Here is a 111,324-nt window from a genome sequence, read left to right as displayed (position 1 = left end):
ACTTACGGCATAGATTATTCTGTCTATTGAGCAGAATAATAGAACTAAGTTGTCCTCAGGGTATGTGACCAGGCAGCCACAGGATTTTGGCTGTACTAGTACCAGGTATGGGCTCCATTTTGATGAGATATTGCAATATACTTTCCAAATCTGGACATGGATTATATTTAATTTATACATAATAAAGTGTTACTGAGAAATTCTACTGCATCTCCAACAACAGATTCCTTAACTAAGTGGCTATGGTTCCCTATTTACATTCACTTATATTCCTTTTCCTTTGCTATGTATATTTAGTGTTTTAATTATGATGTGGCAGGAGGATTTTCTTTTCTTTTCTGGTATATATATATATATATACCCCTTCCCAGTCACCCCTTTAAATTGACCCTTCCCACCCTTTCCCTTTTTCCTCTGAGAGGATAGGCTGCTCCTGGGCATCCCCCCAGTCCTGGCACATTACATCTCTGAGACGGTAGATGCTTCCTTTCTCTTTGAGGTCAGACAAGGCAGCCCTGTTTGGGGACAGATACCACATTCAGGCCACAGCTTTAGGGAGAGCCTCCTCTTCCATTGTTGGACAGGGGAGAGGCTCATGGAGACTGAGTTGCATGTCTACTATAAATGCGCTAGGGGCCTCACTCAAGCCCCCTTGTGTTCTTTGGTTGGTAGCTCAAACTCTGAGACTCCTAGAGGTTCAGGTTAGTTGAACCCTCCTGATCCTCCTGTGGTCCTCCTGTGGGGTTCCCACCCCCTTCTGGGCCTTCAATCCTTCCCCCAACTCTTCTATAAGAGACTCTGACCTCTGTCTAATGTTTGGCTGTGGGTATCTGTGTGTGTTTCAGTCAGCTGTGGGTAGAGCCTCTCAGCGGACAGTTATGCTAGACTCCTGTCTGTGAGCATAACAGGATATTACTAATAATGTCAGGGATTGGCGTTTGCAGATGGGATGAATTTCATGTTGGGCCAGTTATTGGTTGACCATTCCTTTAGTCTTTGTTTCATCTTTGTCCCTGCATTTGTTTTAGACTGGAAAAATATTGAGCAGAAAGCTTTGTGGGTGGGTTGGTGTCCTTGTACCTCTACTAGGGGTCCATCTTGTCACAATTTTCTTCCATTCCATTATTTGTGGAGTTTGTTAAACCTTTTAGCTAGCACACTATCCTCAATGCAGACAACAATAAGTGAGGATCCCAGATATTTCCCCGCGACTTTAGAGACCAGCACCTAATAAGGATCTATTTCTCAGTACTTGGATCATCAGGTAGAGCTTTATGTTTTCTTCTTTGATAATTTCATATGTGCATTGTTTGGATAACACACATCCTCTCTCCCTCACCCTCAGTTCCTCTCTTGTGCCTCTGCCCTTTGCCTTTCATCTCACCTTAGTGTGCTTTTATTTTTTTTTACAGTCCGGTCATTAGCCCCCTCCTGGTCTGCCTTCCTACGGTTCCTCATCAAATTTCTCCTCCCCCTGTCTCCAACAGGATGTCCCCCCAAAAGAACCTCCACACCTGCCAAGCCTCCCACTTTCTAGGACTTCAGGTCTTTTGAGGTTTAGGCTCATTTTCTCTCACTGAGGCCAGACCAGGCAGTCCTCTGCTGTATATGTGTCAGGGATCTCTGACCATCTATCGTATGCTGCCTGATTGGTGTCTCAGTGTCTGAGAAATCTCAGGGGTATGGGTTGGTTGAGACTGGTGGTCTTCCTATGGTGTCACACTCCTTCTCAGCTCTTCTGGCCTTTCCCTAATTCAACCACAGGGATCCCTGAGTTCAGACCATTGGTTTAGTGTAAGTATCTGCATGTGTAAAAAGCCACAACTGGGTCAGCTTAGTGCTGCCTGCATGTTCATCAGTTTAGGACCATCTCCTGGAACAGAGGTAGCATCCAAGTATCCATATCCACAAAGAAAACTAACACTTCAGTCTCCTAGACGTCCTCAATTCCAGTAACTTCTCAGAAAGCTGTAACACTTCATTAAGCACATCTCTAGTAATTTCAAGGATTTTGGCTTTGTTGATCTCATCCAAGACTTATGCACACAGCCACAACCTCTGTAAGTTCACTGGTACAATGGATTTGTCATGTCTGGAAAATGCTGTCTAACTGCAGATGCCCACTACCTCTGGCTCTTACAAGCTTTTTCTCCTCTCATCCATGCTGATATCTGAGCTCTGGAAGAAGAGAACTTGATGTAGACATTTTATTTGAAGCCAAGCACTACACTCTCTTATTTTCTGCACATTGGTGCTCAGTGTTTCCCGCATATCTCTTCAAATGTAAGACTCTCCAGGGGGTAAATCTCCTAGAACAGGTCTGCTTACAAGCTTCATTAGAAGTGATGCATTAAGATATTTTATATTGTGATTATTTCCTTAATTTCTTAAGGGTGTAATTTCCTTAATTTCTTTCTCAATCCTTTTATCCTTTGAGTATAGGAAGGCTACTGATTTGTTTGAATTAATTTTATATCCAGTTACTTTGCTGAAGTGGTTTATCAGCTGTAGGAGTTCTCTGTTGGAATTTTTGGGGTCACTTAAGTAAACTATCATATCATCCACAAATAGTGGTATTTTGATTTCTTGCTTTCCAATTTCTATCACTTTTACCTCCCTTTGTTGTCTGTGTTGTCCCTTTGTTGCTGTAGCTAGAAATTCAAGTACTATATTGAATAGATAGGGAGAGAGTGGGCAGCCACTTAGTTTAATGTTGGCTACTGGTTTGGTTGTTGAATTTTGTCAAATGATTTTTCAGCATCTAATGAAGTGATCATGTGTTTTTTTTTCTTTGAGTTTGTTTATGTAGTGGGTTACTTTGATAACTTTCCATATATTAAACCATTCCTGCTTCCCAGGGATGAAGCCTGCTTGATCATTCTGGATGACCAGTTTGATGTGTTATTAGATTTGGTTTACGAGAATTTTATTGAGTATTTTTGCATTGATATTCATAAGGGAAATTGGTCTAAAGTTCTCTTTCTTTGTTGGGTTTTTGTGTGACTTTGGTATCAGCATAACTGTGGCTTCATAGAACAAATTGGGTAGTGTTCCTTCTGTTGCTATTTTTGTGGAATAGTCTGAAGAGTATTGGTATTAGATCTTCTTTGAAGGTCTGAGGGAATTCTGCACTAACCCATCTGGTCTGGGGCTTGTTTTTTTTTTTTTTTTTGTTTTTGTTTTTGTTTTTCTTTTTTGTCGGGAGACTTTTAATGACTGCTTCTATTTCTTTAGGGGTTATGGAACTGTTTAGATGGTTTATTCGATCCTGATTCAACTTTGATACTTGATATCAGTCTATAAAATATCTTGGTGTGATTGTAGCCAAACAAGTGGAATAACTGTATGACAAGAACTTCAAGTCTCTGAAGAAAGAAACCAAAGATGTCATAAGATGGAAAGATCTCCCATGCTCATGGATTGGCAGGATTTATAAAGTAAAAATAGCCATCTTGCTGAAAGCAATCTACAGATTCAATGCAATCCCCATCAAAATTCCAACTCAGTTCTTCATAGAGTTAGAAAGAGCAATTTGAAAATTCATTTGAAATAACAGAAAACTCAGGATAGTGAAAATGATTCTCAACAATAAAAGAACATCTGCGGGAATCACCATCACTGATTTCAAGCTATACTACAGAGAAATAGTGATAAAACTGCATGGTATTGGTACAGTGATAGGCAGGTAGATCAATGGAATAGAATTGAAGGCCCAAAAATGAACCTACACACCTATGGTCACTTAATCTTTTACAAAGAATTAAAACCATTCAGTGGAAAAAAAGAGCATTTTCAACAAATGGTGCTGGTTCGACTGGTGGCCAACATGTAGAAGAATGCAAACTGATTCATTCTTATCTCCTTCTACAAATCTCAAGTCCTCAAGATCAAGTGGATCAAGGACCTCCACATAAAACCAGATACACTGAATCTATTAGAAGAGAAAGTGGGGGAAAGTCTCGAACACATGGACAAAGGGGAAATTTTCCTGTATAGAACACCAATGGCTTATGCTCTAAGATCAAGAATCATCAAATAGGACCTCATAAAATTGCAAAACTTCTGTAAGGCAAAGGTCACTGTTAATAGGACAAAACAGCAACCAACAGATTGGGAAAAGGTTTTTAGAAATCCTACATCCAATAGAGGGCTAATTTCTAATATATTCAAAGAATTCTAGAAGTTAGACTCCAGAGAACCAAATAACCCTATTAACAAATGGGGAACAGAGCAAAACAGAGAATTCTCAACTGAGGAAATTTGAATGGCCAAGAAGCACCTAAAGAAATGTTCAGCATCCTTAGTCATCAGGGAAATGCAAATTAAAACGACCCTGAGATTCCACCTCATACCATTCAAAATGTCGCAGCAGATCAAAAGGTGATAGCAGATGCTGGCAAGGATGTGGAGAAAGAGGAACACTCCTCCATTGCTGGTGGGATTGCAAGCTGGCACTACCACTCTGGAAATCAGTATGGTAGTTCCTCAGAAAATTGGATATAATTCTACCTGATGACCCAGCTATACCACTCCTGGGCATATACCCAGAAGATGTTCCAACTTGTAATAAGGACACATGCTTCACTATGCTCATAGCAGTCACATTTATATTAGCCAGAAGCAAGAAACAATCCAGATGTCCCTCAACAGAGGAATGGATACAGAAAATGTACATTTACAAAATGGAATATTACTCAGCTCTTAAAATCAGTGACTTCATGAAATTCATGGCAAATGGATGGATCAAGAAAATATCATCCTATAAAAATATATGGTAAGTGCATTTTAGGCAAAGAGCATGGAATACCCACTATACAATTCATGGACCACATGAAGTTCAAGAGGAAGGAAGACCAAAGAGTGGATGCTTCAGTCCTATTTTTTTAGAAGGGGAAACAAAATAATCAAGAGAAGTAGAGGGTGGGAGGGACTTGGGAGGAAGTGAAAGAAGGAGGGGAAAAAGAGGGGAAGGATCGGGTATGGGAGATGGGAGAGATGTACAGAGGAAATTGAACAGAGGTATGTAGCAATGGGAGAATGGGAAACTGGGGGTAGCAACCAGAAAGTTCCAGATGCAAGAAAAGTAAGAACCTCCCAGGGCCCCTCGGGGATGACATTAGCTGAAATACCCAACAAAGGGGAGGGAGAACCTATTGAGATCCTATCTAGAGGTTAGGCATGGTTCCTGGTTGAGGAACGGAGCCACCCACCCATCTCCAAAATTTTAACCCAGATTTGCTCCTGTGGAAAGCTAATACAGGGACAAAGTGTGGATCAGAGACTGAAGGAAAGGCCATGAAGAGAATGCCCCACCTGGGGATCCATCTCACATGCAGAACCAAACCCAGACACTATTGCTGATGCCAAGAAGTGCTTGCTGACAGGAGCCTGATACAGCTGTCTCCTGAAAGGCTCTTCCAGATCCTGGCCAATACAGATGCAGATGCTTGTAGAACCATCAGACTGAGCACAGGGTCCCCAATGGAGGAGTTAGGGGAAGGATTGAAGGAGCTGAAGGAGCCTTATCTGGTATTAGTGGGAGGTAAACCCCTTGGTACTGTGAAGGCTTGATGCCCCAGTGTAGAGGAATGTTACGGCAAAGAGGCGGGAGTGGGTAGGTGGGTGGGAGAACACCCTCATAGAACTAGGGTAGGGGGGATGGGATAAGAGATTTGCAGAGGGAAACCAAGAAGGGAGATAACATTTTAAAAATAAATAAAGAAAATACCCAATTAAAGAAAAAAGAGTGATGCACTAACTTCTGAATAGGGACTGACTTGATAGTGAAAATGAGAAATTAAATATCCATAAATTGCACATATACACCATGATAGCCTTGTTTCTTGAACAATCATAGCATGGTAAAGAAAAAGATACCCATAGACCTTAATCTTACTTTTTAAAAAAATAAATAAGTTACATAAAATTTTAACAGAAAAGTAAAGCATGTAATTAGTTGAAATTTAAATATTCTTCCCTGTTTTGTGACATTAATTACATTTTTAAATTGTTGCAAAAACATCAAAGATAACAATGCAGCAAAGGTTGACTAAGGTTCCTCTTCATGTAAAGCACTGTGGTATTCTCCAGCGATAATAATGGATGCTAATGTAATTGCAAGTTTCTAATCTTTCCCAGGAACTTGCAACCCAGTAGCAGCATCAGATGCCTTAGTCATCATCCCACTTATAGGATGATCTGCACTTCTAGAAAAGAATAAGCAAAATTTTTGTTAGGGCAGAAAACTAAAGTGGGATTAACTCTGCCTCAGTCCTGGTGTCTTAAGGAAGCTAAAACTGGGAAACAGTAAAGTCCATGCATTGTTCCTTTGTTACAACAATAACAGCCAAGATACAAGAAAAATGTGCACAAAGAAACATCAGGGAAGATGGTACAAACTGTTGGGTGGGATGGAGAGTTAAATACAGTTTCTTATAAAATGGAAAGATGGTAATGTGCCTTGATCAAATAGTACTTTGTGAGAGATGAAGGAAGGGACCACTTACCTTAGACACAACTCAGGATGTTGGGAAAGGCACCTCCTGTTCTATATGAATTGCTGTTTACAGTTGTTGAAATGATGGACATCTGTTTTTTGATACATGTAGAAGCTGTCAATACAAGTTTGACATTCCTTGATAGGGATGCATTATCAGTGTGCATCTATCTTAAAGCTTGCATGCGTTTTTAACTTTTCTCCAGTAGTTGTTATGATTTCTAGATACCACATCATTATCATTATTTCCTGTCATCATCATCATCATGATCATCATCACCACCGCCACCGCCATCGCCACCACCACCATCATATCATCATCTCCATTTTTAAAAGACTCAGTCTTCAAGCAATTCTGATCCCATGGCTTAGGACCTTTCTCCTCCTTCTTCCTCACTGTTCCCTAAGGCCAAGTTTAGAGGTTATGTTGTAAATCTCTACACTGGGTTAAGCACCCAAGGTAAGGTATTCTTTGCCTTTTGGCCAGCTCTGGCTTCCTGCCACTGCAGGTGGACACGATGCTCAGCTGGTCATCCCCACAGTCCAAAATTTATAATTTTTATTTTCTCCTTTCTCCCTTCTCTTCAGATTGTTTATTGATTAAATCTGACAGCTTTTTATTTTGTTATATACTTGTTATTTTTTATTTCAAAGATGATATTTTCTGCTTCCATAACTTTTAAAATGTGCTTTCATATCTAAAGAGAATTTCTCATCTGTTCATTCATTGTGACTCTCTTCAATAAATTTCTTGATCATGTTTGCAGCAGTTACTTTAAATTCCTCATTATTTTTCAATATTTAACTACTGTAGAGGCTATTTATATATTGCTAATTATTTTTCCTCAACATGGTTTCTATTTTTATAAATGTATTAATTTGTTACTATAAGATTATCACAGCAGGGGGCATGATGTCATGTTCCTTGAAGGGTTTGACAATTTTTCCTCTGGAGGATTGACACTTATTGTGTGTCTTGCTTTTTCTACTGCTGTGAAGAGATACTATGAGCAAGGAAACTTACAAAGAAAGAGTTTATTGGAAGCTTGCTTACAGTTTCAGAGACTGGTCCATGATCATCATGGTGGTAAATATGTCAGGGCCTGACACTGAAGTAATAGCTATGCGATTACATCTGATTGACAAACAGGAGGCAGAGAGTCAACTGGAATGATTTTGAAACTTCAAAACCCACCGCAGTGACACATATTCCCTAATAACCCCAAACTTCCTAATCCTTCCTAAAATGTTCTACCAATGTAGATCAAACATTCAAGTGTATGAGCCCACAGTGTGGTGAGGCACTGAAGTGTCTGATTAGCCTGACTTGAATCTTGGCTTTCTGCCTGGCTAGGATTGAGTCTGGGAAAGCCTGGGTGTTTGCTGGGCTGCTTTGTCTTTGCATATGTCAAACTCCAAACCCTGTTACTCCACAGCCATCCCTGCTGCATCTTCATCCCCACTCCATCACATCTTCCTCTGAAATCTCGATTCTCCATGAGTGCAGTTCAGAAGTCAGGGGTTTCTCATGCTGATCAGACTTTCTCCCATTGTCTAATACTCTATCATTAAAAACCTTCTGATCTGACCCTTCATGTCAGTGTGACTATAGCTTTGTGTGTCCCAGACTTTTGCATGGGCTTGACCAGAGAATCTCTTAGACAGAATTGCAACCCACATGTGGAGCTTACTCTAAAGGGGAAGACTGTCCTCTCAAGAGGACAGTGCCCACAGCTGTCTATAGTGACAACAAGTAACAGATTTGAAAGTACAATTTGAAGGTGTTGGAGAGATTACTAAGCAGTTGAGAGCACTTGCTGCTTTTCCAGAGGACCTACAGTCCATAACTCCAGTCCTGAGGATCAGCCGTTTTCTTATGACTGCTTCAAGCACCAGAGACATACATGCATGTAGATAAAATGTCCAAACACATAAACTAAATATAACTCTTTTTTTAAAGAGTATTCTTTCTATGCATATGTTTTTTACTCTATTATATTTTAATTAAAATATAATTTAAATCACTTTTCCCCTCCCTTACGTTGTTCTATGTCCTCTCTCTCTAACCATCTCCTTATCCTCTAAAATTGATAGTTTCTTTTTCTTTGATTATTATTGTTATACACACAAACATACACATACACACATACACACATACATAGACATACACACACATACATCTATACATACATACATACATACATATATACACACATGCATATATACATACATACACACATATACATATACACACATACATATACATATACACACATACATAAACATACATATGCATACATATACACACATACCTACACATACACACATGCATACACATATACATACACACATATACATATACAGAGAAATATATAAGCATAACCTGCTAAGTCCATTTTTGTTGTTTGTGTGTATATGGTCTCAGAGCTGACCACTTTCTATTAGGTAACCAATCAGAGGGCTCATCCTTTGGAGGCTAATTTCTTCCAGCTGTCATTAATTGTCTGTAGTCTTTGTCTAGGGGTAAGATCTTGTGAGAATTTCCCACTTCTGCATTAGCATGTCTGTTAGAATCGTTATGGTTCAAGTCCTCTTCAATCTTTTTTTTCTAAAAGAGTCAGGCACACAGCTAACTTCCTGGAATTCTGACTATTACAGTCTTTCCATCCCCTCTTACACAATGTTCCCTAAGCCTTATGTGCAGGATTTGTGTTGAGATGTATTAATTAGGGCTGGACTCCCTACAATCCATTGATCTGTACATGTGTCCAGTTGTGATTTTCTGTGAATGTCTCCAGTTGCTGGAGAGAGAAGCTTCTCTGGAAAGGGTGATAACTTCACTTAGCTGTGGGTATAATGATGTGATTTAAGATGTAATAAGGGATTGTGCTGGTCTAGTAACATGGCTGTTGTAGATTCTTTTCTAAAATCCATGAGGATTAGTCCCAGGTAGTTGGATGGTTTCTAGTACCAGATATGATGAGTGGGCTTTAGGTTCAATCAGACAGCTGTTGGTTACCAATCATAGGAGAGCCACTTATTGCACCAATGAAGGACATCTTGGTACGCTGGTCATTGTCATGGCTCATAGGTGTCATAGCTACGTAGGACTATTGGTTGCTACTCACTCTTAAAAACATAATAAGGGCTAGGCATGAACTTAAAACAATATGTTTAGAGCTAAAGAGATGGCTCAGTGGTTAAGAGCACTGGATACTTTTACAGAGGACCTGAGTTCGGTTCCCAGGAACCAACGGTGGCTCAAACCATCTGTCATGGGAGCTGATACCATTTTCTGGTGTGTCTGAAGACAAGTACAGTGTACTCATATACATAAAAGAAATATATTTCTAAGCATATCCTGTGCCCCATGTCTGTGTGCACAACCAGGCTCCTGGTTTATTAACATAGTTTGCCTTCCAATGGGCAGAACAGAAGCCCCTCAGCAGCTGAAACCTCTGCTTCTAAAGCCTCACTTATGGGTGACAAACCAGGGTTCAGCATGCAGTGTCTCAGCTAAGAGGTTCCCTGGTGTTTTCATCTGGCACAGAGCTGAAGATTTCCCAGCTCTTCTTGTTCTGGATCAACATCATTTCCTAGAGATGATTCGCTTAGACATTAACCAGTTCTTTCAAAGATACATTCTTGAAACAAGGTTTGTGTGTGTACATATAGCAAACTGCTATCACAATACCACCAGCAGTGAAGAAGCAGGAAAGGGAAACCCATGTCTATCTTGAAAGCACAAACTAGAGAGTATGTCTTATGTCCAAAGGTACAACAATGACCATTTCTTTGACTTCTTCATTGCTGTCTAAGAAAAAGCTGCCCATGGTTTCTAGGAATGGTGCAGTTTCACACTACATGAAATGAGAGTGGTTGTGAAGAAAGGGGAATGGCTATGAGGATTACCTCTGTATCCTGACCCTGGCTTAAGTGTGCTTAGCCTTCATGAATACCAGGTATAGGGATGTAAATTTCAGTTGACATGGGTCCCTTGTTTTAAGAGCATCAGACAGACAGACTTTCCTGGTAGAAACTGCAACCTCTTCAAATTGATGTTCAAAAGTATCTTTCAATTTGGTGGCATCCCATGTCAGCTGGAATAGAAGAAAACTTCAGGGTGTAACTATATGAAGTAGCCAGAAAGTTGACTCAGAAAATAAATTGGTCAATGTAATAAATACAATGTCATCCTCTCACAGGGAATTTAAAGCAACTTGATTTTTTGTGTTCATTTATTCTCTCTCTCTCTCTCTCTCTCTCTCTCTCTCTCATCTTCTCTCATCTATCTATCATTATTTCTCTCTCTTGTTTTCTCCCCTCCCCTCCCTTCCCCTCCCCTCCCCTCCTCATCTTGTCTTTTCTTTTTACCATTTCACAAGAACAGGAGACATTTAATTTTAACATGGCATTTGAAGACCCGACTCAAGTATAAACAGTCTTGGCAAATTGTTTTGGAAGGCTACTAATTTTCAAAATAGAAGTTCACTCTTAAAAGCCAAATGAAAGCCCACCTCCTTGGTTGTAGCAAAGCTTACCTTTGGAGATATGATTATATGCTTTTATTTCTTCATTTCCTAACAAGGAGACATACTTAAGGACATACAAACATGTTAATTAAGCAAAGGTTCAGAAAAACTGCTGAGTGCCCATGTGGTGGTATTTTCCACTTCATATTCATAGACCTCTCTATGAATATAACCTCTTTGCTTGATGGGAAAAGGACTTGACCCACAAAGAGAGTGAACTTTATGAATAAAAATCTTTTGAATAATACCATAATTCCATAGTGTTTTCCAAGTCATCTCGTGAAGTGTCAAACACTGAATATATTAACACATGATAATGTGTGTATGTTGGAGCCAACATGGGCATCATCATAGAGCTGTAGGAAGTGAACAGAGGAGAAAGATCCAGGATGGTCTCACTGTTTCCAAGTAGAAGCAGCACAAATACTGGCATTTATAATAAATTTTATAGTTGGACTGAGGTAGCTCTTTTGATACAATTTTAAAAGCTTTAAAATTGTGACTATGTTGAATTTATTTATGAATAACTGTGGCAATTTGGTATTGCATGTGACAAGTATTTTTTCAAATCAGGTTAACATTTCTGTCTCTTTAAATACTTACAAATTGTATATTTTATTTAATATTTGTCTGTGCATATTATGTATTTGAACAAATCCATTCTACCTTCTCCTACAATTTCTTTCCCATATCTCCTCAACTTTTCCCTGTCAAATTAATACTCTCTCTCTCTCTCTCTCTCTCTCTCTCTCTCTCTCTCTCTCTCTCTCTCTCCCTCTCCCCCTCCTCCTCCCCCCTCCTTCCTCCTTTTCTTCCCCTCTCTCTTGATCTCCCCCACCCTTCTTCTCACTGAGCTCATTTAGTATTGCCTATATGTACAAGGGTCTATTAGAATCTACTGGAATGTGGGCAGGTCCTCAGGGACTACATCCCTAAAGCAACCTGACTCTCCTCCCCAAGCACCCATCAGCTGTCAATCACGTCTCAGCTAATTTCATCTCCATGAACCCCTCCTCCATTCATGCTATGATTTGGGCTGGCTTGATCTTATACAAGCCTTGTAGAGTACACATATCTGGGAAGTGCAGCATGAAATTTGCATATGCATCCTAATATATATGATATGAATTGTTACATTATGTGTATCATGCTAGTATTGCTGATGGAACTTCTTCCATAGCTGCCTGTTGCTTTTACTCACTTGGAAGCCCTCTCCAGTGACAGTATCAGATACAAATGAAATTCTCAAAAAATAAAGAAAAATATCCCACATGTTTCTCCAACAAAACCAGAAAAAAAACTGTTTCTTCTAAAATATTCAGCACAAAGAAATGATTACAGAAGTTATCAAAAGGGAAACAAAAATCTCACACGAACAGAATTGAAACAAGGCATGCCCTGTTTTTAACATCTCCATGTAGGTTCTTGGAAGTCAGAGCTGACAAAGCAAAGTCTTATTATGAATGCTCTAGATTCTGCTGCTAGGCAGCTAAAAATTAAGTATGCTCCAAGAACACGAGCACTTCCATAAGTCCACAGGCTAAGGAAAGGATTTCTCTGTAGAATTACTTTGGTGAAGATACTCAATAAGAGAGGCAGGTTGGGTGCTCCTGATTTGTGAACAGAGATGTCTCCAGATGGAAATGAGACAGGAAGGCATAGCCCCATCCTCACAAAATTCTGTAATCACACCTCTCACCTGCAGGCTGTAGTTCTTTAGGAATTCAAACTGTGCAGGACTTTGAAAAAAGTAATGAGAGAACAGTGGGTGAATGGCAGAGAGAGATTGGACAGCTAGTGGGGCCTGGAGAGAAGGGAAATGGACCTCCTATGGTACACGGAAGTGGCCTAGCATCTGGAGATAAAAGGGGAGCCGGAGGAACAGAGGTCAGAGCGTAAAGATGGGGAAGGGGAAAGCATAGAGCACAGGGATAGTTTGCTTCACAAATAAATGTTGGTACTTTTTCTTTTAGTTCTAGACATAGTCATTGGCTGCTAAAAGTACTTGATTTAAGACAGTAGAATGTTCTAGTCAACCAAACTTGATGCAACCATACTTACGGCTAATAAGAGAAGTCAATGCACAATGAAATATAAATTCCAGCATCATAGCTAAGCATCTTTTCAAAAGATGTCTTTTGATGAAGGATGACTTTCCACATAAGTAGCTGTCCTTGGTTGTGTGGGCATCTCCTGCAGGACGTAGAACCCTGGACAGTGGGTAGAAGGACCTAGAGTCATGAAGAGCAAATAGAGACAGCAAACCAATTGCTGCTTTTTTCTTATTCTTAGATACTTGAAGGGGCTGTTTTTCTGTCTTTCCTTCATTTTGGAAGTTGTGCAACAAATGAAAGACAGCTGACTAGAGGACTCCATTTTCTTGCTGGCCTTGCATGATTTTATATTCTCTCTGTAGCTTGAGAAATCTGGATGTCAGTTGCTGTGTTGCATGAAGTTAGGCTCCCATTTATAGCTCAAATGTTCAAATGCTTTGTCTCCAGTCTGTGGTACTGTTTGGGGAGTTTTATATGGTGTGGCTTTCCTGGAGGAAGTATGTCACTGGGGCAGCACTTGATAGTGAAAGCCTCTGTCCACTTCCTGTTGACTCTTCTTGGTGCTCATGGGTCAGGATGTGAACTCCATGCTTCCTGTTCTTGCTTCCATGCTGCTGGCTGGCATTTCTCTCCACCATGAGGGACTTTTATCCATCTGGAACCAAAAGCTCACATAAACCCTTCTATAATTTGCCCTGGCCATGGTATTTCATTGAAGCCAAAGAAAGGTTACCAATACAGAACTCCAGGACCATTTGGAAATCCTTTGCTTATGGTTGTAAGGCTGCCCCAGCATAGGGATCTCTAAAGGCATTTTTGCAGACTCAGAAATAGGCTGCTAAGAAAGAACCATGCCCAGTAGAGGGTAAGGCTGTGTGTGGCTTTAATCAGATCCTCAAGCCAAAGCCAAGTTCTTATCCCAACAGCTAAGATGAGGCAGGGGGAAAGCCACTTCCTGAGGGCATTACGCAGAGAGTGAGTGGATGAGGTAGGGTTCCCAGATGTGGCCGTTTCTACACCACCATGACACATGTTATGTTTAACCATACATCAAAGGGGACTAGTTATAGCTTCAGTTCTTTAAGTAAGAAGTGTTGGATATAAGTTTGTGCCATCACAGGCACCTAAATTATGAGCCTAAATTAGACAACAAGGAACTGCTTTAAGAGGAATGCTGCTTGTTTGAAGTGACAAATCATTGACAAAGATGTGATGTAAACCATTTGTCTCTGAGTCTGGCGCTTTAGTGTGAAGCACTGTGTAGCAATGTAAGGTGCTTTCCTGACAATGTTTATATTTAGAAATACCATTGTAAAACAATAATAAAAGGAAGGGGAAGTCTAAATTTTAGCTGTGATTCTAGGACTTAGAAGGTATAGCAGGAGCAGGGTTAAAAATCAATCTTAGAGCACCCTATCTCAAAAACAAAACAAAACAAAAAGTAAAATAATATGATCTCCACTGTGGTATGATGACAGAAGGAAAAACTTGGGAGGTTTTGTTTTTGTTCGCTTACTAAAGAGGAAGGCATTGAGGCAAATTAAGACCCAGGTGTGGGCTCTTTTGTATGTACATCAGTAATTCCATCCAGCCACTACTCAGCTAAAGAAGACACAGCTTGAGAGCAAGTGACAAAACAGGTCAGATGTGAGAACCATAGTTCTGGAGGGCACAGATGCCTTTGCTGCCATGGGAACCTGAGAGAAAATATGTCATGGTTGTTAGTTTTGGAGAGAGTGGACTGCTGGCAGAGTTGGAAGCTGTGACATACCAGACATGACATCGACACTGTGACATTGGGACTGTACTTGGTCATCGCCACTGCTTCTGCCATGCTGGGTGCTATGAAATGCGTTCACACCAAAAGATCTATGAAGGAAGGGACATGGGAAGAATAAGCATAGAAAAGGAGATAAGGGCTTGGAGGAGGTGGAGATTCCTTCTGAGAAAGTTATCCCAGAAGTTGCATTGTTCAGGACAGGGGCTCCTATGGGGTACTGCATGGTTCATGGGTCCACTCACTACTCTGATAAATCAGGCTCTTGCTGTTACCTTCCTGTTGATCCAACCTTATTTGTGGAGGTGGTGGGGGATGGGAGTCACAGAGGCAGATTTTCTTTCTCCATTTGGCTCTGGGTGAATAAGCATGTGCCTATGTACCTCAGAGTATTTTAATGCAGCTTTTATTGTAGCCATTACCTTTTACTAAGAAACTATCATAATTTTGATGAAGATACTAAAAGAATATGATTTCCAGCTGAGTGTGCTGCATGCTTGTAATTCTGGTACTTAGAAGGTGCAGGCAGGAGGGTTGGGGGAGCGGGGATTAAAAGCCAATCTCAGTTACACACTGAATTCTAAGATCCTGTCTCAAAACGAAACAAAAATACAATAATAATTTCTGATATACCGATTGAAGGAAAGACTCATGGTTGAATCTGAAATCCCATAAGTGAGCTTCCCCCTAACCCCTGCAACAGACATCACTGAAGTGTCTCCATGGGAGGAGTGTCTAACACCTTAGAGCTCTCTGTCCATGTCTGTGGGATCAAGAGGTCAGGAATCTGCATTTGACCTGCAGCACCTGATATTTATCACAACACAGGCATAGAGCCCCTCTCCCCATGCTGACATTAAAATAAAATTAGAGGCTTGTCATGGAAACTTCCACCTACTCAGTCTGTCCTTTTATTTTATATCCTAAAATCATATGGATTTCTCTTTAGTCATGGTTCTTTGGTGCTTTTGGTTCACAGAAAAATTTAACTTAGTAAGTGAACAGCTGAGTGAGAAAAGAATGCCCCAAACACCTTAAAACTCTGTAGGTCATGTCAGTTTCCTAACATAGAAGTCTGCCTTGCTACTATTTGAATATTTTGAAACATAGAGCACTGTCTTATGTAATTTTAATACTATTTTAATTTCTTTTAATTTTCTCTTAAATTTATATTTACTAAATTTCATTAATTATAAAATTACATATAATACATATAATTTCTCTCTAGTTAATTATATATAAATTTTATATAGTTAGTTTTATTATGACTTTTTTCACACAGATACCGAATCTAGTTCCATCATATTTACCTACTATTACCCTTTCCTCTGGTCTAGTTTGATTCTGTTGCTATGATAAAACACTCTGATCTATGGTTAACTTAGGAAAGGAAGGATTTATTTGGCTTCCATTTCCAGGTTATACTCCATTGTTGAGAGAAGTCAGAGCAGAAACTCAAGAAACAATTTGAAGCAGAAATCCTAGAGGAACACTGCTTGCTGACACATTCATAAACTCATGCTTATCCGGCTTTCATATACAGCTCAGGGCTGCCTTTCCAGGGAGTGGTGCTGCCCACAGTGGGCTGCTCCCACCCCATACATCAATTACACCAATTACTAATCAAAATAGACATGCCTATGGGCTAATCTGATCTAGGCAGCTCCTCAGTGCCCAGCACCACTAATCCAACTAGATTCTCTCTCTCTCTCTCTCTCTCTCTCTCTCTCTCTCTCTCTCTCTCTCTCTCTCTCTCACACACACACACACACACACACACACACACATACACACATCTTATGGGAAGATGAGTAAATGTTTGTTTTCATGCATGTGATCTTATGTCACTAAAGACAATGTCTCACCACCACCACCACCTACTGAATGTAAATTATTAAGGACCTTTCTGTTCCGCTCCTTTCCTTGACAAGTGTTGACTGGCCCAGATCTGAGAACTACAGATAGCTGCTCTGAGATTTAGAGTGCAACCCAAGTCACTCTGGAAGTCTGTGGTCCACACCCCTCTCATTGTTCTTCTGGCTCATCCGGTCTCTCACCCCCTTTCCATGTTTCTCAAGCCCTAGAAGGGTGATGTAGTTGTTCTATTTATGTTTAGGCATTCAACGGTCATGTATTTTCTGTATTTCAGCCAATTATGAGTTTCTTCAGTTATAGTTGCTCACTGCAGAAGCACCTCAGCAAAGCTGATAGAAGCCCTAATTTGTGAGCATAAATGTGCAACTATTCTGAAGGGACTTCAATGAGCACACGTGGTAGTTAGTAAAATAATATGAGTAGCTTCCCCACTGAGGCCTATAAGCCAGTATTTATAATAGATATGGTTACATGAGAGAAAACCTTTCTTGTCCAGAAGTATCTTTGCATCTTTGTCTTAGTGTATTCTTTATTGATGCAATAGAGTACCCAACAAAGATTAATTTATGAAGAAGAGAAGCTTACTTCTCATCGTCCTGGAGGCTAGGACATTATCAGCAGGAAGCTGGCTTCTTGGGGAAAGGTGGGAGGTCTGGGAGAAAAACTCCTTTCTTCAAACACTTTTAAGAGCATTAATCTACTTTGTGAAGGTATTCTCATGACCCAGATACTTCCAAGTACTTCTCAAACACCCACTCATTGGGGATGTCTTTACAACTTTTGAATGTTAGGAGACATCTTCAGGCCTTGATATAGAGAAAGCATCATTTATATAAATGCAGTATGAGAAATGTACAGCTTTGCCTTTTGATGGCTCCTGAGCCAGGGTCCCCAGACAGACTTGCTGCAGTTTCTTAATGGAGGTTTAAAGTATGTACATTAATGTAAAAAAAACCCTTTTCACTCAGATACAAAATCCTTAGCATGGTAAGATGTTAATACCTTTTATCAGAATCTAAGATGGAAATCTTTGATGCTGAAATTTCAGAATTTAAAACCAGTACGCTCTCCTTCACAATGTATACTTAAATAATTCAGAGTGACTTTTGCATTAGAAAAATCCCTACTTGATAACTCATAATAAGTTAAAATCCACTGATTTACCAGGATTTTGTCCGCTGATACTTTGCTTTTCAAAACAGAAAATGCATCTGTATCCGTCCAGCCCAGTGTCTTCTATGAGGATCCTTGGCTGGGGGTATGCATTGGGGGTTGGATTTCTTGATATATAGGGGAAAGAATTACCTTTATTTTAGTTATTGTCTTAGACATAGATAATGTTCTGTTGTTGTGAAGGGATATTATGACCATGGCAATTCTTATAAAGGAAAACATTTAATTGGGGCTGGCTTACAGTTCAGAGGTTTATTCTATTACCACGGAGGAAAACATGGTGACACATAGGCAGACTTGTTCCTGGAGAGGTAGCTAAGAGTCCTATATTCAAATTGGCAAACAGGAAGAACAGAAAGACACTAGACATGACTTGGGCTTTTGAAACTGCAAAGGCCACCCCTAGTAAAACAATTCTAACAAGGCCACATTTAATTCTTCTTAAGTAGTGAGACTCCCTGATGACTAGATATACACATAAATCAACCCATGCGAACCATTCCTCAGCAAACCAGCAAAAGTCATGCTGAGAAAGAGCCTGAAGATAAATATTGTTTCTTACAATAGGGAAAAAACAAAACAAACCAAAAACCAAAAACCAAAAAACCAAACCTGCCACTATTGTCCTCTACCTGTATGCAAGGATGAGCTGTGTCCACATAAAACACCTGCAATAATCCTTGAAACCCACATTCCTGGTTCTGACTTTCTGGTCATAGTTGTGGGTAGGGAGTTAAAGCTAACATTTATGCTTGTTTGAGGCTGAGAGGGCATATGGCCTCCAGTTCTGAGTCAGCACTATGGATCTCAGACAAGCCTCACAGATTCCCTGGGACTCAATTTGTCCACCAAGAGGCAAGGTTTATTCAGTGCACTTTGTCCCTTTGATGTTTTCTGGCTGTCTTGACTTCTCAGACAATATGTCTAATTTATTTTTTGAGAATATTCTGGTTGTATGTATACATAATATGGAGGCACACAGATAGACTCCAGAAATCTCAACAGCCATCTTGCAAGTCTAACACATGTGTTCCTTTGTCCTGTCAGCGCTACTTAAATGCTTTTTGTTTTGTTTATAGATATTTAATTTTTACTTAACTCGGTACCCTAAGAACAAGTTTCTGAGTTCTCATTTCAAATTCCCACATTTCATTTCAGTTATGAATTTATCATTTCCTATAGCTACTTTCTGGGTATAAATTAAGCAAAAGCAATTATTTCCTCTCCTGAAATATTTTTATGAGAGTAACAGGAATTGCTAAAGGGCTTTAAGTTGGGATAATGTCACTCAAGTCTTATGGCAAAAACATACCCGTAGACACCAGACAATAAGGTGTCTGGGGAAGATGAGGAAGCCTTTTAGGAAACAATTCATGATTCATATGAGGAAGCATGAAGAATTAAATCAAGGTATTGGCATTGGGGGGATAGAAGAGACAGTTTTCTCCGTATTACAGGAGGAAATAATAAAACAGCAGATGTCTTTGGGGTCAGACCAAGGTCAGGAGTGTAGAAACTCAGGAAAGGATCTAGTGTTTGTGACTGATGGTTTGGGAAACTGGGTAGATGTTGAGCTAATAAGATTCACTCTAGGATTTTTACTGAAAGCTAATATTATTATAATAATAATAACATTAATAATAATAATAGAATTTACTCATCCACAGCACCATGGTGCATTCCAGCCTCCCACTCTGGCAGAGCAGGCTTCTCCTTGGTAATTTTCCTCATCCCTTCAATTTTGTTCCAGGTAGAATTGGCTACTCCGCTTGTAACTTACTTTTGTTTTTGTTAATAGGATTTTCTTAGGATATAGCTATGGTTAATTATTTCTGATTGGTTCATAACTTTTTGTGGGCGGAGCTGAGTAATTATGATAGAGACACGCAAACCCTGGGGTATCTGTCTTGCCTTCTTGGAGGACAGTTCACAAGCTCCTGGTGTGTTTCATGAGATAGTTTTATTTCCAAGAAATAAGGGTGTAGTATACTACAATATCACACTAAGAAAACACTGGAATGAAGTTACCACCTTTCTCTTGAGAAATAAAGATTTAGGGAATTCTGCTGTCTCCAACTGCTACTCCAATTTTGTATGTAAGCTTGTCACAGGGGTAGTGGTTTCACACTCACATGCATTCCTATGGAGCTGCGTTCGCTTGAATTTGAAATATCCCCATGCTCTTGGGTTGAGTACTTGGCCTCAGTTTGTGGCTGTGACATCTTCAGGAAGTGGGGCTGGCTGGGCTGGCAGAAGGGGCTGGCAGAAGCAGGTTACTGCGGCAATGCTGGCCCTGTTTCTTGCCTGCTCTCGGTCTCTTCTGTGGCTTTATGTGGACAGGAGCTGTCAAAGTTTGTGATGCCACAGATGAAGCCCCTCTAGTTAGTCTTCTTGGCTATAAGGATCTATAATCCTCTGAAACTGAGGGGACGACTAAAGTACACCCTGCTTTAAGCTGTTTCTACCAGGTGATTTAGTCAGAGACATGGAGATAACTCACAAAGGAAACTGATAGGAGAGAACAGGGATCGTTTCGGTAATGTAACTTGACGGTGATGCTCATAGCCTTTGGCATCAGGTGCAGAAGGGATGTGGAGGAATTTTTGGATTCACGTCCCAGAATCCATACACCTAACAGAGCATTCTGAGGTCATCATGGTGGGAGCACTGAAGAGTGCCATATTGATACAAATGTGGAATGTGCTAGTGAGGACCTAGATGGCAACAGGAATCTCACTGGCAACTGGACCACAGGCTATCCCTGTAACATTCTTGCAAAGGGTCTGCCTAGTTTTACTTGCATCCTAAAAATCTGAGTTGGGCTGAATTTTTTTAAATGGACTATTTTATTTGACAGGGGGAAAATAGAGATAGCATAGCTTTGAGGTATGTTTGTTGCTGAGTGTTTTTAGCCAGACTTACAGAATGAACTGTGAGGGAAACACAGCATCCAGAAAGATAGTTAAATGTGTAGTTTGGAGATGAAAGAATTATGATGTCATCACACTTTCAGAGAAAATAAGGGCAAAGTGGTTGGGATTGGAGAAGAGATTAGAGAGAAGATGAGTCTTTCACCTGAGGGCAAAATACCACCGCTGAGAGCTCCAAGTCATCCCAACCTTGGTCATAATAGCTTATTGCAGCGAGCAGTGGCTAATGCTGAGATGCTGAGAGTAGTGGCTGTGAGTACTTAGAAATCTGTATTAAACTGCTACCTCAGGGCTCAGAGAACATCATAGAAGAGAGGCAGAAAGGATGTGAGAGATAGAGAATGGGAGAAGTGTTGTGACGTTCTAACTTTTGGACACAGCATGGCCATTACGTTCATGGACTTACAGCAGTTCTGGCTACCCACATTAGATCTAGCCAGGTTAAAATTACAGCATGTAGGGTGGAAAAAAGGCTTCTTAGGTCCCAGCTGAGGAGCTGTTTGCAGTATATAGCTACGGGGCAAAGAAAACTCACCTTTGTTTGGGGAGATGGTCACTGGTAGATTGCCCATGTCCTGGTTGATGACATGAACTGGATTTAGTATGTAGCCTGAGGGACAGAGACATATGAATCTAGATTTTCAGCACACACATACACCACCACCACCACGACCACCACCACCACCACCACTGCTGCCGCCATCACCCACCATCATAAATGTAAAAAATGATTAAGAAAGAGGTAAATGGAAAACATATGGGTAGAAGCTTCTGAAATAATTAACATGAAGGATCTACTGAGATCATTCTGCTTTATTTACAATTTCATAGTTTTGATTCTGTCCTTTATGTTTCTTTTATTTCAATTATACCCTTTAAGTCCCCAGCAGCATAAGAATAATGAAATCAGTATCTATTTCTAAGTTTATCTTAGAAGACCTTAGTACGTTTTCACTAAATCTGTGAGAATAAGCCTGAACATTATCAGCAGGGCTTCAGGACCTAGTGAGGGCACAGAAATCCTGACCTTTCCTCGGTCTCAATGCTGGGTGGGGTGCTACTGAAGGCACACTTCCCTCACCTACCTGCGCAAATGGGACTCTTCCTCAAAGGGGATCCTCCCCCCTCCCCCAAAGCGCATGCATGGGGAGGGTGCATTCTCTGCTCTTTCTACATAGAATCTACCTGGTCCTACTAGCAATAACATCACTCTAACAAGCCAAAGCCCATACATCTACATTGTCTGCCAAGCCCAGTCAGAAGAGAAGACTTTCAGAAATAAGCCTTAACTATGGGCCTCTGCTGGCCACTTCGCACAAACCTATAGCCTCATGAACAAAATCATAAGACAAATCTTGAACAAATAATACATTATCCTATATTTATTAATTTCAAAAAATATAATTTAATAATAAAATAGCATGAGGGCACAAGGAAGCTCCCTAGTGGAAAATATGGAGTTAAATCCTATTTTAACGCTTTATTGGATATACTACATTGGACAGATCACTTTCACATGTCTAAAATCTTCTTTAAACATTTTACCAATAAAATTCTACTAACCTGTAAAAACTGGTTAAAAACTAGGTTGATGATATGGAATATCAGATGCTTTTCAGAATGCAAAACGTGTTATCAAATAAAGATGCAACTTTGAAAAGATTTGTTTTCTTTGTGGGTGTTTCAACTTAATGTGTGTATGTGTACCACGTGTGTGCAGTGTGTACAGAGGCCAGGGGATGGTGCCAGATCCCCAAGAGCTGGGAAGTGAGATGGTTGTGAGCTGTCTTGTGGATGCTGGGAACTGAACCTGAGTCTCTCTAGATTGACAGCCAGTGCTCTTAACCACTGCGCAAACTCTCCGCTCCTACAAGTCAATGTTATTATGAAAAATGTTTACGTTGTTAGCTGTAACAGTTACAGCATGGTCCATTATAGGTAACTTTTGTAAAGTAGTAGCTTTTGCATCCATTTATCTTCCTTTCAAATATTTTTCTCCCTACTAAGATATGAAATTGGACACTTTACATCAAAATGGGAAATAAAAATTTATAATTCATAACAGGTAGGTAACAAGTAGAATTAAACATGGAAACTGTGATTTGCTTGTTGATGTTTTAAACTTCCTATATGTTCCACAAACACTTCACTGCTCACTTGGAAAGAATGCCCCATGCAAGGGCTTGCCAAGTGCTGATCACAGTAATGCCTAGTTCTTCTTTGGGGTTCTCAGACCTCTTACACATGCTGTGCTTCACTCCACCCTCCCATGGTGCATGCTCTTTCCCTTTAAAGTCACTCACAACTGTGAATGAAGGGAAAGGCTGCCTCCCATGGTGATACTGCTGTCAGACGGGCAGGCCAGTGTGGTGGCACCAGGAAGTTTCCAGAGACCCAGACATTATGATATATGACATCACATTTCCATATTTGTGGTTTATTGATGGGCCTTGAAGGTCCAGCCATTGATCTTACATTGTGGCAGGAAGGAGGGACAGACAGGAAGGGAGTGCAGTCACTTCCTTGGCGAGTCAGTCTGCTTGTTACAGAATTGTTTGGAATTTATAGTGAAGCTTATTTCTGCAGACATCTAATGGGGCACTCTGATCTTCATGGGAGGTAAGGGCAGTCTCTGCTGCGTGCTTTGCTATCCATAGAGAGAGGACAAATAGCCCCTTGTCAGCACGCTGAAGGCAGTTATATCAAAGGATGAATAGCAGAGTCTCCTTCATTCATTCCACTACATTGTTCCTTATTCTTAGATTGGCTAGTGTTTCCATATAAATAATGCTTACTCGGCTTAGCTGTTTCCACTAAATACCTGTATTGGGAGTCTTGCAGATGAGCTGTAGGGGCATGCCTAGTACACTGCTCAGGCACGGAGTGGTCATGCACACCCTCAATATATCAGCCCTTTTCTTCCATAGAAATGATCCTTCAGTCCTGTCTAGTGCTAGGGTATACCTGACCTCACACTGCAGTAACCAAATCATTACTCCCAAAGTAATTCCTGACCTAATTACAGGTCACCACCCATTCTTTCTATCCCTTTCATCTCAGTGGCTCTCACATTACTAGACTGGAGACCCCCTGTCAGTAGGACTCCCAAACATAAATCCTCTTTGAGAAAATGTCTAAGACTAAGGAACCAGCCTTCCCATACATTAAAATTAACCACATGTATAGGAACACATCATATCATCAACTTCATGACACCAGGTGGCTGCTGCCTCAGTTGAGGCTCTTAGACTTCTTTATACTATATAAACTCTATGTGTATTCTTCTGAGAACAGTGAATTCAGAGACCAAAGTTGAGTAGTTGAAATGATAAAATATCTTTTAAATGTAATCAAAGTATCAATATAAATGCATATCTGTGTGCCCAATATAGAACGATACTTAAATACACACACACACACACACACACACACACACACACACACACACACACCACATATATATGTATGTATATGTGTATATATCTATGTAGTGGTTTGAGGAAAATTCCCCCATAACTTCAGATATTTAAACACTTGATCCTCAGTTGGAAGCACTGTTTGGGGAGGACTAGGAGGTGTGGCCTTACTGGAGGAAGTATGTCTCTGGACCAGGTTTATTTTTTACTCTTTACCATTTCCTATTTACCGTCCCTGGTTTGTGTCTGCAGTTCAAAATGTGAGTTCTTATAGTCCTGTTCCTGACCTCATGCCTACTTGCTATCATGTCTCCCACCCATTAAATCCAGATCCATAAGCCAAAACAAACCCACTCTTCTTCTATATATTGCCTTGGTCATGGTGTTTTATGATAGACAGAAAATTAACTAACACAATGTGTGGTATAGTAACTCAATTAGCTGTTAACCAGATGATTACATTAAAGGGAAGAGCCAAGTTCACATATGGTTCCAGAGATACGAGTCAGACAACCTGGAGGAGATTTGAAGAGATGAGGGTGATAAGGTCTGTGAGATATTTCCCAGAATTCTAGGAAAGACTACAAAGAAAAAAGGAAACAAAATATCTGAAGACATGATAAGAAGACATTTCTGGGGCTAATGAAATAGAGGGATGTTAGATAGATACAAGGATATAGGGTGCACTAGTGAGCTAATGAACTACTGCATTAGTGAGCCATGGCAATTGAAGTGACATTCCAGATCTCAAGTTAAAATGAAGTTAAGAGGCAAGCTATGTAATACATTGTGCTCTTTTCAGTTCAATAATAGAAAGAAACATGTAGATAAATCCTGTCTTCAAGTAAGGAAATAAAATCATGGCTCTTCCTCAATTATGTATGCAGAAATTACTTTACAGATGAATAGACATTTTGATATAAATAAATTAAAATAATGCAGTCCCATCCCATCCTTAGCTCTAGTCACAAGAGGGACACAGACAGCCAAGGTTGGGTAAAGGAAAAAATCAGAATATAAAGTCAGAAAGCATTTCATTATCTACGATGGAGTGTAAGACATAAACTTTATAAATGATTAATTACATGTTTTAGGTTTTTCAAAGCATCAAAATATGCAAAGTATATGCTCTGTGTCTCATTCTATAGAGGAAAACTGGATATAGAGATAGAATTTTTAAAATTCATAAAAGAATGGGCCTGTGTAGATGGCTTAGTAGATAAAATGTTTTCCATAGAAGCACGAAAGAATGAATTTCACATCCATAGAACCCATAACATCCAGGCTAGCTAGACTAGCTGAACATATGACCTTCTGGGTTCAGATGGGTTCCTGTCATCCCCAAACAGGGATGGTGGAGACTGAGTTCCAGCCAGACTAGCTGAACCTATAACCGTCTGGATCCAGTGAGAGATCCTGTTTCACTAAAGACAGTGGAGAGCAAATGAAGAAGACACCAGGCATCTACCTGAGGTCTCCACATGTTCTTACTAACTTGTAAACATGAACCTACAAACACATATGAACATGCATACACAAATGCACACCACACACACATGCACATATACACACACACATACACACACACACACCATTCTCATCAGTGGATAGGTCATTTAGCCAAAATTTAAAGAGATATATACTGGAGCTAACAGACATTATAAACCAAATAGACCTAACAGATACCTACAGAACACTTGACCTAAATACAAAAGAATACATTTACTTCTCAGCATCTCACAAAACTTTCTCCAAAATTGACAATGTGCTTAGCCACAAAGGAAAAGAAATATATATTTGTTCAAGGTAAATTTAGAGGATGAAGCTGACTGATAGCCAAGGTTAAACCATTGAAAACCCCAGTTTCTAAGATAAAAGTATGAGAGATGAGAATAAGAATGGACTTTTATCTGTAGAGGGAGAGTCACTCAAAATCATGATAACAAACATAGAAGAGAAAAGGGCTCAGAAAGTGGCTTGACCATTACTGAGCAGTGGAATAATCTCAAATGGCAAGGACATAAATGATTTGAAGAGGAGTGAGCAGAGAGGACACAGAAAAATTATCCCCAAATATTAAATTTTGATAATTATGAACTCTTAACAGTCTTCAGATACAAGAAAAGAGAACTATGAACAGTATCATCCTTAGATCTCAGAAAAACATCTTAAAAGTGATCCCAGGTATATGGGATCAATTATGTGCACAGAAACATGTTCAAGATAAGGGAAACATTTTTAATTTGAAATAATAGAAGCCAGAATGTATTGGCAAAGCTTCCTTAAGGAACCAAAAGGAAACAGGTCGAGTAATGGTCAGCCCAAAAGTCTTTGTTTTAGCAAAAGCATCATCCAAAAGCCCAGGTAAATAAAGATATCTTTTACTTTTATATGCAAAAGAAAACTCATATGACAAGAAATGCTATACAAAAGAAAGGAATATAAAACACCAGATACATAGGTTTCACCGCCTTAGAAAAACAAGTGGAACTCAACAGAACACGGAAGAGTGAGTCCCAGGAGGAAAAATAACCCTGATGCATCAGAGAAAGCCTCCTACCCACAGGAGGTTAAAGACCTCAAAGCATAACTATAAAACAAACATTTTTAAAAATAGTCAAAATACTACCTAAGTGTGCACTTAACGCAAGGAAATTCTGGAGTGGTCAGTAAGTACATGGAATATTGCTTGACACCATTGTTTATTAGGATGTAAGATATAAAAGAGAAATAATTTAAGATACTAACTATAACATGTATGGCTGAGGAAATGAACACAGAACTCTCGAACTCTGGATCATCAATTTTTAAAAGAGCAAATACAAGAAGTTGCTTTGTATTGTATTACATCTTTATGCTTTCACTAATCTACTCTGAGTTATCAAAGTGAACTTAACATATGTGGCCATGCAAGCCCAATCCTTGAATGTTCAAATAGATTTACTTTTAGCAAATAACATGTTAATGAAATGATGAATTAGTGAACATATTTTGTACACCCATTCAATAGAATAAAAGTGAATTTGATAGCTAAATGAAACAATAGGGTTAATTCTTAAGTAATTATGCAGAAAGAAATATATCCCAATCCTGCAAGAAGCACAGCTCTTAAAATGTGGATAGAATGCTCTGCATATGCAAATTAACCTATACTCATGAAATGTGCTCATTGGCTGAGGCTGGAGCAGTGGGAGGAAGGGGAAGTAATGAATTGTTCAAGATCTTGACTTTGTTAATGGCTTCATGTTTTCATAGATGAGTCAAAACTTGTCAGATTGTACAGTTGAAATATGTTGGGTGTATTGTATAGCAATCATGCCATGATAAAGCTGTTAAAAAAAACTTTAGAGAAACATATTGTGTAATGCTCACAGTGACTATCTGAACAGGGAGGAATCTCATCAGTATATCACAAAAAATGCAACCCTTACAAGAAAATACTCCTTAGAAAAATATTATCCTTCAAAAAGGCAGACACTGGCCTGGAAAGATGGCACACACATGCCTTACACATGGCACATACATGGTACACAGACATACATTGGACAAAACACTTATACACATAAAATAAATAAATTAAAGCAATAAAAATGCAGACAGAAACAACACCCACACCCTGAGAGGAGGGAAAAATGTGATCAGATCAACAGAGCTCTGAATAGACTGTAGCAATGCATGATAGTAGCTAAGGAAAGACATCAACACTTCACAGAACAGAGTGTGGATGCCAGCACATCGCCTCCTCCTGTCAGAAGCATGTACCATCCTACAGCTTTATCTTGCTATCTTAGGTTGGACTTTATTGCTGTGAAGGGACAACATGACCTAAACAACTCTTATAAAGGAAATCATTTAATTGGGACTGGCTTAGTCCACTGGCATCATGGTGGGAAGCATGGTAGTGTATAGGCAGACGTGGTGCTGGAAGTGCCGAGGGTTCTACATTTTTTTCCACAGGCAAAAGAAGGAGACCGTGTCACTGGGCTTAGATTGAGCACTTTTAACACCTCAAACCCCTCCTCCACAGTAACATACTTCCACCAACAAGGCCGCACCTTCTCCAATGAGGCCACACCTCCTAAGAGCATCACTCCCTATGGGCCAAACATTCAAACACATGAGTCTATGGGGTCCATCCCTATTTAAACCACCATATTTCCATCCTGCAGACCAGTGGTTTTCAATCTTTGTGGTTCCAAAGATTCTTTCACTGGAGTCACCCAAGACCACTGGAAAACACAGATATTTGAATCACAGAATGACTCAGTAGCAAAATTACAGTTATAAAGTAGCAATAAAAATAATTTTATGGTTGGGGTTCACCACAATAAGAGGGACTGTATTAAAGTGTTAGGGCAGTAGGAAGGTTAGGAACTAAACATCTCAGCACCATGCTGGGTGCTGGTTGTACAAGTCCATACTAGAGCACACCCACAAACAATGCCCTCAGGAATAGGTCTGGGAATTTAGCTCAGGGTTATAACACTTTTCTTGAATCAGTTCTCAGCATTGCAAGATCAAAAACAACTCAGGAGAAAGCAGGTGCTCAGCACAGACAGATGTTTGTGGTCTAGACACTCAAACCATACCTGTCAGTCAGAGCTCTTCTATGCATGCTTCCACTTGTCAACCAAGTGTCCAGAGGCTAGACAGAGCTCACCCTGTTCCAAGATGGCCTGCTTGTACACTGTGTGCTGGACAAGCAGACTCCAAGCACAAAAGTGACAACACTAGTCATGTCTTTCAGTTCTAGAATAATTATTCCACCAAATGGCCCCTGAAATCCTAAGACGGAAAGGAGACATGTAACTTTCTTGAAAGAAAAATTTCCAGAGCCAGAAGATGGGCTTTACTCTCCAGCATCCCATGGTAGGCTCAGTGAGTGCAACAAATGAAAAAATTTTCCAATGATGTGAAACGAGTTATGTGCTAGCTCTGGGGAATGAACTTATCAGGATTCCATGAGACTAAGCAGATGTTAACTGTTTCTTAAATAGCCTCAGTCTTTGGGTGGGTACCCCGTACACTACTTCCTGCCCCCTAAGAGAGTATTAATTAAATAATAGCATCATTTGAAGATCCCCAACAAAGCAAAATCAATAGGACACAATGTGACACAAGATGCTTAGGCACTGAGTATTGGCCAAGGTTTAAAATACTGTCAGGGCAGAGACGGTGGACGCTTGCTTAAGTCCAGACATGAAACAGAAATATTAATCTTTTGGGTTACCATAGACTTCCAAGATGAATCACATAAGTTATGGCCATTGAAATCTACTATGTTGTGACAACTGTCACAAACAAGGACAGAGTCTGTTCAGTCATGTTTTTAAAGAAAAGCAGACAGAACCAAAGGAGCAAAAAGAATTCATGCAAGGAAACCTGAAAGAAACTAAGAATGTATATTTATAATGGCATAGAAAACACGTAGCAAGGTTTGAAAAGGACATAAAAAGCCATTGTTCCACTGTCCAGAGAAAATCAATAATTTTCTTTTCAAAGTTTTTTTTTAATACGTTTATTAGATTTGGGGAGGGGCAGAGGTATGCTCGCATTGGCACACATGTGGTAGAGGTCAGAACACAGCTTGAAGAAGTCTTTTCCCTTTCCACCTTGTGGGTCCTAGGGATCAAATTCAGTGTGCCAGGCTTGGCAGTGAGCTCTTTCACCCTCTGAGCCATCTCATTGGCTGGTGTTCTGTTATGCCCCATTTTTATGTGTTTTGGTTTGTGTGTTACTGGAATGCCAATCTTTCTACTCTACCTTATGTCTACATATATGATGCAACCTTCCATGTCCACATGTTCGTGTGCATAATGTGGTTATAAACTTGAAGGACTCATTCCTTTAACTAAGTAAAAGATTTACTATAACAGTGACTAGCAAAGCTTCCAGAGACAGTGAGCGGGGAGCCAGAAGCCCAAGGCGCAGTGTGCAGCCATGTCCCCTGCTGGTATTTGTAGTCAGCAATTAAAGAGTTTTACTGATTTCACTCAGTGGCAGATTCCCTCTTAATGACTTGCATTCATTCAGCCTGACCAGGGACTTCATCACTGTTAGCTTGGCTGAAAGCCCTGTGTGGCATCCTTTATAGTTCAAATGTCTTTGTTTGTTTGTTTGTTTAGGTTAGAAAGGTCTGAGTACTTTAGATTACAGTCTAAGAACAGTCATGAACTCACAAGTCGGGACATTTAAAACTTCTGTCCTTTGACACAACATAGTTCCTAGAGCAGAAAGGTATACCTACAGCAGTCACTGACTTCTGAGCACCACAGCTGGGCACTGAGCCTTGTTCTTTCCTAGTCTAATACTTGTGCACAAATTCAGTTAACATCAATACACATGGGAATGGAATCATGACTGTAGTCTGACTTGGAACTGGCCAGACCATCTCCTCTATGTGTAGGTTACATATGTGTGTGAGTGTATGTGTGTGCACGCTTGCATTTGTATATATGTGTGTATGAGTGTGGTAAGTTGAACTCCTTTCAGTGTTTTCCTAGAACATGATGGCAGAATTACTTTTAATCAGCACTTCACTTTTCCATTAATTTGAAAGTTCACTATTATTTAAGAATACACACACATTATGTTACACAGAAAGGCATGACACCCATAGATTATCTCAAAGAACTTCAGGCATCTATCTCAGCCCTGTCCTGCCACACCTGAGAGTGTTTTTAACCTAGAGAAAAAATCAGCAAAGGCCCAAGATGCAGTGCACAGCTCCACCAGGAACCAGGAAGCCGATTTTCCTACCATCCTTTCTGATGGGCATTCCTTCTCACCCACCCCAGACTTGTTAGCCATAAGCATTAAGGTTCTGAATTCCTATTCCTGTGATCCACGGAAAGACAGATGAGGTAAAACTCATGCACAATCCCAGAGCCTCTGTGGAGCATTGGGACACACACAGAGGCAGGAGAATCCCAAGAAGCTTAAAGGCCAGCTAAACTGACTACATAGGACTTTGCAAACAACCAAGGCCTTGCTTGCATCAAATAAATGGGAACCCTGGGTCAGTGGTTCTCAACCCATGGGTTGCAACTCCTTTGGCAAACCTCTATCGCCCAAAATAATTTACATTGCAATCCATTGCCGTAGAAAATTACAGTTAGGAAGTAGTAATAAAATAATTATATGGTTGGAGTTCACCAAAACCTGACGAACTATATTAAAGAGTTGCAGCATTAGGAAGGTTGAGAACCACTACTCTAGATTGTCTTGTGATCTCCACATACACTCAATGTGTCATGCCTGCTCACATATATGTACATTCATGCACACACAGGCATACTTGTGCACACACACAAACACACATTTTAAAGATGAGAGAATCTATATAAAATATTTACTTAAAGTTCTTTAAACTTTTTTATTTAAGATAACTACTCTTTTAAAATAAACTGACAGTCAGCTTTGGACACACCTTTTATCAAAACATTTCCCACCAGAACCGACATACTTATGAGTCTTTCTCAGCTCTCAGACAGTATTGTCTGCTTTGTGGAGTTTCTGTGACTCAGACCTGAAACTGATGGGTGCTGAGTGAGCTGCCGTCCCATGCCCCAGAGCAAACCAGACCCAAGCTGTCTGACTCATCATGTCTTTTGCAACAAAAGCACCCTTGGTGGCTGTGTTTACCACCTTTCCTTCTGGAGTGTTCCTTGGGTGTCTGCACATTGGTTCTCATAAAGAAGGCAGGCTAGATGTTTGGTCTCCATAAGAAAGTGAGACATATATGGGACCAGGGATGTATTGAGGGGAAAGGGCATGTTCGTCCCTTGAGAATGGTGCTCTTGGGTTTCCTCTGCAGGACTAAATACAATACCCTACCCCCACCTTCATCCCTCTATGCTTGAAGGAAAGTACATCAGCGATGTCCTTGGTATGACCCTTCCCATCTGCAGCTGCTGGTCATCTTCAGATCTGTTCCCTAGTCCACTCTGCTCCCATCCTTTGCTCATGTTTTACACTATTCTGTGCATCACAGGGGAGCCAAGTCTACACCAGTGATGGTGTATTTATACTTCCATGCATAGCTTGACTTCCCAATGTCCTTGAAGGTACTATGAACCTTTCCCAGTATTTTTCCCAGAAAAATAAATGAATTCTTTTTGTCACGTGTGATGAGTGTGTGTGCTCTTACCCTCTATATCTCACAGACAATCCACTGCATGCGTGTTTCATTTGTACAGTGGCTGTGAGTTTGCTGAAGATAAGCCAGTGGTATCTACACCATCAGCCTTCACAGATACTCTAAAGTAAGGGCCTGACTCAAGTCAGGTACACAGTCAGGAACCTTGGGTCCTCCTCACTCTTGATGTTGTTGGAACAGGCAGTTCTGTCTTTAAAGTCAGAACATGGTGGTGTCCAGTCTGGGCAAGTGGCTACATGTTTCAGTCTAAAAATAGTTTCCTCTTCCATCATTTCTGAGTTTGTTCTTCTGTTAGCCCTAGTAGGTTTGTTTTTAGATTTAATTCAATTCTAAAATAGTTACTGTATCAGTAACAGCTTAGGAATGGTGGCAGGTTAGGAAATAACTACCATGGGGTGCAGCTGCAATCCGAGAAGCCTGGAATGGAGGCCCCATTTATAAGAATCTCAACCTCCAGGGGCAGGTAAGGAAGAAAAGGAGACAAAGATGATTGAGTACTAGAGGAGTCAGCTTTTCAAAAGGGCAGGCACCTGAGCCAAGTAAAGAGTAAGCTGTTAACCCATTGTTTCCCTTTCATACAAAGTGTTTCGGTATTATTAAAACACTCAAAACTGTGGTCCTCTTTCATTAATATTTTGTGTAATAAAATGGCATCAGTATCATTTTGCTTATATATTCAAGATGTTTTTGTTCATAGAGGACTAAGTTAGTTTTGCCCCCTTAAACTCATACATTGAAATTGAGACCGTTGGACCCAAGGATGAGGGACATAGGGACATAACCCCAGTTTGATGTCTTAATGGCTTTTGTCTCCATAAATAGGCACTAAGTTTTTATCTCATGGCCATTTGTCCCATGCAAATAGCTTTTCCCCCTCACTCGTGATGACTCTCCCTGTACCTGTTATACCTCAAAGAGCAGAGGAGGTTGGAGCACCTATTTTTATTCTAGCCAACCAACAATACAGTTAGAGACAGAGACTCTATCCTTTCTATAGACAGGACAAATAGATTTTTTTGGATCAATAGAAAAGGGATGGAGGCAGAATCACCTGGTAGGACTCTCGATCCAAAGAAAATCTTAACCCCCTAGAGTCACTGGGCTCTCTGTGTCTGACAACACCTTCTCTAGCTTGGAATTCTGTACAACTTTGAAATAAAGTTCACTTTCATTTTTCCCTGACCTGTTCTCTTGCTTTTTAGTTCTTTAGTGGTTGGAGAAAAAGAATCTACCTGCTATTGGTATCAAAATATTACCCCATATTATATCAGGAAGTGATACCCTTCAGTGGTGGGTAAATTACAAGGGTTCCAATCCCATGGGTGTAATTGCCACACTTCTAAGGGACTGCAGAGAGCTTTCATGCCAATTTCTTGACAAATGGGATTGTGGAGAACCCGAGTTTCAAAAAAGTTGAAGACCCTAACTCTGCTGGGATTTTAGCCTCAGGCTTCCCAAACTTCACGGTATATCATATGCATCTGCTCCATCTAGAGCCTGATGCTACAGACAGTCAGCAAGTGATGAAGGTAGTTAGAATAGCCAAAAAACTTCACATATATACATCTGACATTTCCTGATTGGATGGAAGATAATATATGCAAACTTATAGCCGTCAAAATTAATAAAATACACATAGACACTGTGTGTACATCACATGTGTAACGTGTGCGTTTTATGTGCTTGTGCAGATGTGCATGTGGGTTTGTGTGCATAGGTGTGGTTACGAAGAAGCCAGGTAGATGTTAGTTGTCTTTCTTGATTATTGTCCACCTTAATTTTGAGGCAGAATTACTCACTGAACCTGCAGCTGATCAATTTGGCTAGACGGGTTAGCTAATGAGCCCGAGAGACCCACCTGTCTCCACTTGCCTGCTCTAGTATGCAATTATTGATTATATATCCATTTATCACTCTGGCAAAATAGTATCTCAGACTTGAAGCCTGTTTGAAATCCCGGGGAAGATTTAGCAGCGAGCAGCATGGACAGGGGAATTTGTATTGGATGACTGCTTCATGTCATTTTTTACCCAGCCAAATGTTTCATTTTGGCAGGACTTTTGAGACTTTTATTTGAAACATTTGGTTTTGAAAATAATGTAAAGTTTATCATTAAACCATGGAGGCTTCTTTTATAATTAGATTCCATGTAAACTATAACATTTGCTTCTGGAACATTGTCCAGGAAGGAGAGAAATGACAGTGGCTTTTGGTGTTCTTAGTATTGCTTGGATAAGTTCATGGAGGCTCCCTGTGAGGGGCTTGTGCGTGCTTCAGTCCCTCAACCCCTCTCCTGTCTATATGATCACACACAGATTTCTCCATGGCCAGCTCCGCTTAGTGTCCCTGAGTGACCACGGTCATCTAAGCATCTACAGAGGTCAACGAGAGCCACATGGGCAGTTTGGAAACAAGGAGTCCCTTCTTGTTCTCTGTGCAGTTGTAATTCTTGACAAATGTCAAAGGCATGGGGGCTAGGTCACTTCCTCCAGTGGCCACAGGAAGTAGTCTGCACACACAATAGCAAGTGCTTTGTGGCTTTACCAGCCCATGTCAAGAACCCCGTTTGTTCTTAGGGCACAAACATAATATCCAGAGGACTGATTTTCTGTGCACAGTGCTTTTGTGTGTCTAGTTCTTAAGGACAGTTTTAAATTTCATGATTTAAAACTTCTTGTGTGTGTGTATATATATATATATATGTATGTATATATACACACATATATTTTAAATATAAATGTTCTTTCACATTTTATTTAAAATGTAAAAAGTAGTATTTTATCCATGTTTTCCTATTAATTACTAAATTCAAAGTCCTGGATGAAATGACATTTTCTCATATTTTAAAAGATATAGTTAAAACATTTTAGGTGTACAACTTAGTGTTTTCTAAATCAGCAGCAATCACCAATAAGCAAATTAACATAATTAGTGGAATTATTAATCTGATTCTGACACATTTCCCACAGACAAAGCACCCAAGGTTGGTTATTCAGAGAGCACAGCTCTACTCCACTTATGTGACAAGCAGGCTTGACTTGTGCACATCCTAGCCAAACATCTCAGAAGTATCCATCCCTTTCCTCTGGACACAAGGCTTTAGGCTCTTATTTTTCTAAAAGTAGAAAGTCACATTTCTTTAAGCAAAAATAACAGGATCCTGAGACTTCACACCACGAAGATTGACAATTTGAAGATCAGATGCATTTCGCTATCAGTGGGAAATGAAAGGAGTTATTGAGTGAATGGTTCCTTAAGATTGTTGAATTAATCGAACCAAAAACTGTATAGACAGACTTGAAACTGAAGAGTGTATTACATGTAGCGAACAGGTTTACTTCATGTTGGCTCTGAGTTGCCATATCATGGCACTGTATTTGCTTATCTATTTGTAAAACTCAGCAGTTTTTTGGTCATCTTTCTTTTATTTGGAATCAATATTTAAAACAAATAAAAAAATAGTTGTTGGCTACCATATTTTATCATTCATTATTCAAAAATCAAAACAGAAAAAAAGAAAAAGGAGCAGTGGATGTGACTCGGTGATAGAGGATGGCACTCTCACAGGAAATCCCAGGCTCATTCCCTCTTACCCGCTTAGCTGCTAGTTTCTGCTTGCCTGGGAACTTTTAGTTTATCTTCAGGTTGGAAACAGCAGACAGTCCATTCCATGACTGGGCTCATGAGCCAGGAAACATGGGTAGGAGTCTTAAGCAGCAGAAGAATGGGGCATCTAGGGAAGAGAGTGAGGTAGATGAATAGAAAGTCTTTATCTCCTTGCAGAACTCAGACAGCATGGCCAACCTGGTGTACCAGGCTTCTCTTTTTCTTTCCCGTAAGCAGATATGCAACTTCCCAAGGATTCCAGAATAAACTGTCTGTCTTTTACTAGCCCAAGTCTCCGGTAATCCTATAACAAAGTCAAGAGTCATTGTTTCTCATACTGAGGACCTGAGTACAGATTTTAGCCCCCACATCAGGGTCACCATCAATCACCAGTATATCCAGCTGGAGGAGTAGTCTGCACTCTTTGGGCAATCACAGGCACACGCGAACACACACACACACACACACACACACACACACACACACACACACACACACACAGAGCAAGTTTTTACTTGTCATCTTTCTTTGATTTGGAATCAATATTAGACAGATGTACATTTTTAATGTTCAAACACAGTGTGAACATACAGCATGCAGACATACATCGAAACACACATATAACATGAGCAAAATTGCTTAAAATCTTTAAAAAGTATCTTTATTGTCCTAGTTATGAATTCCTAGCAATACCTTTACATTTTGTGCACAAAAATATCTATTTGATTTCCTCACTGCTCAGCACGGATTTGCCAACTCCGACTTCATGGACAAGATCAAGGTTGTGAAGCTTCCTCTGGAAGAGTGAGGCTCTGTTACCAAGGAGCAGCCTGTAGAAGTGAAGAAAGTCATTCTCTTATGGGACTAATAGAATGGCTAACAAGGAGGGAGAAGAAATTAAGAAAAGATATCTGTGGTTCTAAAGTCATGCACCAAAACAGCATCATTTCAAGGAGACTCCTGTCAACATCACCAGGCCAGGTGTGTGTTCCAACACGCCCCATTTCCCACACCAGTTCTTAACCAGATTCTTTTCTCTCTTTGAATCATAGCTGAGAAAACTCATGTACAGCCCCATCAGAGAGAAGAGCTCTGTCCTGAATGGTACACCTCCCTTCCAGAATCCTTATCCTTCTACAGTCTGGGTGCACCATGGCTTCTGTTCATGGGACTCTGGTGACCATACTCTCCTCTCACTTTGGCATTTGGTTCTTGTTACAGTACCAAGTTCTGACTTGCTCTAGTCTCCTGACTTATTTCCATGTAACGACCAATTAGATTTAGAAACTAAGAGCGAAATTTGCATCTCTAATACCCCTCTCCACTGCATTTACTTACTTGCATGGTTATATCAAAATTAAACTTTATTATATTAAATTGTAGGTGATTTCACAGACACTAGCACTTCTCTTAAAAATTTTAAAAAATATCCCTTGAAACACCTAAAATGTACCATTTTGCTAATTTTTAACATTCTACTTATTTCCATAAAACATGGAATCACCTATTTCTAAGGAATTTTGAGATGCTATATTTATTTTCAATGAATGTGAATTTTTAATTGCCAAATTATTTAAAAGCACCTTAAATGTCCAACTACCTCCCTTTCCTCCTATTTGCTTTTAAGTGTATTTTTCTGAAATCTCAGCATCCTTTTAGAATTTCAGTTGATTTCTTTTCAGTATCTTTCCATTAATAACTCTGAGTGTTTTCTGAGAAAATACAATAGAGCTATTATATGTCTCAAATGTTACATGAAAATAAAGTTTAAGCAATGCTATTTTTATTTCCAATTTTACAAATATAGAATAATGAAGTTGAGAAGCTAGGATTTCTGTAGTCATTTGTCATTTCTCAGACACTATTTTAATTAATGAAAAAAAGAAACTGAAAAATTTAAATATGAAGTTGTTTGCTCATTGCCAATAGTTATCTATAAAGATGAGAATCAATATTCTCCTATAAAAATGTAAATAAAGAAAGTTATTTAAAGGTGATTAAAATTCCAGGTCATTGGAAACTGGCAGGCTGGTTCTGTTGAGAACTAAAAGAGATGTTTAGCATAAACAACGGACATCCCAGAGAATCTAACTTGGAGATTCGGCATTCTCGAGCTGATGAGATAGTTCGGTGGGCAAGAGTATTTGCTATGCAATGCTGGGGATCTGAGTTCAAATCACCAGCACCCAGCTTAAAACTGGGCATGACCATACGTGAACCTGTAGTCCTAGGCTGTGGTGAGTATAGAGGAGGCTCTGTGGTGTTTGTTGGTGATCAGCCTTCTTCCAGGTTCAGTAACAGGACTGTCTCAAGGAAATAAGGAGAAGCGTTATATAGAGCTGGATACCTAGTGTCATCTTCTGGCCTGGCCATGTACACACACACGTACACACACACACACACACACACACACACACACACTGAAACAAAACAAGATTTTAAAAACTCAGTGATCTCAAAATCAATAACCTGCCTTTCGTTGACCAGACTTGCAGTTTTTATGTTGACCACTGAGAATTCAGGTGGAACCCAGCTAACTCCCCCACAGGACCACATGCTGTGCTCCTGCGCTCCCACCTTGTGCTGACCCTGCCACACATCTTCACCTTCAACACTCTTATGTTTTATCCTCTGTAACTTGGCAGAGATCAATTGTTCAGCATGAAAGATCATAACTCTATTTCCTCCTTGTAAATCCTGCACCCTGTCAAGGTCCGGCCCACAGGCTTCCTCCAGCAGGAAGCACTCAGGGTCACCCAGACAGAGGAGCCTTCCGCAGTATACTCTGTGGACTGCTGCTGTGGGTAGTGGTGTCCCCTGTCCTGGGCTGTTTGGGAACGTGCTTGTTAATGCTCCTGCACTTTGCTCTCCACTGGAACACAGTCCCACAGGCTAGTGTTGATTGAGGATTCCTGTGTCTACTTTGCTCTGGGAACTAGTTTGAGTTCAGATACCATTTTTATCCCCACCCCCCTCTGTGCTAGTGTTTGATTGTGTGTATCTAATAATGCAGATAGATAACCATTTATGGGATGTATGGAATACGTGATGGGTTGCTGATAGAGTTTGTTCTATTCCTGTCTTAGCTTTTTATATTTGATCTAGAGCTGTGGCCTACGCTAATGAGGTGATCAAGAGTGTTGGCTGGTAGAGCCTAGCTTTCCCTGGTAGCCCCTGTGGGGCACTACTCTGAACAGATTTTTTTTTTTTTTTAGCCCAGTCAATGATATTCTGATGTCTATTCATCCTGAGCTGCCTGGGCAGCTCCTGTGAATGGGCATTTCTATGAAACATTCAGCGTTGAGCCCACATGCTGGTTTTATCTATTTATATTTATTGAATTGTATCTATATTTGTATTTAATGTCCTACATTAAACCAAAACTGTGGTTCATCTGTTTACAGGGACTCCAGGGTCTGAAAGCACCACTTTATTTTTAATTCCAACAGTGTGCCTGCCTGTCTTGCTTTTCTTCTCATCCCGAGTCTTTCCACGGAAGCTGGCCTACAGTTCCAGAGGTTCCAGACTTCCCAGTGTCTCGAAACCCCAACCTTCTTCTCTGTTTGCTTCATCACCATGGTCCTGCCTGTACTTTAAGGAATTCTTGAGGGTGCTCAGCTCATGTTCAGAAATGTACTTCCCACATATATGTGCAGCACAAATAGGACTCAGTGGTGGTGGGAGGATGAAATTAGATGGGGGTGTACTTAGGGGAGGGATGAGGGTGAATATGATCAAAAAACGTTGTCTGTATACATAAAATACTCAAATGAGTTCATTAAAATAATTTAAAATAAAATAAGATAAAAAGAGAAATTATTAAGCCAAAATCGTGTAATAAAATAAAATAAAATAAAGTTATTTCTAGTTTTTTTTTACAAAAGCATTATCTAGACTCTCAAAATATCTGCAGCAATTCACAGCTTCACCAACAGTGAATGACTGGTGCCCTTTACCACATCATAACCAGCATTTGTTATCGCTGTGTTCATGGTGACAGCCATTCTGGCTGTTGTTCCTGGTAGCTAAAGATGGTGAGTACTTTTTACCATTTACATTTACAGAAGCAATCAGTACTTCTGTAGCTTTTTAATTGGGTTGTTTCTTCCCCTCATCCGTTTTTCTTATTTAATTCTTTGTATACTGTAGACACTAATTGGATGAATAGCTGGCAAAATGTTCTCCCTTTTTGTGGGCAGCGTCTTCACTCACTTCACTGTTTTATTTCCTGTACAGAACTTTTTAGTTAGTTCCACGAGATACAATTTGTCTATCATTAGTCTTATTTTCTGTGACAAGAAAGTCTTATTCAGAAAGTCCTTACCTGTGTCTGTGAAGTGAAGCAGGCTCCTTATTTTTTCATCTTACAGTTTCAGGGTTTCAGATCTTGTGTTAAAGTCCTTGATCCATTTACAATTGAATTCTCTGCAGTAGACATTTTCTGGGAAGGGAGAATTATTCTTTGTTGAGGATGTGGCCACTGGTAGAATTCCCATGCTCTAGTGAATGGTCCCTGAGCCATGCAGGTAAGGCAACACTAAGAGACCAGTGAGTAATCAAAAATGGAGAAAGACATGAAATTGTGAGAAGCCAAAATTGGGTGATATTTGGGAGAATTGGAAGGGAAATGGAGGTAGATAATGAACATATTTCATTCTATGCAAGTATGAAATTCTCAAGTACAAAGAAAGATAAAAAAGAATCATGAATAAAACTCAGGTGACAGCAGATGCTGGCGAGGATGTGGAGAAAGAGGGATACTCCTTCATTGTTGGTGGGATTGCAAGCTTGTACAACCACTCTGGAAATCAGTTTGGTGGTTCCTCAGAAAATTGGAGATAGTACTACCAGAAGATCCAGCGATACCCCTCCTGGGCATTTACCCAGAAGTTCCAACTTGTAATAAGGACACATGCTCCACTATGTTCATAGCAGCCTTACTTGTATTTGCCAGAAGCTGGGAAGAACCCAGATGTCCCTCAACAGAGGAATGGATACAGAAAATGTGGTACATTTACACAATGCAGTACTACTCAGCTATTAAAAACAGCAAATTTTTGAAATTTTTAGACAAATGGATGGATCTGGAGGATATCATCTTCAGTGAGGTAACTCAATCACAAAAGAACACACATGATATGCACTCACTGATAAGTGGATATTAGCCCAGAAGCTCAGAATACCTAAGATACAATTTGCAAAACACATGAAACTCAAGAAGAAGGAAGACCAAAGTGTGGATACGTCGATCCTTCTTAGAAGGGGGAACAAAATACCCATGAAAGGAGTTATAGAGACAAAGTTCAGAACAGGCACTGAAGGAATGACCATCTAGAGACTGCCCCACCTGGGGATCCATCCCATAAACAACCACCAAACCCAGACACTATTGCAGATGCCAACAAGAGCTAGCTGACAGGGGCCTGATAAAGCTGTCTCCTGAGAGGCTCTGCCAATGCCTGACACATACAGAAGTAGATGCTGACAGCCATCCAGTGGACGAAACACAGGGTCCCCAATGAAGGAGCTAGAGAAAGGACCCAAGGAGCTGGAGGGATTTGCAGCCCTATAATAGGGTAAACAATAAGAACTAACCAATACCCCCAGAGCTCCCTGGGACTAAATCACCAATCAAAGAAAACACATGGTGGCACTCATGGCTCTAGCTGCATTACATGTAGCAGAGAATGGCCTAGTCGGTCATCAATGGGAGGAGAGGCCCTTGGTTAATACCGAGGAAGAATTGATGGAGATGAAGGGGAGAGATACCCCACAGGAAGACCAACGGTCTCAACTAACCTGGACCCTTGGGAGCTCCCAGAGACTGAGACACCAACCAGGTAGCATACACAGGCTGGTTCCAGGCCTGCAGCACATATGTAGCAGAGGACTACCTGGTCTGGCCTCAGTGGGGGAGATGCACCTAATCCTAGAGAGACTTGATGCTGCAGGAAAAGGGGATGCTGGGGGGGGGCACCCTTTCTGGAGGCAAGGAGGAGGGGGGAATGGGATGATGAACTGTGGGAGGGGGGACTGGGAAGGGGGTAATGGATGGGATTTAAGTTAATAAAATAATTAAATACAAATGTAATAAAAATGTAAGAAAAGATATAAACACACACTCTACACACTTTAAGCACTGGCTGTGACTCACCTAGGGAAGCTGTATGCTTCAATTCATCTTCTAGTGCCTTAGTCTGAAACAGAGTTCAAAATACAGAGAGACGATGAGGGAGCCTCCCATCAGGAGCAGGAACAGTGTGTACAAGGGTTTAATTAGAGCTGCTGAGACAGTCAAGAGCTAATAGAGACTCTGTCTGATTTTTTAACACCTCTATCCCATCCTGTGTTGCTCTAATATATTATTAAATTACATAATCTGCACATTTTCTTTTTGTGAAAGGAGAACTTCATGTCCTTGGGAAGGGAGCATGCCCAGATTAGCCCGCTTGCCTCTCTCTCTCTCTCTCTCTCTCTCTCTCTCTCTCTCTCTCTCTCTCTCTCTCTCTCTCTCTCTCTCTCTCCCTCCCTCCCTCCCTCCCTCCCTCTCTCTCTCTCTCTCTCTCTCTGTACATGCATGTGCACATGTGTGCATCTGTATAACATGAGGCGAGGGCAGAGCTTCTTTCTGCACTGAGCATGTGCTAAGCCATCACATTTTGTTCTTTTCTCATTATGTGTTTGCTCTTTTAACTCTTAGTGTTTCACTTTCCTAGTATAGACAGATCTTTGTTAAATACTGGAGCTTGACAGATAAATGCAACACAGCATTCAGCATTTTCCTCCTGGAGTAGTAGGGGCAAAAGACATGCTGACAAATATTGAAAACATCATAGCTTTCAGAGAACCACAAACATTCAGAGGACCACCCTCCTGCAGAGAGGGTATGTTAGTAAGGGTTCTCTAGAGTAACGGAACCAACACAATTATTATGTGTATTAAAATCATTTTGGAAGCTGGAGAAATGGCTTAGTGGTTAAGAGCACAGCATATTCTTCCAGAGGACCCAAATTCAGTTCCCAGCACCCACACGTAACTCATAACTGCCTGTACCTACAGGTTTAGGAGACCTACTGACTCACACATACATCTCCACACACATATACACACAAAGTTAAAAATAAAACAGTCCTTTAACAATAAATAAAAGAATTTATTAAATTAGCTTACCTTGAAATAGTAACAACAGCTGTCCAACACCAGCGAGGCTAAGAGTCTGGTTGTTACACAGTCTTTGAGATGGGGTTGCTCAGCAGTTAGAGTAATCCTACAGTAGCTGACTTTCACGTGGAAACTGAGAATCACCCAACAAGGCTGGGTGTGTCTGCAGTCCTCAAGACTGTGTGCCTCTGAAAGATTCAATATGGTATCAAAAGTCTGGAGCAGCAGATAAAGATGGTAAGGAGTCAGTAGTAGTAGTAGTAGTAGTAGTAGTAGTAGTAGTAGTAGTAGTAGTAGTAGTAGTAGTTGTAGTTGTAGTAGTAGTAGTAGTAGTAGTAGTTGTAGTAGTAGTAGTAGTAGTAGTAGTAATAATAATAATAATAATAATAGTCTGTAAATGCTAGCTCTGCTATCAGAGGAGTTGATAGCAGCAGAAGCAGCAGCAGCGGTGGTGGTGGTGGTGGCTGCAACAATGGCATGAGTCAGATTGGGTTTCAGTGAAGACCCCAGTTTACTCTTGAATAAAGGAGCCATACAAAATTTCAGGATGCCTGCTGCTCTCTGTCCACCCTTCAGTCCCCACACCTCAGGCTTCCACAGGGCCTGCAATCTCAGAGATTTTATTTTGGTCTGGCAGTTGGACCAGTTTGTTTGAGTGGCATAAAATATGTTGTCTTGCCATGCACTCTACTATTAACATGAGGGGTAGTTACTAAGGTAAGAATCCATTGTCAAGTCATAAAAGGCTCATGAGTCACAGATGACAGGACAAGCTCAAGCCCAGCTGGTGTCTTGCTACAGGCCTCATGGTATCCAATTCTTGAGGTATAGAGGAGAAAATAGCATCTCCCCCCCATGCCCAGATGCACATATATTTTAGCTAGGATCGTAAACTTGACATCTAGGTACAAAATCATTTACAGACTCATTCTTCAAAAGCCCTTCGAATTTTGGGCTTGACAATGGGGTTTGGATAGGAAAGGAGAAGAAACAAAAAGATTCACCGACCTGAATCTTCTCTTTAGAATCTTGGATGGGCTCTGCATTGGTCATCTTTAACTATCAACTTGCCAGAATCTAGAACTGCCTGGGAAAGATTCTGAAGAGCTGTCTAGATAAGATTGGCCTGTGGACATGTCTGGGGGGGGGGGAGCTGTCCTCAGAGTTTCTTGATATACAAAGACTCAGCACAACATGGGTGACAGCAGCTCCTAGGCTGGGGGTACTGAACAGTACAAGAAAAGAAAGTTATCCAAGATAGCAAGCAATATTAAGCATTTACTCTTCCTTTCTTCTCTTAACTGTGGATACTGGGTTTTAGGTTCCTTCTTTGATGTCCTACACTAATGGTCTTTAACCTGGAATTGGACTCAAATGACACTGTCTTCTCTAAGTTGTCTTTTGTCAGGATATTTTATCACAGCAAGAGAAACAAAACTAGAACATTCTGCCTCGGAACACATTCTTCCTCAAGATTCAATTTTCCCTCATGTTCTCACTTAATTTGGGAAGGCACTGGGAGGAAGCCGGTGTAAGTTCAAAGTGTACAATCGACTGTCAATCTGCTATTTCTCTGCAGGGTCCCGGGCACCTGAGAGTGCTGAGGTCAGTGTACAGGGAAGCTACCTACACAGAGGGCTTCTCTGGATCTCACAGCAGTCTTTACCAGACAGGGAAGATCCTCTCAATGGCATAAGTTTGAAATCTAGTCCTTATTGCAAGCAAGACAGAGACTGTCAATCTAGCTCTGATACTAATGAGTACAATCATCAGAAGAAAAAACACTTAACCACTCATTCACTGGACAAAGTTGAATCCGAAATAGTCATCTAGATTCCCTTGCTATCAGTGGAGTAACTTTTGTTAATGGTGGAATCATGATTCCCTTCTTGTACATTTGTGAGCAGAAGAACCATTTGCTATGCTATGAGTATAATAAACTCTTCTTGCTGGAAATCTGATAACAGCATAAGTATACAATATATGTTAAATAGGAGGCAAAGGGGATATAGAACAGTCATTCTTCTTGGTCCCATTCATTAATATATATTAATATATAATGATTTATATAAAACATGTATGTATAAACACATATATTTATACATGTAATATAAACATAAATTATAACACAAACATGTATACATATAAAATATAAATATACAAACACACATATATAATTTTTTTATTCTTTCTATTATACTTTTTTATTGATCTTATCAATCAGCTATAGAATATTTAGTTGTTTTAATCTGTGTTAAACTCCAAGCCTTTGTGCTTGCTGTTCTGATTTTTGTTGAATTGCTTTCTTTGGTTCCCTGGGCATCCTTTTTAAAAACTTTTTATTAGATATTTTCTTTATATACATTTCAAATGCTATCCCAAAAGTTCCCTATACCCTCCCTCCGCCCTGCTCCCCTACCCACCCACTCCTGCTTCTTGGCCCTGGCATTCCCCTGTACTGGGGCATATAAGTTTGCAATACCAAGGGGCCTCTCTTCCCAGTGATGGCCAACTAGGCTATCTTCTGCTACATATGCAGCTAGAGATACAAGCTCCGGGGGTACTGGTTATATTTATATCATATATATATACATTGCAGCCCTTTGTTTTTCTTGAGACAGGGAGTCACACTGTTGTCTGTCTTGGAACTCAGTAAGTATCTCAAATCCTCCTGCCTCAGCTCCATTAGTTTTGGGATTATAGAATGAGCCATCTTGTCTAGTCTGTACCACACTCTCCAGGGACAGCCACATGGGAGAAAAATACCATGACAAAACAGGTTTTCTTGAACATTTTTGGAATTTCTGATTGGAATTATTGATGAAATAGGATTGAGTAAGTCCACAAATTGGTAAAAGACAATGCAAATAGTAAATTTTCATTACTGCAGTGAGTTAAAGCCCGTTAGCGGTACAGTGCGATGGTGAGGGTGAAGCAGTCTACAGGGATGGAATAAGCTTCTGTCTCCCTCAAATCAGCCCCCGCAGCGGTGCTCAACAATCAGTGGCCGTGCCTAGGGGATGTTACGTGATGTCTAGAGACAGCTTTGAGGTTGGGAGACAGGAGTGAAACTAGTGCCTCTTAAGTAAAGGTTAATATTTTTCAGTACCCAAGTACATTCAGAACAGCCACAAAGAACAACCAGGACAAGATTTCAGTGCTGTGAACCATCTATGGCCATAGTGTTTTGTGAGTCAAATCACCACAAAGTTCATACTTGAGACCTGTCTGCTGTAGCATTTAAAGCCAGAGGGGAGGCACAGAATACCAGGGGCAGAAATATGCTTCAGCTTAATAGGGCCAGATTAAATCAAATCTCCCATCTGGCTTCCATGTTGGGGCCAGCAGAAGTCTTAAGAATACATTTCCATGGCTTGGGCAGGATCTAGTGGTGAGGAGCTCCAAATGAATATTGAATTTGGCACAAATACTAAGTTTTGTTGGATGTTTGCATATAATTTTATTAATTCAACTTTTACCATATTCCAATATTTTTGGTGAACATGGGGCTTTCAAATCAGCAGGCCATCTGTTGGAGATGTGGCAGGAACTCTTCTGCCAAAGATCTGGAAAGATGCAAAGCTGCGGAGTACGGGTGGTGCATATTGTCTTCATAAAATACACGAAATAATTAAAATGCTGCATTTGCAGTTGTCTGGATGAATTGTCAAACTCTCTCTTTCATTTTATGCTAACAAGCTTATGAGCATTTAAATCAACAGGAAGTGTGCTTTGAGAAACAGTTTTCTGTAGAGAAATGCCTGTACAAGTGAGCTAAAAGATACTGGTTATTGCATATAAGGAATGCTTTGTAGTTAATGTGAGTTGTAATATTGTATGCATAAGAACACTCTTAGAGTGTGCATGTCTGTTCCTTAAGATCCACCTGCACAGGCCAGAGGGATGCTCTAGCTTGTGGAGACATATCATTTTCATGGAACTATCTCACATACAAAACTTCCAAAGGGCTTTCATTTCAGATCCCCTGGATGGAGCTCTCATGCTCTGGATTTCACATGTATTATGTATGTGCACACACATGCACAAGAAGTGCATGTATATGTGCACTTACTTCTAAAAGCAAATGCTAACGAGCCTCAGGTTGATTTGTTCTGGAGCTATCCATCTTCTGTGAGACTGGACCTCTCAGTAGAATCTGGGGCTCTGCAATTAGGTCAGGCTGACTGGCCAGGGTGCCCCAAGATCCTCCTGTCTCCCTGTCCCCAACAGTTAGATTACAAGCAGATATAACTACTCCTGACTTTTTCTGTGTGCGGGTTCTGGCCATCTAACCCAGGCCCTCATACTTGAGTGACAAACACTTTACCAGCTAAGCCAACTCCACAGCCCTCTCCCTTTAAACAGGGAGACAGCAGTCCTATGTAATGGATGATCTGTGTCAGTGGAGTTAAGACTGTCCTTGTCATCATTAGATATGCTTCTTAATGCTGTTTAAACATATGTGTAAATGACCTTTAAGCACTAGTGCCCGCTGAAGTTTTAAGACACCAATGCTTCCATAGTATAAACAATAAACTATGAAATAATGTGATATTTGTCTTTCTCTCCTGGCCCTTTTCCAGGAGATTCAAATCCTGCACTTGTGCCATTTAGAAAAAATGTTTTAACATCCTCAAAACTTAGAGTTTAGAATTCTCACCTACAATCAAAATAAAGAGAAAGAATTCTCCTGGATTCAGGACTTACACTGCTCACTGAAGCCTACTTCCCACGCCCCCACTGCCTGAGAAGGCAGCCCAGAGGTTGCCTTCTGCCTAGAAAGCCCATCTCTCAGCTAGGCCCATGGTTCTCTCTTTCAGTTAACCTTTTACCCAAATGTGAATACTTCTCAAGAGAAGAGCTCCCTGCTTTTTCTTTTTTTCTTTTTTAATCTTCCCTGGCTCTTTGATGGTCTGGGTTTATCACCTCCAGTGTCTATTGGGTTATGTCTGCTTTCTTTCTCTTTTACTATCTTGTGTTTTTGTGATGTGCCATACATTGTACAATGTATATTGTGCATACAGAATATAATTCCATCACTACAAAGATCCCTGTGTTTATGATTCTTCTGCTGCTCATGTTTAAACTCTCTTGGGGTATATTTCACATCCTACTTAGCCATGGTATCTATCAGAGTGGAGTGTGTTCACCACTAACTACTGGTTACATTAAAATTAATGAATAAATTAAATATAGAATGCATTCCCAACTATTTAAAAAGGCCTATGCATTTATTTAATTCATATGCGTATGTTGTATACCTGAGTGTACAGTTGGTGTGCCATTTTAATGCAGTGTCCATAGAAATGAGAAGAGGCTGTCAGATCTCTTGCAACTGGAAATATAGGCAGTTGTGAGCAGCCATGTGGGTGCTGGGAACTGAACCTAGAACTTTAGGAAGAACAGCAAGTACTTTTTAACCACTAAGCCATTTCTCTACCCTTGTCTTGCACAATTTTTGTGGGCACTGTCAATTGTGGTGATCATCGAAATCTGCAGTGCTTGCTTGCTGGGTTCCCTCTGCGATCATCTGAATCAAGCCTGCTGTAACTCTTCCAAGTATGCCATGCTTGTATCCTAACTTGCATGTGAGAACACCAAGCAAAACAAAACAAAGTGATGCCATCCACTCATCCCAAATCCTGGGACATTGATCCTGGACCTGTGATTTTCATTACTTGCACTGTCCCATGTGAGGTTGACCATCAAATAACAGTGCCACTGTATTTACCACAACATCAGAGGCCATAAACATTTATTTGCTTTTACAACAGATAGTTAACATGCTTCACAGGACACAGAACACTGTGGTTTTATGAATCTCACCTCCCTTCAAGGAAAACAGTTTAGCTTGTACTACCAAAGAAACACTAGTGATACAAGCACTATAAACCCCTGGAATACACACTTGCAAATATTTGGCCATGGAAATGAACCACGATGCTTCTGGCTTCTTGCATTTTGAATTCTTTACCCAGCCTACTGAATCAGTCGCTGCTGGCGGATGCTGGTGATTCTTGGGGCTCCTAAAATGCTATATGAAGGGAAAATGATTGTAGTGATAATGAGTTTTGTTCCCCGAGGTTCAGGCAACAAGCAGTTGCTTTATTATCCTGGAATAAAATACTTTACACTATGCATCCCGGACCATTTTAGGTAAGTGATCATTTTCACAGATGCAAAGCATTCCCTCAGAGCGATGTCATTGGTTAGAACTGATCTCAGAAAGGCAGGCAGTGCCAGGGAGACCGACCAATGTTTGTGCATTCTGTGTTAAATGACTTCAGTGCTAATGGCCTCTGTAAGCACAAAAAACCTGTTTGCAAGAATCAAAAGTGCTTTAGATATGTTCAAAGACAGCTCTTTTTTTTTTCTGACCAGAATAAATCGGTCAAGTTCACTGTGAAACTCCATGCAGAGGTGTAAATTTAAAGAGATGGCCACTCAAACCATGATACTTCAGTACTTTGAATGAGAATGGCCATAAGATGAAATATTTGAATGCTTGGTCCCTGAAACTGTTTGGGAATAATTAAGAGGTGTGGCCTTATTGGAGAAGGTGTGTCAGTGGGAATGGGTTTTGAAGTTTCAAAATCCACGTCAGACCTGTCTTGCTCTGTCTCTCTGCCTGTATCTAGGGGAACAGATATGAGCTCTCAGCTACTTCCCTAGTACTATGCCTGTCTACCTGTGAACATACTCCCTGCCATGATGATCATGGACCAACCTCCTGAAACTGTAACAAGCTGCAGTTTATTTGTGGCCTTTGTCATGGCTGTCATCACAGCAATAGAATGGTAACTAAGACAAGAACTCTGTACAAAGACCCATCTAATGCCTTATTAAGCATTCTTTTAAAGATACACTAATTGGGATAAAAGTTCATAATCACTGTCAACCCAACTAAATGACTGGCTAACTTCTATTTGGTGGGTCCTTGTTGGTTTTGTTACCATACGTCAGTTAAGTTGGTGTAATCATTACCAGAAGGCCTAAGATCTACCAGCTGTAGGATGGCATCTCCTCTACATACTTCTTTCATCCAATGGTCTATAGATCAATGTGGTTTGCCCTAATAATAAACTTAGATGGGTCTGATAACGGCCAGAGAGCATCAGCCAGATTGGAGTAAAGCTCGTCTCACTTGTTAGATGATTGACAGACTCAGAGCCATGGGTCCGTCCATGTTATACAATGGTAAATAGAATTTTATGCAATACTGGCCTTCCAGCAGTGTTCTGAGTATCAGAATTGGCCTCTCATGGTTAGCTTCATACACTCACCTGTGTTTGGAGACATAGCTGCTGATCTTCACAGAATCTGTCCATGGGATAAGAGGATTTATATACGACTGCCATTTTCAGGCTGGTAACCTCATTGTTCTGGAAAGCAAGAATGTTTTAGTTTTTTTTTTTTTCCGCAAGAAAATATAAACTGTTACCTTCTCTTGATTGCAAATTCCTACAGTTATTCAGCATTTTATCTTAGTTATTGTTCATATTTAGTCATCAATTGCTCTTACCCATGGCAAAGTACTACTTAAAACACTATCTGGTGAATATATATATCCATAGACAATTGTCATTCTCAGATTTAATCAATGAAGCCTTTTTTTTTCTAGTGGCTAAACTGGACAGTTGAGTGCCCAGCCCCAAACACGGTGTTTATGGCATTCTGTCCAAAGTTCCGGGGAGGAGTAGGATGAGTGGAAAGCTTATAAGAGCTGGAAGGAGAAGAGCTGTAGAATCTGTCTTCTGAGCAATGCACAGGCACTGCGAGCATGCACTCTCAACAACTGATGACATTAGTGAGTCTGCACAAGAACGGACCCATCAACAACCAGAGAAGGTAAAAACGCAACTTGGGGAGGGGGGGTCCCTGTCCCACACTGCTGAGCTATTTCCTAGAGATGGTATGGAATCCTCATTATCCTAATATGTATGTAACTTAAATCTGAATAGGGATGAGGACGTTCTGGTCTGTGTACTGGACACTATCCATGGAGATCTAAAGGGCTCTGCCTGTGGGCTTGAGTGGCCAAATTGTTGCTCTCTCCAAAGGGGAGGGGGAGGTAGATCAAGGTGAGCTGTCAGGTCTCTTTCACAGCTGCTGCCACTCCAGAGTTGCTGTGGTGCGGTGGGACTCAGTTGGCCAGCAGGGCACAGCTGAGCTTGAGTAGCTTCTGGCAACAAAAGCTTCCAGAGAGAATTCTCGTCTCCAGTGTGTTACAGCTCTGTACAACAGACACTCTCAGTCAGTCTTTGATGAAATAACTCATGTGTGTTTTGTTCCTTTTGGACAGGATCTTATTTATATACATTTTGGGATGGGTAGGGTCTAAAAGCAGATGCTTTCTACTGGCTTGGTCGGATCTGCATGTGGAGGTGGAGGGGCTTCAGGCCCTGTCACTAAGTGACTGATTGTCACAGTACTCTCCATGGGGTGTCATGGTCACATGTTCCCGGACAGGAACCTGTTCAGGAGTAGATGAAATCCCCACTATCCTCAGGTATGAGAGTACTGAGTTTCTGAATGCACTCAACCCTACCAAGTTTTTTTCTGGTGATAGCATTAACTTGGTGGACTATGCCATGCAGACACAACAATGCAAGGTGAGTAAGCAACCTTGAATGGGATAGTGCGTAACTCACTTTGAGAAAGTTCGCTTGACCCTTCAATGACAATTACAAGAAGCAATACTCAGTAATAAAATTATAGAGTAAGTACGATAGATTTCAACATTAACAAAAATAAGAGCAATAATAAAGTTAACAGACACTGCAGTGCTATATATTATTTTAAAAAATCACACTTGTCTGAAATTTTCATTTACTCATAGATTGTTAGACAACAAGAACGGCTCATTCCTGAGGAAAGGAATTGTGATGACTGGTACTTGGAATGCTGGAGAAGGGCAAATTCTTGCAGAAGGAATGAATAGATAGACTAAGAAAAACCAGTTGCTTATGAAATGAGTAAAAGAGAAGAGCCGGCCTGAAACAAAAGGGGTTGGAGTTACTGTGGGAGAGCAAGAGGGTTGGAGCCACACAGAATGCTTCCCTGCATCTGGGACTACAGACAAGGGCTTCGTGAGCTTCACACAGGCAGCCCATGTGGGCAAAGGCATCCTGCCTTCACATCCTTCAGACAGTCTAAGGGGCACTCTGCGTCACAGGCGGCACCTCAGAACAAAGGCACCTAGCAGATTAAGCATTCGTGCTGCAGAGCATGCTCATGGGATGTGCTTTCTTTGAGTGGCTGTAGTTAACAACTCCTCTGATTTAATATGAGCTGTTAAAAAGAATCACGGCGCTTCCACCAAATTACCATACCACTAAAAATGTTCCTCAGCCTGTCAGTGCTGTGCCTACAGCTCAAACTTTCTGATGGTTTATCTTTCATGTGGTTTTTGATCTTTTTTATCACCAAAAAATGAAGATAAATAACTCAGATGTACACAGACCATTCTACCCTTTTTCTTCAGAAAGCTGCTCCTACAGTTCAGCCCCTCTGTGCCCCACGACTCGGTATGAACAGCTCAGCAAGAGAGTATTGGCTGAAAACACCAAGCATGCTGTACTGGCAGATGGAGTGTGTGGCCATTTTTGAAGAGGAACAAATGTATGAATTTAATTAGGAGGAGATGTGACAGCTCCTTTCCTTGCTTGCATAATTTTGGAGACAATTGTGATGAGGTGCATGGCTTCTCCTCACACAGATTCACTCCTGAAGCAGCCTCTCGTTTTTCACTTTCTTCCCATTTGTTTCATCTTCCCATGAGTCTCCCGCAGCTTAGGAATTCACAAACGATATTTACACAACTTGTCTTTTTACATACTTGTGGTAAAGGCTGGCTGTTGCTATGATTATGTTAACAGGATACTCAGTTAACCTAAGCACACTTAAATTTATGGCCACTGAGTGCTAACAACAGCCTGCCTCTCAGGAAACCCACATACCCAGAGCCTGTGGTCATGTATGTTATAAAGCAGGGAAAAGCCAAGGATTTCAAGGCCGTGGAATATTTTATTGAGAGACTCCTTGGCCTCATAATAAATGAAAGGAAAATCTAAGGACAAACAAACCTCTTAATCCATGTCTTGGTATTAAATAGGAAAAATTCCAAATGGGTCAGTATGAAGGGAGTGTCAGAGTTGCCATGACAGCCTTTCCTGATGTGCATGCTCTTTGCTTGAGGAGACACACAGCACCCACAGAAGAGAGAAAGGCAGGAGCATGTGCAGTAGGCTTTGACTCAGCTGTCTTTGAATTCTGTGAAATAGAGATGACAGCCCCGCACCCGACAAAGCCACATACAGAGGATGAGGGTATTGAAGTGCAATGACCTGTGGAGAAAAACTGAAGTGTAAGGATCCTTACGCCTGTTCTGTCCCAGCCCCTCGAGGTCTTCTTCCCATGCGGGGCCTTATTACATTTAATTCAAACTGCTACTGCGAGAGAAGTCCAGGCTGCTTGCAGAGACTCAGCACTGCTATGGGACAAAGATGCACCCCCTGTTGGAACTTTTGCCTAGCCACCGCCTTGGGAGCTCCTTACAACTTCACCCTTTCCTCAGGACCCAGACTGTGAGCTCACCCAAAAGGCCCTCTGATCTTTGTGGTCTACTGTACTTCCTTCGCCTGCCTGTGGGGGCCTGGATGATTGACTCTGACTTACTATCAGAGTCAATGTGGATGATAAAAAGTGAGTTTCCCTCTTCTTCTATGTTGTGAAAGGTGAAGAGGGACAAGGTGAAAAAGAACACACCCTTAGTGAATGCAAAACCGCTTGAGGAATCAGCTGACTGCTCATTGAATGAGTCTAGACCGTGACTACTCTATGTGTAACGGCAAGCAGAATATTCAGCATCCTGGTTCTTCTGAGACAGTGTGACCATGGCCACCTACAGTGTGAGATTTGTCATGAGATCTGGAGGCTGATGGTGAGAACAGTCCTTCGGGAAAGGGAGAAATGAAAATGTGGGTATGAGGGTTCGTATAAGTCTGTCTCTCTGTGTGTGTGTTTATGTGTGTGTGTGTGTGTGTTTTGCACACATGTGCATGAACTTTGATATATGGATGCGTGTTTGCATTCTCTATGTTCATGTGGAGGCAGAAGATGACATCTGTGCACAGTTCTCTTGCTTTCTGTCTTATCCCCTGACACGGAGTCTCTCACTGAGCCTGGACCTCACTGTTGTTGGCTTGGTTGGCTGGCCATCAAGCTCCAGGGATCTTTTGTCTCTCTTTCCTCCTACAGCACTGGGTTCATATGCACACAAACTAATGTCTGGACTTGATGTGTGTCTGGACTTGATGTGGGTGTTGGAGACTGAGCTCAGCTCTTCATGCCCATGAACAAATTCTACTGACTGAGCACCAGCCTGGTGATAGCTTTCAAAGCTAAAACCTGAAAGAATGAAAGAAGCCAAAAAGGAGAAGAATATGGAGGAGGAAACACTGCAGATTGGAGGTGCTGAAGTTTATAGCCCCAAGTGCTATGTGGAGTCTAGAGATGTGAGCACAGCATTGAGAGGAATCACACCTTGCCTGGGGACACTACTGTGAGGAGTGTATTGGAAGTCAGTTGTATTGTAGGAAGGAAAGAAGTGACATGATTTGGTCTCAGTCTTGAAAATTGGCTCTGGATTGAATGAATATTTGGGTATGTCATCTGGGGAGAATTTTACAGTACAGAAGATGCTGTCTTTCCTTTTTGTAACTCTTCTATTATGTATTACTTCCCGACTGAAATTTCCCTTCCTTCCATTCCTCCAAGTCCCCTCTACCTTCCACCTCCTCCAGATATACTGCTCCCTGTCCCCTTCAGAAAAAGCAGGTCTTCCAGTGATGTCAATTGAATACAGCATAACAAGTTACAATAAGTCTAGGCACAAAACCTCATATCAAGGCTGGGCAAGGCAATCTGCCGCAGATCCTCTTGGTCCCTTGTCTGCGTGGAACGGGTTTCTGGTCACAGGTGGGCAAGGAGTCGGTGGGAATTGACAGACAGACTCAACACAAGGGAGTGTGGATCTGAATGTAATTTGTCAAATTTTTTATACAGAAGAAAATAGGGGAGTTGGGTGACACACCGGCAAGGTACAAAGAGGTTACTGGATTCTTACACAAAACAAAGCAATACAAATATGGAAGAACTGGCAGGAACCAACTGGGGTAAAACTCAATGTTAACAACTGGGATCAAAAACAGCTCCCCCTAAGGTCCACTTAATCTTAGAAGCCAGGGGCAAGGGCTTTGTGCCCTTGCCATAGTTCCTACTCTAGTCTATTGTATAGTACACCTTCCCCCTAGGCCATTGTAAATACTTGTTTGTGTATGGGTGTAACTCAGCTACCTATAGTTCTAAGTATCTCTACTCTGGTTACTCTTTAGGCCACAAACTTCCTTCTTCCTAGATCATGGTAAATTTCTGTGTAGGGTAGTGACTTAGCTATCCATGCCGAAGGCTGAATCAAGGACTGCCTAGAAACTAACTTAGCTATATGTCAAAATATTAATCCTTAGGAGCACTTGTAATAAAGCCATATTAAGGGAAAGCACACAGATCCATTTACCAACTAAAGCAAGGACATTGGGGCATTCTTTATACAGGATGCCACGATTCCAGGAGACTAAGTTTCTGTGAACTTTTTGCCTCGGGACAGCGCCCAGGTTTTCGGGGGCCTGTCGCGCTTGTCACTACTGGAGTGGATGTAGCAGCAACCCAATAGGAGGAAATTGGTTCCAAGAGCAGGCAAAAGACTCAGAGATATATTCCCTCTCCCACTGGTATGCATCCCTCAAATACCCCTGTAAATAGAATTTAAATATTATTTAATAGCTCTATGAGTTATTAATATGACCTGGCCAGCCCACCAGTATTTAAGGCAGAGTCCTCTAGATTTTAAAAATCAACTCTAGAACAATTATTGGGCAAGTTACCCATAATCTATTTTACTATGTGCTAGACTTTCAATTCCCAGCTTTGCTCCCTAAGTACCTGCTGTTTAAGTCTCAGTGGGGTTATTTCTCTTCCAACAGCCTGTCCTCAGGCTCCACTTCTTCTGGTCATGTGTTCATGATCTACCTGGACTCATGGTGGCTTCTTTCTCTCTTCTCTCTCCCTCCTTCTTCTTTCTCCTCTTATCTTCTTCTTTTCCCCCTAGTAGTCCCTACCTTTGATCCACAGTCCAGTAACTGAAAACCTGCCTACCTGTATTCTCCCCAGTAATTGGCTGTAGGCACTTTTATTTACCAAGTAGCTTTAAATTTGGGAGCAAGGTTTACATAACAAAGACTGGTATACTTGGGAACTCCCTTGTCTTTGGGCAACCAGATCTTGGGGGCCAGTATTTAGCATTTAAATACATAGCAGTACCAGACTACTCCTCAATACACCCCAAGCTAAACAGCTCCAGCATGTACACAGAGGACCTGTGCAGATCAATTCAGGATATGTGATTGACAGTAAATCTATGAGTCCCTATGAGCCCCGCTTAGTTGATTCTGTGGGCCATGTTCTTGTAGTGTCCTTGATTCCTACAATCCTTTCTCTCTTTCCCAATCTCCACCTAATGCTTTACTGTGGGTTTGTGCATCTGTTCCCATCAGTTGCTAGATGAAGCTTCTTGATAACATTTTGAATTTAACTATTAATAAGGGAATGGGAAATACATCAATGGGTACATAGAAATGAATTCTAAGCGAGATATTGTATTCAAGGAGTTGGGGTAGCCAGCAATAACCAAGTCTCAAAGCAAATCTGTAGCAAATGCATTGAAATCTTGTTGTTATAAACCGGGTAGAGTTTCAATACCATTATGGACTCTGATTTGTAAAACCAAGATGTTCTCCTTATAAGATACCTGGACATGGATGCCAGCACTGGGGTTCCATCTGGGTATGAAATGTATGTTTGGGAATTGTCAGCAGCCAGGTGGTATTTAGTTACCTGAAGGTTGGAGTTGAACTGAGTTGTAGAGTGCTTACCTACCACCAGGCATAGGTTCAGTCCCTAACACACAAACAAAATGTCAACAACAAAATAAAACTACTATGTAATACAAAGTCACCTGAGAAAACATAAGGAGAAGGGTGAAATCAAGGCTCAGCTCCAATGAAGACAAGAATCAGCATTCTTCTACACTCCAAATTCTCCAAGGAAAATTAAGGGGAAAAATGGGAGAGAAAACAGAGCAAAATAGCAGTGTGTGAAATGATAGAATCCAGGAACAGTGATTCTAGAAGGTGGCACACCTATAAATCATGGATCACAAGAATGGAGATGGAAGGCTGAGATGCACCTCTCTGTCAAACACTGCTGAGAGAACAGAGTGGCAAGCTGTTGCTCAGGACTTTGAAATGTCTTTCACTAAGTTCTGGGACATGGCTGGTGGCCTCTGGTGGCTTTGACAAAAGCTCTTTCAGTTGAGCACCTGCTGGAGAGGAGGCTGTAAGGATGGGGAAGGGTTCACTAGGAAGCCCCATCCTGAGAACAAAGTAAAACACAAGACTCAGGATTGAGAAAGGGGAGGGTACAGGAGATATCTGCCTCTGCTGGGAGGTCAGGGCATGTTTGGAGGACACACATGCAAGCAGATGGAGACAAACCAGCTGCGGGACTGAGGGCAAAGAAAGAATTCAGAACAGTCAGGGACGTTGCACTAGCTCTTGCTGAGCAGAAGGATGGGCAGGTCCTGGTGCAGGTATGTGGAGGGGCAAGGGCATCTAAAGCACAGGTTGTGAGAAAGCTTACCAACTCCTTGTTTGTGTCTCTACTCTTCAAGCTACTCTCTTTGAGACATACCTTGAGCAAAATTTGTTTGGTTATCTCACTTGCCCGGTTGTTTAAGACCAACAAATCATCATTGAATTCAAATAGTCTCCTTTGAGTCATACCTTGGTAACCATCATTTCTCAGATGTACCCAAGTATCTATCAACTCAAAAGCTCAGAAGGGAGATGGAATGAGAGATGTAAAGGGTGGTTGCAGGGAGCAGATAGCTCTGGCAACCCCTGCCACTACACATATTAGGGAATTTCCCACAGTGCTGGGTCTAATGCCAATTACTGGGAACTCCTGGCCTCAAGGTTATGCTTTGGTATCTAGTTGCAAGATGAAGCTTATGCATGTAAGAATCCAGATTTGAATCCAGACCAAGACTTAGGGAGAACAGATTTATGGAAACAGGATATACTTATACCCAGTGAAGCAGAGCCTGATGGGTATCCATTGGTTCTTTCCCATGCCCATCCCAATGCAACCCTTAACCCACATTTCAGAAGCAAGCAGCTATTAGTTGATGCTTCCTAATAGGAGCCCACTTTCTCCAGGTGTAGCAAGGTGGCCCTGCTGAGTAGAGGACTGGGCTCATTTGCATATTCAGGGCTTTATTCCTGTGTGATTAATGCCACTAGTAACTGATAGTGAGTCCTTGGGAGTATGAGTGATTCTAGGAAATAAGAGGGAATCAAAGTTCAATGTCACTCCAAGGGCAACACCAGCCTTTCCCACATTCTTTTCTATATCTTTCCTTTTTGTTTGTTTGTTTGTTTGTTTGTTTGTTTGTTTTTTCTTGCAAGCTACAAATTCTGTTCTAAAACGCTGGGGAAACACACAAGAACATTTTGGGGGTTCTCTTAAATTAAAATCTTCAATTTCTACTCATGTACTTCTTAATATTCCTTGTAGCAAGGGGCTAGAAAAAGAGAAACATATTAAAATAAGAAATCTTAAAACCTTTCCCTCTATTTTGCAAATTTAAAAATAAGTGTCTTATAATTACAGTTTAATCAAGTCCTTACACTTGATCCCATAAGAATGCATCCCAGAATTAAAAGTCAAAGACTATACTCTACAAAGAGCTGTTCTGTTTGAGTTTGTGTGCAAAGATTGGAACTTTGTTTCAGAGGAGACAAATCTGTGACCAAAATAGACAAGAAAAGAACAGAATAGATTAGAAAAGACCAGAATAGACTACATGCTGCTTCAGACCTCCTGACTGCTGTCTTTGATCTTTGGGCCCTGGGTCCTGAAGCATGGTGAGGAACTTAGGTGTGTCCCTTGGTACCTGTGACACCCATAGTAATAGGGTATATAACTAAAGTCACACCAGTGCCAAAGTGGGTAAAAACTTTGCATCACTTTATCATCTTCAGCATCTAGTTTTAAGATAAAAAAAAGGAATAAGAAACAAAACTTCTTGGTGGCAACTGTGAATATATTTTTAAATGCTATTAACTGACAGCACATCTTGTTCAGAACTATCTTTAGTAGGTGTTCTGATGGGGGAAAGCTAGGTTGTCATAAAAACATAACAGGAAATGATTGCATTAAAACATGTGAAGATGCTAGGGCATGGAGAAGAAGGAACTCTGCTGTGGACTCTGATTGTTTTCTTTGGAGCTTGGCGCTTTGCAATTCACCAACTATTATATTGGGACACATTTTCCTTCCAACTCTTAAGGAATTGGAGTTTGTCTGTTTTAAAGTAGTAAGACTTCACCGACCACTTACAAAAAAGCAAAGTATTAAGTGTTAGAGTGACAAAGAAGGCCAGGATCCACTCTGGGTGATGACACCAGTGTTCACAAGGCAACTGCTGTTCAATCCAAGGAATATGATAACTTCCTTTTGGAAAGTGCTTTTTGTTTGTTTGTTTGTTTTTCTTCATGGAATTTATGGTGGAATGATATTTACCTTTAAGATATGGACATTGTTCATCTAAGGCATAGCCTCAAGCCTCACTAGAAATATCAATGTTTGGATATTTGATTCCTTTCTTAAATATTGATATCACAAAATATCTGAACCTGGCCTGGTCACTTTATAGATGGAAAAAAGGATTAATTTGAGTTACAATCCTGGTGGCTAAAACTTTCAAACAGGAAAGCTCCTATGGCTGGCAAGGTCATCTCTGGTTTTGCCACAGCGTAAAGGGAAAGAGACCAAGAACACGAGGTAGATTTGTTTTATAAAAACTCCACTTGAGGGCCAGCAGGATAGTTCCACAGGTAGAGGTACTTATACCTACCTTTGAATGATACCAGGAAGTCTAGTAGAACTGAATGAAAGAAGTAACTCCAAAAATTTTCCTCTGACCTCAGCATGTGTGTTATGGTACACACACAGATACACACACACACACACACACACACACACACACACACACACACACACACACACACAAATTCATACATTAATTAAAATCTGAAAAATCTCTACTCTCAAGAGTTGGTACAGTCCTGTGATGACTGTACCAATCCCTTCCAAGGGTAATACTATCATGGTCTAAACACCTTTCACTCTAGAGGATAAGCATCTCTTAATAACATTACATTGAAGAACAAGCTGCCTTCAGATCAACTTTCTAGGTACAAGTCATTTCATACCATGACAATATATAATGTGTGGATTTTTAAAACTCAGGTTTATCTTATTGGAATACTAAACACTGCTGATTTCAGAATATTTCTACAGGTGACTGTTTATTTTCCAGATGTTTTCCTAGAACAGACTCTTATAAATGTTGATGGAAGATGATTGCCCCTGTTACCAAACTGGCTTCTGGTAACACCAACAATGACAGAAGCCTAGATTTGTGCAATTATTCAGCAGGTCTTGTAATTTATGCTTATTTTTATTTTAAGCAATGTATAGGAATATTTATTCCACTCTTCTTGAAAAAAACATAAAAATTTACTTTCATTGTCAATTTCATGGAGGGTATTGGTTTGAAAGGTATATGCCAGAAATACTTCATCTGCAAGTGAGAGAGAGGAGCTGTGTGAAACAATTCTTTGGAGTAGCATCCTGGGTTAATGACTACTGTACATTGTTGCTACCAACATTTGTTGTTAAGTTTTCTGTGCATGGCTGGTTTGCCTGTATGCATGTGTATGGACCACAATGAACAGTGCCTGCCTACAGCAGCCAAAAGAAAAGACCAGCTTCTCTGAACCAGGAGTTACAGACAGTTGAGAGCTATTGTGTGGGTGCTGGGAATTGAATTCAGGATCCTTGAAAGAACAGCCAGGAACTTTGAACCTCTGCACTATCTCTCCAGCTTCTGGGCATGCATTTTGATCAGTGAATAAATGGCATGGCTTTGTGTCTCCAGGACTGACTGAAAGAGGGCTGAGTGATGGGCTGATGGACTAGGACAAGCAGCTTGCTTTATCCTGGAGGATATGAGTACTTTGAAGAGGTTTAAGTAGCAATCATGCAAAAGTTAAATGTTGACTGATGTATATTATAACGTGTTAGTAAACTGGAAAATAAGACAGTTTATAGGCTGTTTTAGCTGAATGTTATAATCACTATATTAAAATTAAGTGCTTAGCACTTACTAACACTTTGTATGTAGGTAACATTGAGTGATGAAGGTAAGTTTTGTTCATCAGAATAGAATCTTAATAGTTTTATTAAGCCCATTAGTGTATACATTTGAAGTGTCCATATTAGTCTATAATATATCATTAGTAGAATTTGATTAAAACTGAAGTCATGTGTTCTGTGGTTATTCTCTGAGGAAGGGGCCTTAGTTCCTCCTGAAGCTTTTATCACACACAATGACAGTGTGTGGAATCCATTGTTACTGAAGAATAGATTCTTTCACAGGGACCAGGATGAAAGTAACGAGCACAGACAAAAGTTGGACAATTCCATCTAGTTTGCGGTTGTACCTTCACCTATACAAATGCAAGGACTATGGACAGTGAGGCACACTGTCAGAAAAGCCATATAGGGGTGATTTACAACTTGAAAATATCTCCATAACTCAATGATTTTCCCAAATCAACAACAGTGAATATGGAGGTCAAGCCACTTTCTGAAAGGCTGAAAGAAGACAGGTGCCCTGTGAGCCTTGGAGAACTCCGAAGACCTGAGCTTCTTGCTGCTAAGACCAGGCTTTTGAAGCTGTTTATTTAAGTTAAAGGTTGGGGAGACTTTGGTGCCTTCTGATTCCTCTTGAGCTTGTGTGCATTATTAGAAAAGTGCTGCTGGAAGGTGCCTGAACATCAGGCAAGGAGAAAGCCATGAATGGAGGGACAATTCTCAGGGCCTGGGAAACCATGAATGGAGGGACAATTCTCAGAGCTTGGGAAACCATGAATGGAGGGACAATTCTCAGGGCCTGGGAAACCATGAATGGAGGGACAATTCTCAGGGCCTGGGAAACCATGAACAGAGGGACAATTCTCAGAGCCAGTGCCTTGTAGTGCCCATGGACATTGGACAATTGGTTGGGGAGCCAAGGAAACAGGTGGCTGAGTGGTATATGGACTTGCTAAATGTGTCTAGCACAGGGTCATTTTATGCTCTTCTTTTCAATTCTTTATACACCAAGGGAAACCCAGAATATACATATGGAGTCTTCTGTCTTCACACAAATGAACAAGAACCATATTGTGACTTTGCAGAAGGGCAGCAGAGGACTCAGTAGCCACATGCTGAAGATGTGTGTGTGTGTGTGTGTGTGTGTGTGTGTGTGTGTGCACATTCTATGAAGTTACCAGAAAACCTATTTTAAAAGTACACACTTTTTAAAAATATACGCATCCTAATTGAAATAAATGAAAGAAAAATGTAAGATTTAACAGAAAATACAGACCATAAACTACCAAAGTTTGGTAGCACACACACACACAAACTTAAGCAAGCTTTCTCAGACACTTGGCAGTGGGAACTACACAGAGGAAAACCTGAGGTACAGCAGCAGACAAACAGAGAATTCTGAAAAACTGCTTCCACATTGGTGTGGAAAACAGTCAAGAAATGAGAGGGGGGGCATTCCAAGGTTTCAAAATCACATTGAGATTTAAGTTCCTAATAAAAGATAATAATTATCACTCTCTAAAATGTTTGCTGCTGGCACAAATGGAGGACTGCATTGTGGATTTGTCTTTTGATAAATTAATCTATCTAGTTTTACTAACTTTTTTTAAATTTCTTTTCTAAATTTGCAGGATGTTGTATATAACAATTTATTTTTTTAAGAAAGAACAGCTTCTGGTCTGCAACACCACCCAGGACAGATGAGAACTGCAGCTACTCCTTTGCATATCCAGAGACAGCCTGACTCCCAGGACATCTGTCATAACCAGAGTCATGGGTAAGACACCACACACTACAATACCTGCCCTAGCTGGGACCCCCATGAAGTCCAACAAACACAGGACCTATCTGCTCTGCCAGTGATATATCTTCCTTTCAGTCCGGAAACTATGCCCAGGGCAAGTCGTGAGCTCCAGGCTTCCATCGTATACCCAGAGACAGCCTGACTGCCAGGTGGCTTGCCTTAACCAGGGTCAGGACATCTGCAGTAGCCAGGATCACAGAAGGCCTGACATAACTAGGACTCACGAGCCTCTCCAACCCCCTGCAACCAGAGACAGCACTGTTTGCTTCCCAGAAGACCTGCTCTAACCCAGCTCACAGAGCTCCCCATGTCTAAAGAGAGGGAAAGTCTCCAGTCAGAGACAGAAAGGCCAGTTAACACCAGATATAGCCCAATGGAAAGAGGCAAGCACAAGGATATAAGCAACAGAAACCAATGCCACTTGGCATCAACAGAACCTAGTTCTCCCACCACAGCAATTCCTGGATACCCGAACACACCTAAAAAAGCAAGATTCTCACCTAAAATCTCATCTCATGAAGATGTTAGAGGACTTTAAAGAGGACATAAATAACTCCCATAAAGAAATACAGTAGAACACAGTAAACAGGTGGAAGCCCTTAAATAGGAAACATAAAATACCTTAAAGAAACAAATAAATCTCTTAAAGAAATATAGGAAAACACAATCTAAGAAGTGAAGAAATTTAACAAAACCATCCAGGACGTAAAAATAGAAATAGAAGCAATTAAAAACTCACAAAAAAGAGGCAACCCTGGAGATGGAAAACCTAACAAAAAGATCAGGAGTTACAGATGCAAGAATCACCAACAGAATACAAGAGAGAAGAGAGAGTCTCAGGCATAAAAGATGCTGACACAGCAGTCAAAGAAAAAACAAAGTGCAAAACTTTCCTAACCAAAAACATCCAATACATCCAGGACACAATGAAAAGACCAAACCTAAGATTAATAGGAATAGAAGAAAGTGAAGATTCCCCATACAAAGAGCCAGAGAATATCTTCAACAAAATCGTAGAAGAAAACTTCCCTAACCTAAAGATAAAGGTGGCCATAAACTTACAAGAAGCCTACAGAACACCAAGTAAATTGGACCAGAAAATAAAATCCTCCTGTAACATAATAATCAAAACACTAAATGCAAAGAACAAAGAAAGAATACTAAAAGCTGTAAGGGAAAAGGGCCAAGTAACATATAAAGACAGGCCTATCAGAATTACACCAGACATCTCAACAGAGACTCTAAAAGTGAGAAGATCCTGGACAAATATTGTGCAGACTCCAAGGGAATGCAAATGCCAACCCAGTCCACTATACCCAGCAAAATTCTTAATCACCATAGATGGTTAGACTAAGATATTCCATGACAAAACCAAATTTGTACAATATCTTTTCACTAATCCAGCCCTATAGAGGATATTAGAATGAAAACTCCAACATAAGAAGGGAAACTATACCCTAGAAAACCCAAGAAATTAATCATGTTACAACAAACCCAAAAGAAGATAACCACACAAACATAATTCTACTTCTAACAACAAAAATAACAGGAACCAAAAATCACTGGTCTTTAATATCTCTCAACATCAATGGATTCAAGGAAGTCAAAGGGAAACAAATAGGAAAGGTAACACTATTGTGCAGATGATACAATAGTACACATAGGTGACCTCAAATATTGTATTAGAGAACATTTACACCCGATAAACAACTTTAGCAAAGTGGCTGGATATAAAATTAACTTGAAAAAAAATGAGTAGCCTTCCTCTACTGATAAAAAGGATGAGAAAGAGATTATGGAAATTATGGAAACAACACCCGTCTCAATAGTCATAAATAATATAAATATCTTGTTAACTGTAACAAAGCAAGTGAAAGATCTATATGATAGGAACTTCAAGTCCCCAAGGAAAGAAATCAAAGAAGACCTCAAAAGATGAAAAGATCTCCCATGCCAATGAATCCATAGTAAAAATGGCCATCGTAGCAAAAGCAATCTACAGATTTAATGCAATCCCCCTCAAAATTGCAACACAATTCTTCACAGAGATAGAGAAACTTTCAAATTTATATGTAATAACAAAAACCCAGGATAGCCAAAATAATTCTCAACAATAAAAGAACCCCTGGGGGGAAACATCATCCCTGTCCTCAACCTGTATTACAGGGCAATAATGATAAAAACCACATGGTATTGGTACAGATACAGATAGGTACATCAGTGGAATAGAATTAAAGACCTTAAAATAAATCCACATACGTAAGGTCACTTGAGCTTTGACAACGAAGCCAAAAACATACAGTAGAAAAAGAGAAAGCATCTTCAACAAATGGTGCAGTTCTAACTGGTGTTCTGCATGTAGAGGAATGCAAATTGATCCATTTTTGTCTCCTTGTACCAAGTTCAAGTCCAAGGATCAAGGGCCTCCACATCTAACCAGATACACTAAAACTAATAGAAGAGAAAATGGGAACAGCCTCAAACACATTGGCACAGGGGAAATTTTTCTGAACAGAACAACAATGGCTCATGCTCTAAAATCAACAATTGATGAATGGGACCTCATGAAACTGAAAAGCTTCTGTGAGGCAAAGGACACTATCCAGTGGACAGAAGAGCAGCCTACAGATTGGGACAACATCTTTACTATCCCTACACCCATAGAGGACTAATATCGAAAATATACAAAGAACTCAAGAAGTTAGACTCCAGAAAACCAAATAACTCAATTAAAAATGGGGTACAGTGACAGACAAAGAATTCTTAACTGAGGAATCTCAAATGGCTCAGAAGAACCTAAAGAAATGTTTAACATCATTATTCATCAGGGAAATGCAAATCAAAACAACCCTGATATTCCACCTTACACCAATCAGACTGGTTAAGATAAAAAAACTCAGGGGACAGAAGGTGTTGGCAAGGATGTCTACATTTATATGGAATAACAAAAAGAAGAACACTCCTCCATTGCTGGTGGGATTGTCAGCTGCTACAACCACTTTGGAAGTCAATCTGGCAGTTCCTCACAAAATTTGAAATAGTTCTACCTGAAGACCCAGTTATACTACTCCTGGGTATATACCCAAAATTGCTCCACCAAATCGTAACGACGCATGCTGTACTATGTTCATAGCAGTTTTATTTATAATAGCCAGAAGCTAGAAACAACCCAGATGTTCCTCAATGATAGAATGGATACAAAAAATGTACTTTACACAATAGAGTACCACTCAGCTATTAAAAAATGAGAACCTCATGAATTTTGCAGAAAAATGGATGGAACTGATAAATATCATCCTGAGTGAGGTAACCTAGGACAGGTACCCAAAAGGTACATAAATGGTATATACTCACCGAGAAGTAGATATTAGCTAAAAAGCTCAGAATACCCATGATACAACTCACAGACCATATGAAGCTTAACAAGAAGGAAGGTCAAAGTGTGGATGTTTCAGTCTCACTTAGAAGGGGGAGCAAAATAATGACACACAACAGAGGGAGGGAGGGACCTGAGTGTGAGAGGGGGCGGGGAGAAGAAGTGGGGATAGAATCAAGTATGGGGGGAGACAGGAGAGAAGTCCAGAGGGTCAGGAAAATGAATAGAAGTATTTAGCAATAGTGGGGGATGAATGGGGGGAAGCACTATAATGTCCCAAATACCAGGGATGTGATAGGCTTCCAGGACCCAATGGGGATGACTCTAGCCCAAAAGCTCAACAGTAGGGAACTAGAACCTGAAGAAATCTACTCCAGTAAATAGACATGGTCCCAGTTGAGGGATGGGGCCACCCACCCATGTCAACATTTTAAACCCAGAATTGTTCCTGTCTAAAGGAAATGCAGGGACAAAAAATGAAGCAGAGACTAAAGATAAGGCCATCCACAAACTGCCCCTCCTTGGTGTTCGTCCCATCCACAACTATGAAACCCAGACACTATTGCTGATACCAAGATGTGCTTGCAGACAGGAACCTGGCATGGCTGTCCTCTGAGAGGCTCTGCTAGCACCCGACTATGACAGATGCAGGTACGGCCATCCATTTGACTGAACCTGGGGACCCCAATAGAAGAGTTAGGGGAAAGACTGAAGGAGCTGAAGGAGATTGCAAACCCAGAGGAAGAACAACGTCAATCAACTGACAGTTGTCAGATTGACAATTGTCTGGTATTAGTGGGAGGGGAGGGGCTTGGTCTTGTGGAGGCTTGATGCCCCAGAGAAGGGGTGAAGCGACAGTGGGTGGGTAGAGGAGCACCTTAGAGACAAAGGGGAGAGGTTAGAATGGGTGGGGGTTCGTGGAGGGGAGACCAGGAAGGAGGACTGCATATGAAATGTAAGTAAATAAGACAATAAAACCCCCAAAGTTTAATGTGATGTGCATGGATCATGAGAGCTGTGAGGGATGGTGCATGAAATAGGGTTTCTGATTGTCCATCCATATCTCTAATTTGCTATAAAGCTCCTGTCACAGGATTTGCAGCTACTGTCAAGCACCACCCTGCTGGCTTTTCTCATGTGACAAACTCTGATGATGGCCTTTGCATCAGCATAACTGTCCTGATTTTTAATCCCATGCTAATTTCCATCCTGTTCAGCCAAGGAGTCCTCCTCGTAACATTACTCAAAGATCATGGCCTGTCTCCATCTGACAGCCATGTGCTCTTGATCACTGTGGCAGTGAGGGCAATCATAGAACTCGGGACTCGTGTTTCATTAAAAAACACTCAGCCCTCTCAAGTGGTACCTGTGGGAATGAACACATTGCCAGCTGACTCTCAAGAGGATGCTCTCATCTGCTGCTGGAAATGGTGTGTAAAGATGCAGCACTGGCTAGAAATCATAGCAGATATCCCCTTTCCCTCTTTCCCCATATGTGTGTGTGTGTGTGTGTGTGTGTGAGTGTGTATGTGTGTGTGTGTGTGCATTGCATATATTATATGATCCATGTGCTCTGTGTATGTACAATAGATACAGGATTTGACTCATTTAAAAAAGATAAAACTATGCATTTGCAGTTACAATCAAGCAATATCCTGCCTGCTTTTCTCATGTGACAGCATCTGATGATGGCTTTGCATTAGCATAACTTACATAATTATAAATTATATCGATTATACAGTGTTTTCTGATTTAAGGCAGATGTTCTCCTATATTGGATGACTTGAGCAAGTGATTCCCAAAGAAAACTTGAGTTAAATGAGAGTGACTCATTTATGTACACACTCCTCCACACAACTCACTCATAAGACAGACATGTACTCTCTTATACACCACAGTCACATCATCCTAACACACACACACACACACACACACACACACACACACACACACACACACACACACGAAAGTTCCAGGAGAGTATGAGAAGTGGATATATCTAGAGCCAGCAGGATCCAGAATCCCGGCTCATCTTCTCTTTCAAACATCCCTCCTTTCTCTGCTTCTCTCCATAGTTATCAGCACATGCATAGTTATATGGTAAGCTATAGTTTCATAAAAAACACTGGAAGTGTGTAAGTGTGTATATACATGCCTACATGTGTGTGTGTGTCTGTGTTTCATGAATATCCTGATTGCATTAAATTAAATGACCATTCCATTAAATGTGTGGTTTAAATCAGTGCTCTCACTAATTGCATCTTGTGATAGGTGTTTAACGAACAGAAATTTTGTTCCATGATGGCTTTTGAGCAATAGCAAAGCTCCTCCCTACCTGCTTTGTATCTTCTGAAAGAGAGTACCCACGCGTCCTCCCTTGCTCTCTTCTCTTTTACTTAGAGGTCATCTAACAAGTATATCCTCTCACACAACTCTCAAATAAGAAGACTAGGCAAAAAAAGAACTTGCTCAATAATAGCACCTTTGCCCCAAATAAGCAACCCATAATCTAAGTCCAATAAGGCAGAAGTTCTTAGCCGGAGCAGATACAGCTTCCTGTTCTGGGAAGGAGAAAGCTCGCCCCTCCCTCCTAGTCCAGAGAGATTTTTGGAAAGGTAGATATCCCCAGCTGGAAGCTGTTTATCACACTGTGTACATCAACACATCCAGGACTGGTTCTGCTGGCCATTCCTGACCTTTCCTTTTCCAGAAGGAGAACCTTCAGCATCGGGGATGGGAGACATTCCCAGAGTATGTCAGAGCTGAGCTGCCTGTCCTCGGGCCACAGTTAAGAATCCCATTGACTTGTACTCTTTGGTTTGTGGTTTGGTGCCTGAGAGCTCTGAGGGGTTTGGTTGGTTGGTATTGTTGCTTTTTCTATGGGGTAAAAATCCCTTCAGCTCCCTTAGTCTTTCTTTAACTCCTCCATTGGGGACCCAGTGCTAAGTCCAATGGTTAACTCAAGAATTCATCTCTGTATTTGTCAGGCTCTGGAGAACCTCTCAGGAGACAGTTATAACAGGCTCCTGTCAGCAAGCACTTCTTGGCAAATGCAATAGTGTCTGGGTTTGGTATCTGTATATGGGATGGATCTCCAGGTGGGGCATTCTCTTGATGGCCTTTCCTTCAGTCTCTGATCCACACTTTGTCCCTGTATTTCCTTTAGACAGGAGCCCTTCCGGGTAAAGAATTTGGAGATGAATTTGGTGGCCCCATCCCCCAACCTGGGGTCTTCCCTAACCTCTGGATATGGTCTCTACATGTTCTCCCTCCCCTTTGTTGGGCATTTCAGCTAATCTCATCCTTGTTGGGTCCTGGGAGCCTTTTGCTTTCCTGGCGTCTAGGACTTCCTGGTGGCTACCCCCAGTTCCCTAGCCCCCATTGCTACACACCTTCATTCAAATTCTTGACCTTCTATATATCTTCCCCATCTCCTCTCATACCTGATACTCAACCCTACCTACGTAAAGAGTACTCATGACTCCAGCCGCATATGTACCAGAGGATGGCATTTCCTGGTATCAATAGGTAAAGCCCTTGGTCCTGTGAAGGCTCAATTCCAAGTGTAGGGGAATGCAAGGGTGGTGAGGTGGGAGTAGGTGGGTGGGAGGGGGAGCATCCTCATAGAAGCAGGGGAAGGGGGATGTAAGAGGGGGAATCTGGAGGGGAAACCAGGAATGGGAATAACATTTGAAATGTAAATACATAAAATATCCAATAAAAAAAAAGAAAAAGAATCCCATTCACTTAGAAGCTGGTAGAGGCAAAGTTGATGCTCTGTTTTTCTCTTTACAGCATCTGAAAGGAGGTCTATGAAGTAGCTGACTGATGTGAGAATGTGCTTTGTCTGAGGGTCCATAGCAAATTCTTGAGTGTAGATTGCCTCATGACCACGTGTGTTCCCACCTGTCCTATCAGTAATGCCCTTAGCTGTGTACAAATGGCTTTCTGTGCAGGTGTCCCTAAGATTTGCCTGATGTGAGAGTCACATTGAACATTGGATTCTCTCTCCTCCTTGTAGTCTTTTCCCTTCCTGCTTTCATCTTCGCTCATTGCACCTGTCTAAGAACTGAGATGCATACTTAAGGGCACTGTGGTGGTGACAGTGTTACAGTACTGCATGGTGGCTTTTGACAAATGTCCCTGAAGTCAGGCTGCTGGCTGCCTCTTAATTGGCCACTCTGGCTCACTCTCCTCTCATGCTCTGCTCCGAAATTAGAAGCATTCCACAGAGACAAAGCTTCTCTCTGCCTGCTTCCTGATGCCCATTCCCATCGCTCTGAGACACACACAGTGCCCACGAGCGGCAGCCCCCCTCCAACAGTTATTCAAAGGTCAGAAAACTGTGTGAGAACAGAGAAACGAAAATGTCAGCCTGGGAATTACTGACTGTGTGTCTGTGCAGAAGGCCAAATCTTTTAAAAGATAAATATCATAGACAGAGAGCATGTTATGGGACCTCCGTCTCTCACAGTTTAACTGTGGAATTTATAGCCTCCAAAGTGCTTAGCATGGGATTCCTCAAAGCATTCAGGGATCTGTCATCTGCCCCACTCAGCAGCAGCCCACCCTGCTCATTTCTAGTACATCTTTGCAGTTCTGATTATTGGTCTTTAATTGGCCCAGATTAATTTAAATGTCCATTATTAGAACATTAAAAATGTTATCAAGAAATTTTGGTCATTTCCTTAAAAGGAAATGGAAGGGTTTGGGAGGAGCTGCATACAATCTTGTCTCCTGAACAAAGCATGGCTGTTGCACTCAAATTCAATGTCACTGTGATTACCTGCTTATCAATATTCCACCCTGGAGGTGGGAGAGACCGGTGAAACACTGTCTTTCCCTAGGATTGACCATTAATGGCAAATGGAGGACAAGTATCATTTTCACTCGTTTCACTAGTTAGGTGTCTATGTTTTAACAGTCAGCCCAAACCCATGCTTATGTAAATAATCATATTAAACTCAGAGAGTCACACACACACACACACAAACCAACAGCTAAGGAAGAAGGGGAACTGTTAGGAGGAAGTGGAGCTCATAAGAATAGGAAGGGGATAAGAGAACATGGAGCATGCAAGGTATTGGTTGATTAATTACTTAATAAAAAATAATAAAACATGAATGATGCTCAAAATGTTTAGTTAATAGAAAAATACTAAAACAAATTTATTTTATTTATCTATTAAACAAGCAAATAAACCAAATGGATTAGAGGACCTAAAGAAGAAGAAAATACGTTTTATCAGGTGATTTAAATTTGAAAAACATGTTAGTGTAAAACCACTAATCTAGAAGCTGGAGAAATGGTTCAGCAATTAAGAGCTATTGCTGCACTCAGTCCTCCAGATAAGGTGAGTATTGTTGGTCTCACCTTCAAGGGAAGTTATCTCTCTCATCTCATCTACTGGAATGTCGTCCTTCCTCAGTGGTCAATTCATTTTCTCAGTGTGGCTCAGGGGTCTTGTACCACAGTACTCTGAAGATGTAGCTTTGTCTGATAGGTGTTGTTACTTATGTGGACAGTTGCCATCAACACTGGGGCAAGTCTGTTGCCACGCGGAGAACCAGCCACCTTGCTGGCACATTCCAGCACCTTCTACTGTGACTAGCCGCTATTGCTGTGATAGCTGCTGTGTATCCAAATAGCTGCTTCAAACGGATTTTTAATGCTTAATGGGCCACAAAGCTCAGGATTTTTGCTTCATGTCCTTCATCCCCAAATTGATCTCTAATTCCTATAATAAGAAGACTAGCTAGATTTTCTCTTCAATAAGTGAGTAACGTTATTTCCTAGAGAGGAGAAAATAGGAAACATATCCAGTTAGCTGTGGGAAATTTAACTACAGTGGTATGGGAAGGAGTGAATTGCTTATATTTAAAGCACACAAATTTCCTTTTCTCCAGACACAGTAAGAAATGAAGTAGAAACCTAGTTCTAGTTGTCTTCCCCCCAGGTCCAGTCACACCCTCACACAAATGTCTGTGGAGCACTTATCCAAATCCCCAGAGCTGGAGAGTTTGAAAAATTCTTTTAATGTGAGAAAATACCACTGATAGTAGGAATATAGTCTATTGTTCTGAGGTCAAATAGTAAGGGAGAAATTTGAAAACAATTCTCCAGAGACAAGAAGAAAACAAGAAAAATGTAAAACCTCTCACATACAATGATCTTTCGTCTAAGCATCATTTTTAAAATTTATACTTTTTTGCCTCCCCCTGCCTGCCTGTCTGTCTGTCTCTAATGTGTGTGTGTGTGTGTGTGTGTGTGTGTGTGTGCTGTATATGTGTGATGTGTATTTGTGTATTTTGTATGTAGTATTGTGAATGTATGTGGTGTACATGTGTGGTGTTTGTGTGTGGTTTGTATGTTGTATGTGTGTAGTGTGTATATGTGGCAAATATATATGTGGGGGAGGATGTGAGGTGTGGGGTATGGGGGTGTGTATGTGTGGAGTACGTATCTGGAGTTTGTGTATGGTCTATGTGTGGTGTATATGCGAATGTGTGTACACTTTGTGTGTGGTATGTGCGATATAAATATTCAGTGTGTGTGTATGTTTATGTTGTTTGTATGTGGTGTATTGTGGTGTGTGTGGTGTATGAATGTGTGGTCTGTGTGTCTATGTGTGGTATCTGTATGTTTTATATGTGGTGTGTATGTGGTGCATTCATGTGGTCACCGTGTATGTGTGTGTGGTTTATATATGGTGTGTCTTTAGTGTACATATGTGGTGTGTGTGCATATGCTTTGTATGTGTGCATGTGTGCACAGTGTGTATGGGGGTGAGTAGCTAGGTATGTCCATCCTGTGAAAATTTTTGAAAGTTGATTTTTTCCTTTTACCATGTGGATTCTGGGAACTGAACTCAAGTTTTCAGTCTTGGTGGCAAGCCTGTTTATTTGTGAAACTCTCTCACAGGCTGTGTAAAAAACATTTTTTTTTGTAGATTCTTGTGATAAACATTAGAAATAAAATCTTTCTCACACCATCCTTACTGAAGATCCCATTCCCATCCTACACTGGGAATTTCAAATTCCAGAAAGTTCAGGAATTTTATCTTTGCCTAGGCATTATATTTCACATTAAGACAGGAATTGGATGACACCTTGTTTCTATCTCCACACACTATATTTTCTGTCCTTATGTTTGTAACTAACATCATTTTTAATGTTATAAAACTCGTTGTTTTTGGATAAAGGATCATAATATAATATCTTTCCGTAACCTTAAACTCTATACACAAAACATGGATGCATCTCTTTTTGCATACTATACAGGCTACCATACTCCACAGGCTTGGAAGATTAGAATTATGCAATTTTACTTAGAATTCTATCCTGATGTGCAGTTCTCCAAACAACAGCAACAGTAATAATAGACATAGCTAGTAACACAAGATTCTCACTGGATCAACATGTGAAAGTACTAGGAACACAACACATACACACACACACACACACACACACACCACATTCAGACACATGCATATAAGTAAGCACATGCACATTTCATATACACAGAGTTTCCCAGGCATTCACAATGGATTGCATCTGCTCAGTGAGTAGGATGAGCATCAATAGATAGGCTTGTTTGTCTGATACTTGCAATTGCCTTTCTTGTGGGAATGGACTGAAGCAGAAATGGATCTTCTTTGCTTTGGTAGAAAAGTTCTGTGGTTTTCTTGAAAGCCAGGCTCTTCTGGTTATACATTCTGCTTTGGTTCAGAATAGGGCTTAAGAGAGCCATTATTTTATTCCAAGAGGTGGGGGGCATCTCAGGCTTTGCCTCTTTTATGGGCTTCTGGTAGGGAACACAGATGATCTAAGACTTTAAAATTATATATAATTTACAAAGATATGACATAGATGTTCACATAAACTTAGTTTTAGGTAGAGAGGTAGGTTCTGGAACTTCCTGCTCTTGATCACCTGTCTTCACATTCCTTGTCCTGCTCTTCAGAGCATCAGTTTGATGAATAAAGGGCAGAACACCTAATTGCCATAAGATTTAGTCCAGACTGATGAACCTCATCTCACCATGGTTGGAGTCAGCATGAGGGTGTGGTGGGCAAGTTAGCTGATGAGAGTCAGCTATATCCCACTGCTTCGGTTGGTCAGAGGGATCCTGTTAGGGTGGTCAGAAGAGCATCCAAGAGAATGTTATCCATTTTAGACATGAACATATCAGTGTTCTCTGTTCTCACAGATTTTCTATATCCTTGTTATGAAACAAGTGAAGATGTGATTAAATGTGAAACACCTTAATAAAGTTAGTAAGAATCAAGAAGCTGTGTAGTTATTGGGCTTGATAACTGCACAATGAGAGTTAGTGTGGAATCTTCTCTGCAGGGATGGGGAGGGCTTCTGTGGTCAAGGAGCTTATCTGGCTGTCCATCCAGATGCCTGTGTATGGAGCATCTACCACCCAGGCAGAGGTGTACAGAGATGCATAACCAGGTGGAAGATGTGTGCTATATCACATGGCTGCAAGCAGTTGACAGTTGACAAGTCCTATTGGGCCTGATGGCATTTTTTTTCTTTTTAGAATGTTTGATTCTTGGTTAAGCAGTTATGAATGAGTTTCCAGCAAAGCTAGACCACTGGGGACTCACTGAGGAGTGATGGAGTATAGGTCAGTTGTAGGCATAATGTTTTGGAAGCTATGAAAGTTTACCCTTGGGTTATTCAAATGCTGATTTCTCTGCCCTCATGTCTTGTTTCAATGCTGACATGGCACTGCAGTGTTTATACAAGAACCCCCTGTTTCAAGTTTGTATAAATAGTTCTTATCATTTATTCTCTGCCTTGTTAATAAATGCTGATCACCCAATGTCTGGACAGAATAGACAACAAAGGTGGGATATCCGCTAGTGAAAGGAAGGAGAGAAGGAGGGAGATATGCTGGTAGGATGGAGGAATTGGAGCCATGAAGAAGCCAGACCAATAATTATATGCAAATATCATGGAATGGCGCTGAGAGGTAGTCACATTAGCATAGAAAGTAAAGATAGATCATTCAATTGCTTAACTATTGAGGTGCAGTTTTAAATAAATCTTGGTTTTTCTGTACCGTTATTGGGGACTAACATAAGATAAAGAAACACTGTTGACATTTATATTAAGAATAATTTATTTCCAGTCAGTCTATTTTGTTCAAAACATCCAAAGCCTCATAGAGCTTGACTGTTTCAATTGTCCTGTGATATGAATCTATTTAGATGGAGGTACTGTTTGAAAATGGCATCCTTTGAATTCAGCATGATTCAGTCCTTGTCGTTTGGTTGATTCATGATATATAGAAAAACAGTGGGGTTATTGTTACAATTTGAGGAAGAATTGAATATTAGACCACATTCATCCTTACAAGAAGGGGAAAGGGAAAGGGTTTCCCAGTAATGAAGAGGGGTATCAGAGAGATCTGGGCTGTCACCTCATCTCAGTGGATACTTTGACTCTGGGTGACTCTAAACACTTGCCTGTGTGCAAAATCATGTATTACTATAGAGTTGTAGACTTGATTGTTTCACGAAAGGGGGCTGTAATAACAATGGAAAGACCGTGAACATGATCCAAGCAGGTGACACAGAGATGCTCACATGGGAATAATTGCCCACTTTACATATTGTGGTTCCATCTGGAATAAAATTTTCACAGAGGGGAAGCAAAAATAATGTGAAGGTCATAGTTCAGGGATGAAGAACATTCATGGTCTATGTGGTTATTATTACTGTGGCTTAGGGGAAGGAGAGAAACTAGAGTTCAAATACAAGAGCTGGTCTATGCTACCCACTAGGAAGGAACACAACTTAAGTGAGAGAGAGAGAAGAGAGAGAGAGAGAGAGAGAGAGAGAGAGAGAGAGAGAGAGAGAGAGAGAGAGAGAGAGAGAGAGAGAGAGAGAGAGAGAGAGAGAGAGAGAGAGAGAGGAAGAAGGAGGAAGGTGAGAAGAGGGGAATCAAATACAAATTCAGAGATAGTAGATTGACATCTCCCAGACCTGTAAGTACTTTTGTGAAAGGGCCTCACTTTATTCTTCCTCTTTGTCTCTGTCTTCTGCCCCAGTCTATTTGTTTTCTGCTTCTTTTCTTTCCCTATCTTCTCCTATGAACACCTGGTGTCTTCCATTACCTCCAGTTCCTTAGGACCAGAGAGTTTTCTGTACTCTGCAGCTGATGTGCCCCAGTGGTTTCTGGTAGATTTAAAAATAATGTTTTCTATGTGGATGAAGGATTATCTCTACATGAAAACTGTGTCAGATAAGAAGTCAGACTGCTGAGAAAGAATAAAGGATAAAGGATACTCTAATATCAGTGCCTGTGGGAATTTACCTTTCTCTATCCCTGAGCTCATTTTGCTCCTGTAGAGACCTCAGATTGTTGGGCTTCTCTTACAATGACTGGGTCCCCTTTCCTCTCTAGGACTGTATCTCTTGCACAGGTATCTGTGTTGAGTGTGTGTATTTTGCATCTTTGTACATCTTGCACATATAGTGTATATATTAAGTGTGTGTATTAAAGAAGAGAGAGTGGGGTTAGAGGGGGAGGGACACACACACACACACACACACAGAGAAAGAGAGAGAGAGAGAGAGAGAGAGAGAGAAAGAGAGAACATAATGTCAGGTTTGTCTGCATTGTCTTTACACTAAAACTGTCTTTGGGAGCTGAGGGTGACAAGAATGTGTTTAGATTAAGAGGAGGGCTCTGCCCCCAAGCACCAGCTGTTTTCACAATTTTTCTACCTCAGGCTTTCGATAGCTAAGCAGTATGTGTCTATCATTTATCTCACAACAGATGACAGTGATATTCATAATGGCCCATAATTACAATTTCTTACAGAATCCAGAGTCTTGGTCTGTTCCTGAACATCCATAGTCATCCCTAAAGAGAGATCCACTGTCAACTGCCTATCAGGGATGAGCTATTTTCACAGTGAAGTAGATTGAGACAACAAAATCCCGATCTATGATTTAGTGGAGCTTGGGGCAACGGGTGCTTGTGTGACCATGACCAAAAATATCTCAGTGTTCTCCTGCCCTTCTAGATTAAGGTGATGTCTGCACTAAACAATGGATTCTCTTACTCCTTTACTTTGCATATGCTTGCCTCTCTTAAAGGCAAGGCAAAGAGTCCTTGCCTGGGAAGGTCTCTAAACCAGTCCTGTGGCTAGTGAACACTAGTTCACAGACATCTGGGGAAGCAAAATTCAATGAGAGCACTTGATCTTTATGCTCATCTCAGTTTAGTGTTCTCACAGTTCCTCAAGTGTGTATGCTCATGTTACATTATTCACTGGAAAAAGGAGAGAGAAGGAGAGAGAGAGAGAGAGAGAGAGAGAGAGAGAGAGAGAGAGAGAGAGAGAGAGAGAGAGAGAGAGACACAGAGACAGAAAGAGGAAGATTACAAAGTAAATCAGAAACCCTATACAAACAGGGGAAGGTTTTGGCATTGTAAATTATCAATCAATATCAAAAGTCTTTAATTTCCAGCCATTTCTATTTGGCACTATATTTAAAAGTGCCATCTTAATCTTGTGATATCATAATATGATTTAGAGAAGAATTCACAAGTCTTGTGGGTTTGATGCTATGAGCCTCATATATCATCATAATCACTCTTCCTTTCTCCCTTTCCTCATTAGCAGATGCTTTACACATTGGGTCTTAATATCAGGATTAAGCAGGACCCGAGGCGTGAATCATCCCTACATGCCCAAGGTGAAGTGAAGCAGATGGTTCTTTGTTCAGGCCCTAAACCCACTGCTGACCAACTGGGTGTCTTGAGCCACATGTCCAGTGATGCCCAGATATATCTACCCTATGAAAAGAGTACATTGAAACTTAAACAATTTTTAAATGAACCAAATCCATTCAGATACTGATCTCATTCCTATAAAAACTCCAGAATCAAACACACAGTAGTGAAATGACTTGTAATTGTTCAGGGAATGTTTCAGGCACCAGAAAGACACCACTGGCAATAAGTTATCCTGCCCCCTTCCTCTCCCTTTCTTACCTATTGCATGTGATCACAGCCTGTGCCTGGGTAAGTCAGCATCCACTAGCATTTGTGATTTATTTTGTACTGCGTAGTAACTAGAGAAAAACCCACCATATATATTGGGCTTACCTTTGAATATTTCAGATTCATAACAACTTCTTCATGCTCATGTGAGCTTGAATTTCCCATTCAAGTTTCAGTGAAGAGGGATTTGGAGTAATTTTTAAATTGTTTTTTTTTTCCTCATCTATCAAAAAGCCCACAGATAAAGTGGCTTTAACAGTCAGCCTTCTACCCTCGGTATCCTTAGGAAGTGAGGACAAATCTTTTATAAGCATGAAGCCCAGAGTCTCCCTAGGAGGAACTTCTGTCAGAACTTCTGCAGGAACGTGGGAGGTCAAGTTAGAGATTCTCCTCAGTGCACTAGTCCCAGGAGCCAGCCTTTGCAACCCAGCCCAGACTTCCCATTTCACTCAAACAGAACTCCACCTCTCCTCTGTGGTTCTTTAAGATTCTTGTAGAGTTCTATTTTTTTTTGGTTGTTGTTGTTGTTGTTCTTGGTCAGAGAAAGTTTCTTAATCATCTAGCTGCTATAATAACCACCATTTCTAGTGAATGGCATTTTTTCAGATCAAACACTTGTACCTCCTATTTAATCTAAAATTGGTCTTTTAGGTGGAAAGTGATTTTCCACCATACGGAGTTACTTGAGGAGGAAGGCGGAGCTGTAAAAACACCTTTGTTCTTCAAATAGTTCAACCAAAACCCTTTCTTTATATTTTTGAAGTTTATTATTTTTTTGTGAGAAAGGGAATTCTGGTAAGTTGTTTTTTAAATGCACCCATTTCTATTTTATTCAAACCTTTAAGTTAAACATACTTAAAAATTAATGAGTCTCATGGAACAGAGTTTAGGATATATCTTGGTTTATAGTCCAGGGCATATGATGTGATTTCTCTATATAAGAACATCATAGAACTTGATAGAATTTGAGATTCTGACCAAGGATGGCAATAAAAAACCACCTGCCCAATGAGCAAAAGTAAAACAAGAAAAATGTTAGAGCCATCTTGATACTGGCTATACACACACTCACACAAACACACATATGGAGATAAATTATATCAATTCCTACTGATATTTAAAAACAAGGGTTTTTATACTTGCCCATGGTTATATTTTCCAGCACCAGTGATTGCATCTAGGAAGCAGAGATGGGGTGGGGGGAAGAAGTGAGGCAAGGCTATACATCCTTCAAGCCCACCCCATAGTGATGTACTTCCTCCAGTGAGGCTGTACTTCCTAAAGCTTCTATAATCTCCCCAAACAGTGCCACCACCAACTGGTGACCATGTGTTCAAATACATGAACCTCTCAGGGACATTTCTCATTCAAAGCACAATAACTGGGTATAAGTTAATCTAACTCTGTCTAACAGAAAAAGGTCAAGAAGTCACCAGAATGATGTACATTTTACAGTGTAGAATTTATACTGTCTGAAAATGTTCAAAACTAATATTTTCAAGGAAAAATAACTTACTGATTTGTGATTTTATCAGTAATAATAATATAACATAATTATAAATTATAGTTATGATATGCTCATGATAAAATAAGAACCTGGTGAATTGCATGGCTCTCCTCTCTCTCACTACAAATATTGTAGCTAGGCCTGGCCTCATGCGGGTCTTGTGTAAATCACCACAATTATTTTGAATCATGTTGGCAGCTGTGTCTCCTCAGCTCATCCTTGGCTTCCGGTGTTCTTTCTTCCTCCTCTTCTGTAATGTTCCTTGAGCTCCAACGTGATCATGTGATTAATTTCCTCTGTTTAAAGGAAGTATTTGGCTGCATGTCACAGCAATATGCACCTCAGAAAGAGACACCTGTGACTGGCTGTGGGTCTCTACAGCAGCTGATGTCCATTACAAGATGAATTCGTTTTTGATTGTCTGTTAGTGATGGGAATTCAGAGGCTTAGAGATACATTTGGCAGGGACTGTGGTGTGGTTAAGTTGGCAGAATACTTGTCTAACATACAAATCTTCAAATTTTGTCCCACTCACCACATAAACTGAGTGTGGTGGCACATACCTGAAGTCCCAGCACTCATTATGTAGAACAGGATGATCAGAAGTTAAAGGCTGTGGTTTAGATACATAGCAAATTCAAGACCATGGGCTACATAAGAGCTGTATAGGTGGGTAACTTTTATAGGCATGTCCTATCTAATTAACAAAACAGTAGTGATACTCTCAGAATTGCAGTTTGATTTGCTGAGACATAGCTTTCCCTCCCCCCACCCCGTGGGAACACAAGAAAGACTAATTATTCATTTCCTCCTGTGGAACAGGTCTGTGCCATTAAAAATAATATTTGTTTGCACTTGCAATGTTCAGGCCACTATTACCCTAGGAACATTTTGCCTGGTGTGCTGATAGCCTAACATAGGGTCCACAGCTAACATTGCCCTCGGCAATGACTCTCCTTCACCAGCTTGGCTAGCACCTTCTAGAACTATAGATGCTAGACACAAGGTCTAAACTTTTGACTCAGGTCTAGCTTGAATCTTTATATCCTACAATCAGAGCACACGACATCTCCAGAAGTACAAAGAACTTTCTAAATCCAGTTCAATAACTAATACCACTGTCAATAGCCTGAGTGGTATAGGTGGTGGGGGTCTCCAGAGTTTCCTTTCCTAACAGCTTGTAGGAAGGTAACTTAGTCCTAGCCTGAGATTTTCACTCACTAACTTTCACACACACACACACACACACACACACACACACACACACACACACACACACACACACAGAGAGAGAGAGAGAGAGAGAGAGAGAGAGAGAGACTCTGCTTTTAAACTCTTTGATGTGTTTACTAAGACTCTTAGAGTTAGCATTATAGAAGCTATATAATTGATACATTTTATAGAAGCTATGACAAGCATGGGACTGAGAAGAGAACCTTGGGAAATGCTCAGAAGGTCCTGCATGTTCACTACTCCAAGCAAGGACAAATTGGTCTTGGGGCCCCTCAGCTAAAAGAGTACAAAAGGCCTGGTACAACATATCATGAAGTGGTTGTGCCAATTACCTGATTTGTTCCACTAAAGAGCAATGCAGGGTCCAGCCTCACGGAATGAGGAAGTACCTGTCCTTCACAGTCACTCTGTGAGTTTCCAATTCCATTAGCAGACACACCTGGCCATCTGAAATGCTAAGGGCTGGGCAAACAATTTCTGTCTTTGTCATCTCCCATTTCAGACACCCATGTATGACTGCTTCAACATTTGCACCTTTAGGTAAAAGTCCTCAGAGGAGCTATGAGGTGTATGCCCCAGGGCACATCCAGCTGTGGTGTACTACCTTACAGGGTAATACACACAACATACATTCATGGGAGAGAGGGATAATTGCACACCTCTAGGACAGCTTCAGTTTTACAAAACATTTACCATGCTACATGTACACCTACTTCTGCCTGTCACTCAAGCTTTTGGAGGTTGACACGCATTATGGCACATGTAACTTTACTGTTCTTCAGAGTCCAAGGGTGCTGAAAATTAGAAAGGGTTCAATTAATTCACAACTTAGCATGAAGCCTCTGGTTAGTCTCTATGGCTTACATCTGTAGGCAACCCTGGCCATCCTATTAGATGATCAGGTCAAATTGGCTCCACACCCTGAGATTTCCTTTGCACACATCAGAGGTTCATCTGAGATCACTCATGCCTCTCTGCTGTTCCCCACCTAAATACCTTTTCGGGCTTCAGTGCTCCACAGAGCCTCAGCACTTCAATAGTTGATGTTTTATATTTTTTCCTGAATAACTCTGGCTCCACATAAATCTTGACATATTTGCTTTCAAGTGACCTTGTCAGGACCTTTTTCCTGATTTTCCTTCCAGCCTCCTAGTTGTAAGAAGGAACACTTGACTCAGTACCTCTGTACATTGCTCCCTTAGCAATTTTTCTTGATGAATTGGAGGCTAACATGAAAGATGCCTCCTGTGTGTATATTTCATGTTGCAGTTCCTCCTATATGGCTAAGTTTCATCTGGGAAGACAGCACAGCCTAGGCCCCACCCTCTCAATGTGCTGTTTGGATGATCTGTAATATTCTCTGGTCTTCTAGCCAACTTTGTGGGGTCTCTATATCAATATGGTATACTACATATAGCCAGAAAATGTGCAATCTCTAGAGTACAACCACTTTGGAAAAATGGACATCCTAGTTTGTCTCATTGAGTTGTATCTATTCTCTGCCTAGACATCAACTATTATATAACATTTCTGGAGCATATGTAATGAGGTGTTTATTTGCCTCATATAGAGAGGGTACTGAAAAGCCAAGGATGGGTCCTGTCCAACATCAGCTTGATCAACCAAAGGATTTATCAATAGAACTTATAGAAGCACAGTAGGTCAATGGCACCCTCCACTCTGGGAAGGTTCCTGCACTACACTTAGGCAGTTGTACTACTGAAGGATCCTACCCTAGACAATTGTTTGCCTACATTGTTTTTTACATAATTAAAACCTTCCCGAGGCCCACTGACACAGACTTTGGTTTTCATCAACTTCCTCAGGAATTCTGGCTCAGACATAAACCTTGACACACCTTCTTTCAATTGATCCTGGAACACAGGCTTTTGTCTGCTTTGCTTTACAGCTTGCTAGCCGGGCAGAAAACAGCTGCACAACAGCATACTAAGCAGCGCATCACACCTGAGTCTATGGAAATCAGAAACTCTTGCTTAGTGATTGTGGAGAAAATAAGGAAACATTTTAGCTTTGGGTGTTAGACCCTCCTAAGGAAAGATGCCTTTTGAATTTCAGGAGATTTTGCTGTGTTGGTTTCACAGGAGCAGTGTTGGGTTCCTAAAGACACTCCAGGACAAAATTGCTTCCTTCTGTTGGTACAGGGGTGGACATAAGTGTCAAACAGCCAATAGACCAATGTGAGATCATTTTCATAAAAAGATGAGGAATTTATTCTGCAGCGAGGCGACAAACAGCTTTTGCTGTGCACTGAAGTACTGTCTCCTGGAGACTCTTAGAAAGATAGGTCTCAACTTGTCCCCACCAGGGACTAGATCAAGCCCTGGGTGATTTCCATCAGCTGTCAGAGCTACTTTTGCAGGACTGGGCAGGAAATTAGGCTATTAAATTACAGCCTTGTGCCCCGGAGCCCCGCCACTCTCCTCCCTCTTCCGCCAGCCATTCTATCAAAGCCAGGCATTGTAACCATTTATCTTGCCAAACTTAGAATACCTTCTGCAGAACTAATTTTTTCCCTCAGTACTTGAGGTCTTTGTGCTCTGCCTTGCTTCCCTGATCTTGGGTGGATCTCAGATTAATTTGCACTAGCTGGGAGTTCAACAACAAAATCAATTTCAATCGGGTCAGAAGAGGTCACACCAGGAGCAGCAGCGTGGGGAAAGAAATAGATTATTATCATGCTGGAAGCATGGGGCTAAGGTTCAGTGTGAGGGGAGAGAAGAGGTGCAGTCCCAGGAAGGCAATAAATAATTCCTTCCAAACTGTCAGGAACAAATAGGAATTGCTTTGTTTTTCTACCAGTTTCCCAAACTAAAGATAAGCAGGTGAGCTGTGTCCTTGAAGGGAGGCAGATGGAACCAGCAGAGGTGCTTTGGGATAGTGTTGGCAGAAAGCAAAGGATATGCTTTGAGAATAGAAGTTTTCTACAGTATTCTATAAAAATAGCTGACACAAGAACTCAGAGATCCCCCGTGATTACGCTTACTTCTTTCAGCCACTGAACTACATCTTGAGTGCAAAAGGTACCAGCCCGTTATTCAAACTAAGCCATGTTTATCATTACATGTGGTCATTTTCTCTGATTGTTGAGATTAAATATTGCATGATAATGTTTTCTCTATTCTTTAAAACTGACAAACTTCATGGGTGCCAGATGTGCACATGCATACTCACGCACAAATATGTGTGCACACACAAACTGCCCCTGCCAGCACACACACCTTGCAAGACCTATAATGGTTCTCACTTCTGTTAATATAAGAAAAATAAAGCATCCCCATGCTCCTTACCTCCCACTCATCTCAGTTCAGAAGGTGCAGGTTACTGATCATGCAGAAATGCAGCCTCCTAGATGCTGGGATTGGTGAAAAGAAGAACCACAAAGAAAAAGTCATACCTGAGAAGCGTGTCATGAACAAGGGAAGAGTATCTCGTACAGAGAAAACAGCAGTGTATTTACCCTGCACAAATGTTGGCAGGTGTGGCTGCAGCTTTGTTTAGCTGCCAAGAGCATGCTGGAGGATGGGTGTGGGGCTTTGGCTTTAATAACAGAGGTAAAAGCCCATCCTAGGTGGGGCTGATGAGATGTCTCAGTGGTTAAGAACAACTAACAGAGAGAAATACATGTAGACAAGATGTCCGTACCTATAAAATAAACAGGTTTTGTTAAGGCTCATCCCAGACAGATGAAAAGGGATTCAATATCATTGTTTATCAGAAGTGGTCAAGAAAGGCATCTCTAAACAGAAGTTTCATCATTCTATTCTAGCTCTGTCTGAACCCCACTGGCATAGCTATAAATCAAGGAATCGCCAGGACAGGCATGGCCTCTCCAAAGCACACTGATGGAACAGGCACCTCACATCTCACCTGCACCCCTTGCAGGTCCCAGAGAGCCACAAATTTCAAGGAATTATGATGCATTGAACTCTCTGTGCAAGGAGACTCTGGGCTTTATAGCCCAGCCAGAAAATGCAGCATCAGCTTTCCAGCCCCTGCTTGCCTAAGAGGGGATACATCAAACAAGCACTCCATCTGCTGCCATGGTTACCATCTCCACTCTCAAGGGATAAATTCAATCTCGGCAAGACTCATGTGTGGCAAGTGCACTGTGTAGCATGTAGATTGCAGGGTTGTGAGTTGAGTGTTATCCCCGGCCAGGAACTACTGTTTCCCTATGCAGCCCACTCATTCAGCAGCAGCTTGTAACTGTGCAGTCCAGACAGGAATCCAAAATGTCACTTTACTAGAGCAGAGGAAGGCATCAGGTCCTGGGTTCTATAGTAAAGCAGACTGAGCAAGCCATGAGCGAGCCATGAGCAAGCCAGTAAGCAGCACTCCCCCATGGTTTCTGCACCAGCTCTTGTTTCTGGATTCCTGTCCTATTAAGTTCCTGTCCTGACTTCCTCTGATGATGAACTAACTACATGTGGAAGTGTAAGCCCAATAAGCCCTGTCTTCCCAAGTTGTTTTTGGTCATGGTGTTTCATCACAATAAGAGTAACCCTAACTAACACCACCCCCAAAGGAAAAAAGAATTACTGGTGACACATTGGCAAATAATCATAATGATGTCATCCAGATATAGCCAAGTAAAGGTAGATAAGGAATATGAAGTAAGAGCAGGAAGGAGGAGGTATCTCCATCTTTCCATCACGTTCTCAACTTCTGAGCCTTACATTTCCACTGTTTTCAGCTCTGTGATTCAGGAAAGAGAATCCATGTGTACCCCTTAGTAATTAAAAAATACTTTTACTTTTTTAACAGGAATATTTACAGGAACCCCAGTGGAGCAATAGGGACACACACATGCCCACAAAAATTTTGACCCTCAAACTTATCATGTCTACAAGAAATGCGAGGGTTGTAGATAGAGCAGAGACTGAGGGAAAGGCCAACCAATAATCAACTTGAGACCCATCCCATGTACAAGCACCAATTTCTGACACTATTGATGAGCCTCTATTATGCTTGCAGACAGGATTCTAGCATAGCTATTCTCTGAGAGGTTCAACACATCAACTGACTCACACAGATGCAGACACCCACAGTCAAACAGTGGATGGAGCTTGGGGACTCTTACTGAAGAATAGGAGGAAGGTTTGTGGACCCTAAGGGGATAGGAACTCCCCAGGAAGACCAACAGAATCAGCTATCCTGGATCCTTGAGGGCTCTCAGAGACTGAGTCACCAACCATAGAACATACAGGACTGGAGAGAGGGATCCCTTCACATATGTAGCAGATGTGCAGATTGATCTTAATGAGTGTCCTGAACAACTGGATCTGGGGCTATCCCAAAAGCTGTTGCCTGTCTGTGGGACATGTTTTACTAGATGGGCTGCCTTGTCTGGCCCCAGTGGAAAAGGAAGCTCCTAACCTAGAAGATACTTGAAGTGCTAGGATGGGGGGATACCCAGGGGGACCACCACCTACCCAGGAAAGAGGAGGACAAAAGATGGAGGGGTGTAGGAAAGATTGTGAGAGGGATGACTGGGAAGGGGCTGTGAGTGGTATGTAAAGTGAATATATACTCACAATACAAATATGAACTACTTAGCCAGTTAACATGACCTGGTATTTTTTTCCCAGTGCCAAAGATTGGACCCAGGTCTTGCTAATACTAGATAGGCCTTCTACCACTGAGCTATATCCTCAGCCTCTGGCTGTGATCTTTGACCTACACATTTGGAAGATGTAAGAGAAGTGAACAATGTGACCTGAATCAATCCTAATCTAGTTTAAACCTATCAATGTTCTGTTTCACATAAAGTAGTTATATTCTATAAACATTAGTGTTTACATATATGGCACAGAACCATTTGAAACTGGAAAAGCAGAAGTGAATCAATTAAAAGTGAGATGTAAATACACATAAATATGCTGGCAAATTTCTTCATTAAAATAACTAAAGGAATTTAATTAGTCCTGGGTTTGTAGAATCAAAAACATTCGCCATACAGTCCTTCTGTGTGTGTGTTCAAACTTAACTAACATGGCAGAAAAACATTTGTACATTATAAGTGTGTGGCAAAGGAGGAGAGGGAATTTGGAGAATAAAATGAAGTCCATTCCCTAAGAAGTTATCCTGAGAGGGGAAGGCCCAGGAGCCAAACTGTTCTTTCCTCCAAACAGAAAATCTGTCCAAGCAAACCTCACAGGAGTGTCAGCCAAAGAGGAAAGACACATGCTGGTGGAGATATTCATGTTGTGCTCAAGTGGCTTATAATAAAAGTGTTGAGTGCTGAGTTAGTTAGGCTTTCTGTTGTTGCACTGAATCACCATGACCAACAACTTGTGGAGGAAAGGGTTTATTTTAGTTTATAGTTTTATATCACAATCCATCACTGGGTGAAGTCAGGGCAGGATCCTGACAGAAGGAACTGAGGGGTGCTGCTACTGGCTTGTTCCTTTCTGGCTTGCTTGGACCTGCCTTCTTATAGAACCCAGGACCACCATGCCAAGATTGGCATCACTACCCTCAGTGGGCTGAGCCCTCCCACACCAATCACTAATCAAGATAATAACCAATAGACTTGCCTACAATTCAGTTTTATGGAGGTAGCTTCTCAAGTGAGAGCCCCTCTTCCCAAACAACTCTAGCCTGTATCAAATTGACAAAAATCTCATAAGCACAAGTACAGAATTTAGAATAAGGCTTGGACATACACAAATGCCAATTTGTGCTAATTATAGTAAGTAGGCAAAGATGGCTTAGAACTTGTTACCTGAAGTGCATATAGGGGTTGGAAACCTGCTATCAGAATATACTTCCAAGCAGGTCTCTAGGACCTACTTTGGAGAAGCACCTCTGAGCTCCACCAGAAGATGACAATTCAAAATCTGAGAAACGATTCTACCAGTCATTCACAGAAATAGCAACAGATGACCTCACAAAGTGGCTATCAAGTAACTTCATGTTGAGTTGTGGTCTTTGAAAATGCACATTTGTAACAAGAGATCATCACCTCTTCTAGTGGCCCAGCTGTTTTTGAAGGAGCTGTGCACGTCTGAGCCTTGATCACCATAATGGATGTTGATAGGAGAAATAAATGGACTGGAATTCTTCCCCACTGACCACTCCTGGGTAAGGGACCTGAGGCACCTATGGCTTTAGAAAGAGCTTGTGTAAATGAACAGATAGAACTTAAGTAATTTCTAGAGCCAGAAAGATGGATCAACTAGCTACATGATGAGTTCAACATCTGGATCTTGCTGTGGAAAGCGAACTCTGACTCTCAGAAGTTGTTCTCTGATATCCATACATGTTCTGTGATGTGTATGTGTGTATGCTTAATATTAATTATATTATTAAAACTGTAATGGAGAGTTTACCACAACTATTTTTCATCTGTTTCTCCTTGTTTTTATTTACTATTCATCAGTGCCCTAGGCCCTTCTCCCCTAATCCTAAAGGAAGTAGGCACCCACTGATGAGGAGACATCAAATGTGGGTTCCTTCTTATGTCTGGTCTAGGTCTACTCTGCTTACCATTGTTGCTTTCTGTTATTGTAAGCAAAGGACTGACTGTCAGAGGGTCCACGGGCCTCCATCCTCTCTCCTTCATATTTCCAGACGTTCTGGCACCAAATTAGATACTCTGACATCTTTGTTCTGACATTGGTAGTCCAGCGTATGTCAGTACTTGAATGTACTCCTGGGATTTTCACATAGACTATAGGACAAACAATTACTTTGACCAATGATGATAATTAATGCATGCATGGGGACTATTATGTTTTAACTTATAATTTTCCTTTATATGTCATTTAGGACTTCTTCTGCAATGTGTCTGTAAGACAAGGTTGAAGATTGTAAACCAAATGACACTCAGCAAGATCTTGGTACTGAAAGAACCTAGTGGGGAAACTCCCACTCAACTCCCGATTCGGCATGCACCCAAGAATCACGAACAGAACACAACACCTTGATGTAACAACACGAGGTATTTTAATGGTGGAGCTCCGGGTCGAAACATATCTCACACAGGAGACAGTGGATTCGACCACAAGGCTTGGAAGCTAGGGGTTTTTATAGAAAAGGAGTGGGGCTGGGGGAGGAATTGGCGCGGTTTCACATGATTGGTCCATTTAAACATCAGCAGCCTGTTAACATTTAACTTAGGTCAGAGGGGTGGGAGATAGGGAGGCGACGGGCCTGCCCGGGCATGTCCTGGTCTGTTCTGCTATGTTCTCAGCCCCAGGTTTCAAAGCTCACAAACAACTCTTTGGGCTATTTGACATACATTACATGAATCACAGGTCTCAAGTTTTATTTCCTTTCAGTACTATGACCTCGGTGTGTTTAGGATTCCAATATGCACAGGGGAATGCAGGGCTGCTTCTTTCAATCCAGTGAGATGGTGATTTCTTCCCAACTGGATGTGATGTGAGCACTCAGTCTCCAGCCAGGGCTTATTGCCATGGCTCCTGGCCAATAACAACACAGTGCAAGGTTTACAGGCATTGTCTGTCTATACAGAGCCAAATTAAAGGGCAGGATAGGGCCCTTTGAGAGTGTGAGACATCATTAGCATGGATGTTATGGTATGCAAAAACAGGTGTTCTTAAAAAGAGGTGGGTCTCTTTTGTTGAGATCTAGCATGAGAGAGAGGTTACAGCAGGGTAACTATGTCATCAGTCACAGGGTGGTGCCCAGGGTATACAATATGGGTGCTGGGCAATGAGGTCTGGATGTTGGTGGAAGATATTTGGACTAAGCCAGGTAAGTGGGTGGGACTCTGCTCCCAAGTCATCACTGGGCCTTGAGCAATATGGTGGCATCTGGAGCTGGATTCTTCCTCATATCCATGTAGCATAGATGAAAGTGAAGAGAAAAATCTGACAAGTAAGCACAAATGCTTACTTTGGTTGCTAATGTGAGCTCATGGCAACATAGATGAGTTTCTGTGATGGCGCTAGAGTATTGCTATGGTTATGGGGATTTCTATGATGGTTGGGATTTGCTATGATGATGATGATAGGGGTTTGCTATGATGATGGTGGTGTGTTGCTATGATGATGGCAGGGGTTTCTATGATGATGGGCTTATGTTTCTGTGATGAAGATGGGGTTGCTATGACAATAGAGATGGGTTATTATGATGATGGTGTGGTCTTATTACGATGACATCAGTTAGAATGGGTTTGGTTTAATGGTAGAGGCTGAACTCAGGTGAAAGGTATGTCTGCATCATTCAGGTTTCTATAACAACTATCTTACCATGGGTAGGTAATGCATGAACAAATAATTTATTGCTCAAAATTCTGGACTCTGAGAGGTTCAAGACCATGGCCTTACCAAACGGGTACCCCTACCTCAGAGCTAATGTTGCTTCACTGAATGGAGTGTGGAAGATTTTCCATATTAACAGCCATACATGAGAATATTGAGAATATTCTTTTTATTCACGTGTGTAAAATCAGTAAGTTATATATATTTGCTTTCTTTCCTCAGCCAGTATCTCCAAGACCTTGTTAAATAATAAATATGCTAATGAATTGTTAATGAAAAACATACACATTGCCTTCATAACAATGCACTTACCTATTTTATAGTACTATCACCATCTAATCATGCATTAATTACATAAATGAAACTTATGAAATAATAGTTTAATATTTTGGCATCAATGGAAACACATTACAGATATTTGAGTGACATGTTGATGACTTAAATAATTAGCTCCTAAAAAGGAGGTACCTTCATGATAAATATGTGTTTCAAAGACATTTGAAGAAGTTAGGAATTGAGAAGTGAAATTAATCTAACATGCTTAACATTCCTGATCCTATGGAAATACATTTGCCTAAAATTGGAGCTTCACAGTCAGGATGAATATAGAGGAGTCATTAGAAGGACCAAAGCATCAGAACCTGCCATTCGCTGCTTTCTGATTTTTTTCACATTTGTGGGGAATGAGATGGGCTCAAAGAAATGGTGACTTTGCAAACAATGATGGGAAGAGCCACTAAGCTGAACTCCCACGTGTTGGCCAAGGTAATTTCTTCTCAAACCCAAACAGTCGCAAATAAGACAAACACTTGATGGTCTGCAGTTTCTCATTAGATTTCTCAGTCAAGTACCAGGTGAACAGCATCTTAAGCAGCTGGTGTGTAGCACTCCTTAAAATTCAAAGTATGAACCAGCCCTATATTAATGCAAATGAGAAAATCTTAAAGTTAAGGCAAGCGTTTTGATGGACTCTGTGAGCAAACCTAATGACTGAACTAGAAATCTCCCAAATTGTAAAGGGGAAGAATGGACTAAATGAATGAATGGTGAAATTACAACTCACGTCTTAAAAACTCCAAAGTGCTCCTCAGGAGGAAACAGGCCACCAAAATGTCGAATCATTCCTGGAGGGTGCACTATGCTCTCTACAAGTGGCACAGGTGAGGTGATAGATAATGATTAGTCTCCCAGGACACAAAGTCTATGCCTCTGTCCACATTTGAATTAGATCCAGGAGTGGCCAATGGACATGAATTGATGCTCAGCCATGGCCTTTAAGCAGCTTTTGCCCTAAAGGTTTTCTCTGGACTGGACACCGTTGTCTCTGATACTCCTATGCTCTCTGAATGGGGCTTCCTTGGGCACTCTTGATTCTACCCACCATATTCCTTGATGAGTATTGACAACTCACTGATCTTTTAGTTAGAAAAGTACAAGGGAAGAGAGCTTTGTGCTTTGCTGCAGATTAAGCCCCAAAGAGCCTGGGATTGGACCTGGTGCAAGAACAGAGGGATTCATCAAGTGTCCTTCTATGGGGGACAGTGTGGTTTGAGTATGGAAGAACTTACTTGTATTAGGGAGGGTGTATATGTGGGTTTATTGTGTATGTATTTACATGTGTGCATGTTCATATGTGTATGCCTGTGTATGTATGTGCATATTTATTTCTGTCTATATCTATATATGTGTACATATGCTTGTATGTGTGCTTGTGTCAGTGTGAGTATGGGTGTATGCATTTGAGAGAGAGAGAGAGAGAGAGAGAGAGAGAGAGAGAGAGAGAGAGAGCACATGTATTAAAGTACAGGTTAAATGTCTTTTTTTTTTTTTTTTTTTGCCCTTTGCCTCTCTTCAAGCTTCTTTTACTCTATTCTCTGGTCTTCAGAATATTAATGTTTTCATGAAATGAGGAATCAATTTTAAAACAAACATTTACAATCACATAATCATATTAAAAACTATGCTGAGGCTCACGTTGTGATGTGAACATAATTGTCTAGAAAAGGATCAATTTGGGTCTCGAAACCTTGCACATATATGTGCTCATGCACAACTGTAAATGGCTTTTCCACCACTCTAACTGCTCTCTCTTCAGTGTTATTCACATGCACAAAGTTTAGTTTCTTTAGGAGCCTGTGAGACTGCTGCTGGAGGTACCGTTACCTAGGGAACCGAAACATTAAGATTACCTTATTCAGCCTTCAGGGAAGAAGTAATCAATTATTTAAAAGCATTCTTTCCAGAGAAGGTTAGAGAGTGCATATTCTAAGAATCAGTGGAGCCAGTGACCCAAGGAATCATGTCATTACAAAGAGTCTAAACAGATTGCAGGTCACATCAAAGTCACTTGTTCGGGTGTAACAGAGGCTACAATCAGATTCTGTAAGTTTCAGAAATATCCATAAAGTACTCCAGCAAACAACACCAGCTGGGTCAAGCAAATCAGTTGTTGGGATTGCCTCTTCGTGTTGTGTGCTCTTTCTCATCTATGGCTGCCATTCATCACAGGGGGAGGGGAAGGTCAGGTGAATAGTGGCTGTGTGTGTGTGTGTGTGTGTGTGTGTGTGTGTGTGTGTGTGTGTGTGTGTGTGAAACAAAACACCAGAGTAAAGCAACTTAAATTAACTGAAAGGAAAAGGCTTGTGGTTCCCAAAGTTTCAGTCAGCGCTTGTCTTCAAGGCTAAAGGTCTGAGTACAGGTCTGGTGGAAGGGCAGGATGAAATCATTGCTCTCATAATTTTGTGCCCTCTCAATAGTGCTGCAAGTTGGGATACCAAAATCTTCAGCTCACAGCTGTTGCTGGGGATAGTGGGGACAGGGTATCTTGTACACAGCCCATAATAACTGACTAGTCACTCACCTTGAGCACAGTGCTTTGAGAACATATTTTCTAATGTCCATGGAGTTGGATGTAGCTCAGTTGGTAAACTGTTCCCCCAGCATGCACCAAACTCTGGATTTGATCCCTAGCAATGTATAAACAAGGCCCATCACACACATGTGATCCCAGCATTAAAGAGGCAGGAGGGCTAGGATTCTAATCCTTAGCCATATAGTGAGTATCCTAGTTAGGGTTCCTTTCACTGTGATGAAACATCATGACCAAAAGCAAGTTATAAAGAAAAGGGTTTCTTGGCATACATCATTGTCCATCATTGAAGAAACTCAAGCTTGACAAGAACATGGATACACTAGATGATACAGAGGCCATAGAGGGGTACTGCTTACTGACTTGCTCATCATAGCTTACTCAACCAGCTTTCTTATAATGCCCAGGGCTATGTGCCCAGGGATGGTGCCACAATGGGCTGGGCCCTTTTGTATTATTTACAAACTAAGAAAATGCCCTTCAGCTTGCTCTTTTGGAGGCATTTTCACAATTGATGCTTCCTCCTTTTACATGACTCTAGTTTGTCCCACGTTGACATAAACTAGCACTAGCCAGGACAGTGAGTTTATGGCCAACCTGGGCTACATGAGACTATGCCTTAAAAAAGAAAGAGTCTACTGAAAAAAAAAAGCATCATCTGCTGTGGAATGGTTCCAAGACTGCCCTGGGGGAATCAAAAAGGAGAACCACTCTTTTTGATAACTCACCTAGACTACATACCAGCCTATTTGGACGGACTGACTGTCCTTCCCAAGGCTTGGTTCATTCATTCCAGCATGGGAAGATGGCCTGCCTTTCCTCCCTTTTGACCCATTTTACCTCTTCCACCATACACTCAATAAAATAAATAAATGAAAAAAAAGAAAAAAGAAAAAAAAGTGTATCACTGGGATAACTAGCAAGGCTTTAAAAAGGGACTTTCATGGCTAAGCCAATATACAGCAGCAACTCTTCTTCACTAACCCCATAGGAACCATCCTCAGTTTGGCATTCAACAGTAGGGGGGCTTTATGGAAAGCATACATGATGTCACACAGTCCCACACACATGAACATTTTGTGCTATCTGGAAATTCTTAACCATTCTACCTTTAGGTTTGTGTAAGCAAACACTTGATCGTGCAGGAATGTGACAAGAAGAGGCACACTGAAGTGTATGAGGTTCCCTTTGCACCTCACCATGCTCTGGGGCTGCTTTGGGATGTTATCATGAGCTTGGGGTTCAGAAGAACCCATCTTTGTCATGGCATCTGTCTTAGTTAGGGTTTTACTGCTGTGAAGAGATACCATGACCAAGACAGCTCTAGTAAGGACAACATTTAATTGGTACTTGCTTACAGGTTCAGAGGGTCAGTCCATTATCATGGCATGAAGTACGGCAGTATCCATGCAGGCATGGTGCTGGAGGAGCTGACAGTTCTACATCTTGTTCCAAAGGCAAACAGGAGAAGATTGGCTTCCAGGCATCTACTAGGAAGGTCTTAAAGTCCACACCCACAATGACATACTTCCTTCAACAAGACCACACCTACTCCAATGAGGCTATACCTCCTAATAATGCCATTCCCTGGGCAAAGCACATTCAAACCACCACAACATCTGTGGAGAGATTAGGGTCTGCTGATAGCTCAGAACAGCTAGGTGCTGAGACAACAGGGTGCTCCCAAAGGCAAAACAAGGTTCTACCCCACACTCCTGAGGGGAAAAATGATCCAGCAGCACTGTTACATTTGCATCGTTACTCTGACTCTTCCAGATAGCCAGCCACTTACAAATGATGGGCTGAAGAAAGCAGAGTCAAGACTGGGAACCCTCAGTCCTTCTGTGTCCTGTTTTTCTTCATGACAAAGACCAAGGCACATTAATATTCTGATATGAATCAATCAAGACATGATGTTAACAATGAAGTCAAGCAATCGTGTTAGCGTCCCTATGTGTTTGGTAGGAAACTGAACACTGAGTGTAGAATCTTGGCGCTCCTGTATTCAAGCCAAATGCTCTGTTGTCCTTGGAATATAGCATGGCACAATAAAAGTATGAATGAGAAAACACAGAGTGATTAATATTTTAAACTTTTCCTACTGAAAAAGAATTCAACTGCATATACAAAACACCATCAGTCTAAAAAGAGCCACCAAGGAAAAGAAAAGGTCTCATGCCTCAGTGACTATATGGCAATATTCCCCTGTGTATTGAATGCCTGGGTGCACTCACTCATGTGGTTATGAGCAGCTTCTGCTTGAAGTGATGCGACTTTAGCACCGTTAAACATGGAGCATGGTGACAACAGATCTGATTCCAAGGGAAAGGTCCCCAACAGTCTTGAAAGCTTTCAGAGTTTTTGTGCCAATTTTAAAAAAAATGTATTAAATTCCCCTTGAGCCTCAAACACATCAAATATTAATAATAAGGAAAAATTACTACAGAAAAATCTATTTGTACTACAATGAATGCATTATAAGGAGTAGTTGGAAATTCATATCTCTCTCCAAATCTATGCAGATCTATTAGCCTCTCAGTTACGTGGGAAGAGTCATCACTTTCAGGCTGCAGGAGAGCTGTGGCTCTCAGATCAAGACCTCTTCTCTGTGCTCACCTTTGTCACAGCTCTGTGAGCCTTTTGTCCAAGCTCTCTGTCTGCCTCTAGAGTATTCCATCTTCAGTCTTGGCTTTTTAGCTTGCACCTCAGTTTGAGAAAAACCACCAGGGAAAGGATCTGGCACAGTGTTGGTAGCATCACTAAAATGTGTTAGAATAGATGTCTGACTTCAAAATAAAAGTATCTGCAAAGATCTGGTGAAACGTCTGCACCCAATCACTTTCCTGCCCAAGTCCACGTGGATATATGCTAACAGTGATCAGAAATAAAACTTGATTTGTCGACATTTTACTTGTGAGTTTTTGTTAAAAGTAAAACCATAGAAGTAGATTGGTGTACTGTTTGGTCAATCAATTTCTCAATTAATTTTAATAATAGGTAATTATTGCCATGAAAATGCTTTATGTTGACAAGTTGTTCAACTAGAACCTAAGTGTCATTTACTCTGCATATCAACCTTTGTGAGCAAAGGCAGTGTAGTCCCCACTTTCCAAGGCAGGGAGATAGATGGAGGCTTAGGGAAGAACGGCATGACCAAAGTCACAGAGCTGGACATCCCAGATCCTAACCAAGTATTCAGTGAAAAGGTAAATTAAAATGTCTGCAGAGAACACGTTAAGAGGGAAGTCCCCAGCTCTTTGTGTGGAGTGCTCTGTTCCCTGTGTATGAGAGTGCTCCCAGGTAGGAGGACTCCCTACCAGAGAATGTTTTGTCCTCTTCTCCTTCCCCGTTCTATTCTGTTCCTCCTCCTCCACTCCCCCACCCCTCTCCTTTTCCTTCCCTCTTCTCTTCCACTCCTCTTCCCTTTCCTTCCTCCCCACTTTTCCTGCTCCTTCCTCCCGCTCTCAGTTCTGCTATTCCTCCTATTAGAGAAATAGAGATTTCTTCTATTAGAGAAATCATGCACCTGCCAAGGTGGACTCTTCAGTGGGGAAGGGCAGAATCACAAGGCTCTGAGAACTGAGACTAGACCTTCAGCTCTGCTTCTATGTGTGGCCTGCAAAAGTCCCTTCCTCGTTGTCTGTCTTTTCTCTGTTGGATTCCATCTTTTCCTACCCCAGTGCCCAATACATAAACTGAGAACCCCCTGTTCCAATGACAGCCACTCTCTGCCTCCTTTTGGAAAGCCTTTCACCGGAAATGTCAGCAGCTCTCCTGGAAGACTGCTGGGTCCTGAGCCAACATCTTTGTCCTTGAATGAGCACACATTGCTCTTTACTACCGTACCATCTCAGCATGGGACCATGTATGTACATCAAGTAAACTCCTGGCCCTTTTCTGTCTTCCCAACTATAGAATGTAACCTTCCAGAACTGCATTTCTGGTTGGTTTGTGGCTCTACCATCCTGATATCACCAGGCTGTGCTGTTCTCTCTGCTTTCTGAGCACACTATCAGCTTGGCTCTTTTCCCTCTTCTCTTGGGACTCTGTACTCATTGCCAGTTAGGCTTAGGAGGATGTAGTGGTTTTGAGCTGGTGTGAATTGCATTTTGTAGATTGGTAGTGACATGGCAGCCCTGACTGTGACCTACAGAGCTGGAGCTTCCTCCTGCCCACAGGAAACAAATGTCTTAGGAAATCCAGGGTTAACTGACAAGGATGGAACTGTGACCATATGATGGCAAAAGCATCTTTCTTTCCCCTCCTATTACAGTGATCCAGAGCTTTCTGAGTTACAGGAATGAAACGGTGGCCTGACATCTCCAGCAGACCCTTAGGGATTGTACCAAGCACACATTCCCGTGGTCCTATTTTCTTGCCTCAAAAAGGCAGTTGGGTTGTTCCCTTTTTAGTGACCTTGCTTGGAGCTTCCAGCATTTCCCAGATGTGTAACTGGAAGGTTAACTCTTTGGATCCCACTAATTGGTAGCTCAGCCCATCTCCTGTGTCTTCATCCTGTCTTGAAGACACCTTTCTCTGTCACAGGATTCACAGCTTTCATAAAACCGAGCCTGTCTGTGTTTCTAATCCTTTGAGAAAAGCAGTCTCGGAGCTCAGGGTTCAACCTGAGGTCAATCTCCAAATATACACGAGAAAAGGGAGAGGGATGGTGAGGATGGGGGGTGCGGGGGGGGGTGGAGAGGAAGCTTGCAGTTCCATTGGAGGAAAGTAGAAATAGCCATGAATGTTATAATTTTTAAATTAGTACTAGCAGCAAAGAGACGTGATCTGAATGCCAAGGCAGGAGGCAGAGGTGCTGGACGGAGCTCTGTGAGGATAGGACCTATACCTAAGCTCTGTTCAGACTGGCTACAACCAGTGAATCCTTGGGACTTTCTGTACTCATCCTAGCCTGCCCAATCACCTGTCTAGGGGGAAAGGAGAGGCTCATGTGTGACTGGTAGGGCCAAGTCTCCTCCCAGTGTCAGACAGCCTCCGCCACCCCCCACCCTGTCATAGAAAAGGGCTCAGGCTCACTGCAGTGGGTGGTGACAAGGGAACATCTGCCTTTCTGGTTCCATTTCAGTAATTTGAGATTCTCAGCTCAGCCCCCTCCTTCAGTAATGACAGCTGATATTTAGAGCTCTTGTGGTTTGCCTTGTAAGCATCCTGCTGTCTGAAAGAACAGACCTCAAACTAAAATCAGAGAGCTGCCCTGATTCCCAATGGTCCTGCCTTCATTCAAAACTCCCCCCATGAAACACACACACACACACACACACAGGTCCTGCCTTCATTCAAAACTCCCCCCATGAAACACACACACACACACACACACACACACACACACACACACACACACACAATTCCTACCTAGCTTTTCACAGACTATTTGAGATAGACCGGCAGTGCAGGGTGAAGGCTGAAGTGAAGACAGGTTAGAATTTTAAATAAACCACACACATTGCTTAGGAGGTGAAATGGAAATACAGAGTAGATGTTTTCAAGGTTGATGTTTAATGCAAATGCTTTGCTCCTTTCTTCTACACAGCTAGAGACACCAGGTACTGACAGAACCAGGCTCTCAGCAGGAATTTCAGCCTGATCCTGTCTCATACCCAGTATACTGTTCAATAAAATGTGTTTTCCAAAACGTTTTAGAGTCACAGACCACATTGTTAATCTCTTGATCTTGGATACCATATGTAGATGAAATTGTCCAGAGAGAAAAATGAGACGAGTATTTAATCAAGCATGTGCTTTCAAATAAGAACACATGTGGTCACTCTGTTAAGGGTAGGACACTTTCATCTTGTTTTATTTATTTATTTAGTTAGTTAGTTTTCATTTTGGGTGGGTTTGAGACAAGGTCTTATACTCTTGCCCAAGGTCTTGAACTGGAAGGAATACTTTCTACTCACAGTAAGTCTTCTTGAGATTACAAGTATGCCTTCATGCCAGGATCTCTATGCTGCTATACTATAGAGCACAGAGTAGACATTCAAGTGTGAGGTGTCTACATAGGAACCACAGAGCTTGTAGATACCTGAACCAAATATAGAGAGAGCTCTGTGTGCTTCACACAACCTCTGGAAGATTCCTAGTCTTAGGTGCTAAACACAAGCCCTGTGGGCTGATGAGGTAGGTGGCTTAGCACAAGATTGATGGCCTGGGTATGATGCTAAGAATGTGATGGAAGTAAAGAACCAAGTCCCCTGATGGGCACATGCAAAGGTTGATGCTCATGCATGTACACACACACACACACACACACTCAATGAAATAAATTAAAAAAAAAAAAGAAGCCCAAGCCATCAGGGAAACTTGTACTAACTAGTGTTGAACTGGGGAGAAACTTACTCAACAGCTCATTGTTACCTGTGACATCCATGGTGTAATGGGTTCTCCAGATCACCAGGTCCACCCATTCATATCCCCAGGGCTTAAGAGGCTCTGAGGCAAAAAGTCATTTCCTTTCCATATATTCAGCAGTAGCCTGATCTTCAAGTCTTGATGCTTGAAGTGATTTTTTTCCTGAATGGACGTGACATATGGAAAAATCATGAGTCCAGGATATACATCAGAGCTCACTGCTAAGCTGGAGGCTGAAGGTGGGGGTGGGGTAGGGCTCACAGTTTGTTCAGAACCTTAGTGTGAACTGAGGTGTGGTGGTTTGAATATGCTTGGCCCAAGGAGTGGCACTATTAGGAGGTGTGGCCTTTTTAGAGGAAGTGTGTCTCTGTGGGGGTGGGCTTTGAGACACTCCTTCTAGCTACATGGGGGCCAGTGTTCTGTTTGCCTTTGCAACAAGATGTAGAACTCTCAGTTCCTCCAGCTCCATGCCTGCTTGGATGCTGTCATGCTTCCTGGCATGGTGATAATGGACTGAACCTTTGAAATTGTAAGCTGGCACCAAATAAAACGTTCTCCTTGGTAAGAGTTGCCTTGGTCATGATGTCTCTTTACAGCAAAGGAAGCCCTAACTAGGGCAGAAGTTGCTAGGACAGGAGTCATGAAGGCACTTTTGCCAACAGGGGACAGTGAAGTAAGTGGAATTGGTATGTGGTGGGTGTGGGGGGCAGTCAGGGAATGTGGTATGTGATAGTGAGAAGTGAGGAAAAGAATGGCAAGCAGGAAGGAGACTTAGGAACATCTGCATACCAACAGCCAGAAGCTTGCTTTTCTCCACTGTCCTGTTCAGGAAGAGAAGCAGAGATGGAGGGAATTACATGGGAGATCCAAAACAGGCTGCCACAGCCAGGGTGGGGCCTTGGCTTCCACTCAGCTGTTGCTCAAAGCTCTTCCAAGTTCATTTCTGAAGATGTTTAGAATCTTCATTATTCGATTGTTTGCTTAGTGCTAGCCCATGTACGTGCTCACTGCCATGCTTGAGTTTTTTTTTCATGACTTCTGGGGATCTGAACTCAGGTCCTGGTGCTTGCGAAGCAATCACTTTTCCTGTTGAGTGACATCCACAGTCTAAGATTTGTTGAGTCCTTATCATAAAGCTTTACTTCTAACTTCAGCACAGTCTTACTGAATAATGACCTCCAAACCCGCTGGAAATTATCCTGAGCTGCCCTTTCTGCATCTTTCTTTTAGACATGTTACTGGCTTGCAGGTTATTGGAATGTTTTTGTTTACTTATTTTGCTTAATTCAAAGCTCTCTAAGCAAAACTTGGGTTGGACCTGCATGTTCCATATTGGTTTAGCAGTGGTAATTGCAAATAACTTTGCCCCTTAATTCATTTCAAGTGTGAGATTCAGAAGTTTAAAATCCAACAGTTCTGTATGCCATCCAGAAATCTGAATGCACAGTTCGTGTTTAGGATAACCATAGCTACCACTTCACACTAGTTCTTTCAATTACATTAACTTGTTGTCCTGTGACCTCTCCTGTCCTTTACTCCCACATGGGGGTAGCATGCATGCATACCAAAGCACATGTAAAGAGGTCAGGGGACAAGAAATTAATTTAAGTGAAAGAACAAGTGTGCAATCAATCAATCAATCAATCAATCAATATTTTCAAGGGGGAGGCCTGGAGATGGTTCAATGATTGAGAGTACTTGCTGCTTTTTCAGAAGTCCCAACCTCAGGACGCATGTCAAATAGCTTACAGCTGTCTGTAACTCCAGCTCCAGGAGATTGACTTTTCTGGCTCCCATAGACACACCCATGATTATGCACAGACAGATATGTACACAAAAACACATTTTTATATAAACAAAGTACTAACAACTGCCTTATCCAAAATTTCCTTATCAAACTATAAAAAGAAAAAAGTAATTCTGCCACGACCTATAATACTTTCCATGTTGGGTAGAAGAGAGTCTACGGGAAGCTGAAGCCTGGCTTAAGCTGTGTGGTCAGCTGGTCTGTCCCTATCTCCACACTGGCTTGTCTTATTTTTGGGGTGGGATGGTTGACAAAGTCTCATGAACTTTTAACTTCATTGTATAGCTGTGGCTGGTTTTAGACTTGATCATTTTGCCTCCACACCCTGACTCCTAGGAGCTCATTTGCATTCCACTATATCTGACTGAATTGGCCAGTCTGGGCCTCCTGTTGGCCACTGCTCCTAGTTTTCAAACAAGATGGATTTTTGAGCCGACTTCATGGATGTGTGTGCCAGCGCCTTGAGCTGACTCACCCTTTGCCATGAGTGCACAAATGTCCTTTGGGTTAGGCAGCTACTGCCAGCCAGTATTACTATCATCTTTATAGTGTGCACTATTGACTTCCTCAGCACATAATTCCATGTGGAGATGGAATAGCGGTGCTCTGCAGAGGCGTGGATTGCATGCATGGCTGGCTGGGCTCCAGCACATGAGGGCTGAGCACAGTCAATGCCTTCTAACAATGGTATGTTTTTCCTGCCGCCTTGACAGCTGCTGAAAGATTTTCTATTATTATCTTGCTTTTAAAAAAAATCACAGTATAATGAATTACATGCTCACAGTGTGGTAGCAACTTGTGAACTACTGTGGAGGCAACTGTATTCTCCACAGCAGCTGGATTACAGGTGTGGATGTGTGTGGCTGCACGGCTTGCTAATGAATGTCGAGGGAAGCGCCAGGCCCCCAACGTTTGCGCACAGGGAGGAAACAGAACACTCCTTGTGTTTTGAGACAGACCTCATGTTGTGTTACCGTTCTGCCTGTATGGGGGTGGGGAAAATACACATCTGAAAAGTTCACTGACAGATTTGACAGAAACTAAATGACAATGATTTTGGTATTATCATCTTGCCATCCCTGGTGGACATTTGCATGCTGCTGGTAGAAACTGTCAAATTACTGCTCAAAAAATCCAAACAAAAAGATGAAGAAGACAAATACCTTACGACTCTAATCTTGGCAAATGCAGGAGACATGCATTGTGCATTCTGCAGCAATGTTTAGGCTTTCCCATTTCTTCTGTTATAGGCACTAAATAACTGAAACCTGAGCCCTAAAATTATTCCACAGTTCACAATTTGATGATTACTACAAATGTCTTTTCCTAAACTGAAACTCAGTTAATCAATTAATTTGAATTCTGTTCTATGTTATATGCTAAATGAATACTTATTGTTGACATGGGGAACAGACACATTGACTATCCTTTGTTCTTGAGAGTAGAGAAGAAGGTTTCCCCCGGACCCTAAACAGGAGATGAGTAACATGAGTCTCTATTTCTTTAATGCTGAATGTGTTCTTTGTAGAATTTCTTATTATTTTTCTAACTTCTGTTTGAAGTAAAGATGCCCACACCTCTGGCCATCATACTAATTGTGTACCCTCTGGCAAAGATGGTCCAGTAGGTCAGTATTGAAACATTCCCCCTACCAATTCTCTTTTTACCATAGAGCCCTCAAGTGCCACCTCTTCTTCAAGTCTCCTAAACATTCAAGGTACTATTTCCCATTTATGATTTGTTAAATGTCTCAGAACCCAAGAATTCTTGGTACACTACCTGACAGAAAATATTACTGTTTTGTAGGGAGAATAAACATGTGTGTGCACACTGGCAGGTGATTGTCTATGTTTATATACATAGAACATTGATATTCTAACATTGTCCTGGTCTTAAACTGGTATTACCTTGCCATTGTCTTAGAGTCAGTGAAATCCTTAATTCAGTGTCTTAATTCATTCATTATCTTAACTCAGGGGCTTTTCAGCATCATGAGAGCCTGATAGGACCAGGCTTGTTAATGTGAGAGGACCATGTGACTCACAGAACATTCACAATCATAAAATGAGCACCTCCAGAGGCCTGCTCCTCTCTGAGTTTGTCCACAAGCATTCAGCAGGTGTGGGGTTCTTTAGCACTGTAGTTACTCATGTGAGACTACAACATCCAGGCATCACAGTCATTCACATTCCTTTCAGTAATCATAATGAACCTATTGTTTCCTCCAAGTTGGACTTGAGTGGGGAGAGGGTGACCCATGTTCTTCTCTGGCACAAACATGAGTGTTTCTTTAGGTCTTCCCAGGAAAATCACACAACATTTGGTGCCTGAGCTGGGCTGGAGCACCTGTGGGGGAAGTTGAGGTGCGTGCTGGCTGTCTTCTTCCATATGGTGTGTGGGAACCAGACAATTGCTGGGTTGCAATTGTACTGTAGCCCCTGCTAGAGAAGCTCCAAAACGCAGCTGAAGCCGAGCTGCCCACTTCTTCGCTGTGTAAGGAGGAATTCCAAAGTGAAAGCAGATGCTGGGGTGCATCTTCCATGTTAACTCTGATCGCCAAAAGCTCAGTGAGTGGAGCTATGAGACGGAGGTGCTGGCTTGTGGTTATTACAACTTGAGTGGACACATATGAAAAGGGGAGTGAAAATTACTTCTGTTTTAAAATGTCTACCCGGTATGAAAAAGCTTGTGTCCTTCTTAGGGTTTCTGTCTCTGTGATGAAACTCCATGATTGAATCAAGTTGGGGAGGGAGGGTTTATCTTGCTTATACTTCTACAATATTGAAGGAAGTCAAGACAGGAACTCAAATAGGGCATGGATCTGGATGCAGGACCTGATACAAAGGCCATGGAGAGGTACTGCTTACTGGCTTGATCTTCAGCCTGCTTTCTTATAGAACCTAGGACCACGAGTCCAGGGATAGTCTCCCATATAATGGGTTGCGTCTTCCCTCATCAATCACTATGAAAATGCTCTACAGGCTTATAAAAATATTTTTTTAGTGGAGGTCCTTCCTCTCAGATGACTATAGCTTGTGTCAAGTTTATATAGAACTAGCCTCTACACGTTAGAAATCATGGAAAGACTGACAGAGTAGAGAGCCTCTGAAGAAAATGAAGAAAATGTTAATGCAATCCAAACAGGAAGACAAGGAGGCATGGACAGATGGGCCTGCCCAGGTCACGTGTAAACCAAAGTGACAAGATATATGTGAAGCCAGAATTCCTAGGGAAGAAGCAGAGAAAAAAAATCAAGTGCTGTTGTTGTGAGCCTCTGGAAGGTTTCAGTGACCGTTTATCTGAGATATGGGAGACAGAGCAGTAGTGGCAATTCCCACACATTCCTTGTTGTGGAGAAAGAAGAGCCCATAAGGACTGATGAACCCATCTGCTCCCGTAATACGTTGGTCAAGGATGCCTGAAAATAAAGTTATGCATGGAGGCCCCATGTTGACTATCATATGTGCTGATTTCCCTAATAATGTGCAAAATACTTGGTGTTTATTCAAGTTTCAACAATATCCACAAGCATCAGAATGCACAGACAGACAAGGAGGTACTGTGATACAGGAATATCTTAGTAAATTTTCTATTGTTGTGAAGAGACATCATGATCAAGGCAACTTAGAAGCATGTAATTTGGGGATCACAGTTACAGAGGCCTTGAGTCCATGCTTATCACAGTGAGGAGCATGACACCAAACAGGAAGGCATGAGGTTAGAGGAGTAGCGCGCACACACATACACATACACACACACACACAGAGAGAGAGAGAGAGAGAGAGAGAGAGAGAGAAAGAGAGAGAGAGAGAGAGAGAGAGAGAGAGAGAGAGAGAGAGAGAGAGAGCGAGAGAGCTAACTGGGAATGATGTGGGCTTTTGAAATCTCAAAGCCTACCTCTAGTGACACACCTTCTCCATTGAGGCCACACCTCCTAATCCTTCTCAAACAGTTCCATCACCTGTGGATCAAGCATTCAAATAAATGAGCCTAAGGGGCCATTCTCATTCAAACAACCACAAAATGAAAAGGTAGCTACCTTCTCTACATGCAGGTAATTCCTTCTTTCTTTAGTAACTGTTAATTTTCTCCTCTTTGGGTGAATATAGTGTTTAAATATAGCTTGTGTGGTGCCACTAGGATATGTTTGCTTGCTGAGGCAAACTATAAAGATTAAGTGTGAATGGGGTGTGGCCAAATAAGAAACTTGTGAGGTTAAGAAATAACTTTCACAGTCCTAGACCCTTTAGTTACCAGCTTTGGCCATATGGGTTGCTGGGTTCATGCTATGGCTTAGGAAGGAGTTGTACTGTCACCCCTACCCCAACACTATTGTATCTAACTGTGCTCTTGCAAGTCAAATCATTATGAGATCATTCAAGCTGTTAAACCTCAATAATAGTATTTGTTTAGATCCCCTTGGCAGCTGAGTCATACCAGCTTGGCCTATAGGACAATGGGCCTCCAAAGAGCCTATTTTTCATTCTTCAAATGGCTCATTACCAAGTGCTAATTTCTAAGCATCATAGACATTTGAAAAAGTCTTCCAAAGATACAGAAAAAAGAGCAGTTATAGAGCTCAAAGGCACTTGTGGTGACAAAGGTTCTAGTATCATGGGGTGGACATTTTCTCCTCATCCAGTTCACAGATAGCAACTTTTCAGCATGGTGTAGGAATCGTTCCACTTAAGTGTGCTCTGTGGACAGATGTGAAATCTCATCATTAAGCACTCCCTGAAGCAGGCTCTTCACTGTACGAGGTAGGCTACGCACCTCTGTTTCATCAGACCCTGGGATGCCATTCTGCTTCTACCTGCACTTGAAAATCCATCATCTGAGAATATGCCACTGTGGAAAAGAACACAGTGACCTTCAATCATCCTCCAAGGAGACAGGAGAATGGCAGTGCCCTTTGTGTGAAGTCTACTACTTTAGGAATTGACAATCAATGGTTTGGCTGCTCATTTTGACCTGTCTTATTTTCTTTCACATTTATCTCACTCCCTATATCTTATTGTTCTAAAATGTCTAAATCTTAACAAAAATGTCTAGTTCCTTCTATATTGCACAGTACTATCTTTTCCTAAGTAGCGTAGCAATTGAAATATATTTAATATTGAAAGAAATTAAATTTTTACATCTCTAACATAAATGGTGATTCTGAAGTGAGAGTTTGATAACATTATTTTAAACATGTAATAAACTGAAGTACAAAATATATGTTCTTCTTGTATATATGTATTATTCTGTAAATTTTATTTATGAATGAAGTTTGGCTTAACCGTTATTTGGGGACTGGAGAATCAATTGTATCTTACAACAGAGTTATGATTCTGTGGTGCTCTGCATCTGAAATTTTTGTCATATCAGTAATGTGGGCAAAAGGACAACTTGAAAAGTTCCAACTTTAAAACTAGTAAGATGATCTTGGTGACACAATTCTATTTCCTTTAGATTTTGGTATGCTCAAAAGTAACTGGTAAGAAGCTGTTTCATCCTTTTCCCTTGAACATTTGATCATCTCACATGGCAGGATTTTGTTGTATTTATACACTAGGAGGACTGGAATGGAGCAGGTCAGAACTGGGAGAAGTAGAAAATGACAGAGAACATAGGAATTGTCACATTTAATTATATAGCAAAATAATAATAGATACATAAACAGGATTAATTAAAAGCAAATCACTGTTTGCATGTTTTGACTCTGTCTTCTAAATCAGAAAAGGGGTGGTACTATACATTAGTAAGCCAGCAGGTAGGAAAGACAGACAGAACCTCTTCTCGTGTCAGATATGCACATTTGCATGTCTGTTCATGGACAGAAAGACAGACACATAGACACATATGGAGGAAAGCAACTACTATGCAGCTCTTGCCTACTCCTATGACTCTGCCCATGCTACAGAGCTGAGACCCAGCAAACCGCATTTTCTCTTTGCAACTTATACCATGTTGGGCCTTCCCAGGCTAGCCCTGATCAGAACCCACAGTGCTGGATGCCCTCACTGGATGGCATCTGCCCTTGCCATTTGTATCCAGCAACATTTTACTGCATAGCATCTCACTCACCCAAGTCCATCACTTCTGTAGGGTCTGACCCCAGAGCTGCTCTCCTGGTATCTACTTGTAAAACTTGCCTCACCAGTGTGCATTGCGCTTCAAAGCAGAAACCAGGAGCTCTCTTCAAACTTCTAGGAGGCCCAATAATTCACTATCTTCTGTAGGTCTGAGTCCCAGCTCTAAGATTGGGAGTTGTGACAATATAGCCCCAGGGACAGGGCACCTTTGCATACACTTTCTGCTTTAAAGTCCACACTCAGGCATCCTCGTTCATACCAAGATCTCTCTGTGCAATGTTAACAAAATAATTAAATAGTATATTTCCTATGGCCATACAGGAAAGTGCCCCATACACATTTTCAGAAATATACTTAATTCTTATTTCAGGAAAGGGAAGAACTAAAGCAAAGGAGAGTGTGATGTGTGACCGTGTATGAGGCCAGGATGCCTGCTTGCATACAGTGGGAATTTCAACATGAGTAACATGTATCTGTGTATGGGTTGAGGCTGAGTCCCTGAATGTGGTGTGAAGTTCAGCATGAGTAATGTCCTAAAGTGTGAGTCTAAGCTGACTCTATGCATGTGTGAATAAGAACAAGTATCTCTGTATATGGCTAGGCTGGTTCCCTCCATTCAGCGTGAATTGCAGCATGAGCCCACATGTGGATCTGGGCTGGCTCCCTGTGTGCAGTCAGGATTTTGGTGTGACACAATAGCTGCCTCAAGTTCCCCAGTGGAACCATGACCAAGGCAACTCCTACAAAGAGAAAACATTTAATTGGGGCTGTCTTACAGTTCAAGGGTTTAGTCCATTAATCTTCATGGTGGCAAGCATGGTGGCATGCAGTCATGGTGCTAGAGAAGTAGCTGAGAATTCTGCATCTGGATTGGAAGGTAGCAGGAAGACAAAATACCACTGGGCCTGCAATAGGCTTCTGAAACCTTAAAGACCATCCCCACAGTGACACATTCTCCCACAAGGCCACACCTCCTAGTAGTGCCATTCCCTGTGAGTTTATGAGGGCTATTTTGATTCAAACTACCACACTCAGTGACTCTAAATTTTCCAGAGAAAACTAGGTGTTATGGTTTGAATATGCTTGTCCCATGCAAAGTGGCACTATTAGGAGGTGCGGCCTCAACTGGTATTTGTAACTACCTTCCTCTACTACCCATCAGTATTTCCTCCATGCTCTGAAAGCACCTCACTTGGTTTGAACTCTTTTTCAGGAGGAGTGACCCACACACTCATTCCTGATGGATCTGTGCCCTTTGGCATCCTGCTTGGATTAGGCTGTTGTAGTTTCCCACTGACTTTAATCACAGGACATGGTAGTACTAAGAGGCACCCTAAATGATCTCCTGCACTCCAGACACTCTGGAACCAAAACTTGTAGGCCAGAAGAACTTAGTGTTGTCAGAACAAGAAGCAAAACCTTTCCTAGTGGGTCACTAGGAGTCACAGTAAGTAAAACAAGTCCATTTTCTCTCCTTGATTCCTGGACCTGTGGATCCTGGCTAGGAAAAAACTGTACCATCTATCAGATGCTGATTCAAAGCATATACTACCTTCTGAAGCACTCTGCCCCAGCCCTCCATAGTGTCACGACCCAATTGGTACTGCAACTGTGTCTTCAAAGATCCATTCCATTTTTCTATCAGGTCAACTGCTTCATGATGTTGGGAAATGTGGTATCCAAGCAGATACTATGATCCTGGGCTCACTGTTGCACTTCTCTGGCTATGAAATGAGTTCCTAGGTGAACGGAGAAAAGGTTTGGAAACTGTGTGTCTGTGCCAGGGCCAGAGATGCAGAGAAAAGAGTTTGTCCACTTTAAAAAGCAATCCAACATTTCTGACATTGGTGAAGTAAGAGTCTTTAATAAAAATGTGTAAGATAGAGGTCTGCCTGCCAGCTTCAGGGTATACCTTATAACAGGAGTGAATGGTGATTTACTAGATATTAAAGTATCCTTTTGTAATATCAAAATTAAACCAGTGTCACATGACATCAAGAATAGAGGAAAGTGTATGTGGTAATTGGGACATGAATGAGTGTTTGACAGCTTCCCATGCACTGGGAAAATAGTCCTTTCAGTAGACCTGACATTCCAGGACAATGCAGAAGACACCAGGACTATCTACAGAATGTTCCAGAATGTGCACAGACTGTTCTTTGCCACATTGTTAGGAATGCCTTGCTGTTCCAGTCATCACCTCTAGATCTCTGTAGAGCATCAGTTTCACGTATTGATAGGCAGTGGGAGAGTAGCAGGGTATGTTCTTCAGATCCAGGTGCAGTCTGCATGCACTTTTCATACTAATGTCTAGACACATTCTGGTTTTCAAATGCACTGAGTGCAACACTTTTCTTATAGACTCAATTGAAAAGACTCTTGTGGTTCAGGAAGAGAGAAAGACTTGTTATTGAAGTGAGATCACATAGCTCCAGGAAGTCTAGTCTTGCAAAGCTCTGGACCACTGCACTTTCCATTCCAAATGCTGAGATCAGGATGTGCTCATGCTCATGACTCAAGCTGCACTGTTTGCCGAGAGAATTCCTGTTGATCACTCTCTTGTTGATTCCTCTTGATACAGAGCTCAGGCTGTTGTAATGCAAACCATGGCTAGGTATCCTGAAAGGCACACATCTGTATTTCTCAACTCTGAAGGCAGGAATCCAAGGCCAAGGCTCTGCCACAACTAAAATCTGATGAGGGATCCTTCTTGGACTGCAGATGGAGTCTAATAGAGACCCTCACATGCTGGGGGAAGAGAAGAGAGTTGCCCTTTTGTTTGTCTCTTCATAGGAATAGTAATTCCAGGCATGGGAGACCCAGTTCTCTAATCTCATCATCTAAACTTGGTATCTAACCTAGGACAATAGGCTAGGATAGTCACATACATTTGGAAGGACATAGCATTCACTCTGTAATACCATGGGTCACAGGCTAGTTTCTTCTGCTGTAAGAGATAACATAGAGCTTCCCACCATGCCTCAAACATAAACTCACAATACTAAAATATGAATACAGTTAGGGCCCTACAGCAGTTTCTCCTGAAGTGAACTCATGTATTTAAACAGTTTTGCTACCCTATCCTGTCTTGATTCAGCCAGTCATTGGATCCTAACAGACAAATGACATTCAGAAAAAGCAGCCTTACATAGGAGCAATGCTTCTCTTGAAGACAAAATTGACCTCAACTACCAGGGGCCGGAAAGATGGTTCAGTAGTTAAGTATACTTGATGTTCTTACAGGGGACCTGAGTTCCCAGCACCAACATGGCAGCTCACAAATATATGTCACTCTGGTTCTAAGCGACCCTTTTCTGGCCTCTGAATGTACCTATGTGCACGTGTGCATGTTAACATGCAAATATAGGCACACACACACACATATACACAAATGAAAATAAAAAACATTTAAAATCATCTACTGAAGAGTGAGTCTTGGGATTCGGTTGATTTCTTCTGATTTTTCCTTCCCACTTTTCCTACATGTA

The 111,324-nt window shown here is 41.3% G+C and overlaps 2 long non-coding RNA genes across 4 annotated transcripts; both read right to left on the bottom strand.

The window, feature by feature from the left end:
• Positions 1-12,227: 12,227 nt before the first annotated feature.
• On the bottom strand, positions 12,228-44,785 carry Gm31025. The gene is made up of 7 exons (XR_381391.3): positions 43,188-44,785; positions 42,172-42,214; positions 40,342-40,458; positions 36,711-36,847; positions 36,005-36,144; positions 21,373-21,447; positions 12,228-13,737 (listed from the first exon to the last, which is right to left on the bottom strand). It is a non-coding gene; the product is annotated as a predicted gene, 31025 (long non-coding RNA).
• A 1,267-nt stretch (positions 44,786-46,052) lies between these two features.
• Gm45941 lies at positions 46,053-85,112 on the bottom strand. 3 transcript variants are annotated; one of them, XR_381390.3, is made up of 4 exons: positions 84,939-84,977; positions 84,769-84,833; positions 50,462-50,560; positions 46,053-49,212 (listed from the first exon to the last, which is right to left on the bottom strand). It is a non-coding gene; the product is annotated as a predicted gene, 45941 (long non-coding RNA). The 3 variants fall into 3 exon arrangements; XR_381389.3 differs by lacking the exon at positions 84,769-84,833 and having other exon boundaries at positions 84,876-85,112; XR_381388.3 differs by having other exon boundaries at positions 84,769-84,970.
• Between the last annotated feature and the right edge of the window lie 26,212 nt (positions 85,113-111,324).

Source organism: Mus musculus, chromosome 12 (assembly GCF_000001635.26).
Source record: "Mus musculus strain C57BL/6J chromosome 12, GRCm38.p6 C57BL/6J".
Classification (NCBI taxonomy): domain Eukaryota; kingdom Metazoa; phylum Chordata; class Mammalia; order Rodentia; family Muridae; genus Mus; species Mus musculus.
Note: the sequence above shows the minus strand (reverse complement) of the source record. Positions and strands in the feature narration are given on the sequence as shown.